General features: G+C 42.0%; 4 protein-coding genes and 1 long non-coding RNA gene across 13 annotated transcripts; 1 reads left to right on the top strand and 4 right to left on the bottom strand.

Annotated features, from left to right (window-relative positions):
• Positions 1 to 7,690: 7,690 nt before the first annotated feature.
• Positions 7,691 to 10,313, bottom strand: LOC143420506 (uncharacterized). The gene is made up of 3 exons (XR_013100336.1): positions 10,116 to 10,313; positions 9,724 to 9,815; positions 7,691 to 8,174 (listed from the first exon to the last, which is right to left on the bottom strand). It is a non-coding gene; the product is annotated as an uncharacterized LOC143420506 (long non-coding RNA).
• A 7,789-nt stretch (positions 10,314 to 18,102) lies between these two features.
• prdm14 (PR domain containing 14) lies at positions 18,103 to 22,700 on the bottom strand. Its single transcript, XM_012917929.2, has 8 exons — positions 22,024 to 22,700; positions 21,701 to 21,754; positions 21,430 to 21,590; positions 21,071 to 21,341; positions 20,786 to 20,988; positions 20,355 to 20,456; positions 19,274 to 19,493; positions 18,103 to 18,878 (listed from the first exon to the last, which is right to left on the bottom strand). Exons 1-8 carry the CDS (start codon positions 22,655 to 22,657, stop codon positions 18,718 to 18,720), a joined length of 1,806 nt encoding a protein of 601 aa, XP_012773383.1. The 5' UTR covers positions 22,658 to 22,700; the 3' UTR covers positions 18,103 to 18,717.
• A 1,789-nt stretch (positions 22,701 to 24,489) lies between these two features.
• On the bottom strand, positions 24,490 to 87,397 carry ncoa2 (nuclear receptor coactivator 2). Of its 9 annotated transcripts, none has more exons than XM_012917922.5 (22): positions 87,339 to 87,397; positions 69,270 to 69,352; positions 56,574 to 56,681; positions 55,482 to 55,654; positions 52,319 to 52,422; positions 49,700 to 49,877; positions 48,181 to 48,369; positions 45,870 to 45,971; positions 44,498 to 44,638; positions 44,173 to 44,320; positions 42,241 to 43,585; positions 36,422 to 36,620; positions 36,108 to 36,308; positions 35,148 to 35,351; positions 33,247 to 33,376; positions 32,914 to 33,079; positions 32,500 to 32,796; positions 31,408 to 31,488; positions 30,740 to 31,214; positions 29,762 to 29,939; positions 29,237 to 29,441; positions 24,490 to 28,007 (listed from the first exon to the last, which is right to left on the bottom strand). In XM_012917922.5, exons 3-22 carry the CDS (start codon positions 56,660 to 56,662, stop codon positions 27,996 to 27,998), a joined length of 4,617 nt encoding a protein of 1,538 aa, XP_012773376.2. In that variant the 5' UTR covers positions 56,663 to 56,681; positions 69,270 to 69,352; positions 87,339 to 87,397; the 3' UTR covers positions 24,490 to 27,995. The 9 variants fall into 9 exon arrangements, with proteins under 9 accessions (XP_012773376.2, XP_012773375.2, XP_012773379.2 ...); XM_012917921.4 differs by lacking the exon at positions 87,339 to 87,397 and adding an exon at positions 87,074 to 87,316; XM_012917925.4 differs by lacking the exon at positions 87,339 to 87,397 and adding an exon at positions 87,074 to 87,316 and having other exon boundaries at positions 32,923 to 33,079.
• Positions 87,398 to 91,616: 4,219 nt separating this feature from the next.
• Positions 91,617 to 98,789, bottom strand: tram1 (translocation associated membrane protein 1). The gene is made up of 11 exons (XM_004546632.5): positions 98,491 to 98,789; positions 96,173 to 96,236; positions 95,210 to 95,331; positions 95,012 to 95,128; positions 94,868 to 94,926; positions 94,701 to 94,785; positions 94,439 to 94,509; positions 94,169 to 94,273; positions 93,954 to 94,097; positions 93,361 to 93,512; positions 91,617 to 93,147 (listed from the first exon to the last, which is right to left on the bottom strand). Exons 1-11 carry the CDS (start codon positions 98,611 to 98,613, stop codon positions 93,077 to 93,079), a joined length of 1,113 nt encoding a protein of 370 aa, XP_004546689.1. The 5' UTR covers positions 98,614 to 98,789; the 3' UTR covers positions 91,617 to 93,076.
• Positions 98,790 to 102,766: 3,977 nt separating this feature from the next.
• On the top strand, positions 102,767 to 105,637 carry xkr9 (XK, Kell blood group complex subunit-related family, member 9). The gene is made up of 4 exons (XM_004546631.2): positions 102,767 to 103,054; positions 103,583 to 104,040; positions 104,389 to 104,603; positions 104,685 to 105,637. The coding sequence occupies exons 2-4, from the start codon at positions 103,724 to 103,726 to the stop codon at positions 105,311 to 105,313; spliced, it is 1,161 nt and encodes a 386-aa protein (XP_004546688.1). The 5' UTR covers positions 102,767 to 103,054; positions 103,583 to 103,723; the 3' UTR covers positions 105,314 to 105,637.
• The last annotated feature ends 12,146 nt before the right edge of the window (positions 105,638 to 117,783 follow it).

Here is a 117,783-nt window from a genome sequence, read left to right as displayed (position 1 = left end):
TTCTGGACGACCACCACTAAGGTGAAAATAAGTGTGATGATACCAGAGGTCAGAGGATGTTTAAGCTGACTGGATGTCTACAGTAATTCAAATAATAACATTTTACAAGCAACGTTTGCACAGGAATAGACAACACGTCGAACCTTGAGGCAGATGGGCTACAGCAGCAGAAGAGTAGCTACATCAGGTGTTACTCCTGTCAGCCAAGAACAGGAACCTGAGGCCACAGTTCACACGAATCATTCCAACTGAAGACTGGAAAACATTCCCTGATTTGATGACTCTCAATTCCTGATGCAACATCCAGATGGTATGGGTTGGATATTTTCTTGACACACTTTGGCCCCTCAGTACCGACTGATCATTCTTTAAACACCACAGTCTACCGGAGCATTGCTGCTGACAATATAAAGCCCTTTGTGAACACAGTGTAGTCATATTCTATTTGCTACTTCCAGCAGGATAGCATGCCATGTCACAAAGTTCAAATGATCTCAGGCTGGTTTCTTAAACATGGCCTCTACGGGCACTAGATATACATCCAACAGAGCATCTTTGGGATGTGATGAAACGGGAAAGTCACATCAAGGCTGTGCAGTCAACAAATCCACAGCAACTGTGTGATATTGTGTGACACTACCGTGTCAACATGGACCAAAATCTCTGAGATCCTTAGTCCTTAAAGAGATATGTTGTCTCATGTGCCCTCAAAGTTAGGATATTTCTACTATTTTTCTAATTAAATAAATACAGTATGACTTCATTATGTGTTTAATTGTTCGTACTGAACCTGGAAATATTACATTTACACATTTTCTTATAATAATTATAATATGTGCAATGGACAGCTAAACTGGGATGCTGAGAATTACCAAAAGAACTTTGCTCTGATAGGGTTGAATTAAAGTGTGAAATGTTTCAGAAAATATTGTATAGTAATTACCAACATCTGGATGTTAAGAAGGGAAAATGTGTTCTCTCAAACATCACATTAAAAACAAATACTCGGTAGGCCTTTGATTTGGGGGATTTAAGCTTTTCGTTGTCCACTGGTCGATTGTACACAGTCTTTACAATACTCAGAGTGCTTCCTGCATATTTACTGTGACAGTGAGATCTCTCTCTGTCAGCTGATGAGTGATGGGCTCACCACCGTCATCAGCCTGGTCCAACACATCCCATGGCCTTGGGTCGGTCTCCCCCTGCCCCATCCCACACTCTTCCTGTTAACCATCCCAACTTTATTGACATTACAGGAATCACTAATGAAGCGCTGTCTGTTTCTTAGCTCACAGTGTCTGCCTGTTACAGGGAACGGCACACACACTGGCATGTTTGTGCATGCATATATATACACACATATATATATATATACTGTACATGCCCATCCCCCACTATTCAAATCCACACTTTTTCCTGTATGTGCAGCCTTGAGCATCATGTCCACCGAGTGGCATACGGGAAAAATCTAATAATGGTAGACACGGAGGTGTGTGCATCTGTAACTGGAAGTCAGGGGTGTTACTATGAATTCCTGGACCACTGAGCAAATGTGATACTTTCTTTATAAGAAATACTACTTAATCTTTATAATAACAATGCATCTTTTTTAGGTCTTTTGCTGTTTTTGCGTCACTGTTTGAAAAGATATAATTCAGTTTCTGCTGACTGTTGCATGGCTTCATCAGCTAATGGCTTTACAGCAGCACAAGATTTAGGAGAACTCTGTGCTTGAACTATAACCCTCTGTGGTACTGTTTCACCATCTTCTGCTTGCAAGAACGGCATCCTTGTAAATTAGCTCTTCTCTTTGTGCTGCTTTTCTAAGTCTACATTCTTGTGTTGTGGACAGGATCCCCTGTCTGTGTCTTAGGACTACTTCCCAAATTAGTTCACCTATTCACGCAGGCATGCATCTGGAAACTTCGCAGCCCAGAGAGCAACTGATACATATGAATGAGTCAAGCAGGTCAGGACAGAAGGTTGATGTAGTTGCTGTGGGGTTTTTTTAAAAAGGGGGGAAAAAGTGCAAGAACCCTGAAATAAAGACCCCTGGTACAAGCCTGTGGAGGGCCCCTTACTGTGCAGAGCAGTCCTAGCAGATTGAGCCCATGCTTATGCTAAAGTCCTCACCCCGCTTTCCCCAGCCCATCCTCCAAAAAACTCTGACCGCCAAAAGCCTGATTGGTAGTCCTGCTCACCCAATGAGAGCTCTTGTATAGAGGTCTCTCCATGACAAAGGCTCACTGAATGTCCCTTTCCCAATAAATCAGGAGGACATTAACAAATATGTGCCTTGTTAAGAAAAGAGCACAACAGCTCCTTTCCCTGTAGGGATCTTTAACACTGATAGAATACAGGTTTGATTAGCAAAGTTAATTACGCAGTGATGGCCGAGAACCATCTCCTGCTGAGGGCGGCATTGGAAAACATCTCAGAGCTTAGAACTAATCTAATGTGATTATAGATTGCTGTAACAGTGTAAGAGTTAAAAACAGATACTTGAAATCATTATGTAGAATATATAAACAAAGCATCATACAGTTCAATAAGCATAAATAAAATAAAGACACGACTGCGCTACACATAGGTCAAGCTGTTGCATTAACAGCCTACATTAACAGCAAGTGCTGGTAAATAATAAATGAAATCTCTAATCATAAATCTGAATGCATCAGGAACTCAAATGAAATGTTATAGTCGATTATCGTATATCAAAATTTAAAATAACTCTGCGCAGTGCATGCGGAGAAATGATCTCAGCTCGGGGAGTTAAATGAAGAGCAGCTGGCGGGTGAAGGTTAAAGAGTAAGCTGCTGGTATGAGTGCCAGCTTTTCCAGATCCTCTGAAGGGACCAGGAGTTTACTGTAAACAGTGGGATGTTTCAAGCTTTCCTCAATTCCCCCATATGGAAATGGGACATACCTTGAGGGCTTTGTTCTCCACCAGGAGCATCAACAGAGCTCTCACAGTGTTAAAGGAGAGACTGCCAAACATTTCATATTCATGGGAGACAATTACCTCCATATGAATGGAATAATTGAGGATTAAGCTGCTATCTGTAGTATGTGTGAGTGTTTCAGGCCCTCAGGCACAGGTAATCACCATCAGCCACTCAAACAGAGGTTCTGTCTTATCTGTCAGTGGAAAGGAAGGTGTGTATGTGTGGGCTCTACCTGCCTGCTAGCAAGTTAGCAAGACAAATGCTAAACTGGTTATTTCTCTTGCATGTTTTCATTTTGAATAGGAAGCATGATTCCTGAAGAAAATAAAATATTTTGAATATGACTTTGTGACTGAAATAAACCAAAGCCTCTGAACTGAGTTGGTGCTAGCGCGGGTGCTTCTAAAAGGGAAGCTCTTTCCTTTTGTTATCAAGCCACCCAGAAGCACACCAGCTCCACTGGTCTTCAGAAGCCAGGGGTACTTGAGTGTGTGGATTCTTAACCCTTGAAGAGGATCCTTCTGCCCAGCTCATCCCACTAATTACCTTCTAGCCATACTGTAAATGGGCCACTCCTGATAATAAGCCTGAGCTTCATTAATGAAGGAAATGGTAGTATTTCAATGAAAATGACAGGCTGGACCAAAAGGCCTTAGTTTGACAAGTTTTGGTAACAGTTCCCAAGATGCATTTGGTGAGCTAAGATCAATGCACATCTTAGATTGCAAGTGTGCTTCGTGTTACAGTGTGAGAAAACAGTAAGCACTGCTTTGTGCATGCATCTACAAAAAGACACTTAGCACTGATAGTGTAATAAAAATAGGTCAGTTTAGTAGTTTAGAGTTTGTGATTCTGAGGCTTTGGATAAGCGGTTAAGGAAATGAGTGAATGAGATGAGATCATCACAAAAAAAGGACAAATGAGTAGTTTTGTGTGCACATTCAAAGGGATATTTTTAAATTCAAACAGGTCTTTTGTTTTTCTCATTGTGCTGTGTAGACTTTTAGCTGATTTTAAAACAATACAATACACACTTATTTAAAATAATATAACTGTAAATGTAGTTTGGGAATACTAAAACAAACACTTTAAACGATGAGTCTTCTTTTCTCATTGTCCTCGTCCAGTAAAAGAAGAAAAGTCAGTTTTTTTTATTTACTACGTATTTACTAAGAATTTTAGGTATTTTTCACTCGTGAGAAATAAATTTGCACACTGTTAATTTCTGTCTTTTTGAGAGATTTGCTGATGAAGACTGAAATGTATGACATCACTGCCATTTTTTTATATATTTATTCATTATTGGTGCAAAAAACCCTAAACAAACAAAAATACACAAGCTGCAGGTTTCTTTCCCTTTATTTCCTCTCTGATTTTAATCATTCTGCAGGCCACACACACACACACACACACACACCTCTTCTTCTTACAGCGATCAGGTTCTTGAGACACAGCTGCTAACAGAGCAATGCCCTCACTTCTGTGGACCCACATGCACGCACACATACACACATAAACACAATACAGCGGTGTTTGCACTGTAATTGCCGCAACACTGTCTTTGTCTGTACCATAATCCCATGGATCTCATTGTTGGCCATACGTGCCTGCTCCTTCATTACTGCCGGTGCTCACCCTCCTCCTCATGCCCTGAACCGCCACCCCCCTAGACCCCTCCAAAAGCTCCAAAAGGCTGTCTTTCTTTCGCCCCACACACAAGAGAAGTGTGCTTTGCCACAAAGGGACTAAGCAGAGGCACAATTAGCCCTGTGACAGTAAGCCCCGCCATGGGCCAGGAAGCATGGCCCACAATGGGCCAAACTTTTATACGACATCTTAATGCAAACACTGGAGTGTGCTGCCCCGTGCCTCTGTGTTTAGAGGCCGGCCACTCTCATCACAGGTCTTTTGTCACTGAGAAACAAGTGGTCATTTATTTCATTTATTAGTTACCCATTAATTGAGGAGGTACGGTGTTTCTATTGAGGCACTGAGGGAGGTGGTGTCATGCAAGGTGGATGAGAAAAAGAAATCATCAGTGGGCTGAGCCTTTAATTGAATCCCATGCCAGTCATTTAGAGATTGCTCCGTCAATGATTATATGGGGATCAATACAGCGAGGGCGACTGCTGCTTAAGATGAGATGAGCTCCCGGCCCTCGCTCCATCAACCAGAGTGAGAAATCAAGCTCGCAACTCTCGATCTTGCTTACAGAAACTCCGACAACAGCCTCACACACACACACATCTGGTGCTGGCCTTGTTTGTGCTGCTGAGCTCTTCCAACAGGTTTCCATCCCTGCTCCGTCTCTGCACTGCAGGCCCCACATTAATGATCGGCAGGCTTAAATAAACCCTCAGTGGTTGTTCTCTATCGATCAGGTGATCTGGCTATCAGATAAACTAACAGATCTATGAAGGACTCGCGCTGTAATTGAGTTGCTGTGGGAGTGTGCCTGTGCTCTGGTTTGCAGGCACATTTGTATACGCCCCAGGTATGCTCCATGTAGGATTATCATCATCATTTAGACACACAGTGTTGCTTTTTTTTTTTGCATGTGTTTTTCAAACTCTCAGCCCAAATGGGAGATGTTTTCCCCGTGCTAATTATCAGTTGTAAAGCAGATTGTGATTGTGGTTGTTGGTTTTCGTCCCAGAGGGGGATCAGTATTCATCCTGTCCATTGCACTGTGTGATTAGAAAGACCGGGGGGGAGGGGATTGAGACGTGTGGATTGAGATGTTAAACCAATTAATGCAAAGAACAGAAATAGCAAGCACATAGGTCACTTCACTTCGCTTTGGTCATTTCGTTGCATTTGAAAGATCTTAAAAATCATGGAGACACATGTGCTGGAAGGCTGGATGCAGAGGCCTGGGCTTAAATCTGTCCTCAGGCTATTTACTGTGTGTCTTCTCATGGTTTCTCTGTTCTAATGCAATAAAGACTAAAAAAAAAGCTGCCAAAACTTAGAAGGGATGCTAATTAAATTAAACAAGTTTATGTGTCTGGGTATGTGCATCCCACTTGTGCATGTGCGTGCACCTGTGCTTCCCCGTCCACCTCTGAATACCTGTCAGCTTCCTCACCACACACATCAAAACCGCCTCTCAGCTCAGAGACTCGTCTCAAGGCAGAGACATGTTACAGGACAACAACAGTCACAGTTAATGGATGCTCGGTCTGGGAGCTGCCTTCATTATGTGTGTGTTTGTCACAGGAGTTGAAGGGACAGTGTAATGGTCAGGTTTAAAAATAATGGGGCACAGGGGGATAGGAGCACCTGAGTGAAGCCCATTGCTCACATGTTACACTCATAAGCATGATCCTATAAGCACAAATGATATGAATGGAAGAACCAACCCTTTAAAGTTTAATTAGAAATTTAAATAACTTAAATATAATAATATCTTATGCACAGTAAATAGTATGTCTCCTTGTACGTTGAAGCTAATGTTCAGCCGTCCAAATTAGCAAAGTCAAGCATGTTTCTTTCAAAGCAAAACAAATGAAGGATATTTGTGTGACAAAGTTCATAACCTCCCTTTTAAAATAACCAGCAGGAGGCCTGTTCGAATGACCTGACACGCACATCTGTAGCAACAGCGAGAATCCATAGATTCAGATGGGCTGTGATTCTAAATCAGTGCATGGAGCCCATTAGAGTTTCTTCCAGCCTTTCTCTTCCCCTGCTCCAGACAGCAGCGACGGCTTTTAAAAATCATCACTCACAGCTGCTGCTGTAAATCTGGCGGGCCTCAGCAATCCGGCAAGAAAACCGAATGAGATCATCCTTTTTCTTTCACGTGGCGCTTCTGTTGCAGCGGTGAAATGTCGAGGAGGAGGAGTATGATGATGATATGGGTGATTATTGGCGATTTCCTCGGCTGTGTGTATCTTTAGGAAGAGGAGGGGTGTGTTGTCCTTTGTCTTGTTTATGCACACGTGTTTTTACACTTAGGAGGGTCTGCTCAAGGCGGGATGAATTGTCTGTCCTCGGGTTACTGTTTGGATCGCTTGGTTGATTGTATTTCAGCTGTTGATTAACTAAGGTCGGATTAATGTGAAAGCTATTTCTGGCAAAACAAACAGTGATGACTGTAACTCTGTCATTGCTCAGCCACTGTCTTTATAAATCGGTGCTTTATAAATGAAGCACTTAAGCTCTCTATCTCTCTTCAAGGCAAGCCCTATAGACCCCTGCTCTGCTTCTCTCCCCATCGCTATGTTCCCTCTTCCTTTAATTACTGTGTTCATGCTTGACGGGCACTGATGACTTGATTAAGCCTGCCGTGCACAGTTCCAGTCTCTACCCTGCTGATGAATGAGTCTAAAGCTTATTAACTTACTCATTCTGATCAATAAGGCGCTGGGCCTGAACACCGCAAGGACAGAAGGGAAACTCTTGTGCCGCTGACCCTCTTCACTGGCAGCTGAGATTAAATCAAATCAACACACATGATTAGCATGTGTAACCAATCTGGATGCTCTGGGGAGATAGTACAGAGTACAGGTGGATTTATTTCCTGGACTACTCTTAGTTGAGGAGGCTTCAGAGCTTTCTTCCTCTGAGTTTCTTCAAAAGTACAGAATTATTCATTTCTCTTGATTATAAGTCACTATAAAACCATTTAAATGAGGCATAAACTTAAAGAAGACCTTGACCTGGAGGGAGCCTGAATGCAAGGTTGAAATGAAACCTGCTCTACTCTATCTTTTTAAATCAACACTTTATTTTTTGTCTTGATTCACAACAATGTGGTTAATCCATCTGAAGATCCATAGACTTCATATAAAAGATAGATCTAGTACTTTTACGTCATCCATTGGTTTCTAGGCTGTTTTCAAGCCTTGAGTTCAGTGTTTTCTTTTCTTTTTTTTAAAAGACAAGTGACCTTATTTGCGAGAAAAGGTGGACTCATAAATATGGTACCAATATGTTTTGGACCACCACAAAAAGAAAAAAATTCCATAAAAATTGTCACCTCATGCATTACCATGTCCCTCTGCTTGCTTGTCCTCAGGAGGCCTTCCCACAGTAGAAAGCAGAGGAAGGAAGGGTCACATCTAAACCCTTCTCCCCTGAGGAGGCCTTTCAGGTCCACCAGGACCTTTAGAGATGAGTGGCTCATCAGTGAAGCTAATTTGGCTTCCAATAAGCAGTCACTACTTTTCAGTGGTGAAGGTGACATCTCCAGTTGTTATCCACTGGTCATATCCCTGTCCCTGTCTGCAAAAAAAAAAAAAAAAAAAAAAAATCATATTCAGAATGTTTTGGTGCCTGTGAATCGATCTTTTTATGGTAGGAGGTGCCATAATTGATGTTTTGCGGTCGGTGAGAAAAAAAGAAAACACACACACACACAGCGAGAGAGAGAGACAAGAAGGCTGAAAGGTGCTTGATTTATTTTTCATGTCAAGAAAACAGATGCTTCCTGTTGCAGAGAACATGCAGATCATATGATAGCCACCCACTCCACCCTCCCTGCGATACGCCACCAAGTCTGAGAACTACCGCTGGTTTTGTTGGGGTCCTTAATGAACAGGACCTTGTAATGTAAGCTTCTGACTGTTACCAGGCCTCGCTAAGCTAAACACTGGACTGACCTCTGTCTCCCCTCTGCTGGCTACTGTGTTTGACGCATGTATCAGAGTGTGAGGAGGAAGGTCTTCTGGGAAGAGCCCTTTAAGATGATACGAGCACCATTATTGCCGACTGCGGGTCGGCTCCATTTCAGACACATTGATCTGCTCCTGGAGCTCGCTGGGCGAGAGCTGAGGTGGAGCCTGAGAGACGGACCCAGAGTGGATATAAAATCATGCAATGAGGGCTACTAATGCCACATGCTTATCTTTGCTCAGACCTGTCATCGGTGTATCCCAAAAAATCCAAACAAATTAACTCTCCTCACACTTTCTGGAAAGAACAAAATGTCTGTATAGTTATTTCTTAAATAAAACAAAATTTGCAGATATATTTAAAAGGTCTTGAAACTTTTAGTTTTTTTATTGGTCCTCTGAAATGGCATTTTAACAGTGTCTGAAAGGTAGCTTAGTGAGGGTCTGGTAGTCTCAGAGTAGAGAATAAATCAATGTTAAAGAAAACTTCTGCAGAAACATGCTGAGTCCTTTATTTGAGTACATTAAAAACGTCTTAAGATCACTTCATGAGTTTATGTATGTTGCAGTTGTCTGCTCCTCTCCTTTCAGTTTGAGATGTGGCTTAACTTCCTATCAGCCTCATATGTAAATATGAAGTCTTTCTAGAGGTGGAAAAACTACAGACATTTTTGACTTAAGTAGAAGTACAGATATATGTGTTAAAAAAATACACTAGAAAAAGTCATGAGCTTCAGCAGATGGGGGAACCCTAAGATCTGTTGCAGTTGCTCAGCGCAGGGAAAACACTACAACTTTAAAAAAAAATTCAAACGTGAGCTCCAACAGATTTTGTTTGTGTACAGACTTTGATCAGCTGACCTGCTGCTCTTGTGGATTTATACAACTGAATTCAACCTAAATCTGACCACGAGCACCACAGCCACTGTGCAACAGTCCAACACAGTGCTTTACTGTAAATTCACCACAGTACTCCAAGGCAACCTGTTTATCCTGCACAAAAAGTCCTTTCATGCAACATTTGAATAACACAAGGTTGGATGTTTCACAATATGAAAATACATAATTTATGAAAACACATCATATATAGATTATAAATGGTAAAATTACATGTATTCTTTAAATCTGCAGTATATCAAGTGTCACTGATCAGATCTTACCTTTAAATATATCCCCTCTTCTTCCATCCCTTTCCCTCTTTCTTACATCTTTCTCCACCTCCGACTAAAACTGTTCTCGCCCTTATCTCTCCCTGTGAAATACAGCAGGTGGACCTTCAGCTACCAACACACTGTGCGACAGACTGCTCGCAAACAGTTTGTTTTACATTTGAAATAACGTTGCTCCCTTTATGCTAGCCCCTCGTCTGTAGCGCTAGCTTAATGCTAAAGTACCACAACTTGCTCTGGTCCACTTTAACTCCTATAAAGCCATAAATTATACAGTAGAACCTAAAGTAATAAGCCTGGTAAATGTAAGGAGTACAAAGTACAGATATTTGTGTTTAAATGTAGGGAGTAAAAAGTTGTCAGAAATACCAAAGTACAGATACCTGAAAACGCTATTTAAGTACAGTAAAAAATATACTTGTACTTCATTACTTCCCTCCTCTTGTCTTTTCTCTTCCTAGCACTGCTCAATGCATGATAATTATTGTATACTTATTTTCTTGTCAGTACCACAGATTAGTAAAGCCACAATTCCCATAGTGTGTGTGATAACTCAATTATCTGATGACACCTAGTATCACACTGGCATTGTTTCCAGTCTGTGATGTGTGTTTTCAGGATTATGCCATCTCCCCTGCCTTAGGTGCCACCTTTTTTTGTACAGCTGACTCCCATCCGCAATTAAGAGTGCTTAGGGCCAGAGAAAGGTGAGCCCTAATGCCAGAGAGCTTTGGTGGTTTTGCAGCTAGTGAGCTGTGTGCATGGTGGTTGATTGCTCCTGCTCTGTGGAAATGAGTGTTTTAGTAACTAACCCTTTTTTTTTTTTACTTACTTTTCAGTTTATTGGCCAATGCCTGGGTTTGTTTTCCTTCTTTAAAAGTTGAAAGCGGCTTGTCTGTCTCTTTCAGTTTAGTTAGTAATAGGAACATTAATAAAACCTTTTAATTTATCCATTTTGCCCCCATGTCTCCTTTTTTTCAACCCGGACACCTTTTTTCCCTTTCCCTCATCCCTGGACCTTTTAAGGGAATGTAACAAAGGCTAAAACTCAAATTCAGCCTTTTTAAATTTCAAATGGTCTTCTTCAAACTGGTCATCTGTTTAATTTAAATAACACATTTATGTCCATTTCTTTTCTGTTCGTGACACTGAATATTTCTGGAATTTCTGGACATCTGGAAAAACTTCCTCTTTGCCCTTTATTTATCAGTTCATATGTGCATCCTGCCTCTTTTTGTAGCCCATCTTCCTTGAGCCTGAATTGAAATGATTTAATTTTGGGCATTATTTAAAATTTTAATTTAATGTCAGCTTAGCATAGATTTTTGTGTAGCAGCTCGTAAGTAAAAGCTCACTTTTTGCCTGCTTGTATTGTGTTGTGCTTTTCAGCCCTCAGTTGAAGTGATTTACAACTTGTAATTAGGATAATTTAAATTTAGTAAACTGTTTAGTAAAACAGATACAATAAAGATGTTTGGACACAGTTTTATATCTGGTATGTAGACACTATGCACCATTTCTTCACTTCACTCCAGAAGTGAAGAAAATTCTTGCAGACGTGTGCAGTTTTCTTCTGATGAATGCACATTAAGAGAGATATGGACTGGTCCTTACCGTATCCTGAGGCATTTTCTATGACTATTATCTCAGTCAATAAGAACATTGTCAATAATGTAGTCTGGGGTGTAAAGTTGTGTGGCGTGAGCCTATATGTGTTGCTGAATGCTTAATTAAAAATAAAACAAACCAAGCAACAATTATTCAGTTGACTTCCTGAATTGTAAACACTGTGAGGTAATAGATCATGCTTCAATGAGGACTGAAAACAAAGGACGGCAATGATTGCTACCGCTAATTAATTGGTCTGGTGTTACCAAATGAATCAATGAGCATCAGAAGATTGTCTGTGACCGAGATGAATCTCATGTGTTGGAGATTGTTAAAAAAAAGCATAAACAGATCAATGATGTTCTACTTTATAGGCTTAGATATAGCTTAGATATCCATTCTGACTGATGTTGGAGTGTGTGTGGGGCCGATGGGCCGCCTGGAAACCAGAGCCGTAACACTAGCCCATTTAGCATATGGCATTTTTACCACGGAGAGGTAAACACAGTGGGGAGGCCGAGAGAATAGTAAAACACACTGCTCAGGCCAGATCTCCCTGTGGACCCACACAGGGTGGACACACACAGAGGACACGGTCCAATGACACACTGAGGTCATTTTGCTCAGTGCAGAAAGCTTTACAGCACTTTGACTTTTTCTTAAGTTTTATCTTCTGACTTTTTTCTTGTTTTTTTTTTTGTTTTTTTTTTTAAAGCAAACTATGTAACTACACACAGTGGTCCCTTCCTGCTCTTCAACGCCTTCCTGTCTGCTCTCCGGGTCACTACGCAGCACTAACGGATGCTGATATCAACTGTCAAACCTTAAACCCTAATGGGGCTTTTTTTTTAAAGTGACAATCTTAACAGATCAATGCAGTGCTTAGGAGTCAGGTTGCAAAAACTGTCAATGACCACATGTGAAGGATGAAAGAAACAAGAAGGGAAACAACATGAACCTGGAAGCAAATGACAGAGCCTGCCTTAGCCATCCCCAAAGACATGGAGGACACACATGTGCATATATGCAGCTTTATTTAGAGCGTCTCTTGCAGTAATGACTACGCAGCCTTCCTTTGTCTGCTAAGGAAAACTTCCTAAGGCAAGGCCTCTCCAGTAAAACTGCTGAAAGGGCTTAAAAGACCAGCAGGGTGTTAAGGACTTAGATGCCGGGAAGCAGCACTAAGGTGACGCTAGGCTAGAGTGAGGCCATAAAGGCCTGTTAGGGTACATTAGTTGGAGGAGAGGATCATAAGGCTACATGAATGTTTCAGCAGGACGGGGGCATTTGCCTTCCAAGCTCTACTGTCAAAAAGCCATCATGACTCAGTATTGGGGGTGGGGATGGACGACTGCGGCTCCAGGGCCAAGACACTTTATTTTCCTGTGGCAGGGCACAGTCACAAACATTTGATAGACAATACACTTAGGAACACGCATGCACGGCGTGACCCGCAAAGCAGAAGCACATGCACTTTTAGCTGTGGTAGTGCACTCAGCAACCGCCTCGTCCTTTCATCTCCATCACTGTCAGCTCGCGCTCTGTTGAATCATTACCTCTGGTCTCCTGGATGAGCAGGTTTACGACCGTTTGGCCTCGGATTTGCCGATGTTTGGCACCAGTGCGAACCATCAGGTGCTTAAACAGTCATGTCAGTCTTGAGGTAGCTGCTAAACATCCACACCCTGGGGCCTTTTAGTTTCTTCTATCCTTTGACCTCACAGACCAGCGGGAGCTGACTGGGGTCACAGTAAATTGTTTCACAAACAATAGAAGCATAGTTAGAATTACAACATTTTTAAAGGCAAGGGAAGAGCATGATATTTACAGAGACTGTACTAGCTTCAGATGACCCTATCACAAATATGCACCTGGCGACAGTGGGAAGGAAAAACTCATTTTTACACCCTTTTGCTGTGTTCCCCAAGCTGTTCTGAGCAATTATTGCAGTTTGGTGCGGCGCACTGTCCTCCAAAGGGAGGCCGCTGCCATCAGTGAGTGCCATTACTATAGTGGGCTGTGTGTGGATGACGTTACAGTGCACATTACTGTAATGAGATGATCAATCTTATTCAATTCACCTGTCAGTGGTTTTAATTTTGTGGCCGTCCAGTGTACACTCACTGGTTATAGTAGATTGCACAGCTCACTCCTATGCTCTCGTGATAGTCAGTGGGAAAATCAATCACTGGCTGTCCTGTGTGGCTGGTGACTGTGCATTCTCAGGGAAAAACTGATGAAGGAAACAAGGAAGATGAGGAAAAGACAAGGGTGCTTATTAGCTAATCCACCCCAAGAGGAATGAAATCTCCCACTTCCTCCATGTTCACATCTTCTGTGCTCTTCAGTATTTGTAGAAAAGTGACACTGGTACAATAAGCTATGTGTAAGACTGTCTCTAAATCTTTATCTCTCTTTCCTCCCCCAAGGAAGGATCCATTCCCCAAGATGTGACAGTAAAAGTGAGAACGTGAACTGAACTCTGGCACTTACTCTTTGTATACCATACGGGAGCGACACCCTCCAAGTGTTTATCTAAGTGGACAGCTTAGTCAGGATTAGCTGGACTAACGGCAAACATCTTTAGAGGCAGAGAGGTCACCTTGTCTGTGCATGGATGCGCATGTTTCAGGAGTACAGTGTCCATATGTTGTAAATCCTTCCCTCAGGAACACACAAAAAAACAAAACATTAAGGATGCCTGAAGTGCCTTAATGCATGTATGCACCAGAATGAAGAAAATACTCACCCCAGAAAAGACTCATGCACAACTGGGGGTCTAACAACATGAGGAAGCTCTTCCAAAGGAATTACATGGTCAGCGTGTGTCAGCGGAAAAAACAAACAAAAACAAAAAAACATATACAGTATTTACACCAGTTCTCATTGGATCAAATAACCTTAAAAAGGTTCTGAAGAAGTATTTCAATGCATGCACATCAGAGGCGTCACAAGAAAAGGTGGGATGATGTACTGTAGAAACAGAAGCAAAAGAAAGAGGGAGGGAGCAAGGGCAGTACAGTAACACTAAGTCCTCTCCTCACTAACCTACCACCAACTTCATCACCCGCAGGAATAACAGTTGGGCACGGACAAAAGCCTTGCGGCTAAAGACACTCAGATAGCACACAGAGAAAAACTTTTGTAAAGCGCAACGCATGGGGAGGAGAACTCTATAACACTTTCTAACATCCCGAATGACAATGCCACATGTCAGCCTACAAGAAGAATCACTGCTTTCGGCTTAGTTGCATATGAATTGACTCGAAAGAGAAGCCCTGCAATCCATCAGGGGTTAAATAGTTCAAACAGGATGGGTGGATATAAATAGATGGATTGATAGATAGGTACCAGAAGACTCAGATATAATGTATACAGTAGATTCTCATAGGTTGCTTTGTGAGTTGCTGGGGGTTATGTGAGGTGTGTGTTTGTAAGAGTGTGTGTCAGCAAATATGTTGCCCCATGGGACCACAGTGGAACCTCACACCAGCCCCCACAGGGAAGGATAAGGCCATCTGCCCACCCTACACACCAATCCCACCTAGAGGATACACACTCTCAGGAGCAATATGGAGGGGCTTTGCAGACAGTGTTTGATCTGCTTTCATCCAGCCAGCAGCATGCAGGATGCTGATCCTCTCTGTATGTCTTACTCCTCTACTGTCCACTGTCCCAGTGGAAATCACTGGCCGAAGAAAACATCTTCAACCCGAGGCATGAATGGCAGGACACAAGCTGATCAGCTTCATCTCTCAGCAGAGGGAACAGGAGGGGGTGGCATAGCTCAGTAGGTCTTTTCAAACTAAAATGACTTAAGTCTAATATTTCTTTGAAAGAAAGGGTCACACAGAGAATACCTTCTCTGAAAGGATGAACTAAATGTCAGAAAGCTGGGATTAAAAATGCAACAAAGTAGATTTAAAAGACTGAATTAACACATGCAAAAATCAAAAACAACTGCAGAGTCAGTGCCTACATGCAATTGAACAACATGAAACTAATAAAATTAATTAAAATTAAATTAAATGAAAGATGCATTACAGTCATTCGAAGTACAAGTGAAACAACAGATGATTGAGAAATAAACAAATCACTGAGAGAGGACCAGAATCTTTCCTCTGATTCTTCTTCGGACTCTCTGGACATGGTGATAAAGAACCTACTTTCAGCTGCTCCCTTATTCACAGGGGTCTCCACAGCAGGAAGCTGTACATGCTTGGTTTGGCTGAGTTTTTACACCAGACACCCTCCCTGACACGAATCCCTCTGGGTTTGAGCTTTCTCCCAGGACTGAACCAGGGATCTTTTGTTAGTTAATCAAATGGTCAAAACGCTACACCACAGAGCCGCTACGGTGACAAAGAGGAGAACTCTGTCTAAAGTGAGAACCATGATGAACAATGGATCACATCGCACTCGTGAAATACTAGTCGTCAGAGGTTACATTCAATTATTTATCTCGATTAATAATCTGGCAGATGGCTGCCCCTCCCTGACTGGTGTAGATGTTTCTTTCTGTTAAAAGGGAGTTTTTCCTTCCCACTCTCACCAAGTGCTTGCTCATGAGGGGGTCGTCAGAATGTTGGGGTTTTCTCTGTATTATTGCAGTGTCTTTACCTTACAATATAAAGCCCCTTGAACCTGTGACATGTGATTTAGCTCTATAGAAATAAAACTGAACTGTATATTGGCTAAGAGAGTTCAGGCAAGAGGTGGTACAGGAAGTCACCCTTGTCAGCTTTTTCTTTTGTGTATATTTTGTGCATAAATTGCATATTTTGACCGAAATGCAAAAGACAATCAGGTAAACGCTGGATGAAGGGGGCAGTAGCAATCAAAACGAAACTTTGACCATTTGTAAAGAACAAGAAGAAACATGTTTTAAAGTTCTCATGTATCTTTTTCATCAGTGAGTTGCTGTGTGGTTTGACGCAGGCTCAGGCACAGATGGACGCAGAGCTGCTGTGGTTGTATTTTAAGAGTCCACTCAGCTGAAGATCTGAGGCCTGTCTGGAGCAACGGCTAGCCTCGACATCAGACTACAGCACACACAAACACACATACACACTGACAGCTATTAGGCAATCGATAGAAGCTAATACATCAGAGCATTTGACTACTCAGCTCTGTATGAGAGAAGAGAAGAGAAGAGCTAATCATGAGTGTAAATGCATGATTAGCTCAATATTTGAATCATACCACTGAATGTTGCACTCTTACGGGTCGCATTTGAGTGTTACAGAGTATCAAAGTATTGAAACTGCTTTGTGGAATGTTATGCTCTATTGCTTCAACCTCAGAGGGAATTAACTGCCATAAAAACTCCACTCCTCCAATCATTAATATCACATTAATACAGAGATGAAGCCGATGAATTGCCCTTTAGAGGGCCCTGTTAGCTTGCCAGGAGGTTAAGTGTGAAATCAATCCACATAAACAACCTAAATAAAAATTCTTCCACGCTTTAGCGCTGAGTTCTAAATCAGCCAATCACAGAGGCGCTAGTAAAACCAGTCTTTTAGCACAGCATGCTAACAATCTCAGTATTTCAGCTCTGGCAGCTCATTCTCGCTTTTCTCCTTCTGTCTTTCTTTTTGTCTTTGTTTCTTGTCCCGTCCTTCTCCTCCACCCCTTTTGCTCCTGGAAGACCACAAAGGGGAGTATCTTGTCTTTTCACAGTGGGCCCATTCATGGTGGCTTGAGGGGTTGTATACGTGGGAGGGGCTAGTCCATTGAAGGTTGATCTAGACTTGCTCAAGCATCCATATTTTGGCTATTTGAAGAGAGAGGGAGGCTGTTAAACACTGAGTAAGGAGGTGACCCCTGACCCTGACGACTGCTGTCCATCCATTATAGAAAATAAACAGAGAGGCTGGAGTGATTGCTAATCTCTTTACTGCTCTTATCTCTGCAGACAACCCAGGAGGAAGTCTAATTTTCAGTCTTTAATTGCTCTGAGCTGATGGCAACTTTGAATGTCTAATTTGTTTTACTGGCACTTGTAAAATGTTGTGCTTCGTGATGTGTTTTCGCTCACTTTCTTCAGTGTCTTGCTTCATAGTTTTCCTCTTCTACGTTCTACTTGAACCTACCTTTGCAGTGTGATTGATATTACTCCTCCAAACAGTTTGAAGGATGGCAGCCAAGAGGTTAAAGGTGACATAACAGAGCACAGAGACAAAGACTGGACACTGTGTCATCTGTCAGACCTCATGCTGTTGCCACCACCACACTACCAATTGGGGCTTTCCTTAAATTAACCCTAAGACACAGACACAGACACACACACACACTTTTCTCTATCTATCCGATCTCAGGGGAACACATGTGGGACAGTTTGTGCCAGCATGAGGGCAGATGTCAGTCATGGCGACTACCTTTGTGTGTGGAGAAATGACCCTTACTGCTTCATTTCATTGTCATTCATTTGGTCCTGTGGGGCTTGTTCATTTTTACTGTGAGCATGACGCATCCAATTCATCACGTGGCTTAAAAAAAAAAAGCTCGGCAGACTGTAAATGCATATGGAGTGACATGTGCCTGACTGGATGGATGCATGTCTGGAATTGGGAATGGAGATTGCATTAGGCATGTTGAGATGCAGTTATGTTAATTTACATAAAATAAAACTCTTGCTTCTTGGTTGTAATGGTAAATAACAACTGTTTAAAGGTTTTATTCATCATGAAAACATAAAAAACAAAAACAAAAAAAACCCTTTAAGACTATTAACAAGCCAGAGTGCACAGTGTGGGCAATGTTAATTTATTTTATTCGTTTTAGAAATACATTTTCTACATTCGGAAATAAACAAGAGCAAAAACACTCTTGTTGCATGCGCTGATTTTTGTTTTTTAGGTTAACCATGAAAAAGTGGACGCTCAAAGTGAACAAACGACGACTCTTGTAGTTGCTTTCTGGCAGCTTAACATTACAGTAAAAAACATTATCATACATTATAAATTAGGAGGGGGGGGGGGGTACATTTATACACAAATCGACTCAAATCTACAGCGATAAAATAGGTTTGCTTTTGAAGCGGTAGATGACGCAAGGAAATAATAATAATAATAATAACAATAATAGGCATTACAATGCATCAAAACTGTCCCGCACAACAATAGTAGAGAAGCTTTAAGCCATATGACAATACACAACATGTTCATATATAAACAGACGCGGACACAGTTGCCCAGCAGCTCAAATTATCCAGTTATTATCTACCTATTTAAATAGGCCTGTACAACAAATTTACCTTCATGTTTCACAGTCTCACCACAAACACTGCGTAAAGATTCTTCGCTGTGTTTGTGCTGTCTCAAATCATCTAGAATATATCACAGGATCAGTCATGTTTACAGAAGAAAGTGGAGTCTAGTTCCAGGGCCGATATTCTGGATTTAAAACTGTTAAGCCGCTGTAAGGAAAGTTTTGTCCGCTATTCTTCTGATGGTCCTTCAGCGGAAACAGGGACTCCTCCTGCAATCCTCTCTCCGGAGAAGACGGGAGAATGGTGCTGTCCAAGATTTGCCTTTCTGCGGGGAAGAAAAATACCAGAAAATATGTAGTTTAAAAAAAAGTATGCAACATTTTAGTTTGGCAGTTTGCAGTAGTTTTTTTTTTTAAGGGCATTGCCAATGACAGCAGTCTGTAGCAAAGCTAATTAATATTTCAACTGTCTTAGGTTAATTTTATTATGGAATATTATTATTATTATTAATAATAATAATAATAATAATAATAATAATAATAATAATAATAATAGTACTGAACTTCTATTCCTCTTAATATTCGATTGCTTCAATTGCTCTACTGTAATGAAGCTTTAGACAGCACCCATAAAAACGTCTGAACCCATAAAATAAACACCTGATGCCATGCTGTTAGCCTAAAACACTTCCCATGCGGGTATTTTAAATCGAGCGCTTACTTTTGTGGCTTTTCATGTGGTATTTAAGCTCCTGCTCTTCTTGGAAAGACACTCCGCACAGCTCGCATGGATACGGCTTGTCTCTGGCGTGCGTCCGACGGACGTGGCTGTCGTGGGCGGCGTGGGAGGCGAAGGCCTTCCCGCAGTGCTTGCACTTGAAGGGCCTCTCACCGGAGTGCTGTCGGATGTGTGTGCGCAGAATGCTGGAGGCAGTGAAGGCCTGGGAGAGTGGAGTTTAAAACACTGGGTAAATAAGCGCAATTTCAGTTGTCAAGTTAAAGGCAAGATAAACGTTGTTTATTTTTTTTATAAGCTAACAGTTACCTTTTTCACAGGAGCCATTAAAAAAATATTTTTCAGAAAAAGTTTTGATTTTTGATTTTTTTTAATGCTCCTTAACATTTCGTGAACACTTTTGTTAAAGGATTTTTTCCCCCTGTTTTTGTGGCATTTTTAGGGGCAGCCTAGTGCTCAAAGGCGGCAAAAACCTTTGGGCTCGTGCCACATTGCTAAAATAGTCGAAATAAAGGAGAAAGGGGAACAGCTTGAACAAAACGTCCACAGTCCGCATAAAAAGGGAAGGATATCGAGAACAAAAAAAACTTCTGCTCATTCCAGGGCCATAAAATAAAAGTATAATCTTGGCAGACAAAGGGGTGGGTGTACATCTGGCGATAATTAGCATGTAAGTGTCTATGCAGAGCGTGCCCTCCGCGAGGAACAATAAGGAGAGGCGCGTGCCAAATGCACCGTAACAGGAGGAAACCCGAAATGGTTTAAAGAGGAACGAGTAGAAAGCCTGCAGGTCTAATAGAAGCAGGTTGGGAAAAACCTCTCAGAGGACAGTGTCGTTATTGCTGGTAAAACAATTTATGTTTCTAAGATTTTCATTTTATTTTTTTTGTATATATTTATTTTTGGCAGCACACCCATGGCGTATTCAAACTATTCTGGCACCAGCAATTAAGTCGAATTCCAGGATTTATTCCTATTTTTCTTCAGCATCGAGCCAATTGTCAAACGGTCTCGTCTTTGTCAAGCCAAACGCATCTTTAGAAAGAATACAAAAAAAGCTTCTTACCTTATTGCAGTAGACACACTTGTACGGACGTTCACCCGAGTGCACGCGCATGTGTTTGTTGAGACTGGAGGACTGGGAGAAGCTTTTCCCACAAACCGAGCACTGCAGCAAATTCACATACACAAAGTGTCACTCGAATGCATTAAGCTCAAAATAAAGCTAAAAAGAACCTAACCTCATTTTGTGAATGGGTTTAAATACATTTCGGAGTTGTTTTCGCTTTTCAGAAACAAAACAAAATGCAAGTCTCATATAAATGTTATTATTTTTTTTATTTTTTTACGTCCAATAAAAATCTGAAGGTCCCTGTGACGCAGTGTAGGAGCTGTTCTTTCAGCACCATCTAAAACTTTTCACAGACCACAACCATGTAAAGGGAGGTTTGTGTGGAAATCCCTCACAAAAGCAAGACGGATGCAGGGATGTTGTACCTTGTGAGGTCTGTGTTTCTCGTGGACGTGGAGGATGTGGATCCGTAATCTGTCCCTCTTCTCGAAAGATCTGTTGCAGAGGTGACACGGAAACTTCCTGTCCCCCTGATCCACGCAGCGGGTGTATTTCAGGTGTTTGTCTCTGTAGTATTTGTACGCAAAAACCTTCCCACATCTGTCACACTTGAAGCCTTCGCTTGAATCTGGGGAAAAACTTTTTTTTTTTTACAAAAACACTAAATATATGTATGATGATTAAAAAACTGAAGAAGATTAAATCCTGACCTTCAGAGGGAGGCACCGCGTTGCTGTCCTCTCTAGGGTCTTTCAGTGTGAGGGGGATCCCGAGGAACTGGATGTAGCAGTCTCCGTACCACACCAAAAGCTCCTGGCCTGGCGTGATCTCCTTGCAGGCCTCGTAAAATATCTGGCCCTGGACCTGCACGGCAACCAGGTTCTGCTCCTCGGGAAAGCGAGCGCACTTCACCAGAGACATCCAGTTACCAGATCCCCCTCTTCCGTCCACAAAGTGACTGAGGCGGCCGTTCTCAAACACCTGCAGGGTGTGTTAGAAGTATTAGAAGTATCGACAAAAAAAATCTAGATAAAGACCAGTATTGTGAGGAGACAATTCACCACCCTACCTCCCACATCAAGGTGTTATCGTCGTATATTTTAATTTCGCTTGTGTTGACTAGTTTTCCTTGGAAAGGTCCAAAACGGGCGCCTTTAGGAATACTGCGTTTATCCGCAAAAACACCACAGCTCGAAGCGTTTCCCCAGGATGCCTGGAGAATGGTTAACCCTGCAGCACAGAGCCAAAGCGGTCTCAGATTTCATTACTCTATCATGCAATCAAGGACACACGTAAAGGTGATTCAAATAAATAAATAGATAAAAATGGTGGCTTCTTACCCTCTGGAAGTTCAAGAGTTTCTTTGTCCAGTGGGAAAATGTGTGAGTCAGAAACTAAAGAGAAAACAAACAAATGTGAACAAAATAGGGAGATAAAAAAGGTTTATCGTTACTATTTGAGCGGGAGTATTTGAGTAGTGTTTCATCTTTAACTGCATTACAAAGATTCTGATCGATGTGTTATATTCGGCTATAATAGTAGTGACAGGGAAACATTTATGTTTGGGGGATAGCGTGAAATCAAGGGCAGTTTTTATTATCGCACACCAAACAAAATGAAACGCCAGTCATTTTAATCCATAGTCCGTAATCTGAATTCTCACTTGAGTTTTCCGGCAGGGCCACTCCTGATATGGCGTGACCCACGCTACGCTCCTGGCTGCCGGAGTATCCGTAGAGCACCGTGAACAAGTCGTCCTCACTGAAGTTGTACGATGCGCCCTTTTTCTCTGTGGAATGGTCCGTGCTCCGGAGCCGAAGGAAGCTCTCCTTGGGCGGTGTGTTGGCGGATGTAGGAGCAGAAGAAGACCGTTCACTGGACGGGCTGCTGAAGTCTGAAGACAGCGGACCGGCGGCGTGTTCGGTCACCACAGCAGCCAGCTCCTCCGGTTTGGAGTAGAGTGGGTGTCCGGGCAACATCTGGCTCAGATACGGGATGCTGGAGGCGCTCAACATGTGTTCGTGGAGGACCGAGGCGTTGTGGCCGGCCTGGCCGAGAAAGGGAGTGGCCCCGCCGTGCAGGCTGAGCGGCAGGGAAGCCTGAGCGTCCGACACCAGACGACCGAGGGACTTGAGCGGGTGGAGAAGGTTGTGCGTACGCGGGAAGAAGTCCACATAGTGATGAGGGCCGGGGAGAGGAGCTGGGTAGAAGCCGCGGGCAGGACTGCCCTTCAGCATGCCGGCTGGATAGCTCTTCTCCTTCAGCATTACAGGGATGCTGGACAGGGACACCGACATGACAGCACAGGAGGTGAGGCAAAGGGTCAAATGGAGAAGATGATGTAGCCTTCTGTGGGGAAGAGAGATAGAAGCAAGTGGGAGCGTGGGTAGAGGGGAGGGGGTGTAGTCATAAAAGTTTAATGTAAGAAATCTAAAAAAGGAAACAGGACATCAAAAGAGGCCGAACCCACCAGAACTGATTATTTTAATGAACGTAAGACTTTACTTCGCTCTCCAGTTATGAGCATTTCTTCCAAATATTTTAAGATTTTTCCAAAGGTGTTAAGAAGCTTGGCAACCCTCTGGTTAAATGTGGAACTGATACAAACTGCAGATGATTATGGCTAAGAAATTGAAATCTACAACAGGTTCGCAGTGTTTTTCTTTTAAAATGAAAAGCAATGAAACTGTCGGCGACAGATGAAAATACTGCGCACATAAAGGGGGAAAGCAATCCGCAGTGAACTCGGACAGCCGATTTTGCATTATTTCCAGCTGAAGGGTCACACACAAGCCACACATCAAATGTTCATCAGAGGCTTTTCAGATGACCCCACTGCATGATGGTGTGCTTTTTAGGAACAGTTTACCAGTCAGCCAGTAAATAGAGAGACAAATCAGGGTCATGACACTAATTAAAGAACCGCTGGCCAGAGCAGAGGTCAACATTAATGAAGCTTTTAATGACTTTTACAATCAGCCCGCTGTATGAAGGGAAATAGGGTCGCGATAGGAGTGCGTAATGCCCGCTGGGGGGGCTTTAAAATTACTTTTTTAAAGGTACAAACAAATATGAATCATGTGAAATGATGACTGAAATTAAAGCGGACCGCTACAAACATTTTGTGAACTTTAATAAAGAAGCTTACCTTCTGAAAACAATTAGAGGAGCTTCACGCGGGCGATGTGTCCGTCATGCCCACAGGCCAGAGTTTGATCAACCTCCCGTGCTGTAAAATCAAACACTGCAGACAAACGTTCAGATTCTGCCGGGAGCAGCCGAAACTTAAGAGAGGATGTGCTGCTCTGTGGTCATCTGAGGGCACCTATGCTGTATACAGCTATCTCCTTACTCCTATTGGCCAGGAGTCAGCTCAACCTCATGCATTTCAATGCCACCCACCCCATAGGAATAGATTTTCTCAGGGCCAACCCACCCCCGTGTTCTTTGCACTTCGGAGTCGGCTCTCTTTGCCACAGTGAGGCCGATTATGAGAACGAGCCTAAGATTTCAATTTGCTCACGAGGCGTGGAGTGGATTATCGTGCTTCACACTTAGACGCTAGAAATAAAGAAGAGATTTAAAAAAAAATAGCGGGGAAATGACCAGGCATTTATTAGATCACTGCTCCGACCTTTATTGTATACAGAAAAAAAACTTAACCCAATCCCCATCAATACTTCAGTAAAGTGCAAATGTAAAGTTGTTTGCTTTTTTATAAAAGGTTTTTATTGCTAATTTTAAACAGGCAATTTTCTTGTGCTCTAGATCAGCGGAGCTTCTTGTGTTTTTTTGGAAAAATAAAACAAACATAAGAGGCCTACAGCTTCATAAAACCATTTAAAAAGCTCAGTTTTTACTGGCGAATGAAATATTTCATTCGAAACTTTTGGCGATTCGATGACTTGCGATCTTTTATATTAATAAAAAAAAGTCTACCAATTATATAACATTTACAATAGCTTATCATATACTGAAATATATTTGTTCAACTTTGTTATGTTTATGAAAAACTAAATAAAGATGTCACTAAGTAGCCAGCTAATAACTTTATGTTTCAGTTAGAAAAACAAAACCTGAACACTAATCTTCGTGCGCTGGGAAATGAAATAAGAGTCGCTCGATTAAATAATGCAATAACAGAATTCTTTATTTACAAGGCAAATAGCATCAGCGAAGCCATATTAGTTCACAACTTGCATAACTGTGGTTTTAACTTCTCTTGTATATCTAACTTTGCATAAAACGCTCACACACTAGGGGTACAATGATCGATGCGGGTATACAGTGTGACTCGTGAACAATGCAGAAAAAATATCTCGGGAGGAGGGGGGTAAAACACAACAGTAAGCTTTCTTCAGAAAGTCCATAGAGTATATTACATATTGCTTCGGTATCCCTATGTATCATCACCTTTGTCCATACAAACAGTGAGCGGAGGGCGAGGAGATGACCCAACACGGAACAGAGAGCAAAGGAGAACCGTGACCAAGTTCCCAGCAGCTGAGAAGAGTTGAACAATGATGCACCCATTCAATATTGTACACAAGTCATTATACAAATTTATACAGACAGCGGTGTAATGTACAAGAACGGACAAAATCTAAGGCATTATGCTAGGGTTTTTAGCATTTCAAGGTTGCATCTTAGCTCTAAGAAATTGGCAGACAATACAAAAGGGCATTTAAAGTTCTTCAAAACCATAAGTTACAGAGGAAAAAAATATTTTTGATTCATGGGTCCAAAGCCTGGATATCTGTGAGGGGCAAAAATCATTTATTTGCTCCTGTCCTCATTATAAGTGCTAAAAAGGAAAAAAAAAATGCACTGCTACCAACATGGCTTTAAGTCTTTTTAAAATCTTAACAATCTTTGGAAATTTTGCAAAGGGCTGTGATTCCTTTTTTAAAAATGGCTCAAAAGGCTGATTCTGCACGGCCGCATCTTTTTTTTTTTTTTCCCTTGTACAATCAAAACAGCATCTATCAAAAAGGTGGGATCTCCTGTAGGTCTACGACAACAACTAGAACAACAAAAAAAGCACCTGCAGAACAACCAAAGCGTTAATGCAGGCTTCCTTTGTTCCACAGTTGAATTGCTACAGCTTCAAATTTCATACAGAAATTAAAAGTGGAAAAAACAAGGAAAAAGAAGCAACGATGGATAACGTCAGAAACACCGAGAAGAGCACGGTGTAACCGCACATGTTGTCCACACCTCAATGCACCACCAGTCACATCCTTAGGCCTTTATGGACAATACATTCAGAGTGATTCTCTTCCTGTTTTATGATGTAACATTTACATCAGACCCTGTTGAGTGACATCATCATAAATTTCTTGTTTTTCCTGTGGGCCAAACCATGGTAACCATCAAATGGTTACTTAGAAAAAATAAATAAATAAAAAGAAAATGAGTAGAATTCAGAAATCCAATTGAAATGTGAAGATTATTTGGCTTGCTCAAAGTCTGTCCTGGGTTAAAATAGTCAATATAAAAAGTTTATTTTTTTTTTTTGAGGAAAATCTTCTGAGGTTAGAGAAGATGACTCGCTTTAGATCTTGTGAAGGCCAAACCAACCCCCCCGTCTGGTGGGGCACAAGAACAAGCAGGTCATTACTGAACACTTTATAGGTGAACTAACTGCCTGAGGTCATAAAATATGGCTAAGTGTCTGTCAGAGCAGCTCTTGTGAAGCGTGCAGTCTTAACTCTGACCTCTGCTATAGAAGAACGGCTGGAGGCAGAGAGGGCATGTGTCAATATGGGGACCACAAACTAACTCCCTCTCCAGATCTCAGCCTATGCTGCATAATCTAATAGGAACGCTGTGTGTGTGTGCTGTGTATGTGTGTGTGTCTGTGGATGTAGACTTTCTTGGTACAAACTGCAATAAAAAACTGTGTTTAATACTGCATCCAAACGCAGAGGAAAAACGTGTCCTTTTTTCCCAGGAAACTGTACAAAAATTACAAAAAAAAACCAAACCAAAAAAAACCAAACCAAAAGATTCTCAAGTAATTGTTATTGCTTGTTTACAACACACAGAACAGTTTGCACCTAGCAGCTTGTATGAAGCATTTTTCCACTCCAGACAACATAGAAAGCACACTTTATCTTTTTTTTTTTTTTTTTTTTTTTTTAGTGTATGGCTGTGTTGAATTGATTTTTTTCCTTCTTTTATTTATTTTTGTTGTGTTCTATGCTAAAGGCAGAGAAGCAAGCGATAATCTGTACACTGTATACACAGCACACCCATTTACAACCCTCCCTACCTCCCGCCCGCACCCCTGTCTGCACTGTACCAGAACTTTAAGAAGGTGAAGGTTCTCCCTCCACTTCCTCAAAAAACACACACACACACACACACACACACAACCCCTCCCCCCAAAACACTGCTCTGCTTCAGGAGGCAGTTGGGGACCAGGCTGAGAGACGTTAAGCCCCAGGGAATAAAATAAATAGGAAAGAAAACGATTTTACTTATTGTTATGTACAAACTCTGTAATTAATTTCAAACTATATTTGATTTTGACATCTTCTGAAACTACATGACCAAAGCAAAATCCACCATTCAGGTTAATAGAAGAATCTTCTCAGAAAGAATACAACCATTGCTGTTAAAATTATAAAAAGAAGTGCCTCTTTCACAATTTTAGAAATATTATTCTTCTTGCTACTAAGATAAAGAATAATCTACAATAATTAAAATGAATCTATACAGAAAATAAAACTTAATTTTATACACTATATAAACCTCTTTAATTAATCTAATCTTAGAATTCACCATTCAAACCAGTCTTCTGCAGTGTTTTCTTCCCCCCCACGTTCAGTTTCTCTCTCACTCTCTTTTCTAAACACCATATTTTTCACTCTACATCTTAAATTTTCACAACAACAAAAATACAAACAGAAACAAACAAATAGGAAAAATCTAAAAAAACAACAACAACAACAACAACAATAATAATAATTATAATAACAAAAACAATAAAATAAAGAACAGCAAAAAGGCAAAATCGGCTAAGTGTCTGAGCTCCATCCATAAGTGTGAACATAACTTGGGAGTATTTGCTGCCATTCGGAACTATGTGGAAATTTCTCCAACGATCCAGAGGTTGGGGGAGGGGGTGGAGAATAAAGGGGGCTCCGGGGGTAGAGAAGAGAAGAAATCAGTGTATGTGATCTTTCGAGATGAGATTGTAAATGGCCGCTGTCCACTGAGAGGAATACATTCATCTGAACAAAATCCACCCACTGCCGCCCCCTTAAGTCAGTGTACCCCACCAGGAGGCCTACAGTAAGTCACACTACGGTGAATGCAGGTGGACAGGCAGATTGACTGGCTCGTCACGAGGCTCTCCCTCCAGGAGGATTAGGCTTGTTGGGACAGATATCCGCGATCCTTCCCCAGCCAGTGTCTGAGTGGGATCCAGCTGGACAGACGGCAAACTTGAGCTGGGGAGGGGCGAGGGGTCGGGGGTCAGGGCACGGCCTGGCTGGTTCAAGGGGCAGTCGGTTGATTACGTGTTTTCTTTCTTTCTCTCTCTCTTTTTCTTTTTTAAATAATTAAAGGGCCGACGCGCTTCTTGAGCCAGGTTGATCACTGAGGTCCAGGTGAGTAGCTCCATGGGGGTCAACAGTATTTCTGCAGAGAAACGGCACACTGTAAGTCCCAACTAGAAAGGCAGTTACTGAATCCGCAATTCAACAGCAGCACATCTGACTGGTTAACTTGAACTTGCAGAACCTAAACTTGTTTGCAGAGCGGAGTGCATCGTCGGCTCAAAAACAAGTCGGTAAATCACAGATGCCTGCACTAATGGGCAAACAGTAAATAATTGAAATAATCTAAGTGCCAATATTTTTCTATAATCCTGCAAGGGAGATAAATCAAGTGACACGTATACTGGTGTGTTACAACAGTCTCAAGTGCAGACATCGAATGGCAGCCCCTTGGTTAAATATTCATGGCCCTTTATTGGCTTAAAAGCATCGCGGACAACAACAGTGCTTTCCATATACCAAGCTAACAATACCAGTGAGACAAAGGAAGAAGGATTAACTTGGACAACATTAAAACAATGATAAACACCAGCAACTAAGTGCTGCCAAAGTGAAAACATTTTCACATTTAGTGAGTGGGAGAAGTAGCTTATCTACATGCAAGTATGACTTCACCTCTCCTAATGACGTAGGGTCACTCTCCTGAATGTGTGTAAAGGCTGTGGCGATTTGACAGATCTGAGGCCTTAAGGAGTCAAGCTCTCCATGTTAAGCCAACCAGCTCGTGAGTCCACAGCTGACAGAGGCTGGTCTTTGATCGGCATACCCGTCTTTAGCCGTCTACAGTCTCAACGCTCCGGCTTGGAAGTGCACATTGCTAATTACATCACTGACCTCTAAGTTCAAGTTATGCAGCAGAACTACAGCAAGAAGAGTTACGTAAACAACTAAATTATTCACTAGCCTGCTGGTTCAGTAAGTGTACCCAAACACTCGGGGTCGTATGATAAGACAAACACTGATAGTAGAAGCCAGGAGTGGAGAGAAAAGCCTTTTAGTATTTCTTGGTCCCCTGATTACTGTGTAAAACTTTGTGGGGTCCATTCAGTTAACCTGGAACTGATTTCTACAGAGTACGACTGTAAAGAGATACCCTGAGGATATTACAGGAGCCCCTGAACACCTCTAATTCGGTCAGGCCAAGCCCGATGATGCCCGACTGTGAAAGGATGAGAAACACCAGTGGGTATTTCCTAAACCACTCAAGTTTCACCATTTTTGCTCTAACAATTAGAAAAAAAAATAAAAAAGCTTCCTAATGTTGTCTCATTTAAAGGACCAATGTATCTGGACTGGCCTGAAAGTATTTACCTGTTCTTGCCCCATGGAGGGCAAGCCAGGTGAGGGACCCGAGGCCATGGACGTGACACTCATTTGTCCGGCCATCTGGCCCATGCTGCTGGTTGCCATGTTGGAGGCCAGTGACGCGTTGTTGAGGTTTATGCCATTGCCGTTGTACATGTTGCTGTTATTCGGCTGGCTGAACTGCGGCGATGCCTGCTGCTGCGAGAACATACTGCGGAGGAGAGAGAAGTTGTGTAAGTAAACACAAAATCAATAATATGAATGCAGAAAGAAAAGTACGTGACAACACTCACTTTGGGGTGTGACCTGCTCGGTCAGCCAGAGAAATCTGGCAAGTTTTTCATCTTTAACAAGTGGTACAAACAACTCTATGGATAATGGATGTCAATACTCTCTATGGATATCAACAATGTTGTTGATAATCATGAATCTCCTCACGAGCCCTTCCTAAAAATAGCTACGCATATATTCATAGAACTCGAGTTGACAACATGAACTGATGCTGTAATGAGGTGCATCAGCCATCCTTACCTGTTGACTCCCATATTACCCTGCGGCCATCCATTCATGTCAGGGGAACCCTGGAAAGCAGCACTCTGCTGGCCCTGCTGCATCATTGGGGACTGTGTGTGGGCCATGCGGGGTGAAAGCAGAGGGCTCTGTGGTGTGCCGGGACCTCCAAATGTTCCATCTGCCTGTTGGCTCATACCTGTGGATCAAAAGAGGTCAGCCCGACTCAACCCACGGAGACTTGTTAATAAACCAATGCAATGAGTAAGGAAGTGTAGTCGACTCCATGCAAATGACACAAACATGCCACATAAAGACAAAACACTTTGACGAGCACCTCACGCGATAATAGCCCATTCCAGAATTATTAGCCAAAATTTATATTTCCGTCATGCATGTGACAAATAGAAGGCAGAGAACTAGAAAGAAAATGGATTGGGAGATAGGTCAGGAGGGAGAAAGGGGAGAGAGAGATGAAACTATTGCTCTGCAGGCACCCACAAGCCATAAATAAAAAGTTCTCTAACAAACCAGATTACCAAATTATATAGATCATACCCAGGCTGCATGTCAAGCTGTTAGACTGACAGGTACCAGAGATGATTCATGTCCTTACTGATCACAATATTTAGAGTTTGGCATCAGTGTGGAGCATGAAATAATGCTTTATTGTGCTTCTAGTGTCCCCTGGTGGAGCAAGAGTGAATAGCCAGGTCACCCTTTTTGGACAGCGCACAAAATAATAAAGACATATGGCCACACTTACAGACAACTACTCACAAGTTATTCCGTTTTAAAGGGGAGAATATTAAGTATGATTTGCATGATGCAATGGAAGCTGATTATTCTAGTCATCAGTATATAAAGTTACAAATTGCATGATAGCAGCTACCAAAAAGCACATGAAGCAGCTCAGGTGGTCACATCAACACACACATACGAACACGAACACAGGCAGTAGGGTGAGGTGTGTGGTTGGCTGGGGTGGTGGAGCAGTACCTGAGTTGGGAAACTGAAAGGCACTGTGCTGCATTTGGGGGCTGAGTACGGCCCCGTACTGTCCGCCCATCATGTTTGTGTTTCCCATCATCATCTGTGAGGAGGAGGAGGGAGTGGAGGAAGAGGAGGAAGTGCCATGCAGGTGGAGGTTGGGGGTAAGAGAGGGCAGGCTGGGGGAGAGAGGAGAGGGGAAGGAGCTGGTAGGGGGAGGTGACGAAGCCAGGCCTGTACTGGTACCGTAGCTGGGCGGGTAGGGGAGCTGCTGGGGGTTGGCCTGGGGATTCCGAGGGTTACTCATGCCTCCGGCGGCCATGTTGGGAGGCAGGTTGAGGCCCTGAGCCCTCATGGCCATGCTCCTTTGCTGCTGGACCTGCTGGGCCTGTTGCACCTGCTGCTGCTGCTGCTGCCTCTGTCTCAGGTGATTACTCAGCAGCTCCCGCTGACGTTGTGCCAACATCTGAGCATTGATGGTTCCCTTCAAGTAAGAGAGGTGGTTTGAATATAAAAAACAAAACAAAAACCCCCACTAACAGCATCTACAAAAAGCAAGTCTACACAACACTGACATCATAGCCTTTAATTTACTGCAAGCTATTAAAGAGATGAACCCTACCTACAGTCACAACATGTCTGTGCAGGCGGCTCATGTAATGATAGTGGGCATATACCTGGTTTGGAGCATTAGTTCTAAGAGGTAGGTTCACATTTGACACACCGCTCATCTGAGTCATCATTGGTTGGCGATTCTGCTGGAAGAAAAAACAGAGGAAAATGGTTGTTACAGAGAGAAATATACACTTTTTAACCCTCTGTAGCTGACGGAGATGCTGTGTGTCTAAAAAAACAAAAACAAACAAACAAACAAACAAACAAACAGGATTTTCAAGGAAAGCCCTCAAAGCACTAACACAAAACAAAACAAAAACAAGACACCTTTCCTATTGGTGGAAAAATACATCACATCAACCAATCACACACTTCTATGGCAACATGTGGTATTTGGTTGCTAAGGAAAAGGAGAAAAAAATGAAAGTAATGGCAAAAGAGAGCGATATAAATAGCAAGTTTCGAGACATTTAGCATGTTTGGATTCTACAGTTAGTGTGTAGTGTAGTCATGTTTTTGTTTGTGTGTGTCAAAACAATGAGGCCGCTCGTTGTGTGTCAATGAAGCCACTACTGAATATCAGAAATGGCCAAAAAGCCACCAAAGGCAGATTGAAATGTACACGCTATCTGCAGGTGGACAACAGGAGTCACACACCTCGAAGGTTTCATGCCTGTGTACAAATTTAGCAAACAACAATTTATATTTGCATTTCAAGTTATGAATATGATGCATTAAACATATTTGTGGTTTTCATAGTTTAAAAAAATAATTTCAACTTTATACTTAATTTTAAAAGTATAAAGTAAATTAAAAGTAGGAAAAAATGGCCAATTATATCCATGACCCTGGAGGGTTAAAACCCTTAAATAATCTAATTTTTATGAAGACACTGTTAATCAGGATTTGAAAATAACATAATCTATAGTTTTACATTAGAATTAGGCTAAAGTCCACTGGAAGCCTAATGCGTGGCAGGTAGATTTAAAAGTTCCTATGTTGTCATCGAAGCTGCTAAAATGTCACCCTCAAGGATAAAAACACAATTCCTGTCCGTGTGTTCTCGATCCTAAAGAGAGAGGTTATAGTAGAGTCAAGAATCAGTGAGCAAGAGTACTTCCAGCAGTGTCAGGACAGTCTAGATTCATGTGCACCTGCTGTGACTGAAGCCGGTGCTGGAGTTGCAGTCGTAGTGTGTTGGGCTGGTTGGGGACGACTCCAGTAGGCCTGAGTCCTGGCCGGGCCGGCATTCGCATCATTTGGAAACCTGGCCGTGGACCCATCTGGCCAGGCATCGGGTGGAAACCTGGCTCTTGCATGGGGCCACCAGGGTAGCCTCTCGGTGCCATGTGTGATGCTGGGGGACCGAACTGCTGGGTGTACATGGGGGGCTTCTGATCCAACATCACCGAGGGTTCCTGGGGGAACTGGTCTGGCTCCAGTGATTGGCTCTGAAACAGGCAGCCATATATTATTAAAAAAAATGCAGCACCAGAAACAAAAATAATAAAACATCACTTAAAAACCAAGAATGTTATAATGTAGGTTTGGCAGGATGGAAATCCCACCTGTTCTACCATAGCAGGGATCCCCAGAGCACGATCGAGCTCCTCCAGGCCATCAAAGTCTTTTAGTGCGGTGTACAGCTGAGACATCAGAGCCCCCTCGTCCACTGCACTGCCATCACTTGAGCTGAGCCCTGTATTGCACAGCAGATCATCCTGGGGTGGAGCCCTGAGCGAAGAGGAGACAAACAAATATTTTAAAAACATTGTCTTGTATATGCCACAGCAAACATTTAGACCAACAGTTAAACTATTAAAAAATATAGAAGTCTGATGAGAATAAAAATGTTAACTGTGTAAAATTATGCCACTGAGCTACGCTGGTAATGAGCTTACCTGCTCTGGTTTACAAAAGCTGTCTGATCAATTGGCATCATGCTGTCTGGCCAGGGGGCCGTCTGGTTGGGTGGAGCCTGTTGTTGTGAGAAATGGTCACCAACCATTCCAATGTCTATATCTGGTTGGGCTAAATAGAGAAGAAAAAAAAAAGATTGGCTAAATATTAGACAGTGAAGTACTTATGGGTCATGATGAATCAAGAGTGAATACTCTTTAAAATAAAGGAACGTGCAGGGTAGCAGATCTGAGTTAACGCCATGTGCTGCACTGTGGTTAACCACTAGATGGCAGCTTTTATAAGTATGACAAGTACACTCAACAAAAATATAAATGCAACACCTTTGTTACTGCTCCCATTCCCCATGGGATGGACGTAGAGACCTAAAATTCATTCCAGATACACAATATAACCATCCCTCCCAAACAGTGGTCACAAATCAGTCCAAATGTGTGGTAGTGGGCACATCTGCTATATTGAGATAATCCATCCCACCTCACAGGTGTGCCACATCAGGATGCTGATCTGACATCATGAGTAGTGCACAGGTGTACCTCAGACTGCCCACAACAAAAGGCCACCCTGGAATGTGCAGTTTTGTCTACAGCAAAATGCCACAGATGCCACAAGCAATGAGGGAGCGTGCAATTGGCATGCTGACAGCAGGAATGTCAACCAGATCTGTCGCCCGTGCATTGAATGTTCATTTCTCAACCATAAGCCGTCTCCACAGGCGTTTCAGAGAATATGGCAGCACATCCAACCGGCCTCACAACCGCAGACCTCGTGTAACCACACCAGCCCAGGACCTCCACATCCAGCAGATTCACCTCCAAGATCGTCTGAGACCAACCACCCAGACAGCTGCTGGAACAATTGGTTTGCACAACCAAACAATTTCTGCACAAACTGTCAGAAACCGTCTCAGGGACGCTCAACTGCATGCCCGTCGTCCTCATCGGGGTCTTGACCTGACTCCAGCTCATCGCCGTAACAGACTTGTGTGGGCAAATGCTCACATTCGATGGCGTCTGGCACGTTGGAGAGGTGTGCGCTTCACGGATGAATCATGGTTCACATTGTTCAGGGCAGATGGCAGCTGAGAATGTCCCAGTTCTTGCATGGCCAGCATACTCACCGGACATGTCACCCATTGAGCATGTTCGGGATGTGCTTGACCGGCGTATACGACAGCGTGTACCAGTTCCCACGAATATCCAACAACCTCGCACAGCCATTGAAGTGGAGTGGACCAACATTCCACAGGCCACAATTGACAATCTGATAGACTCCATGCGACGATGTGTTGCACTGCATGAGGCAAATGGTGGTCACACCAGATACTGACCGGTTCTGGGTCCCCAGACCCCCAATAGCGCAAAAAACTGCACATTCCAGGGTGGCCTTTTGTTGTGGGCAGTCTGAGGTACACCTGTGCACTACTCATGATGTCAGATCAGCATCCTGATGTGGCACACCTGTGAGGTGGGATGGATTATCTCAATATGGCAGATGTGCCCACTACCACACATTTGGACTGATTTGTGACCACTGTTTGGGAGGGATGGTTATATTGTGTATCTGGAATGAATTTTAGGTCTCTACGTCCATCCCATGGGGAATGGGAGCAGTAACAAAGGTGTTGCGTTTATATTTTTGTTGAGTGTAGATATCTGCTAAGGAGTTTTAGATGGATCACACCTGACAACTCAGATCTAATTTCCACAAAGTACAAGTAATTTTGTTCTGGGTTTCTATACTGACATGCTGGAGAATCTGTTACTCTCTTAGGGGCTGGGAAATAGCTTTATTGCATTGCTCAGTCTGAAAACCAGCAGTGTGGTTCTTTCTGCATTTAAAACATTGTAATATGTATTTTTTTGGTACACAGCGCTCTTACTATTAGGCATAATTGGAGACTGCATCATCTGTCGGGGCCCTGGTTGGCTGTTGGGCCTCATGGGAGTACCACTGGGTCCCGTCCTGCCCTGTATGGCATTTTGATGGCCAGGGCCCGGCGCTCCTATAGGAGGTGCAGAAGCTGGGCCTACCCAGGCCTCCTGCTGCTGCATGCCTGGCCGTGGACCACTTGGAGCCATCAGTGCTGGGGGAACACACACACACGAAGATAAGAACCAATGAGAAAAATCTCAGGACAGATTTCAGTAGATGCCCGCTGCCCCCATGATGCTACATAAGGAGGAAAGACTAATATGTGGGAGTAGCAGTCAGAGAACTTTGTGCCAGTGTGGGTGATTGTTTCCTGTCACAGGAAGTGAGTCACAGTGCCATGGCATGATACGTTAAAGGGTGAGCGACACACACGAGGAACGAAGTCCTTCCTCAGAACTCAGGAGCAGCTCTAAGTGTTACCACAGTTATCTAGGAGAAGAAAAATACATTTCTGTCTCTACTTGTTTGGCTGTTGTGAGATTGAAAGGTGGAAATCACACTTCACAAAAACCTGTCAAAAACTGAAAAGAGATTCATTACAGACAGTCAATCTAAACTGAGGAAACACATCCAGCGCTATGTAATCTGAGAAACAATGATCTCAAGATTTAGCCTCCGAGCAAGACGGCCAATGTTTCAGGGTTTCCGTCATGCAGCTAAAGCCTGCTCAAATGTGATTTATCATTAGACTACAAAACTAAAACAAAGCTTCTGGTAGCTAAATACCTGCACAGTAACAAGATAAGCCACTCTTACAGACTGAATATTTTCATCCAGCAATCTGAGCATAAACAAGCATTTAAACATGGATTTAATTCATTTTTTTAGGATATAGTGAGGTGTGAAGGCAGTATCACACACATTCAGACAAATACAAGCTTCTGCAAATCATAACCATCACACCTACCTGCATTGACCATAGCAGCCTGGTTACCCATCATGCCATGGTTCCCCACCATGCCTTGCTGTTGCTGCATAACAGTGTATGGGCTTGTGGTCCTTATGGGGTACTGTAATGATGGCTGCTGGGGGGACATATTCACGTCCAGAGACACACTTCTAACAGACAAACCCCTTCCTGGCTGGCCTGGTCGAACACCGCCAAAGTCTGAAGACAGGAATAAATGCAGCTTATTCCTGCATGCTCATTGGAGTATTTTATGAATATACAATGTGGTTAGTGCACTTTTTTCTGTTTTTCAAACAAAGAAAGGGACTCACTAGTGGGTCCCATGCCGGGCCCAAGGCCCCGGTGTTGCGGCTGTGCAGCCATGACAGGACTGCTCTCGGACATCTGCAGGATGTCATTGATGATGTTCTGTTTGTCCATGGGACTGGGCAACGAAACAGGCCGCGGCTCACAGAAGAGCTGTGGCTGAGCGTTCTGCAGGTCATTCAGGATGTCATCCAGCTCCGATGACTAGAGGACAGATAGACAAGTGGGGGGAAAAAAGTGAATTAAATTTGCTGTTAAGGCTCCCATTAAGAAACCCTTCACTCATTCACCTGTAAATGCACAAATCTAAATTATTATTAAGCACATCTACCGAAAGCAAACTTCCACGAGGTGTCTTTCAGTGGGATTGGCCTTGTTTATAAAACAGGATAACTAGAAGGAAAAAAAAAATGGAGCACTTTACATCAAATCTAGGCCAGACTTCACTTTGACTTAGCTTCCCAGATTCTCATTCTACTTTGCGCTTGCTGAGTGGTTCTTTCAGGAGGTTTATTACAACTTCTCTACTTTTAAATCCAAAATTTTACTCCCACTGAACTAAGAAAACAACAAATACAGAAAACATGTGGCTACTTAAACTTTGTCCTGCCAAAGTAAAACAGTAGAGCAGATATAAGCAGCAGTCGGGCTAATGCCAACTGTTTGAACTCCTCTCTGCCTCCTTACTGTAAACAGCTGTACTGAGCCAACTCTTTGCAGCCTGAAGCTGCATTCATACACAGCTGGACTCTCTATACAATTTCTGTTTCATTTCTCCACACACACTCAAACACAAGGGCATGCTGTGGACCTGATCTTGAACAAAAGAACTGGAAGAACCACAAAAGAATAAACTTCTTAGTGTCCGTTTCACAACACTGGCATGGCGTGTATTTATCTTTCTGTCACAGATGCGGAGGACACAATAACAGGAACTCTTGAATAATGCAGCTCAGTAAAACATCTCGGCAACCCACACCCTTTAAAAAAAAAAAACAACAACCAAAAAGAAACTACAATTTCACAAAAGTGATCCGGGCACTTTCTAGCGAGGCTTGAGGGACTTTGAGTAAATAAGTTGCACTAGCTGCAACTGTCCACCAGAGTGCAGCACATACAGAATCACTGAATCCCCTGATCATGACATACTGTACAGCAGGAAAGCAGCACACCAGCACTGTTTCAATGTTGTACTTGACAATGACATGTATTTGTTGGGCATGTAACTGCTGCTACAGATAGAAGGCTGCCAAATATGCCTGATAGAACAAATTATCTAGACGGCTCAAGGACTGCAGCCTCGTCTCGGTTATGCCCAAATGCACTTCTTATTTATTTATTTATTTTACATCTTGGAAGATTTTATTTAAATAGTATCTCAGTACAGCCGAATATAGACAGCCGCACATAGCTGATCACAGCTAGAAGCAGACAGGATATGTAGGAAAGCTAGAGAGAGTAACAGAGTGAGGGGTGGCGGTGGTGGTGGGAGAGAGAAAAGCCCTAATGAGGTCAGGAATGATGTAATGCTTCTGTACACTCTCAGTTTGCTCTCCTCCTCCTCCTCCTCCTCTTCAATTCTCTCTCCTCCCATTTTCTATTCTCTCCACTTCTCCAGTTGCTTTTACCCTTAATGGGTCCCATTTCTATCAATTCATGTTACACTCCACTTTCAAATGCATGTCGGTGCATGTAATGCAATGTGAGCCCTCCTTTTCTGCATCTCTCACCATTTTACTGTATTTCATTTAAAACAAAATAATGAAAGAAATCAAAGATTTTAAAACCATAAAAAGGATCATTTTTCACTGCAGAGCTGATTTACATTTCCAGCAGCCTTTGTAGGACAAATACACAATATATATATGAAGTGGGACACATGGCTAGTTGTAAGTTGAAGCCACATGTGAGTTATAAACAGCACTTGTATCATAAAAGGCATCAAAGTAAACTGCAAGTAAACTATTCCAGCGCTCCTGTATGAAAGGAGCACTGCAATTTTCAGGGAGTGTAGTAAGATCGTGATGTTTGACCTAACAACTTCTTTACTGAGTCTTTAAAAGGTCCAGCAGAAAAAAAAATTCCAAATGGCAACTACAAAAAGCACTACTTAAAAACTCTGTTATCTGTTGCAATAGTTGTATTCGAAACATTAGTTAACATACAATTTCAAAGCACGCTTTCAAAGTACTGGTATTTAGTAACAGACCAACACTGCGAGTGTGACATGCGAGTAATCTCCAACTCTTCCATTAAACGTCCAGTGCCCTAATGGTGATGTGGACTTCAAAAGGACACAGGAGCCCTCCAGAAGCCATGATATAGCGCATGAAATTTTATAGGAAAGGGAAGTGAGAAAGGCCAAGAAAAGCAGAAGTGGCACTGTCAAGTAAGGAAAAAGGAAAAAGTCACCCCAGAGTCATGCTGCTCTTTTGTTACCTAAATGTAAACAAGTGTTAAATAAAATAAAAGTCAGGACAACACATGGCTCCAACATTAATTGCAACACTTGCACAGACATCTGACATTTAACTGGGAGTACAAGTGAAGATTTTCTGCTTCTGCATTTGGTGCAGAAAAGTTATTTCAGTCATTCTGATTTACTTTTTTGAGTAAATCAGTTTTTTGAGACTAGCTTAATTCTAGCTTTTTAGAAGCAGAATTTAAACCAATTTTCTTTTTTTCCCCCCAGTTAGATCCAAAATTAGGTGTCGATTGATCAGCTAGTTCTTGAAGTTACATTGGTGGACGCAGGAAAAATAGGCAACGGAAAAAAACTTGGACTCACTTTGTGAAGAGCCAAAATGTGATAGCTCAAAGAAGCCACCAAAGGAAGTGAAGACTAGTCTGAGAGTTACTGTAAAAACTGGTGAAACCTGCATGCTGCCCCATGTCCGCTACTGAAAGCACCACTACTGGGGAATGTGGCCTAGTCTGACCACCTGTGGGCTTTTAACCCTGGGAAGAGAAGGCAGAAGGCAAGCTGGTGAAGGTACGTTAATACTCTGGGAATATTCAACTGAGAAACTTTAGATTCACGGATTGATGTGATATATTTTAAAATATATCACCTAGCTAAATATTACAGACCACAGAAACACCTTAATCCATGATGGGAGTGACCTCTTTCGGCTGGATAATGTTTGCATCATAAAAATTCCTCAAGAATGATTTAAGAACGATAGTGGTGAGTTCAAAGTTTTCACTTGGCCTCCAAATTTCACAGATCTCAATCACACTGAGCATCTGTGGAACATGCTGGAAAGAAGAACCTAACAACTTGAAGAAATAGATCTACTTTAAACTTCTTGGTGCCTGAAACTGAACCTAAAAGCACACACTCAGACATAATGTGAGTACCATGTCTCAACGGGGAACACGGTGCACCACAACAATGTAGGTGGTTTTGACGGTGTGGTCTATTGGTGTATATATGGTACAATAAGAAGTCAATTTTAGCTTCAGAGATAGTCTTAAGAAAACAGAAAATGTAAAGATAGTGAAGCAGGTAAGAGAGTGAGTCAGATACAGCCTATTACCTCATTGTCACCTAAACTTCTAATCTTATTTGGCAGATGTGACACAGCGAACATGTGACAAAGCCAGATGCTTTGGTCATGAGCAAGCACATGAAAAATGAAGTTAAAGATCGGATGAAGGAATAACAAACTGACTTCCTTAAATTAGGGATTAAAGAGCAGAGTCACTTTTACGGATTTAATATCAAAGATTATCATTGTCAGGGAAAATATCTGTTAACTGCCTCGTCAATCGCTAATAGTCGATCTGATCGGCAGTTTGGTACAAGTCTGAACCACCCCTGTTTTCAGCCATACTCATAACTCCATCAGAGCTCTGCTCTGATTTCTCATTTAGCTCTGCTCCAGCCATCAATAATTCAGCCCTCAACAATCATGAGGACGAGAAAGGCAGAGGAAGGGAAGGAGCGTCAGCGAGAAAATAGTGGGTGAGGTTAGTGGAGAGGAGGATGAGTGGACTCAAACTAGTACAGTCAGCTCTCACACATGGCCAAGCAGCAAGTCACCAGTAAGGAACAGAAGCCCACTCACACACATGTAAAGGCTCTAATGAAGCCTCAGCTTAGTGCACGTCTAACAAAATGCTCTTGTTCTAGTTAATGAGATCTGTTAAACTGGAATGTGTCACCACATTAAGTCGTGAGTGTGTTAACGTACTAAAGGCAAAAACCCAGAATTCCCTCATTTCAGCTGCACTTTAAATGTAGGGCAAACGAAATCCTTTTAAAATACAGTCTAACTGTGTTCCCTTGTATACTGGCCACTTCCACAAAATAAAACCCTTTGGCATTACACATTAAAACCTGGATTTCTCTCAATTTCTAATTCTCTTTATTGTTTCTTGCACGTTCTGCAAACACACCACTCCCTCTCCCCTCTATCTCCATGGTAGCAGAGAGGACATGCAGGAGCATATGGCTCATCATTTTCACTCTGCCTGCCGAGGCTGGCCTCTCCTGGGGGTATCTACACCTCTCTCCTCTCCCGTTCTTTGTTCAGTTTAACAGCGGCTCTTACTGTATTATCCAACCAATCACCTTTCCCTCTTCTTCACATTATGTACCCCAGCACACGAGCACATACTGTACATACACTGCGAGCGTGCATAGCTGCGTGACAGTCGGTGCCGCTGTCTCTCTGTGAATGGAGAAAAAAAACAAAGCCTAAAATATATTAAAAAATAAATAATAATAATAAAAAAAGATTGATTTTTATAAATTCCCTTAAAACCCACTCTGACGCAGGTTATTCTTTTGTAGGCGGACATTTCAAATTGGACAATCAAACCAGGTTATCTGCACCCTGATCCACAGTAAGCACAGTTTGCACACAGATTACCTTTTTATAAAAAAAATGAACATGCACTTTGACAAAAAAATGTGACCTCTGTTCAGTGTTACTGACATTTAAATGGCATGCATGCAACCCAGACTACGTGACTGGTCGAAGAAGAGGAAGCTAATGATACAGAGACAGAAAAGAAAAGGAAGGGCATTTATGTAATTATATGTCATTTGTTGTAATTCTGCGGTTTAGCAGTGAAGAGTATGTGATAGAATGACACTTGCAGGCTTGCATAGGTGTTTAGTAGAGCGTGTCATGTGCAGGTTTCCTGTATGAAAGCTTGTGAGTGTCTGTGATACCGGGTTTCTTTCCTGCATTAGGGCATCAGCAGGTTGTTCTAAACACTCTGCCTTGCTAGAACATCAGCTACAAAGAAATTTTGAGTTTCACCAGCAACACTCTGCCCGCTCACTTCCTTTGACTCCTTTCTCTCTTTCAGCGCCAGTCTTGACCTGAGCACGGTGCCAAACCTGAGGAATCTGGCCAAAAGCAACCAGGATCAAATGGCTGAAGAACCACAGGGGCTCCTTCCAAATGTCACAGTTGTTTGAAGCTGGCGGATAGATTCCCTCAGCTGCCAACACACAGGCAGTGAAAGGACCTGATGTGTTTATATACATTAATAAAGAGCATACACAATGAGTTCAGTGTATATGCTGGTCATTTGGAATGTATATATGCGCAACAAATATTGTTTGCCTTCTGCATTCCCTGACTGTTTGTACATTTAGCTGTAACATCCTGCATGGACGTGGCATCTGCTACCTAACCCAGATTCATGCAAAACAGAGAGAAGAGGCAAGTGGAGCAATAGAGGGCAGAAAACTTTTGCTTTTTGCAACAGGCTAAAGAGGTTACAGTTAGTTTTGGGGTAACTCTAGTCCTTTACTCATTTCAAAGAAGAAAAAGACAGGAAACAAGATTAACTCCGTTAAACTGACCTGTTCAGCGCGGTCGTATCCTGCATCTTGTTTCTCCGCCTTGACCTGCGGGTGTTTGCCCCCTTCGACTTTCACTTCCCCAGGCTCTAGCTTAGGGACCTTGTCCTTCATTACAGTGTCATCCTTATCCAGTAGGTAGCGTAGCAGGGCATTGTCCTTCTTCTTGGGGCTCAATGGCTCCTGCTTAGGAGTAATGTCTGCCGCAGAAGCAGCACTACCGGAACCCTGGGGTTGGTCTTGGCCCATCTCTTTGCCTGTAGCCTCTGCGGTGAGCTTAGCAAGATCCACGGGGGATGTACTGTTCTGAAGCAGTTGGTGGAGGATTTTATGTTTTTCTTTAAGGGACGTGGCGTGAGTGTTGCCACCCCGGACCCCTGTCCCAGCCTGGTCCTTGCCCTCAACTCCTGCACCAGGGGAAAGAGGAGTCTCCAGGGGTTCTGGCTTGGTGGTGAGCAGTTGCAGTAACTTGGTGTGGCCCTTGTTGTCATGTCCACGGCTGTGAGCATCATGGCCCTCGAGGGGTCCATCCCTCTCCTCCTTGGGCTCCACTAAGTTCCCCTCTGTTTGGGCCTGGGTGTGTCCCTGACTCATCTCTGAATGAGGTCCAAATGAGTCTCCTGAACCACCAATAGCACTGGTGGATCCTCCAAGTTTTGACATCAGATGAGCGTTTACCGCTGACCCTGGTGTGACCCCAGCTGGGGAGCCCATTTTCCGGTCTGGAGACCCTAGTGTATGTGTATGAGGGGGTCCATGCCCGTGTCCTACACCATGGCACTCACTAAGGGCCTGCAGAGCTGACAGAGAGCTGCTAGTATAGCTGTTAGCATGGGTGCTAGCCGTGCTACTTCCTGCACCTCCAGGCCCTCCACTGCACATCCCCACTGGTGAGGGTGAATGCAGACCCCCTGCTACACGAGGGCTGCTTGCACCCCCAGGACTCCCTCGGTGCCTGGGTGATAGCATAGAGTTCTGCGGAGGTGGATGGGGTCCTCCGGCTGGGCTTGGGCTGGCACGAGAGGGGCTATTCATCCTCCAGTTGGGGCCCTGCTGTGGTGGTTGCATGCTCCCATTGTGGTTGTGTGGCTGAGGACAGCCAAAGCGGTAGACCTGCATATGCCCCCCCATAGCCGTTGGTTCTCTGGGACCAGCAGGACCTGGGGGGGAGAAAGGCGTGCTGTTGCTGCTGATGGTAGTGTCCTGGCCCTGAGGCCCTGAACCTGGCAAGCTGCCTGGGGTTGGAGGAGTCATGGAGGGAGTGGAAGAGTTCATTGGTTTGGGAGCCATCCCTGTGGCCTGATTGCCAGGGCCCATGTCCTGACCCATTCCACATACTGTCTGCTCCCTGGATTTTAAAACACAAACACACACATTAGAAAAAAACAATACCAAAAGTTGTACATGGGAGTTAGAAATCTTAGAAAACTGGCTGCTTTAAACTGAAAAGGAACATTTCTGCATTTCTTCAAATACGCTTTTTACTATCATATGAATGCATGCACAATGAGATGCGCAGAAAATCAATAGGGTAAAGGGTAAATAATCTATACAGTATAAACTATACTGCAAGAAAAATGTCAATGTGCATGCCAAGGATGGGATATGACATGTAATAAAACTCTTCTGTTTGCCAACAATGAGACAAAGTATGAATACAACTACATGAATTTACCATGAGGAGGAAGTGAGAAAATATGTTTGTTTTGGTTTTTTTTCTGGTTTTGTTTCTCTTTGGGGGGGTGTAACATATCGCTGTCTGATTTTGACCAAGAACACTTGGAAGCACATATTTTGAAAACCGTGCCATCCTCACAATTTCCATGAAGCCAACAGGCAGTGCTGCAGGGAACTCACAGGACAAAACATGCTAGCAAGTTGATGCCTCGGGTTTATGTCAGTCTTTTTGACTCACGTGGAACAGGTAGGACATACCTCTGTAGGATGTGCAGGGACATGTAGAGCTGAGGTTCGTTGGTGGCAGACGAGCGTACCAGTTTGCTCTTGGTGTGGGCTGAGACGATGGTTCCGTCAGAGAGGGAGAACCGATAGATGGGGCTGAACGCCTGGCCGTGTCGGAGCACTAGGCACACATGTACACACATTGATGGCAAAATAACACTTTTCATTTGACCATTTCCTTAATGTGGCTGCAGCCCCTCTTTAAACAACCGTTTCATGCTAATGCAGCCATCCCCAATGACTCTAATATCCAGAGCAAAAAATTAAACACGATTGTCCTCATAGTTAATGGAATTACCTTCCTGCTGGTGTCTCTTTGCAAAAGACATCTCTCCATCATTCTGTAGGTGGAACCTTTGGATGCAGCGCCTCACAAGATCTTCCCAGCCCGGCTTCATGGATGCTCGTAGCAGACTGGTATCTAGGGATGTTATCTTACCTAAGCACACAGTACGGGATTAGAGAGACCTTAGTCATAAAGGAAAGCATTTCGGTTGACATACACAAATGTAAAGATTTAATGTCGACATTAAAAATAAATGTCTCTTCTGTTGACTCGGCCAGGATCTCAGTGGTTTAATATTACTTAAAGAATACATTATAAATCTTTGTTTACATTCTAATTACAGCTTACCCAACGTTAGAAATGGCTTCTGTGTTAGTAAACAGAATAGAAGGTCCTGACTATATAGGATTAGACATGGAAATACAATTATAAGTGCTGTCAGTATAAATTTAAAAAGACCACCATTTAGACACTCATTACAGCAGGTAATGAGTTCAGGGCAGCTCAGCCTCAACTATCTTTAGAGTCCAACAAGTACTCTCATGCTGCGTGTGTAAACACAGTCACAGCAGTGTAACAGTTGTCCCTCACTGGAATACAATTTAAATGAAAGTATGATGCATTTGAAAGGGTGACAAGCACACTGCTGCTTGAATGACAGCCATAGGGACTGACTAAAGACTTGTCAAACTAGCATCCATAATAGAACTATTCACAGCTCCGCACCATGTCCAAGAAGCTCTTGTAGGCATAACAAGAATGTAGAGGCAGTACTTTCAGCAAAATATGAGAGAAAAATAATGCTGTCAATCTAGAATAAAACAAATCACAGCAATTATTTAAAATTATGCAGTCCAAATAAAGAGGCAAATAAATAATAGCCCTGCCTAGATGCATGGCTACTGAGGTCTGTGTGGGAAACCACAGTAAATTACTATACATGAGTGACTAAGTGTGTGTGTGTGTGTCTGTGCCACACAAGTGGTACGGGTACATCAAAGACCAGGTGAAACACAAACAGCTGTCTGTGTCTGTGTGCCAGCGTTCAGGCAGGTACTTTACCTCCCAGAGAGCAGCCTGTGGTAGGAAGCTGGGTCTACTAAGTTGTTCAATCCTAAGGATCTTTACCGAGGATATAATATTCTTTGAATCCCTAACTGTAGTGCAAAGTGATTTACAAGCTGTTGACATCAAATAAGGTACTGCTGGAACTTTGCCTTACTAGAATCGTTACACCATTCTTTTGATGCAGGGCCAAGTTTTATTTGAAAAGCCACATATGGAAAGATGCTATGCTAAAACAAAGATGCAATAAAAAAATCAAGAGCAAAGTTTTCTGTGAACAGCGGTTTGTAGTTCACTGCCGGCTGACATGTTCGTGTACCTTGTAGGTCCTGACGTGTAGTGAAGCTCTCGTGCGCGGGAAGCATGGGTCTTTCCTTCGTTGGCACTCTGCGAGCTACACAAATCAGGCACGACTGAAAGTCTAAAAAAAAAAAAAAAAAAAAGTAAAAATAATTAAAAACTCAGAAAGAGAAAACAGAATAGCACAGGAAAGAAAATAGGAGATGGAGTATATAACAAAAAAAACAAAAACAGAGAGATAAACAGAAGAGGTGAAAGGGGGAAGGGATGGGAGAGAGGGGAGGGATGGGGTGTAAATGATAGAGACAGAGGGAGGGAAAGAAAATGAAATGCATGTTATTCCCAGGCAGCATAATTAATACAGTTATTAATGAGCATAGGGATCAGGGCTCCGCTCCTTTCATGAGGAGCAGCAGCTATCGCTGGCAAGGGAAATGATGAAGTGTGACCTTTGAAGGCGCGTGTGTGTGTGTGTGTGTGTGTGTGTGTGTGTGTGTGTGTGTGCACGTGTGCACGTGTGTGTAAGAGAGCTTGAATGCCCATCTCTGGCTACTCTCACCTGCAGGAACATCTAACACTGATGACACCTCTCCTGGCTCAACATTAAAGTCTGTGTGTGTATGTGAAGCGCTGACTGACTGATGGCAAATATGACACTGCCAAGTCCAGGACTGGGGTGACCCCAAAAAGTCTGCCATCTAACTTTTCGGTGCCAGTAATACCCACACTCCCATACACGTTTCTTGTAAATGAATGCATGCCAGAACTAACACACACGCGCACACGCACACAGTCCTATTAAAAAGCCTCTTGGGTGGTCCGACCCTCAAATCTGTGAATCTACATTAATTTCTTGCTTTCCATCGCCTCCATTCCCCCTGTTTCTGTCTATAGCTGGACAGATTCCTGCACTGGTAACCACTCATCTTGCTTTGCCACTTCAGTACACACAAACACTGGCACACCTCTGGCCCGAGTCCTATTTGGCCTACTTGCCAAAGTATGGCTGGCAAACAGCTGGTGCACAAAAAGCAAGCCAGAGAGTAGGGAAAAGGCTCTAACTAGATTTGGAGTAAAACATTTGCTTATTGTTTTAATTTGCCGCTGAGTTAAAGATTGGCAATATAGCCTTTGAACAAAAGGGATTTAGGCTGCTGTACAATCACAAGTCCTGAAATATTCTGGCTAAAGGTCGTTTGTAATGGAATTTTACACTCTTCAGCATCTCATGCTCCCATCTAAAGCCTTGAATACCACTGGAATAGCCCTGTGACCTCTCAGTGACTGAACTCCGAAAGCAGAGCAGAAACAACATACAATTTAAAATCGCTTCCCTGGAAAGGAGAGCAGATGTTTATACAAGAAGCTAACACAAATTCCTCTTCTTTCTTTACACACAAATGCTCCCAAATGTGTCGAGTTTGTTTGTATTCTGTTGTTGTGTTCAAGCTGTTGTGAAAAGTACTGAATGACTGCTTTTGCTGTTGCATTACATGGTTAAAGCACATGGTTCCCTTGGAGTCATAAGCCCAGGTTTGGAAGGGATGTACATGAATTATAGATGAGCTTTAATGACAGCTGCCCAACCTCCCGTCTCCCTTGTGTCACTTAACTTTTCATGGGTGTAAGTTGAGTGGCAGCAGCACTGCTCTTCATCATTTGGCTATACAAATCCAGTTATAAGACAGATAATGGTCAACAATCAACGCCCTATGAATGACTAGCAGCTGATTATTACTTTAAATGATTTTACATTGGGTGGCAACCAGCGTTTCTTAAAGACAAGCAAGCTTTCTTATTTTCCTTCTCCAGGTTTTGTCGATGGTGTGTGTATATCTTTACACTACTTTTAAAAAAAAAAAAAAAAAAAAAAAAAGTCTGATCCCGCTCGACTCAGCTCTCCACTGAAGAGGGCAGAATTCAGTCTAATGTTATACGAGTAGACAAATCCTTGCTTTTGTTTGCTTTTTAATTGAACGCTCCAAAGCAAACTGTCAGTTTTAATTGAATTACTTTCTGAAGAGGTCTTTCAGTCCTCTGTCAAGTGTTTTAACGTGCTGACATAAGTGTGTGCAATTTCTAAAAGGGTCAGGTTGCTGAATGTTAAAATGCTTCCCCCGATGATTCAAACACCTTTGTACTTCAGGCTATATTATTTTCTCGCTCTTGGAACCTAATCATACTATAAAACTATTTAACAAGGTTACTGCAAATGGTTTAGACTTAATCAAAGCAAACTATAACATTCAACACAATTGTGCCTAGTAGGAAATGCTTAAGTGTGTTTCATAGGGTGCCACTTTAGTCTCCGTTTTTCCCTCCTTGCATACCGTCTCCTTCCTCCTTGATGGACTTGGGCTCCGAAACGGCAAAACACTGCATGGTCTCATATTTCTGCTGCTGCGGCTCGTGCTCGTGTGGCTCTTCCTGGCTCTCGCCGTGTGGATTGACCAGCATTCGGCAGTTGAAAGTGTGACTGTTCCTTCTTGGACCCTCGCTGGACCACGGGACACCATTTACTAAATCGAGGGGGAGGAAAGGGAACAGGAGATTTTTTTTTTAAGCAAATTGTACTGCAGCAAAAACTGAACAACAGAACGTGGAGAATGGGAGCTGCAACGAGCGAGCCAAGAGAGGCTACCACGCTGCAAGTGAAAGACATAATGAGAGCAAGACAGAGAGAATGAAGGCAGAAAAAGTGTAAAAAAGAGAGGGTTGTTGCTGGGTAGAGATCAGTCATAATGAGCAGTTGGAACCCTGAGCCCTGCGCCATCTATCCACAGCTATGCATCACAGCCAGGCCTCCATATGCATGTCCTGTAAAACATCATTGCCAATCTTTCTTCTTCTCTCCAACACTTACACAGGCGCGAGCAAACACACCAGAAAGGGCACACACATGTGTAAGCGGCCGTGCGCGTACGTGCACACAAAGAAAGAAACGTATAGTCACACACGCCACTCTGTTCACTCTAACAAACTCCCATCACACTCCATCTGGTTTGTGATCTCATTCAGTGCATTGATAATCTCCCAGTATCTGGGACACAGCCCACTGATCGTTTCCAGGGTGCTTCGCTCTGCGCTGCTCTCCCACCCAGATGGGCTGGGTACTCAGACCTCAATCCGAAGCGCCACGAGAGAAGGAGAGGAGAACTTCGAGCTCCTGATGAGCTCCAACGGCACAGATCAAAAATCACCTCTCGTGCGGAAGTCATGCAGAGGCAGGATGTTAAATGGCCGCGGCTATGAAAGTAAATTCTATCTTACGTGACAGAATAAATGGAGTAAGGTGAGGATAAACGCAATGTTTTCCGTGTGTGGGCTAAAAAAATGGGAAAGTGAGAACATGAAAATAGGAACTTGGTGAGCGTTCGTGGCAGAGAAAGAGAGAATGACACAAATAAGTGAAGAGAAGGAGAAGGAAGGACATGAAATGGAAATATAGGAGGCGCACGATGCTGCTGACAGGGGAGAGAAGCCAAAAAAAGGAAGTTAATTAGCTGAAAAGGGAGGGAGGACGAGTGCGAGCAAATGTTTGGGCTGAGCGTCAGCAAAAGGGACAAATGAAGAACCTATAGGTTTTTGCAGCATCCTAAAAGTCTCTGTTAAACAGCTGAATCAAATGCTTTCTGACCGTGACCGTTTAAATGTTTTAATTAATCTGACATCACTGCAACAACAGCCACCTACAACATACCTGTTTGAATAAGGAGAACGAGAGAGGCGAGGGTGTTAAGAGGCAGCGGAAGCACAGCACAAAGGACATACATGCAAAGTCAGGAAAACACAGTGAGACAAACTGACAGCAAGAAGAAAAAAAAGGGGAAAAACAATCTCTGAACCAACCGAGGGATTTAGGCAGCAGGTTCTTGATGAACTCAGCATGATCCCCGACATGCAGCACGCTGTAGACACTGGTGTTCATCAGCTCCTCCTGGTTGTAGCGCAGGTACTGGGTCACGTTCTCTGACACGAACACAATGTTACCCTCCATGTTCACCACAAAGAAGAAGCCATCCAGAGCCTGGAGGATTAAAAAAAAAGACAGTTCAGAAGTTTGTTCACTATGGACTGGGTCATTTTTCTTTCACTGGTTAATGGTCAGGATATCCAGTTTTAAGCATATAAACTCCACAAACAGATGCAGAGAAAGATGTATATTCTACTGAATTCTATTGTTTGTTTGTCTTATTGTAACTTAATTACCAATTAGCTCGTTAGCTCATTATCATTAGGGATGTTCTATTTGCGCCTACTGTGCCTGAGATGTGATTAGTGTGCTCCAGCAAGAATGCTTATACAGCACAAAAATGTTGGCACAAATCATGGCAAATTCTACAATACGCAATACTTCCACAACTCCCTAACAAAAAAGGAAATCTTGCCACGTCTGGTTATTTTCCGCAACATCATCTAATGCACTGTTACCTCTATGATCTCACAGATAATGCCAGGCGACTCAGTGAAGGCACAGTTTATCTAAAAACTCCAATGACTGCTGATGCTAACATCCCCATGACAGCCGACACATGTACTAGTTGTGTCTGAAGAGGAACGATTAGTACGCCATGTGCCGGGTACATGGATCACTCCCACAGACGCTCACCATCGCTGTGGCTGATAAAAAGCAGGATAAAAGCATGTGCCTGCAGAGACGGGCGGATGTGAAGGAGGAGCAGTACTTAATTGAAAGAATACAGCCCCAGGTCAGCCATTACACACAAGGTGGTGTCAATTAGGCCATCAAATCACCGGGAGCTCTTAAAAAGGGAATTCTGCTGCTTGTAATGCTGTAAAGTTGATGTCAAGATAAGACGCAAGAGACTCTTCTCAAGGTGTCTCACCTCAGCTTAAATAAACATTATCTACACTACACACACACTTGTCAGCGTGTAGGGTCACATGACTTGTTCAATGGGTAGCAAGAGGATTTATAACGTAAATGTTTATTTTGTATCGTGTTGGGTTTTTGGCATCCTTGCTCATCTATAACTATAGTGTATATGTCTCAAACTACACTTCCTAACAAATCTACAGTGAACAGACAAGTCTGGATGTAGCAAACCCATATCCCGGGAACACATGATCATGTTGAGAAGAAAGTTTTCCTTTGCACGCCTTAACACAGCACGATCTGAAAATAGATTAAGGAGATCTCATCTATCACTGCATGAAGCAGAGCTGTTCCAAAATGCAACACGGTTGTGTAAGTCCAGTCTGCATGAAGAAAGGCCATGAACTGCACAAGTAGGGCAAACAAAAACAGAGCAAACACTCTAGTGCCAACGCCTGCCTTCCTCCAGACACTCTTGCATAATGTTCTTAGCCAATACCTTAATTTGCAACACCCTCCCTAAATACTAAATATAAACACTAGAGACATTTCTACAGCAACTACAAATTAATAAAGCCTGAATAAATACATTGTGAGTGATATCATAGAACCTATTGTTTTCACATATGATTAAATATTGCTACACAGCAGGTAATGAATTGCAGCAGGGTAGGAATCTGGGAATTTCTCTGGATTATTTAAATCTGAGCAGTGCTTTGCAACCAGAGTTCTCTCTACTCATAAATTCTCGCTTAATATTAGCCATTTTCTACATTTCTGTCTTAAAGCAATTCAAACATGCCTCTAGTACTGTATGACAGTGATGCTTAACACTTTGTTGGTAGAGGCAAAAATATGCATGAAACACACAACAGCCTCTGTACCGCGTGGGCTAGCAAGGATGCAAACTACATGCCACAATAAATCATGTGACAGAAGAAGACTGCTCCCAGAAGGTTAAAACAACAGCACACTAATGTTTCTTCACAGCCTTGTCCGTCTTTGAGTTGGCATGAGAGTGGGCAGCAGAAGGCCTTGAAGGAGGGTCATGGGGCGCGTGGGTGCATTTCCTGCCGACAGCCATACTCCGCAGAGCACACTGTAATTAGCCTGGGCTGGCGGACGGGGACATGGCTAGAGCGGAGCGGGTGTGAATGGCCGATCGCTGTGTTTTGGGGCTGCTGACAGATGGGAAAGCTTGCAGGCTGCACTGGTCTATATTTAGCTGCGAGTTAGTATGTCGATTCAGTGACGCTGGACCAGGAGAGCTATAAATATTCCATGACAGGACAGATCTAGAGGCGAAGGAAGAGAAGATGGGGAGGGAGAGACAGAGAGGAAAGAGAACTGAACAAGCAGGAGAGAGAAAGGGAGGGAGGAAGTGAGTGAGAGGACAGGCTCAATGGACTGATTCATCCGCCAGGCTGTTGCTTTCTTTCCTATTATATGTAAGCACTCCAGTGGTCCTTCGTGGTACAACAGGGCCCCATTGGCCCGCTTGTGATTTATAGCCAATCAGGGGCGGATACAAGATGCTGGCAGTGTGGGGTACTTCAGCACGAGTCTGGCATTTCATAATATTTTCTTCACATATGGCGCTATGAGTAAGGAGGAAAAGGCCGTGCACCCACCTCCAGCATCATTGGTCCCAAGGCGTCTTTGTCGATCACACTTTGGCCTGTTGATGAGACGTCAGCCTTCTGCACCTCCTCCTCGTTTGCTGCTGCAGCTTTTTCTGTTAAAAGCAAAGTTAGTAAAAATTTAAGAGACTGTGTCAGGGCTCCTTACTGTTTCACAATGAGGAAGTTACTAAAAAAAAGAAAACTGTAACGTACTGTACTGTCAAACATGGAAAAAGAAAAGGCTGAAACAAACAACTTTACTTTTCCTCTGAAACTAACCCACATACTATAAAAGAGGTCACCCACTGACGAGTCTTTTAACAGCAAACACATCGGTCCCCTTTGTGAAACCATGTGGCCATGGCTCACACCGAAGCACAGAGCAGCAGCACAGTGCGAAAGGTGTGTTAGAGCACACAGCTGCCTTGTGGGGGGCAGTCACTGTTTAGATTACTCTGTTATGCCAAAGCCCTGACAAACAAACAAACAAAAAAGGCCAATATGGAAACAATTAAGCATTGATGGTGTCCAAGCAATGTTGTTCCAAATTGGAAAACAAGTTGTAGCAGTCAATACTCCTGTTGATTTTCTATTAATGGATATGGAGAGTATGAATTACTGAGCACATAGATGCGTATGGCTTATAATTTACTACTGTTTTCATCTTATCTCCAATCAAAATCCACTTAAAAAAAAAACAAAACAAACATAAATAAATATAAATATCCTGTAAGCTCCTGTACCTGTGCTATAATGCGATGCATGTGTCCGTTTGAGTGGGTTAATAACCATGCAGAGAAGCCTTATGTTCAAAGCGTAGGCTGCCCTACTTTTAGAGATGATGATGTGAGGCGGAATATCATTGGGCTTTTTGTTGTTGTTGTCGTTTCTGGCTTCTTCCTTTTTTTTGGGGGGGGGGGGGGGGGGGGGGGGGGATGTTGCTTTCGCACGATGCCAAGAAGCAGGCTGACCATATGGTGAATAAATATTGTGGTAAGAGTCAAACAAAATTATCCCGTCCCTTGTATTTTCTTTTTGGAAGGGTGAAAGCAAATGCAGGGTTCCCTTGGCTTTGTGGGTTTGTGCACCATCGCACAGACACAAATTCATCTCTTTCAGCATTAATGATGTGCGCATCAGCAGGGCCTCTCTGGGCCCAGCGGGGCCCTGTAGACCAGCACAGCTGCCCTGGGTGCAGACCCATCACTCAGTGTCAGTGCGGCCCTCCCTGCCTTTCTGTCTGGAGAACTGTGGAACTGTGCCAGACACAGAGAGGGACTGACCAGTTGGGTAACAATTGCTGCTTAACACACAACTAACAAGACATTTGCTATATACTGTTCCTTCTTTCAGATATTTAACAATTTGCTCAGTTTATTTTTATATTTTGAATATTGGAATAAATAATGTACTAGGCTCAGCTTAGCAGCTACACAGACCCCAGTCCACAGTTTTTATGAGTCTTAACTGGGTGCTCCTGCCAACACGGAGTGTTAAAGAAAGAAAAAAAAAAAAGCTGTAAAACTCTTGGCTATGCCATTATTCTAAAGGCTCTATAAGCATATTTCTCCACATATTGTCTGTGAAGGTGCAACAAGCTGGAAAGAGAAAAGACACGCAGAAAATTGCAACCAGTTTCCAAATCAGGGTGGAAAATGTACGCAGACAGTGTGAGAGGAACAAACAGGGATGAATTCATTGCTTTTTTTTTTCTCGTTCCTTTTTCCAAAGGCCATCTTCACCACATGGCACATCTCTACAGGAAGTCACCAATCAGAGAGAGATATTAAGTCACATAAGTGTATTTGAATACATGTAATATTGTCGCTATAAGCAGAAAGTAAACTAAATGTGGACAACAGAAAAAAAATATATACTACTAAAAAATAACTACACCTCTGTTTCAGATCACATTAAACACATGAGGTGCAATGAAAAGCAAATAACAGTAGGACATAACATAAGCTCACAGCATCCCCGCTTCACTTGTGTAGGATGAGATGCAGTAGCTTCCTGCTTTAACTACACACACACACACACACACACACACAAAAAGGTTCATCTACGTGGCCGCTGACGTATGGAGGACAAAGCAGAATAGGAAAATTTAGTCCTTCCCTCAGGGGTTCCTTCTGTACTAAAATGTTTTGCCTTGAGAGTCAGGCAGAGGATGTCATTATAGCAAAGGGTTAAAAAAAGAAAGAAAAAAGATGATAATGCAGAGAGGAAGTGTTGGAGGTAGAAAAGAAGGCAGCACAGAATAAGACATCAAAAAAAGGGGGTGGGAGCAACAGACGCTAGCAAGAATTTGATTGTGATTTTTGCATCACCATTACATAACAGTTGGCTCTGTGAGTCACAAAACATGATGACATCATCAGCTGGTCTGATTCATACACACCTCGAGTGGGCCACTCTTTGTCTACCAGCCACTCGGCTGTTTTTTCGGCTGTGCGACGGTAAAACATTAAGATCAGCACGTTCCTTCAAATTGAAGCAAGAGAAGAAGCCCTGTTTTTTTAAAAGCTTTAAGTGTTCTACCACTTACTAAAGACCCCTACTTCCACCCACACACACACACACACACACACACAAAGAGGCAGCAGCGAGTACAACCAAACATGCTGATCGATTTGCCTGATGTTCTGGCTCAGAGCGCTCCTGGGAAAGACTGGCAGCCAACAAAAAAAAGAAATAAAAAAAACTGCTCTGGCTCATCCACATTGTATGATGGAGTGTTGGAGGGAACATTAAATCAATTGTGCTGCTCTTTAATAAGAACACCAGTTACTGTGTATGAAACAGATCCCAAATCATAATATTTATGCTATCAGATCTGAGGTTTCTGTCAACACAAAGCCACCCGTGGAAGCTGTGTCAAACTTTAAAGGCACAACTAAGAACACAGCAACGAATTTGATTTGCAGCTGTGTCAAAGCCACTGACGTGTTTTCACTAAGGTTAGCCATGGTATAAAACTGGGCTTTATGACATAAAAAAAAGCTGAAAGGGGAAAATTACAGAACTTCATGGGAATAAAGAAATAAAAAAATAAAAAAAAATAAACAGCTCAAATAACTCCGTATTCCTTTCGCTGTTGCACTGTAGGGATCTTGATTGTTTCTGCAACAAAATATCACGTTTCAAAAATATTAGAGGCTGCCATTTGTACCTTGCTCCTTTATTTGCCTGATTTGTTTCACAGTTTCCTTCAGGATTGCACATTTGTCAGGTTTGACATTGAAGTTGTCGATGTCGTTGAAGTTGGCGAAGATCAGCTCGGCGAGCTCTTCGATGTATTTGTTCTCGTGCTCGCGGTTACGCTTCTCGTTGCTCCGTTTGGGACTGCAGAGACAAAAACAGAAGGGTGAGAAACTGCACTGAGGACAGCAGTAACACAACACGGGCGATACAGATTGATGGCTAAAGGTTCAAGAGAGTGGAAGTGCATCAAACAGCTCCAGGGTAGCAAAGTCCATCCATCTATAAAACTACACCAGGGTTCCAGTGTCCACACATTTTTCCTGAGTAGGGCTGAAGAGGCCTCTCATTTTGAAAGCTGCCAAATGACAGCACACTGACAGTGCAATATATCTACTGAGGCATCGAGGAGAGTCAACACTAGTGTCAATTCATCCTTCTAGGAGCTTTCACGCTGCTAACATGGCACAAGGGTAAACCAATATTACACTTAGAGCCCGATTAAATACAGGATTTTTAACATTCTTGCCGACTTAAAAACTCTTTATTTCAATATGTCAGCCAATATTTTTCTCTTTCGTACACATGAAACAAACATTTCCCCCACATTGGATCTATATAGTTATTTATTTACGTTCTGATTTGCCAGACTCTGCTCAGTCAGCAGGTGGCTGTGTTTGTGATTGGGAAACTGAAGGGTGCCCTCTGGTCTACAAACTATTCAGCGTCAGTCAGCTGAAGGGTGTTTCTCTCGTCTTTTCCTTCATTAACAGTTATAAATGCAGATACCGATAGATTGGCAAATAGCTAATATAGGTCGATATTATCAGCCTGCTAATAAATCAGGTCTACTCCATTTATGTTACAATAGGTTAAAGAAAAATGTGTGCAGGAGATTGTGAACCGGACAACTTTGCAAAGTCGTTACTCATTTGTGTGGACCGACTAAAACTGGATCTGACCTTTAGTGCATGATAACTACTTTGCCCCACATTACATTTAACTGTACACAGCAAAAACTCGCAGAAATGTCAAAAACATAACTCCTAAAGGGACCAAATACCTGGGTCCAAGAAGTTCAGCAGAACATTCTTTGCGTTTCCGTGACTCTGCCCTGCCAGGGTCAGATGAGTTTTCGCCGACTCCACTCATCCTCAATGCATATCAGCGTCTGGAAAATGAACACAAAGAGGCACAAAAGAAGAGTTTTACATTTGAAAGAAATGCTTCAGCACTACAAGCATAGGCAGCTATATAATGTGAAGAACACCCATGCTGGCCTGTATACATGCCAACATCGGAATCTGCATACAACACACGCACACTCTACAATGTGCTGGGGGCACAGGCAGATCCACTCCAGGAGAAATGAGTGAAAATGGAGCAGAGAAAGAGATTCAATCATTTCTCTCTGATGGTGGAGCTCTCCCTAGAGAGACTGAAATGAGAACACAGCACCTTGCCCACAGCACCAGACTGCACGCTCAACCATGTACCAAGAAAAACCCATTTGTTACACAAAACCAAAGCAAAGCTGGCGCACATTAAGAGCAGAGTGGGTTTACAATGACAACATGTGTTCTTTGTTTAAGTGCCTCTGAGAATGCTTCACATTGGTTTGTAAGAGTCGCTTAAAATGTAAATGCAGGAATCATATCTTGTCTGTTCTCTCTGAACTTATGGAACAGACTGTAAGATTTTCAGTGAGTAAGAAATCATGTTATGACCGTTTTGTGTTATCAGAACTGACAAGGAAGCTGAGACTTTGCTGAATTTGTCTCAAACCCTACATGCCAACACGTTTTGAATGCTGCTTTTACTCCAACCCTGAAAGCAACCATAGGCTGCCACTAAATGAAAGACAATCAATTATTGATCAGAGTAATGTCTTATTAATTACCACCTGATCTGAACATCTGATGGTGCCTAATGGACTTGGGTTTCAACATAAAAGGATATCCTTCTTTATAAAAAAAATGCATTAAAAAAACAACATTGCGTTGGCTCATGCAACATGATTAACTACACCTTTTTCTGCTTTCGGAGTTTGACAGAGCAAAGGAGGGGAGGTTAAAGGCAATTAAGACTAAGAAACAGGCAAACCTGGAGAAAGAAAATGGAAAAGTCTTTCCTCACTACAGTGCCCAAGACTGGGGCATGCTGTGTTGTTCTACGCTCTCAGCCACTCTAACCATGGAAACGGCTATGACATACACACACACACACGCCGCTTTACTGCTCAGCCATTACATAAGGAAGAACAGAGCAGAAAACAACACAATGTAGAGCAGAGTGGAAAGGAAAAGCTCGTCAGAAGCAGGCTAAACTAAAAGGAGAGAAAGTGACCATGCAAACTTGAGTCTGGCTCCCTCCTGGCCTGAAATGACCTACTTTAAGCTAATGGTAGGGTCTGTGCACAAATGGATGAAGCAGTCATGATTGGCCAGAGAGACAGAGGAGAATCTGAAGGGTAAAAGACATTCGGTTGACAAGCGACTTGAGCACTGTTGTTGGCCTGTACAGTGAATGAACAGAGCATGATACACAAACGTCACTGTGCATGTGCCCTTGTGTTACGCTCTTTCAAATGCCATTAGGCTGCTTTCATGCCGAGGCACTGTGCTGTTCACTGAATGTATAACAGTCTCTAAAAAGAGAGGTTACAACTTTTATTAATGACAACGGAAACAGGCAATTAAACCCTAATAGCTAAGTGGCACTCTCTGCTCCGATTGGCTGTGCCCTGGCTTTCAGGCACAAGTTACCATGGGAATTCTAGACCTGATTGGCTCCACCAGCCCCGCGAGGCCAGATATGATTGGTTGCTTCCGTCTCCTTGACATGGCAGTAATGATGGGTCATTGTACGTTGAGACAAATAAGAGAGACTGGATGTAGAAGGCACGTCTCAATGACACCAATACAGACAGCCAGACACCCTGGCAAGCAGGCTGGTAGGCCATTTTTGTTGCTGGGGGAGGGCTCTGATCTTCACATGGGCAAACTAGGAAAGGATTTCTAATCCTGGAAAATGCGCTGGTTCCCAGGGCAGCTATAAACAGCTGGGCACTGGTGTTAGTACTTACTATACAGGAGCTAAGATTTGACTTAATTATCAACATCACCCCCTCGGGAAGAGCTCCTCAAAGCTTAAATGCTCTTGGACACAGTAGGTATGAAGGAAGAGAATAGTGGCATGCTCCCCAAGTGCGTCTCTGGCATGATAAATTCTTATCCCCATCCCCCAGACCTGAAGTGATGTACACAATTATGATGACAGAGATCTCAGAGGTAACACAGAACATCACAGTTATAGTTCCAAATGCAGGGATGGCTATGCCTAACGACTCTGCTGTGATCCTTACCGACTTCCCATATGCATATGCTTTATTCAATTAAAAAAATAAATAAATACATAAATAAATAATTTACCACCATACTTGCATTTTGCTTGTAGCAGACTAGGTAGTAGCACGAGGGGAGAAGTGCAATTCAAAACAATTTAATTGGACTAAATGATATTTTAATGCAGGCTATGTTAAACTCTGCAATAACAGGGCTGATGAGACTCAACACAGATTAATGACCGCATAAGAGAGTAACCTCATTATGTAGGGGAGTGATTGGCATATTCTGGAAGGCATCTATCAAATGTTCAGTTCATCAAGCTGTCAGCTCATTTAGTTCATTAGTGCTGTAAGTTGAGACATATGGTCCATCACTCATTACAAGCTACCTTATGTTAGTCATACACAGTGTGACATCTGTGTAAGACCAAGCAGGTTTTGCCAAGATTCGCACAGTCACAATAAAAGAGAGCTGGGCCACTTCTAAACAAATATTCTTCACAAGCCAAAAGAGCTACAGAACTGACGGATAGTACCTCAGCTGGTCATACCACATGTCCACTGGAGTAAGAAAGTGAAATTGAAAAGAGAAGTGTGCCCATACACAAAATTTGGGCCTCTCCATGAACTCTTCCTACGCAATTAGGAGTTGCACAATCAAATTAGCACACATGTATGAGAATCAACAAATAAAAAACAAAATAGTGTTGTGGAATTTTACATAGCGATACTGTAACAATACACAGACACCAAATATTGGTATTTCATTAAATAAATGAAAATAGTCAGGGAATAGTAGCAACAAGAGGGCTTGACATTAAAATCAACCCCACAAAACCAAAAAAGACACCTCCTAATTCAGAGCAAGTTAATGAGTAAAAATTCATCAGCAATTTCCTTGCATCCACCAAACAAAAATTCATGGCTGCCTGGTCAGTGTACTGATTTTTTTCCCCCCCACATTTTGCCAATGACTACGAGCTGTGTTGACTAAATGTGTATTCGCGTTGCAACGATTGACTCCTACCAGGCAACCTGTGCAATCTTTCTGCAAAGAGTCGCGGCATGACTTGGACTGACTGCCACTGCACTCAGAGAGATGGCCACAGGTTTGCAAATAATACTGATTTATAAATGTAGACAACTGGTTGCTGGCTGTATTCTGGTCATATTCCTATAGAACGGGAAGGCTGATGAGCACAAATGTAATAATTAAATGTGAATTCCTATGTATGTAGACAGCAACAGATATGCGTTTTTGATGGGTTATCACAGCTAATTATTATATTATCAGATACTTTTCCAAGTTGCATGTAATTGCCAACTTGACCCCATTCAGTTGCAGACTGATGGCAGACCAACTCCATGTTACATTAACATTCTGGTGATTCCCACATCTAATTATGATGTCATTATGTTGCCTAGCGGCCTCCTACCAATGGGTTAAAACCATCTATTTGTAGTTTATGTACCTATAGCACTTCATAATGGTTCATAACAATAAGACATAATCTACATCTCATTAAAAAAAAAAAATTGCTTTGCTATACAATGTCATTTTATGCTTTTTTTTTGTGTTGTTGCTCTTGACATTTGTCAACTATAAGGCATGGATCATAATCAAAATTAGATCATGAAATCCTCTTTAACATGTCAGTATACACTGGATTAACACAACCTTTTATACCAATTTTTCATTATACACTTCATAATAATGGATTGGATTTATATAGCGCTTTTCAAGGCACCCAAAGCGCTTCACAATTCCATTATTCATTCACTCTCACATTCACAGACTGGTGGAGGCAAGCTGTAGCCACAGCTGCCCTGGGGCAGACTGACAGAAAAAAAAAAGAAAAAAAAAAAGTACATAGTAAAAGAATAAATGTCAATATTGTGCCATCGGCCCCTCTGGCCAACACCAGTAGGCGGTAGGGTAAAGTGTCTTGACCAGGACAGAGAGCCCAGGGATCGAACCGGCGACCTGCCGGTTACAGATGCGCTTCCCAACCCCCAGCGCCACGGTTGCCACTTCATGTATAATGTCTTTCACTTTTCTCATTGTGATTAACTATATCAGTTTTCAAACAAGCCAAACAATACCGCATCATGGGGAGTGTAGTAGTAACTATGGTAGTAAGCAAGTCAGTTTTGTTTGTTTGTTTTTTTATATCATGAGGAAGACCATGCAACCATGACAAACATTAGCCTGTAGACTGTAAGAGACTATCTGGAATCAATTTGTTTAAAAGGGGGATGTCTTTTACATACTTTACAGCTGGCTGCAGCGGGCTGGGAGGAGAGAGAGAGGAGGGGGAAAAAAAAAAATCAATGGGAAAGTACAATTCCATATAACATGAAAATGCAGCCATTCCTGTTCTATACTTTTCAAATCCACTTTGAGAAATTCTCCTCAAGGGCACATGCAGTAGTTGCTGCACGTGTTGTGGTCTAGTGTCTTTCACAAACCCTCTGGCATGTGGTCGCCTGCAGACAGCCTTGCATGTACCATCTGATTACAGAACGTCACTCGTACACAAGCCGGCCATCACACACTGGCCGTGGAAACTATAATGCCTGCATAATAATGCACTTGGAAATTATCCTGTGGTCACTGAGGTCCTCTAACACACGTTTCCATGCAGATTTTCCACAACTTGAAAGCTGTTAGGTCTCAGCTCATGTAAGTGCAGTAAACACTTACCCACTGCCCCAAATTGACACTTCATTACAGTTTTACATCTTTAGCGCATCTGTGTGGCTGATTCACAAGGCTGAATTAAAGGTCAGGTAATTAAACCTCTGTAACAGCCACACCCACTAGCATAGCAACACAACATTGATGACTTTCCAATAAAAGTATCCGATCAGTTTTAATCAGAATTATTGATTTTGTCAGAACTTAGACAGAAATGCAAATATGTAATGCTTCCCAGCGTATTAAAACACCAAAGTGTAAATAAAAATAAACCAAAAAACAAATGCAAGCAAAAAGCTGGAGAAATCAATTGACTTTGAAAGTACTCTGTGCACTTGAGGGAGGTGCTCATAGGTGAGTGTCATTGCTTATATCTTAGGTGTCACCTAAGTGCAGACTCTCCACAACGGACCTGGAGCCAACCAGTCTGGCGAGGATGGACTGAAGAGACAACGAGGGGCTGCTGCTAAGGTTGCCTCTGCTGCTTGAGGCAACCATCTTTCCTCTGATCAAACTCAGCTGCTTCAACCTTTACATGACATACACTATTAGATGGCAATGAGCACATCCACAGCACAAAACAGAATTTATCTGCATCTGTGAGGAGAGAATGGCACAATACAAAACACTTCACTTAAAGAATACACAGAAGCAGAGGAATTTGCTCTGCAGCGACTCAGCTGGGAAACAGTAAGATGAATAGATTAATGTGCAGTATCTCCACCTTTATGGGGTAATATGTGAGAAATCTTTTGAGCAATTTTAATAATTGAACTTTCATTCATGCACACAGAGAGGCTGGGAAAGAGCATTTTAATTCAGATAGGACTTTATAAACATTTACAACACCCTGAAGTAGGGCTGGGCGATATATTGCGTTTTTAAATATATCAATGTCTAAGGAGCTTGGAAAGAAAAGCGTCTGGACTTATTTGAGTTGCTTGAAGACGTTTCACTTGGGAGTTCCCCCCCAAAGATTTGGGGGGGGATACTCCCACTGGGTTTAAATCTGGGACTCCCCACCATTTGACCTTAGAACTGAAGAAGCTTCTCGGATGAGAGGTGAAACGTCTTCAAGCAACTCAAAGAAGTCCAGACGCTTTTCTTTCCAAGCTCCTTAGACTATGATGACCTGGATGACTGAGAACCTTCACAGACATAAATATATCAATATATTTTTATGTGACAATATCGTTTATATAATGTTACTCTGCCTCGCCTTTCTCCTTCACTGAACACAACTTCCCCTCCCCCATCGCTTCACCTGCAGGCAACGACAAGATGGACACGGCAGCTATCAAAGAGGAGCTGGTCGGTAAAAAGAAAACATTTGGAGATTACGATTTTAGTGCTGTCAGCGTTAATCTCGTTAAAATGACTTTAACGCCATAACTGCTGTCAGGGTGTCAGTCACTCAGTAGAACTTGGGAACAGAGCAGCTGCAAAATCTGTCTTTGTTATTATGCTCAGCGTCTTTTAGTTTACATTTTGACTGCACAATTGCGAGCTTTTTGTTATGCACAAAACCAACATTGTTTTATTTTATTTATGGAGCATTATTGTTTAATAAATGCTGATAATTTATTTGAGTAATTTTTTTATGTACATCTACGCTCTATGATAATAAAAGTGCCCGTGTGAGATCTGGGACACAGCATGACTAAGAACTCTTTTTGCTCTTACTTTATGGCTTTAAAAAAAATATATAATAATCGCGATATATATCGTATATCGCCATCCAACTAAAGAATATCCAGATATGAATTTTGGGCCATATCGCCCAGCCCTACCCTGATGTTTTTAGCTGTATTTCCAAACCGTTAACAATGCAACGGTTTCTGCTACCTTAAATGGGTTTATAATACTATTAACAGTATACAGCTCATATACCCACAAAAGGTGAACCAGGTTTAATGTGTGCCACCAAAGGGGGCCTTTAAAAAACACTGAATCACCCATTCTAGTCATACTATAATGATGGGGGAAAGGGATGCAACGCGGGGGGGGGGGGGGGACTGTGTCTGATTGCCAAGAGGAGAGGGTATGTGCCAGTGTGCCATTCCTGTAATCATGTGGGTTAGCAGGGCTTTGATTATAGAGACACACCCAGTGATTCTGGAGCTCAGAGAGCTGGGCATGACTATGCATCAAACTGCATCAAAAGCTACTGGGGAATCGTTTGAAGTCTCCTGCGCTATAATAATGAGAGCCCTTCCAGAAAGTGCAAAGCCTCTGTGGGGCACTGAACATTGTCTCGCTGGTGTGTAATCTCTCCTCAGTTGGCTCCTTGGTTCAACAGGCCCCCTGAGAGAGAAACGGAGAGCAAGAGTGCACCAATAAAGACTGCTTCTGGAGCGCTGCAACATGGTCCATTTATTTCCCACAAACTGAAGGGGAAATAGTGAAAGGGGAGGGGCACAGAGGACTCGTGGCTTCTCATTTTATGCTCTCGATATTTGCGATGGGTGAAAAGATGTGCAGAGAGTGCCAAAACACAAAGAAACATGACGGGATCATGTAAGATGGTATTAAAGACAAATGCGTTTGTCTTAAAAACAATATAAATATCAGCAAAATACCCAGTGGGGTGGGGTCTGCAGTGAACTGCTGACAGCTGCTATTACCTTAAACCAGATGTTGTGATATTAGGCTTGGGCTGAGAAAAAGGCAAAAAGAGATGGAGGGATGTATGTGGTGATGGATTTAGTGTTTTGGAGCAATATGACAATGGCGCTTGAGTGATGGGTATTTCCCTGTAGATATATTCCATGTAGAGGAATCAATGGTGAACTGTGATTACAATAATTCAGAGTCAGTAAATGAACAGAGGGGACAGCAACACAGCACGTTTTGTTTTGTCTTGGCTTTTGTTTTGTTTTTTCCCCATTTAAGAGGAGGTTTGCAGAGTGTAATGGCTTGTGTTTAGTGGTTCAAATGAGTGGTTCAAATCTGCAACAAAGGTTAACTTTCAGTTCTCTCCTCAAAAACATAATCACTTACCCACCTATACGCTTACCATGACATTCAAACAACCATTGTTATGAGGGTTAGCCAGTAAACAAAGTAAATTCTTTATTCAAATTACATGTGTCCAAAAAGTTAGACACAAACACACAAACAGACCACTGCTGATTAAATCAACAGAGAGGTAGGATATTTGCCTGCTACCAAGTCCCACTCAAGCATTTGTCCGCTCTAGAATCACTGCAAGGTAATGGCTCTAAAGTGCCCGAGTGCAACCAAGAGCCCGGTCCCCATTTACTGAAAGCTGATCACGCTCATCAATCTTTTAACGCTGGCAGTCACTTCAGGATGTCGCAGGATGCGAAGCAGAGGTCTGTCGGTATAATAAGCACAGAGTGCTGGCTTCTGGCTGTCCGAGAAACACACAAGATTGGTCAGATAGGTGAAGTGAAGTGTCAGCTATCGAGGGATGGTGAAATTGATTAACTGGTATAAGTAAGCGACTCCCCACAACAATCCAGTCAACAATTCATCTGTGGCTGACAGCAATGCCAGAAAGGAGATTCAGATATCACTGCACAAATCCGATTACGGAAGAAGCTGGAAGTAGGGAAACTATGAGCTGATCTTTGAAGTATCAGTTGCTTGATTATTTACTTGCAGCTGTATATGGCAGTACTAAAGGAATTACCACGGTTTCTACAAAGGTCAATAAAATGTAGCCTGATCTTCATCTAAACCACAACTGTAGAAATGCACTGATGAAAGTACTGAAAGTGCGTAAATCTCTGTTTTAATGAATCCCCCTAGAGTCAGGTGTTCCAATCAAGGAGATGCTACTGAAAGTGTGACTTGCAGAAGGTTCCCCTCCCTCTAGATTAAGCCATTTTTTATGTCATGTCTTAAGATTGAGGCACAATTCCCACCAACCGCTCAGAATTTTCAAATGATCTCAGAGGAAGTGGCATAAAATTTAAGAAAGGTTAGAAAAGCATTTCTAATTACTTTGGCATTCATGAAGTAAAAAAGACACCAAGAATGTCTACAAGTCATGTAGTCATCATTGTCATAGGAGTGGAACAAGTTTAAAAAGGATAAAATTCAGGTTTTTGAAAGGCCGAATTGAAGAGTACTGACCTTAACTGAACTAAGATGCTTTGGCAAGACAGAAAGGTCTATTCAATAAAAATAAAAAATAAAAAACACACAAACAAACAAAAAAAACAACAACCCCAAAACAAAACACTCAAATACTCAAGTATAAAAGGAACAGGAACAGTCTAAAATTCCTCCTAATAATTGTGCAATAAGTATCTGCAGGAAAGGAGTTACTAAAGTTAGAGTTTCATGTTAATAGTTTAGTCTGATTGTGTGTCTAAAACTATGACTTTGATGTAGATGAGAACAAAACAGAGCACTCCAACAGCTCAAACTTTATTTTGCAACTGTACTGTGCGGTGCTGAGAACTGCATACCATCTTTTTTTTTTTTTTTTTTTTTTTTTTAAATATTCACTGTGCCACTGTGGATCAGCACGTGGCAGCGCATTCAAGCCACACAGACACACTTAGAGTGTAGCTACGTTAAACAAGTGCAGGCTGCATCAAAAATACAACAAAACTCAGAACATGAAGAAGAAAATCCAGTTTTAGCAACAGCAACCAAAACCATGCCATCTTATGCAAACTATTATGATGATGAATCCCCTCAGAAAATGGTGTAAGAACAGTGAGCAATACAATAATCCCAGGCCCCAACTGAAATGTAACCTTTAAAATAACAGAAACTTAGTAGTAGTAGTACTGGTTCCAAGAGTAAAACATTCTTTCCCATCCATCCATCCATCCATCTTCATCCGCTTTATCCGGGGCCGGGTCGCGGGGGCAGCAGCCTAAGCAAAGAGGCCCAGACCTCCCTCTCCCCAGCCACCTCCTCCAGCTTATCCGGGGGAATACCAAGGCGTTCCCAGGCCAGCCGAGAGATATAATCTCTCCAGCGTGTCCTGGGTCTGCCCCGGGGCCTCCTCCCGGTGGGACATGCCTGGAACACCTCACCCAGGAGGCGCCCAGGGGGCATCCTTGTCAGATGCCCGAACCACCTCAGCTGGCTCCTTTCGATGTGGAGCAGCAGCTGCTCTACTCTGAGCCCCTCCCGGATGGCCGAACTTCTCACCCCATCTCTAAGGGAGAGGCCAGCCACCCTTCGGAGGAAGCTCATTTCTGCCGCTTGTATCCGCGATCTCGTTCTTTCGGTCACTACCCACAGCTCGTGGCCATAGGTGAGGGTAGGGACGTAGACCGACCGGTAAATTGAGAGCTTCGCTTTTACACTCAGCTCCCTCTTCACCACGACGGACCGGTGCAGCGTCCGCATTACTGCAGCTGCAGCCCCAATCCGTCTGTCGATCTCCGGCTCCCTTCTCCCATCACTCGCGAACAAGACCCCGAGATACTTGAACTCCTCCACTTGGGGCAGGAACTCATCCCCGACCCGGAGTGGGCACTCCACCCTTTTCCGGCTGAGAATCATGGCCTCAGATTTGGAGGTGCTGATCCTCATTCCCGCTGCTTCACACTCGGCTGCGAACCGTTCCAGTGCGAGCTGGAGGCCCTCACCCGATGAAGCCAACAGAACCACATCATCTGCAAAAATCAGAGATGAGATTCCGAGGCCACCAAAGCGAAAGCCCTCCGCCACTTGGCTGCGCCTAGAAATTCTGTCCATAAAAATTATGAACAGAACCGGAGACAAAGGGCAGCCCTGGCGGAGCCCATCACCCACCGGGAACGAGTCCGACTTATTGCCGGCAATGCGAACCAAGCTCTTGCAACGGTTGTATAGGGATCGAATGGCCCGTAGCAATGGGCCAGACACTCCATATTCCCGCAACACCTCCCACAGGACACCCCGAGGGACACAGGCGAATGCCTTCTCCAAGTCCACAAAACACATGTAGACTGGTTGGGCAAACTCCCATGCACCCTCAAGTATCCTGGAGAGGATAAAGAGCTGGTCCAGTGTTCCGCGACCAGGACGAAAACCGCATTGTTCCTCCTGTATCCGAGGTTGGACTAATGGACGAACTCTCCTTTCCAGCACCCTGGCATAGACTTTCCCAGGGAGGCTGAGGAGTGTGATCCCCCTGTAGTTGGAACACACCCTCCGGTCCCACTTCTTAAAGATGGGGACCACCACCCCGGTCTGCCAGTCCACAGGTACTGCCCCTGATCTCCACGCAACATTGCAGAGGCGTGTCAACCAGGACAGCCCTACAACGTCCAGAGCCTTCAGGAACTCGGGGCGGACCTCATCAACATCAACATTCTCTCCCCTCACACACAAAATGGTTGAAAAGGTCTCTCACTTGCAAGAACAGCTGAATCTGGACACTGTTAAGCCTTTAAAGCCGGTCGGAGCGGGCACGCTCCGTTTTGCAGAACTATTTTTAAATCCCACATAGAACCGGAACCATGTAAGCTAGCGCAATAGTTTTTTTTGCATATGAAACCGGAGGAGTTGTACTTACATCTTATGCCATCAGCTTGTCCTAGGTCACGGTTTCCTTCCACATATAGCTTTGCAAAAATTGCATAAAAAGTGCTTGCAGGAACAAAAACATAATATTCCAGAAACACGCTTTGCCGATCCGATCAGCTGTTCGTAAAACTTCCTACATTGAAATAGACGTCAGCGCGAACGATCGCATGTCCGACATGACCTGCCCGAAACTGGAAGTGACGTCATTTTCACGGAAAATGTCGTTTTTTTTACTTGTAGGCCTTAAAAGCCCATACTGATGTTTTTAAAAGTTATGTTTGACTTTATGCTTTTCTGAATAGTTTCTGGGATGCTTAGAACTCAAATTGCACTGCTTTAAATAGTTTATTTTGATGCACATGCTGTTTTTTTGCAAATTTGCATCATAGGTTTGTTTTTTCTGCAGTATTTAATAATTGGTGTATCTCAAAAATAAAACTATGAAGACACTCAAAATAAATTTCCTGTTGTTGTAAACTATTTTTTGCAACTTTTTTGTATTTAAAGTTTTGAGGGATAAACCCATTAAATTTCTCCAAGTAGAAGTATATGTAAAAAAACAAAAAACAAAAAACGATTTTCAATTTTTTTATAGTTTATTGCACTTTTTTGCAATTTATGTAGTTACTATGGACTTAATGCATACATATAATTAAAATTGGGCTATAATGGTTGTATTGATGTATAGCAACTTGAAATGCTCCCAAAAAATGGCACTACAGCATGTAAAAATATAAAGTAAGCTCTGGCGGACTTGGTTCTATGCTAGGTCTTAAAGGGTTAAACACAAAGAAAGGGGTCAGGCAAGAGCTGTGGTAGATCAGGAGAGACGGTTAAGAAGGCCTCGATCTCCCAGTAATATCTGCATCAGGCAGACTGATCCCTCCAAAGGGAGCTCTAACCTGTAACGAAAATCTTCACTGTGTAGCTGCTCCTCTCTTAAAACTACAAAACTGATCTAAGAAGCTGGAGATAATAGAACACATGAACAAGGTGCTGAAGAAGACATGCAAGATTGTTTTCAGACAAGCTTGAAGACAAATCTAAACTCCCCCCCCCCAATAACTTATTAAGGATTGAAGAAAAAAAAAGAAGGTTTGAGCCTTGCATCATCAGTACATCTGGTCTCTCTGTGTTTGGAGAGGAGTGCTTATTTGCCATGTTGCACAGCAGAGTTGCGTTAAACAAGAATTGGCTTTGGCTTTGCTTCTCACCTTGGCTTCAGTCCAGAGAGTCCCTCAGGCCATTGCTGCAAGACGTTAATGCTAGGAAACCTTTATGCATCATCCACTTCTCCCTGATGAAAGAAATAACAGCAGAATTGGGGTCCACAGTCCACAGTGTGAATCAGCACAACTCAGGACAAAAATAAATTAAATCTGTAACTGTGGTATATTAGAACATGTTCTAAGTCAATAATGCAACATCTGCATGTTGTAAAGTGAAGACATATCACGAAGCAGAAAGCCTGGCCTTATTTTCTTGCAACTGTAGCATTAACAGTTTACATTAAGTTAGTGTGAAACTGCAAGTTAGTCGTCTGCAGTCTTATAATATCCTTGGGGATTGTGAAGCCTATTACATCGTGGAAGACAGTGAGCACCTTTTTAATCATGGCATACAATTAATTAGATCCAGAAAAAAAGGTTTCAATTTTAAATGATATTCCCACTTGGGTAATTATAAAATGCAATGGTAACTTTAAAAAGGACTCTGCCAAGTTATTTGGCTACACTGGGGGGTGGGGGGTGGGGAGTAAATGAAAGGCTTCAGTAGCCTCACGCAGTCGTCCTTCTGCATGAAGGTGCCAAGTGAGTCAGCCGAAGGAATTCACTCACGTGATGTCATGTGCTGACATAAGAGTAAACTGATTCCTCTCGTGAACGCTACACAACTGCACGGCTAGAAGCCATGTGGAAAGGTGATATTTGGCATTCTCAACTGCTGCACACGACACACTTCAATACCTGGCATCTAAGAGGAGTCAGGGAAGGGTTACCAAATACTTTAAAGACAAAAATAAATTAACAATTACTGTCAATCTGCACGAATTAGCTCACATGTCTGGAAAAACTGCTACAGTCAATTTCATTTAAAGAAAAATGTCAGTATTACTGTATTTATCAGCTCCACCTTTCATTTCCTCTTTCTAGTGGCTCTTAGTTTTCATCCTCTGGAGGAATTTTCACTAATGCGATCACATGCGAACTCACAAAAAACCCTTAATCTGTGGGCTGAGTACGAAAACACTATAGAGTTGCTTTAACATTAATATTCTGTACATGCTCAACTGGATCAATACATGTCAGAAGCTATAATCAAAAATAAAATGGATCTCACGGATCTGTTGTTTGGATCATGAGGAGTTATTGCTATGATGCACCACAGGGGGGAAAAGGGTGGGTTACGAGTAATGCTGAAGCATCCTTCCCATTACATCACTTTAACTGGCAGGTAGCATCTCTCCAATCTCATCTAACAATATCAATAGTTCCTGTGACACAGGGAACCCGGTGGTGACATTACCGGTGTCATCGCAGACTAGGATCAAGAGTCATAGCAGAAATATGCAAGACACAAGCATACAAATTATGTAATTAAAACTGAGCAGAGCTGCCCCTAAGAAAAAGGCGGCGTCCCTTTAGATCCATGGAACCTTCATGTTGTGATTGCAAAAACAACAACAACAAAAACCAAACACACACACACACACACACACACACACACACACAACACTGTCAAGCCAAGCTACCACTGTGCTTAAGCCGCAACATTAACTGAGTTATGTACTAACATTTATCCAGTAAGACACAGACACACAAAAGACGCTTGCTACTAAAAAGGCCACAAAACCTCAGTACTAGAAGTCACAAAGTTGCAGACTCACTAACAGTGCTGGTCACACAAACCTCAAAACCTGTCACTGCGCTCTGTATGGCCTCAGTCCAACCATCTGTTGGCATTTAGAAAGAGGTCAAAGATCATGAGGTCAGAAGTTCAGGTTCCCCTTAAACAGACTTCAGCCAATTAAACAGTTAACTGATAAAAGACAGTTTCATTATACGCAGCAAAAATCCCAGCTGAATGAAAGAGAAGCTACAAACTATGAGGGAACTATGAACTACTATTTTATCAATAGCGTTTACTTCCAGGTTTACACAGCTATAAGGTGGAATCAAATGTGTGCGTGAGACTTGCACTCCACTCTCTGATATGACACATCAGATGGAGAGCTGATGCTGCTATGTGGATCTCACTAAATCAGGGACTACAATCACCCACTACATTTTTAGTTAGTGAAGTTGGGAGTCGACCACACTGGAAGAGGGGCTTACTAGAGAGGCAGCATGTTACCGCTGTGTTATATCCTGACATTAGTTTGCTCTGCTGTGATGCATACTCTGCCACAGGCTCTTCAGATATGCTATTCAAGACCTAATCAGCATTTCTAAGGAGCCAGTTATGGTGTACTTTACATTTGGCTTGTAGTGCTCATTATCCATGTAGATAAGTGCGGTGCTAATTGACAAGATAAGATAAGACGAGATAAAATTCCCTTTATTAGTCCTGGGGTTGGGAAATCATTACGGCAGAAAAATGAAGAGTACAGGAATAAAATAAATAGATATTGTTATTGTTAGTGTGTTCCTTGATTTTTGGTGCCCACTTAGGGCTGTGCGATATGAACAAAATCTCATATCCCGATATAACAATTCTATCGTCCCGACAACAATATAAATCACAAAAATGTAACATTTTCTGTAATCTCGGGCAGCTCGACTTGCGGGAAGTGTTTCCAGCTGCGCATCGTGTACCTAGAGTCGAGTGTTTTAACCGATGCATGAAACTATACATTTTTAGACATAAGTTGTAACGGCCGCCGTTTTCTTTTTGAGTATTTATTACATGGCGTGCTGCGGGGAAAAGCCTATTCTAACGTTTGAGTCTAAGGTTTATTTTTTTAGCACCTGGCGGCTCTTTTTTACTTCTCATCCGTAAATAATCTGCTGTCTATGCACACAGCAACAGATATATGATTATCGACAACTTGTCACAGTTAGTTTCTGTACTATCAGAAACAGATTGCATGTAATTGCCAACTTGATCCCATTTAATCGCAGACTGACAGCAGTCTGACTCTGTCTTACGGTAACATTTATAACAGGTTTTAGTGTCCATGTTGCTTTTTTTCAGCAGTATCATGATAATATTGTATTGTTGAACCTTAACAGCAAGACAGACTATTGAACATTGCACAGTTTGAAAACTATTGTACTCAGAGATATATCAGACCTCAGACAAGCCTTAGTTCATAGCCTTAGTTTGTAGGAACCGGGTCATGATTCCTGGAAAGACATTGCTGTTAAGTGACAAATGTATTTTTTTGGCACATTGAGTACCACAAGGCAAGTGCCATCAAGTTCCATTATACTCAGAGGGCAGAAATTTCTAAAGCCAAAACTGGGTAACCCACACCAAAGCAATTTTGATTGGTAACATTTTTGCTCTGGTTGATGCCGTTATCTAAAGCCAAAACTTAGTAGTTGCAATCCCTTACTGCTTACTGTTCATTTTGAGTCAAAGACTTTGTCATTGAGGCTGGGCTAAACAATGCTACAAAGCCAGCCAATCAGGTTTTCATTGGACAAAGGGTAGATAGTTCATGACCATAAGAGCCAGGTCACACAAGGGTTAAGCACCAATGGAGCTATAGCTATGTGCCTTCTGAATAGGGCACTAATGGCCATCAATTTAATTAAAAAATAAAAATAAAAATAAACAAAAAAGGTTGATGCCTATCCTCATGGAAATACCTGGCCGTTAAGTCCTTTAAGCCATTGTGATGTCAAGATATGGTCAAGACGCTGTGGTAAAAAGAAAGGCAAAGGAGAAACTGCAAGGTGTACAGCATTTTGCCAAACTGAGATTTCCTACGATCTTGAATAGTTGTGATGATGATGATGATGATGATGATGATGATGATGGCGGCGAGTGCTAGCTAAACAGAATCAGCCTGAGGTGTTGGGTTGAGATCTAGTGACCGCAAACGCAAACGCAAAGAGCATTCACATACTTATTTAAACACCGAGTCCCCCCCTCATATCTTATGAAGTGGGACATTGTCACCATTGGATACCATTCTTATCAGGAAATAAATGTGTCATCGTAGGATGATGATAATCATTCTGAACAACTTGTACAGATTTTCATTTACTGCTACAAAGAATACAAGCAGCAAGCACAAAAGGGGAGAGAAGGAAAGAGCCTGCTATCTAAACTATTTGACTAAAAATTCAGTGATTTTTAATCCAGTGATCAGTGAGATCAGCATATACAGAGATACGCTCATTAATAATTCAAAAGACTGGTGCAGATGAAGCCCGGTGTTTGGTGCACTTACATATGTTGCTCAAATAGCAACAGCTAGCACCTTCAACTGTGACCTCACTGGGAGTAAACGCAAATGTATAACGACCGTAATGACATTAATAACGTGTGATGTGAAAGGTGAGTCACAGTGACAAGAGGAAGCACATGGATACATGTGTGTGTGTAGCTAAAAGAGCCACGGGAACACAAGGTTGAGAAAGGGTGTGAACAGAAAGAATAATCTGTGGCCAATTGTATCAAATTTTAGGATGATCTGGAACTTGTCTTGTGACTTCTCTATATATCGACTGCATATCTGTGTGTGTGTGTGTGTGCGTGGGGGTGGGTCTGCCATCTTTTATTGGTTGTCACAGTTTGTAAGGAATTAGTTCCCATGGCGCCTGAAGCTGTACAGTGGAAGCAGAATCAGGATAAGGCTCCATATTAGCGGGGGGGGGGGGGGGGAGGGCAGATCAGCTGACACAACTATGTCACTTTCTCAGCCAAAGACTGAGACAATGTGACAGGCTAACAGTCACTGCAAACACACACAAAGACTGATGAATCTGCAAAAGGCTTAAATAAACGTGCTTCAGTTTTTAGTTCTATGACAGTAGCAAGGATAGGGAAACGGTTCCAAATGCTGTCTTCTGCTTCACGCTACACTGTAAGCATGAGCCCGGTAATCATCTGTGAAGCATGTTTAGGGGGATGACTTTAAACCTCAGCATTACCTGATTAAGACAACTGCTGCTGCTCTGATAGTGGAACATGTAATTGGACAAGACAGACTAAAGACCTACGCAAAGCACCCTTCTCTTCCTCTCTCACCATTCCTTCCATTTACACTGTATCCCACTGAAACACTTGTATATGCCAGGTCAAGTAGACCCTAACCTATTTGACCTACACTTGGCAAAGCACACACTGACTATCTCAGTGGAAATTACTAACAGGAAGCAGTCGGTAGTAGCTGAGTTGGTAGCACCACTGCCTCACAGCAAGAAGGTCCTGGTTTCAAATGCAAGCATGGTTATCCTCAAACTTGTGTAAATGTCATGCACTAACTTAGTGTCCAGGTGGCGGGGAAAAACCCACACAAAAGATTCTTGATCTCAACAGTTTCACTTCCTGGTTTCATAATTTGCCAAAAAAAAAAAAAAGAAAGAAAAAAACCCCCACACACAATCATCTAACACAACAGTAATTCATACTTTTCAAAACATAGAGATGCTTAGAGATGGACAAATAGAAAAGCCAGGGCTTAAGTTCCTTAAACTTGCCTTGTGATTGCTGGGGGGTTACATATTCCTTATTGGGCACACATTGGATGTTAGGCTCTAAACGGCTTGAAAAGACTGAAGATCTGGATCACTTAAACTCTGGTGTCATGTTTTCTGAAGAACTGAAGCACAAATTAAATCTAAATTGAAAAGATTATAAATGAAAATAGCTTAGAAGTTTTAGTAGGTGCGATTTTCTGCCCCTGCAGTTCAACTTGTGTGTTCAGAGGTGCTCTTCTGCAAATCTTGGTTGCATGTAACCAGTGGTTGTTGAGTTACTGCTGCCTTGCTATCAGTTTGAAGCAGTCTGACCATTCACCACTGACCTCTGGCATCAAAGCAGCATTTTAACCCAGAGAACTGCCACTCACTGGATTTTTTCTCTTTTTAGACCATTCGTTGTAAACCCTAGAGATGGTTGTGTGGGGAAAATACCAGTAGATCAGCAGTTTCTGAAATACTCAGAGCAGCCCATCTGGCAACAACAACCATGCCACGTTCAAAGTCACTTAAAACACCCTCCTCCTCCATCCTGATGCCCAGTTTGAACTTCAGCAGGTCTTGTCGACGATGTCTACGTAGCGTTTTACTGCGTTTGGCCTCATTCCAAAATGTTTTTTTCTGTGACTTCAAAAGAATTTTAACTAGACCCAACAATACCTTTCAGTCCTTATTAGTGCGCATTTATCTAGTGCATAATGGTTTTATACCTTTAGTGCACATGGCTATTGTGCACTAGATAAATGTTGCCCAGCTTGTACCTGAAAGAATAACAAACTAACAGATAAAAGCATTTGGAAATTATTGTAGACTCCAAATGTTTAGGATAGTTTAAATCAAGCCGAGAACAGCAAGAGTAGCTGTTTGTCATGGGTTATGTAGTTCTTCTTTAATTGATTTTTATTTCTTTTAGAATTTTGTTTACTATAATTGCCTTTTTATCTCTGAGGAAAGACTTTATGGACTGCCATGAGTGAAACTGTTGGAGGCATTTCTTGTCTTTTTTGTCTCTGTTGGTTAATTTCTTAAATAACCAAAGAAAAAGTAAGTACATTTTTGATTAAAAAAAAATGGAATGAGAAAAAAAGAAGTTGAAGTGCCAGGCAACTTTCCAAACATTAGTGATATATTATTTAAATATTCAGTTTATGAGGATACGAAATTATTTCCTGTCAGCACTGCTTTTAATACCAAAGAAAGCTCTCCCCACTAGAAGAGTTGTTAAATTAAGATACTGTCAGTTGGCTTCCACGGCGTAGCATCAGTGCTCAGCCTCTCCTGTGTAATCTCCTCTCCAGCGAGGGCCTTTGTTTTGAACTCCACTGCCAGATGAGATGGGAGGGAGTTTTGTTTTGACAGCCCACATCTTCAGGTGCCAAAACCACAAATCTCTAGAGTTCAGGCATGAATGGTAGCACGTTAACATGCAAACAAACACATGCACACTCACATACAAACACGAGCGACAAATATCTGACAGTTCTGACAGGAAAGAAAACATTTTATTAAGTTATTAAGCATTTGAATGCTTGCACATGTGAATTTCAATTACTATTTTTTTTTTTTTTGCTTAAATCCGGACTAGAGATTTTTGTGAAAAACAGGCACTTAAATGTTATAAAATTCGCAAAAACAAAACCAGGTTCCAGCTTAAGGCCACTATAAGAGCTGGCCTTTAAGGATGTGTGTGGGCTTTAACTGCACCTTGGTTTTTTGACGTAGGAATTGGATGGGTTAAGGTTACCAAACAGCTAACCCAAACCAGGCATTTATCCTACAAGCAAGTTGCATCTCTTTAGCCTAAAATTGTTCTCGTCTGTATCTTAGGTGGTAAAACTCCACTGTTTACCAAAATCAAATGTCAGAGCCACACTTTTGCATGGTGGTATGCATGCATACTTTCAGTACTCTGAACAAAGACTTAAGTTTACATCTCTAAGGCTGTCAGCCTCGCTGTCAGTATTTGCATGATGTGAGCCTGTTAAACTTAACATCTAGAAAAAAAAGATGGTTTTGTGTAAAAAAAAAAAAAAACAAAAACAAAAAAACACTCATAAGTGAAACATCACAGAGGAAAAACTCAACATACGTGTTGCTTTATTTTTACTACTCTCTCCTTCCGCATGTAGTAGATTTAGATTGAGAGCTGAAATAATTTGAGCAGTCAGACAAATTTTTTGACTATGCTCAAACCCATCTGCTGTTTGGTCTCATCACAAGCTCTCTTCTACATTCAACAACAACAAAAAATAAATCTTTCAATTTTTACTTTACACTTATCATAATCGAAGCAGATTAGTTCAGCAAATTCTTGTTAATTATTTCCTCAATTATATAAAAGCCCAACAGCTGAAGTGCTGTTGTTATTTGGTTACAGTACTTCTGCTTTATACCTAAACTCTAGTCCAGATTGAAAACACAGGTTGGCTAAGGAGATTCCCATGCCCACGGAAAGCAGTAAAGACAAAGCACGCAAAACCACATTATAGGTCACTGACGAAACGCTGCTGAGTCAGCAGAAAGAGGTCGACAGAGAGATGAGAGAGATGGGAGGGTTAGGAGAAACCGCACTGGTCAGAGTTTGACTCTCACAATGTGCACAGAAGTGAAAAGCCTGAAACTCAATCCCCGCATTCCTCTGGCTTTATGACAAGCGGGTGAGAAATGCTGCTGCTCTGCACATCATTCCCTGCCACCCTAGCTCGGCCTGTGATGGCGGTGGAAGTGCGGCGTTTACCTCTGTCCTAGAACAAGAGTGAATGCATGGCTTTCTCAAGACCAATTCACACTGCATATTTTTGGACCACCCACCCAACTCCAGCAGGCAGCTTGCTCAATCCAAGTTTTCTCTCCCTCCTTCAGTGCCAAGGATTCCATCCTGGGCAGTGGGAAAGATGCCAACCACATGCTAGCACCCAGAGCCACAAACACATTGTGGCAGAGGAAAAAGGCAATTCACCCACTCACACAAATTAAGACAGCATACTCAAAGACCCTTATCTACAACTCACTACATCCTGTCATGCATCAAATTAGAAAACACCAAGCTCCCTTTATCATAAAGCTCTCCATGAATGTCTATTTATTTAGACATTTAGTTTTATTTAAGTAATCTTTCCATTACACTAGCGATGACTGTGGAAGGAGCTCCTCTAAAATAATAATGAGCACCTTACGCATTGTTAGATCTACAGTATTGTACAGCTGAGCCATACCAGGTTAACAAACAAAAGGGCAAACAGCAGCAGAAGAACAGCCACACAGACATGTGACCTCTGCTGTCTCCTCTGGTAAAGCCAAACAGGCTAAGGGCACCTTCTTCTCAATAAGCAGTAGATATCACAATATCATTTAGCTTAAGAGATCAATATGCACTTTGCTGTGGCTGACCTACATAAGTGGAGGAGCGCAGAATGTTGAAATCATTGGATTGTCTGTGAGCATCACCATCCCGAGAGGCCTGGTGGAGTCTCCATGGGAGTAGGGCATGAGTCAATCTTTGTGTGTTGATGTTTTTAAAACCTTAATGTCAAAACATTCTCAAACATCTCGCAGGGTTTCTCCTGCACAGAAGCACCCCCAGAAGAGGAAAATCACCAGCATTTGTAGTATTTTTTTTTAAACAGATCTGCTAAATGAGATTTCATCTGTTTAAATAGTTTCACTAAAGGTCATAAAAGGAAAATGCACTGATGTCCAAATAAGGCTACACAGACTGCAAGTTGATGTATCACAATTACATCAAAGGCCCATCTTAAGCCAGGAGTACACCCTTAACAGTGCAGGTGTTTCATAAGCTAAATGCCACAGAGAAATAGCCCGCCCTTATTATGATTAAATGCAAGATTAATAACATTTACTTACTGAGCTTAAATGTTCTGAAATATTACATTAAACTGACATACTCATTATTTAGCACAGACTGGTGTCCCTGAATGCCAAATACTGAGCACGCTTAAGGCACAAGTTATAACTCTAACCTCAGAATTAAACTTCTAGAGTCCTGATATCAGCACAGCTACCTTTGCTCTGTTTACGGAATAATACAGTCCCAATCTAATCATTGAAGCTGGCCTAAAGATTTCTTGGTTAAAAATAGAGCTGGGCGATAGAACGATAACGATATGTATCGCGATATAACTTTTACTCGATAGAGAAATTAAGCTATCGCGATAGACTTCGCCGCTCTTGTCCTCAAAAAAAAAAAAAAAAAAAAAAAAAAAAAAAAAAAGGTCAGCCAATCCAAATTAAGTAGCACAGAGCCGAACCAATCACAGCCGCAGCGTCACGTCCGCGTGACTTGTTACGTACAGCACAAGTGCCAAGCCGCACGTGTGTTTGTTTGGGAAGCAGCCAGCGGGTAATGGAGCCAGCGGGTAATGGAGGAAATGAGTGTGCCGACTAGAAAAATCAACCGAGCGTGACCGAAGAGAAAACAGATGATGGTTCCAATGCCGGAGAGATTGTCGAACGGAAGAGCCATAGAAGTTCCGTAGTGTGAAGGTATTTCGGCTATTTCAAGTCTGACAAAAAACAGAGTAGCGTGCACTGTAAATTGTGCCGAAAGCAAGTCTGGAAATACAATAAACTGGTGCATGCGTCACACTGTGCGCCACGTTATTGTTTTGGTGAAATGAATTTCTACAATACTGTTACTGTTAATTCTACTCTCTGCAGTGTTTAAATGCTTACACATACACACAGTTACTGTCCCTCCACACATACGACTCGGTTCTGCTTCTATGCCGCAGCTTTGTTTACTTTTTCCCACTGAGGCTTCTAGACTTCTGATTGGCCAACATTTCGGCACGGTTAGGAATCTAGCGCCACCTGCTGCTTTGGCATGTTCATAGCAGCGTTTTCCTTCATTTCTGCCTTTATGTGTGGACGGGATTATTTTTTAAAACGAAAACGGAAAATCTCCGTTTTCAAAAATACCCGTGTACCCGTGGACGTAGCCTCAGTCTCTGACTGGAAGCGCTAATTCGTCATTCGGCTTTTGTCAGACTAAAGTAACTGTTAAAAGTGTTTGAAAAGCTCAGCTATACAACAAGGAGAGATTGAGAATTTCCTTTTAGTTCTCAGTTTATTTGATATTGACAAAAGTTAGTCAGTTTTGTCTGTTCTTCTGTAAAACAAACTAAGATTTATTTTTAGAATTAATATTTTGTTTCTAAGTGGAATTGACAATTTAGTCTGTTTTGTTTGTTCTATTTTGAAACTTAAACGCTTTAGTGGCTGCCTTTTGTGTAGTTTGCAATATTTGCCTTTATTTATCTGAAAAAGTCTCATGTTCCTTAAGTACATCTACCCTGTTGAACTTATTATGGGAAATAAATATTTAAATAAAAACAAGCTGCTGATTATTTCACATTTTACTTGTGAGCAACGGCACATTTAAATCTTACAAATATAGTTATTTGGCTTATATCGTGATAGATATCGTTATCGCCTGAAATGAAAAAAAACATATCGTGATATGAAAAAATCTCATATCGCCCAGCTCTAGTTAAAAAACAAACAAACAAAACAAACAGGGGAGTTCTTCCTTCCTACAGTTGCCAATTACTTGCTAATAAGACAAGTCTGATTTTCAAACTGTAGAATTTCCTTCACTCCCTCATGAAGCACCTTGACATCTGTTGTGAATGAGCTCTATATAAATAAAAGTGAAATTAATATCCAGTATTCGTCACGGGAAGGAAGGACACACAGAAACTGAAAAAATGAGAGCGAAACTGACAGTAGCGACATTGTCAAAGGACTTGCCCATAGTCACGTGTGTCAAAATTTTGACACAAATTAGCACAAACAAAGAGAACTTGTTGGCAAAGTGAACCTTTAATGCCTCCATACTGGAGACCCTTTGTTGTTAGCTCTTTCAACGCTATGTAGCTAGCCTTCTAGCCAAATTGTACTGACGCGTGACATAGTACAAGGACATATGCATTAAAAAAAATTAACATAATTGTCCAATAGATCAGTTCCAATCCTGTATATCAACTTATCTGACAATATATGATGAGAAAGCATCTTCAGAACTTTCTAGAAAGCCCACAAGCAGTTTAACTAAAAAGAGAAACCATATCCAATGTGGTTTCTCTTTCCACTCCACATCGCAAATAGATGAGATGATTGATTTGAGTTCATTTAATAACACAATGAAAACAGTCTTGAAGCACAGAGGGGATAAATTCTCCCCCCCCCACACACACTTCTCCTCTTGGCGTCAAAGCCCTCACAGCTTTTTCACCAATCATCTCGGCCTTGCTTCAGATACCTCTCCTCTGCCGTTACACCCTCTTCTCTCCCTCTGCTGTAAAAACCTGGCCATTACCCCACAGCTCATCCCTCACGCCCACCCAGGACCTGTCACATTGCTGTTTCCATGACAACACAAACGCAGAGACAGCAGGGTGAGATGCCCAGCAAGACAAGGCATATAGATACCAAGGGGAGGGGTGCACCATGTCAAGAAAACACTCACAGCATGTGATGGATAGATAACACAGCATAGGTAAATCTGGTACATCTAACCTACCTACAAACAAGAGCCACTTTAAGGTAATAATTCCCCAGTGGTCACTGTAAACTCTGTTAAAAGCAAAGAAACACACTGAATTAAATGTGCACACTTGAAAACAGACCAGCGATACATTTCAACATTCTCATAAATATGAAGCTGCACAACTGTGAGTGTTAGCTGTTGTCTTTAAAACATTAAAGCCCTCAAGTAAGTCAGAGGTCTGTGGTGATGGTCAGAGCGGACTGTGCTAAGCAACAGACACATGGATGTCATCTTCCAGCCTGGTTCAAATGAGTCAGCTTAACAATGTTAGCAACTGTGTGTAGTAACAAGAGGAGTAGTTTTGTTCACCGCTAAAATGTGACATGGTTAAAAAGGCTTCTGATGTCATTGTTTAAATACTTGTGTGTTAAAATTAACCCAGCATTATCATTGTTCACCAGATTGCTCATGGGTCACAGAGGTACCATATGACAGTGGTTCTCAAACTTTTTTTGCTAGGTCCCCCTTTGTTTTACAAGAATAATGTTCGCACACGCACAAACACATCCTCCAACCACACACACCCCTATTTTGCTCCATTGCGGTTTATTTCACACCTCAAACATTTAGTAAACAATTAAGCAAATACAAGTAATCTGCAATAAATTACAGGTAGTAATAAAATAAACTACTAACTCTGTTACGCTACGTCCGCACCTACACGGGTATTTTTGAAAACGCAGCTGTTTCGTCCACACGTAAACGGCGTTTCGAATCACCGAAAACTGCATTTTTTTTTTTTAAAACTCCTTTTTTGCGTTTAGGTGTGGACGAGGAATACAGAGTTCGTCATGCAACGTCAAAGGTATGTGCCTTTTTTCACGCCACGTTATTGTTTACATGAGATGAATTGCAGAATGGCAGATAGAGACGAAATACTGTTAATCTGACTATCTTCAGTTTTTACACGCTTACATACACACACAGTTACTGTCCCTCCATTTAGAAAGGCAGAGGCATCATGGTGTGATTATTTTACGTGTAGTTGTTTTTTTCCTGTGTAATAATATTCAACATTGCTATCAATACATTTTTCCAAAAATGTCTCTCTGTGCAAAATGGGTTTAAACACATAAACAGCTGTGGGATACTGTTTGTCCGGGATTTGAACCGGGGGAACAAATTGTGGCAGGATCAGCCTGATATTATATGTATCCCGCTGTACTTTTACTGTATAAAGAGCTAACATCTCCAAAATGTCAGGAGTAGTTAGTCATTATGAGAAGTGTTTGTGAACTAAAAATCAAGAATGTGGGATACTGTTTGTCCGTGATTTGAAGAGCCCAGCGCTACTCCCGACGAAGGGAAAGCCAATTATGCAGGGGAGACCTACCTCGGCACTTGTGCCGGTGAAATCAAAGGGCAGATATGCTTCACCATATTTTCTAGTCTGTGGCTTAGAATGAGGTTGGTTTGGAAACATATTCAGCGATGCTTCATCTCCTGCTTTACGTTTGTGTGGGAACCCCGTGCTAGCAGTGTCCAAGCCCCCCCTTCATACCGCGCCCCCCTGCAATGGCTCTGCGCCCCCCTAGGGGCGGGCCCCACACTTTGGGAAGGTCTGCCATATGACAAGGCTGATTTCTCCAGCAAGGCTTTCCCTGGAGGGAGATCCAAGTTCTGCATAATTTTCCTTTTGAAATTCCTTTTTTAGGCAACCAACAACCCCAGTGACCATCAGTTAACTCTCCAAGAAGACTAAAGAAACCAACTACAATTAAAAACTGTAAACTCGAACTAGAAAGCAGCTTACAACTACCTCTTAACAATCTTACCAAAACATATACAAGTGATTACTGTCAACAGATCATATTAATAACTCAATAAGTCATCGACTGCAACTGGGTTTCGAATCCTAGACACGAGTCGTCAGTCACTGTTTATTTTACTAAAACTAACTGTTATTTGAATAGAACTTTGGTTACAAGTCTAAAATATACAGATTTGCTAAGATAAACGTTAATGTACCAATAACTAGTTTCTGTGTGTCCAATGCAGCGTCAATCAGAACCTGTTGATGCTAGTGCTGTCTTTCCCCTCTCTTGTTAAAAACACATTTGTCTGAACACATGTCAGGGTGCCAGATGTCAGCTGTGAAACTACCCATGGCAACATTATCCGAGCGTCATGTTGACACATCTCTCTTTGCTGCATGCCTCTCAAAGTTTAGTTAAGAATTTATGCGATTGTTTAGCTTAATTGATCATACTGAATTACAATCTTCCATCCCCTAAAATGCGAAGCAGTAATTTTGCCAGCATCTGAGTGCTACCTCTCCTTTCAAATACCAATGGACAAAGATTACAGGAAGCTTATGATTTAGGAATTCACCTGCGCATGTGGTATAGTTATTCACACTGTACAAATAAAGTAAGATAAAATAAAATAAAACTGAAAACGAGCTGAGACCACAGGTGACCACAGTGATAAGAGTTATGGCAGGCAGACCCTGTGACAGGACTCAAACTTAACAGAATCACATATTATTATTATTGTTATATATTATTTTACTGTCTTAACAGCATTTATAAATTGCAACATGACCACAGACATCATTACAGTTTTTTCCCCCCACCAGGTCTAACAAAACTGTTTATAGTGCTGTGGGAGGATTTTCTTTACAGGTTAATGGAAAACTTAGCTTGCCAACTTATCGGTCAATAAAAACAATGTGTATCAAAAAAATAATAATCTGGTTTCAAAAGACTATATTTTTCAAAGTAACAGACACATAAGCTTGCAGTAAGTTGTAAAAAATATGGCTAAATATACAGTTTTACATACAAAACTTTCAATTTTCACGTTTTCCAAGCACATCTGGCATCACTGCAGCCACTGCTACCTACCAGCAACCACGTGAAACTCACAAATCCCCTCTTTCTCAACAGTACGTGTTTCAAAGGCTAACCCGTGAACACCCACTGATTTAAAGCACTTTGAAATTGTTTTATACTTTTTGATACACCCTGTATCTAAATAAATAAATCGATCATTCCTTTACCACTGTCAAAGTTGTCTTCATATGCCCTGCTTTGCCTGACAAATATTAAATTCCCTAAAATTCAGTTATATTCATTCACAGCCAAAGATGACATTTTGAATGAAAGTCTGTACAAATCACTAAACACACAAGTTGCATGCAATTCTATAATTGCACTGAAATCCAAAATAGACCCATTACTGGGGCTAGATATTAGTCCAGCTGTGATAATGGAATAATAAAAAATAAAAAGCCAAGAATTGGCAACACAAATGCAGCAGAACAAAGGTCAAGCTAATACAGTATCACTTCGTGTGACACAAAGCAACTCACAATAGGACAAAAGTCAGCACGTATATTAGGAGGGGCTTATCTCCAAGTTCACAGCAACATATTGGCTTGATTTAGGAAATTATGAACACACGGTTAACAGGCAGTAGGACGCCACAAGGACCTTAAGGGCAATATACAAAAAGTCTGTCACCAAGTGAGACAACAAAAAGAAAGCAAGTATGCAGGAGAAAGGCTTGATTCTGAATCATGTGACGTGACCAGCACGTCTGTGCCACACACCTGTTGCTGGAGCTGCAGTTTACAATGCGCTCAGGCTGAGTTCTCCTTTTAGGAAACGCCCATCGCACAAATAGTGCCAAGTGAGTGTGAGAAAACTTCCACCCAGTTATCCTTGTATAAACATCCACATACTTGCTTACATGCTTGTGTGAATCCCAGCAGTCATTCTTTCACTCTGTTCAGTGAAAGCTATACAAAAATATTTTCCTTTTTTCTCTTCCCCCCCCCCTTTCTTCAGTAGTCTAGTATGTCTCCTCTTTTAAACTAGACAAAAAGCATACAGGCATCTAACAACAGCGCTGGAAAGCAGGTTTGCCTCTGAATAGGACTGCATTCCTTTAACCAGTAGTGGGCTGTCACATACACGTCATACAAGAGATCCACACCCCTTATCTAATACAGCCTGAAAATTTAAATCGGGTCAGCTCAGGAGGACATCTTTACTTTCTCACAAGGACGAACAGTTTAATCTGCCTCGATCCACCACACACTGAAATACCTGAACAATTTTCTTTCTGTGCAAACTACAAAGTCAACAACTTCTATGCCCTGGAGATTAAATGCTGTTCAGGCTTGCAAAGAGGGATACTTTCAAAGCGGTTTACACACAACACATGCATACATGGATGGGGGGGTTGAAAAAAAACCCCACAATAAGTTAAAGAAATACACTTTTTGCATATTCCTCTGGTCATACTTCAGATGTATGATTACAAGATGCATGCAGACATACATGCACAGCAGCACACATACACTTTTCTGTCTGTTACATCTTCTCCAGAATTTGCATATGACTACTGTGAGATCTGACAGACTCCCATCTCATCCCATTTCCATATAAGCAGTGAAGCCACAGTCAAACCTGCAGCTGGACAGCATGTCATGTTAAATCTGGTATTGGTGATGTGACAAGCCCTGTGCACCATCAGGTGGGGAGAGGGATGCAACAGAAACTGCTCAACTGGTTCCACGGGATGCGCTCCTGCAGCATTACTGAGAGAACAGTTGACAGACATTGAAATGGCACAAGCTGTGTTGTCTGTATAGTCCAGAATCAGTCATGCAAGAGGGGCCCTTAAAAAGGAGAGTGCTGCACTCCTTCAACACAGGCACAACAATGCAACACACAAGCAGACCCACCACACACACACACAAACACACACAAAAACAAACAGACACTCCATTAATGCCTAAAACTGTATTCCAGATTAAGTTCCTTCCTCCACCAACATGCGACTGGTGCATGTGTGAATCCATGGCAATTTTACCCTTTTAAAGCAAGGCCAAAATACACTACAAAAAAAAACAACCCTCCAATCTGTGCTCGTGTCATGTGACCATGTGTCCATGGGCAACTTTGACACTGACTTAAACTGCTACAAAGTTACAGTTACAAAGCGCTGATTCTGACTGCTGTAACCAAGTCCACGAGTAGTACCGTCAAACACAGGAGAAACATTAGTTTAGAAAAAAAAAAGAAAAAAAGAAATGAAAACCAGCAACAACAAAACAAAAAAGTAGTCTATGCTCCCTAGAGAAAGGGGGGGGGAATCGCCAACTTACCTAATGTGTCAAGTAGTAATGAGGCTTGGATAGTACAACAACAAACAACAACAGCCCGCTCAAGCACATGGTGATGGGAACTGTCCTGACTCACGTTTTCTGACAACAACGTTAAAAAAAAGAAGGAAAACATAAAAAAAGGGACTCCAGCCTGTGCGGCTACATCGTTAGCATGCTAACTGGGCTCCTGCTTACCCTGGCGAACTTCGTCCGGTGTTGTAGGCACGGTCTCTAGCTCACTCAGCACAAAAAAAAAAAAAAAAAAAAAAAAAACAGACACACACACACACACACACACAATGACACATGAAAGTGTTGTGCACTTCGCATTTTCACTTTTTGCCCATTTCACATGCGGCCACCGCCGAATAAAAAGCGGAGCGCGTACGCTGCAGTAACTCCCCGCTTCAAGGCTCGCTTTTTGCCCGTGTCGTCTAATTAAGTTTGCTGCAGAAAACACCACCGATACAGGCGGCGAGCTTAGCCAAGCAGCTAGCGCTTGCTAATTTAAGCTAACGCCGAAGCGAGAGCCTGTGCCAGACAGACAAGACACAACCGAGATTTGAAGAGCCTCTCGCTCCTGCTCAGCGGATTTCACACACAAAAAAAAAACATAGAAAACAAAAACAAAAACACCAAGCCGCGTCTCGACAAGGAGCACAAAAGCGTGTGGCTACTTACGATTTAACACTTTTGGCCGTGTCCTCGCTGTTAAATTCCGCTTATCCGAAGCAGCTCTGACCTTCGCGATAGTGAAACAACATTTCTGCTGGCTAACTGTGCCGCCATGTTACTCCTGCTCTGCAAACCAATGCCGAGTGTTTATCTGGCTGGTAGCGATCCTATCCTCCCCCCACACACACGCCACACCACATCACGGGGGCTCCACAGCGCTATGAGCTCGGTTACGACCGGGGGACTCGTGAGCAGTCCTACGGCGATTTACCTGTCACGATGACCCGGCCACTTGCAGTTTGATTGATCGGCGTCGGATTTGGCAACATTTTATCTGACAAGCAGTTACTTTGACGCGCCACTGTGCCACGTCAGTGTCAATAATATTTCAAAAATGTGTTGTACTTTTATGCGCGGATCGAGCAACTCCCCAACTCCAGGTTCACACAGGAAACAAGTGCATTTTTATGTATATATTTAGAAAATATCTCCAGAGCTGTGGTGAAATGGCTCGTCAAGATGTGTGTACATGTAAGGTCATAAAGATTTATGTGTGCCTATAAATGATGTGTGTAAGCACTGTGCCTTGAATAAAACGCCTGGTGAAAGCAGTGTTGGGCTTCCCTTCAACCACAGCCCTAAAAGTGCAATTTCGGTCTGTCCTGGTTAACCCTAGTTTAAAAATCGCTATTACACTCGTCAGATACAGTAAATGCATGAGGGAAATGTACAGCAAGGCCATGATTATTCACCACACTATTCCACTTTGGTGGCTATTTAACGAAAGGGACCTTTAAAAATACTAAAGGGGCTTTAAAAACCTAGGAAATGTGACAAGGCGTTTCCAGCTTATCTGGCTACCTTGATTTACTGTCTGGTCAACTATCTGTGGATCAAATGAGCAAGCAGGCGTTTTCTTTACATTTAAAAGTTGTACAACATCACCTCCCAGTGGTGCAAAGCTGAAAAATTAGGCTTAGAATGGAAATCCCTCGGAGACCTTTAACCCTATTTGAAATACATGGAAATTGAAAATTACAACCTTTGAATTTTTACCTTGTGTGACTTGCAAACCTTTTCATTCTTATGTTGCAAATCAAGTTCAATGAAGTTAACATATAGAGGGCAGTTGTGGCTCAGGAGGTTAGAGCAGATCATGTACTGACTGCAAGGTTGGTGGTTTGAACCCTGGCTGCTCCACTCGCTTTCATCGGAATGTGAATGTTACACAGAAAGCACACTGAAGTCGATTTTTTTTTTTTTTTTTTTTTTTTTTTGGAGTACGAAACAACTGCTTTGTGGTACTTGGTGAAGCTGCTGTAACTCTGTAATAATGTCAAAAAAGAAACTTTGGCTAAACATCTTCAAAGATATGGCATGTGATGTATATATAAAACAAAACAAAAGACATTGTAATTACTATGGTATAACTATGGTGCCCTTACTATTTTTCCTAGATTTTTCTTATTACAATTTATTAAATATTATATTTTATTTAAAAACAATCAGGCCTTTACCACCCGTTTGATTATGTTAATAATAATAATAATAATAATAATAATAATAATAATAATAATAATAATAATAATAATCACTTTATTTATGAAGCAGCTATTTGAAGATAAAAAATATATATAAATAAATAAAAACTATACAGAAAAAAATACAACTTAAAAACTGGTAACATAAATATTTCAGAACCAAGAGAAGCGAGAGATGGCATGCCATGATACCCAGCGCCGTCTTCCACTCTCTCACATGTCCTTGACATAGTCAGACATCGTTAGCATACTTACTCAATCATATATATAAAAAATAATCGTCATTTTATGTGTTAATAACAACAGCTGCAATGCTTTCAACAAAGGATATGAATGGTTGCCAGGTAACCTAGACTTTCCCAGCAGCTCTTCTGATGGTGTACCTGATCTTTTCTTTCTAGATGAATATAACATATAACCCCTCTAATCTACTAGCCAGATGTTGGGCGCAGAGAATCCTTCCACCTCGAAAGAATGCACACTCTCGCCAACAGAGAAGATACAACAATCATGTTCACATCATGCTCACTAACAGAGATATTTAATGAGACCAACCCTGAGCAGTGAAATCAATAGAAATAGATTTACTGTTTATCCGCGTAATTTAGAAGACGTCCCAAAAGTGTGTGTGAATCTGTGTAGCTTTATACAGATTTTACTTACAATCTCTTTGGAATCAATTTTGCATTAAAAAAAATCAATCTAAAATTGACTGGCCAGGATATAAAGGGTGAGAATCTGAATTAGATCAAACAAAATACCTGAGCTGCAAATAGCTTCGTGTGTGTGGCCTACATATATATATATATATATATATATATATATATATATATATATATATATATATATATATATATATATATATATATATATATAACAAAAAATAAATAAATAAATATATATATATATTTATTTATTTATTTATTTTTAATTTTTTTTTTTTTTTGAGAAAAACTATTAAAAGAAGGCAAAGCTATTTCCTATATATAAATCATAAAGTGACCATATCCCAGATTTTAGGCATCAAAGACTGCATCAGTTACAGTAGGGATAAACACATTGCTTTTCGTTACCTGTGTATGAAACTACAAACCAAAAAGGCTGGCATGTGGTTTTAACTGTATGAAGAGCATTGGATGTATAGCTTGAAACTGGCTGTTTGAGTGGTAAAATAAGTCATTCCTGTCTTGTATTCAGTTGTAGATTAATTTACACCTTTTTTTATTATATAGGTTTTGAGGGGTCTCATGTTGTCCATAATTTTCTGTCATATAACTAGTTGTTGTCAGAAGCTGACATCCACTCGTGATGGGCATGAACATTATAGTAGTTATGGGCTTTTAATGATTTCTTTGAGGCCAAGACCTATTAACTTCCCGTTAGTGATCGTGATTGACTATAACAGGTTAATTCTCTTTGCCAGCACAAAAATTAATTTGTTTGACAGAAGTTGTTGGATTGATCAATACTCCGAACAATAGGAACGTCCAGTTGCCTCAGTGAACATCCAAGAACGAAAATTGTAGCTTTATTTTTGGCTCAAACAACTGTACATAAATACAAGTTATTTGGACATACCAATGTCATGGTCTGTAGGAAGACCCAAATTATCACCCTCAGATAAGAGGAAATTGTTCATGATGTTCAGGAACAATCACCACCATGAACCACCAAGGGTCAAATCTGCCATGAACTGGAAACTGCTAGAATACCAGTGCCGCTATCCATTGGTGAATCAAGTTTTACATTAAAATGGGCTAAAAGGGAGCTGACCAAGAAAGAAGCCTGTGCTCCAAAATCAGCACCTTCAAGCTTGACTTAGATTTGCAAGTCTACCAAATGTTTTATGGCCATACAAGATAAAGATTGAGTTATTTTGCCACAATGACAAGAGGTACATTTGGAGTAGTAAAGGTGACGCTTTCAAACCCTAAGAACACTGTACCAACTGTCAGGCACAGTGGTGATAACATCTTGCTCTGGGTCTGGTTTGGTACAAGTGGTAGTGGTACATCGAACAAAGTGGATGGAATAATGAAGAAGGGGGACTACCTCCCAATTCTTCTAATTTACCTCAAGTCAAAAGCTAGATGTTTGAAAAATGGACACAGCTGGGTATTCCAACAGGACAATGATCCAACAGCACACATCAAAAGTTGTTCTGGAACGAATAAAGCAGGCTAACATTGTACTTCTACAACGACCTTCCCAAACCCTGACCTCAACCCTATTGAAAGTTTGTGGGCTATGCTTCAAAGTCTGGTCTGTACCAGGAAACCAACCAATTGAAATAAATGCTACCAATTGTGCCAAGAAGAGCGGTCAAATATCCAGCCAGAATTATGCCAGAAGCTTGTGATGGCTACTAAAAGTATATGGTTGTGGTCCAACTTGCTAAAAGACACTTAACCAAAAATTAGTGGGGCTGTATGTAAATATACTTTTGACAATGCGGATTATAGAAAATCCAAAATAAATTTTAACTTGTGCACCCAGTTCTTGTGTGTTTTTTTTGTTTTGTTTTTTGAAGCCACTTATGTCGTTGAATTGTCCAATCCTGGGAAAACAAACCAAAAACATTTAAAAGAAATCATTAAAATCCCCAAATTACCATGAAATTCACACCCATAGTGAGTGGATGTCATCTTCTTACCACAACTGCACATACCTACGTGACAGAAAATCACGACAAACACAAAGCCCCCTTTTAACTTGTATAGTGAAACAATTAGAGATCTTAATTTCGGCGTCTAAAATAAAAGCTTCATACAGTGTTGAGGCATAATTTGTCGTAACACTGCCCCCTTCGCATTAAATATCAGTGAAATGAACTATTCTTGATTTTTCACTCCAGGTTCCCAGCAGGTGTTGCGTCTATGTAAGAAGTGATTGCATTCAAACGTTAAATACCAGGCTTCATCTAAGTTATCTCAACTGTGTGCCTCTTTCTTCAAATAAAAACTAAAATGTGTACACGGATAATAATACACAAGTCACAACTCCGAGAATTTGTTTTCAATACATTTTATTCCTTTATCAAGATAACCCCTCAGGACAGGTTCAGAAATCCACATGCAGCTTAAAGGCAACCACTGCATACCCAACGGGTTAATCTTTTGGAACAGGCCGGTGTTAACTGGGAAACTACTTGAAAACGTATTTGATTGCTCTCTGTAGCTTTGCAAATTTATCTTATGGCATGTAAATAAAAGGCATATCAACCAGGCTCATATGGCACAGTGAATAGTAGGGTAAAGGGAGGGGAGGGGGGTGTTAAAAGCTAAACAAAACATAGTTATGTTTCATTCTCGGTCCATGCTTTTACAACAAGTCATTCATGTGAACATTTTTCAAGCAGGCCATACAAACACAGGGAAACAATTCCACTTAAACAGCAAATGAGGCAGGATCATACAAGACAGCGATTCAAACTCACTAAACCGACATATTGCCTGATTAAGTCTTTTCCGTCTCTCTTAGAAAGTCATCTCATCCAAAGCTAAAACACAAGGCGTGTTTATTTCTTAGAACTATAGATACAAACGCAACAGTTTATGATCTCAGTACAAAGCTGTTCTGAACTCTGACACTTAATGCTACATCAGGTTACTTTGCTGGCAGTTTTGCACAATACTGAACCGTGAATCTACTTACATTATTACACAAAGATGTCTCCTGTTTTCCTCGAATGCTTTTTGCACACTCACCTTTATTCTTATTCATAAGGGGACTTTAAAATTCTCCATATTCTACCTTACGTTCCATCTATAGGTGTCCGCTGAAGAACGAAATGGAGAAAACACTGAGTTTGAGTCGATTTGTGACCCCAGTCTTAATCTGAAAGACAAAGATAAGATTTTGTTTCCTTTTCGCATCCCTCACTTAGGGGAAAACAAGAGACATTACAGGGAAATTCACATATAGTGTCTGCAAAATCCCCCCACAGAGGGGCAGGAGTCGGTGGCAAAGAAAAGGAGCAGAGCGAGCGGTTATAAATAAAAGGAGACGAAAAAAAAAAAAAAGAAGAGACGAGTTGAAATACACAGTATTTAGAAAAAGCATGAAAAGATAAAATGGGAGAAACATTAAAACACTGCAGTGATCATTCCTGAAATTTTAAAATTACACTCTGTACAAAAAACGCTCCGTATCAATAGGCACTTCTTAAATAAAGGTCTTTTTTTTTTTTTTTTTTTTTCCATAGTTTATTTTCTTAATTGGTTTTCTTTTCATTCACAATAGCACAGCAGGGCAAAAATTCAGAAATGACGGTGTGCTGGATGAGAAGCGAAGCTGCATTCTGGTCCTTGAAGTCCAGCTGGGAGGTCAGTCGTGTGTGGGAGCTGAAGATGCGTGTCGTAGATCAAGGACCCGGAGGATCTGCTGGGCCGGACGTGAGGAGGGGACAGAGAGTGAGAGGAGAGTTCTCTGAGGTGGGGAGGCGATGGAAAGGGCTGAGAGGAATGTTTTATGAGGATTTCTCTTTTCTGGCTCTTGGTGAATCAGCTTGGTGAGAGTTAACTCCATTTACTCCGTTGGCTAAAAAAAAAAAAAGAAAAAAAAAAAAAAGGAGAGATCAAAAATGTGAAAGAGCAGACAAGCCTTTAAGTTATGTACTGTTTTGTCATTTGAAAAACTGAAAAATAAAAGACATTTAATCGTGTATTTTAAAGAACAACTGTGGTGATCCCACTGTGTGAATGAGAGCTGTGTTTTTGCAAATAGGGAGCTAATTCATGCTCGTGCTCTCACCTTTGTCTTTCTTTGATTTGCTCTTGGAAGGAGCTTGTTTCTTTTTCAAGGTCTGAGCTTGGGCATGCTCTCTCCACCGGCGCAGCTGAAAGTTGATAAATTTCCACATCATAAAGGCCTGTGTGAGGCAGATGGCAGCCAGGACAGTTACCCTAGTAGAGAGAGGGATAAAAGCATCGCACTTTATCTTACGCACAAGACACTGGTAGAAACGGCACACAAAAACAAAGTAGGAAGTGTTTAATCTGCTTAGCACAAGATGCATTGTGGTTGCGCGTCATGCTCATTTATGGACGCAGGAGTGCACTTCCTGTTGTATGACAATGTTCTTGCTGTAGGTTTATTTTAGCTCTATACAACATGCTCTTAAAGGTCTACAAAGAAGGCCTCACGTCTCCACTGTGAGCAGTCTATGAGCGCTTCTTACAAATTTGCATTTGCCGCACATGAATTTTTAAAAAAAAATATCAAGAAATTTAGCTTCAATCTCCACGAAATACACATTTTAAAAAAGGTTGTCCGAGCAAAAGAAATTAATTTCAGCTCCGTTTGCAAGTTCAGATATTTCAGTTTCTACTCTCAGAAACACTTACCGAACAAAAAGGACGTTAAAGTTTCCTGCAGCCCAATCGAAACCTTGGTTCTCAGCTGTGGAGAGGCCAAAGCCCACGGTGAGGACAGATAGGGACAGGGTGAGCAGCCGTCCGAGGACAAACAAGACCGCCCAAATGGTGAAACTGCAAAACAAGAGGACAAGTTTTAAGACTTTGCCCTCTTTCGAGCTAAAACCTCCTAATAGTGAACTCACCCCAGTTGCCTGTTCTCATTGCTGAAGTAGATCAGACGGGAAATGTGGAACAGAAGCTCGACAAAGTAATGACACACAAGGAGGACCAGACCCAGGCGGTTCAGGCTGTAACACACAAAGAAACATCTTTAGAGAGTTTTTCATTACAAATGACAGGAAAAAAAACCCCACAAGGACACCACAAACTTTCTCCTAAAGGGCAGTGTACAAACACAAGCCACACCAACTCACACACTTAATTAAAGGCTTTCTACAGTGGGCGCTTCTTACTTTAGAATGTAGGCGCCAGCGATGTGCACCAGGTACAGGGAGATGTACACAAGCTGGCGTGGAATATCCTCCTAAACAGTAAACACAAAGGGTGGGAGGCCAAACATGGTCAAAATATTTACAGCAGTGCGGCTCTGCACATGGTGATTTAAGCGAGAGGATGATGAGACTTTGAAACAATGCGGCTCGGCCGTGGAAGTCAAACAGGAAACTGCGTCGCATCGTCCCATCCCAAAGCGACTGGCTCCGCACGTCCTCTTACCTTCTTTGTCTTTTGGAAATACAGCTCCGGTAGAGCATGCAGCCAGTAGCCCAGCTGACAGATGTAGTAGAATTTCATCTGGAATCTGAAAGAAAGCGAGACATTACAAAAAGCTTAGAAACGTCCCAAATGATTGATGAATTTCCACAATCAGCATCACAACTTACGGCATCAGTGTATGCGGATAACCCTCCCACAGGCTGACTGGATTGGACAGGAAGTTTTCCTAAGAACAAGCAAGCTTTTAAGTATGTTTTATGGGGCCAGGCATAAGCAAACAAAAACCAAAGGCAGCTGGCTATTGTACGTACAGAGAGCAGGATGCTTGTGCCCCAACCAAAGGAGAAGAGGTAGAAGGCGCTGAGCTGGCCGGACTCATTGAACTTGCTGTGTTTGGTTTTGGAGAAGTGCTTCTTCCTGTTGATTTTCTGCAAAGATGACCAGCAGTGAACAATACAGAACAGTTTCTAACAGAGATGACCTTAACTCCGTGTCTTTATCCCACTTACATCCAGCACATACTCCTGGATAATGGCATGCATTATGATAGCCACCAGCATGTAGAAGAAGATAGTTGCCAAGTCCTTGATCCCGTGGTGGAAGTGGTTCACGGCAGTCTCCTCTGGTGCTTCTGCAGCACACAAAAGTCACGCAGAGTGAAAAATCAACACCCATCTGTGATTGATTCACATCCAAAATGTCAGGTGCGCTTTCCTGGAGTGAGATGTTTGGATTAGTGAGCCCCGGCTGTGCAGAATTACACCGCTTTGAAAACGCAAGAGACTGTATTTGAACTAATATACACGCTGAATCTCTTCTAGTTTTCTAAAGTTACATTTATTTCCATGCACCCTTGAGCTCAGTGTCCATAAAAACAGATATAGCCGATACGTGAACACAGTTCCCAGCAAGTATTCTAGATGGACTGAGTGGTTTTGGTCATCATTTACAGAAACTCGCAAAGAAATCGATCCAAAAATACAGCAGCCATCATTGAAATCGTTTCAGAACACTCACTGCAGAGAGATTAGGACGCTGGATGCTATGTGGCTCATGAGATTCGAGCTGTAAATAAGTTACAGAATACGGCAAGTCGTCAGGTGCAGCAGATAAGAGCTGAATCACCGAGCTGGAAGCCTGCACACCACACACAGCACGAACAGGTCCTGCAGTGTCGGTATCTGAAGTCAGCTGGCAGAGATTCTGTTAACCTTGAAAGGAGCAGGACTCGGATTGTGAGGCCTATATTACACCTTAGCCCATATTCGCCCGGCGCAACCTTGCCACAAGAGAACTTTATAAATCAGGCAGACTAAATTTAGCTCGGAAGCAGGGGGGGGAAGAACCCTGAAATGGGTTTGTGCAGGGCTGCGTAAGTGCCACTTTAGAATCCAAATGAGAGGAATGCAGCAAGTAAAAGAAAGTACTGCACTGAAACATCTGTTCTCCCCACACACCATTGGTTAACCTACCATTTGTTGATATGGTGACGTTGTACTGGACAGTTATGAAGAAGACTGCAAACTTAGAGGTGACCTGCAGACAAAAGGCAGTCGTGTCAATCTCAGTCAGACAGCAATTGTACAAAATACAAGTCAAAATGCTTATTAAAAATTGAAATAATACATTTAGGATGTGTATGAATATAGTGGTAATATAACACACCTGCGTTAATGCTGTTATGTTTAACACAAACTTACCGATATTCAGTATTTTTACCTGTTTGCTTTCTCTGTTATGCTTTTCCCTATTCGGTCCAGGAAAGCAAACATATCATCACTATAAACACAACTTTTCTGCACAATAGACACAGTGGAAAAAAACACTTAGAGTTTATATTAGTAAAAGTCTTTTTATTAAGCTATACACCATATAGACAAAAGATTCTGGCCCTTATCTTTTAATCACTGAATGCTGTGGGGTTGTTTTGGGGGCCCCTGGGCCCTTTAGCCCCAGTGAATCTTAAATCTTACCGAGCCATTTTGGACAATTCTAGGTTTTTCCAGGTTTGTGGGAACAGTTTGGGGAGGAGTTTTTCTGTTCCAGGACAACTGTGTCCCCGTGTATAAAGCAAGGAAAACGGGTGGATGCGTTTGGTTAGGAAGAACTTGACTGTGCCACCTTGATCTAAAAAAACAAAAACAAAAACCTCTTTGAAAGAAAGACTTTGAGCGAGGGCCTCTCGTTCAGCACAACGCTCTTCTGGATAAAAGGGCAAAAATTTCCACAGACACACTCCAAACTCTTGTGGAAATCCTTCCTAGAAGAGCGAACACTGTCGTAGCTGCAAAGGAAGGGGGGGTGGGGACCAACTCCATATTATGTAATACCTATGTACTTAGAATGGGATGTCATAAAAGCTCCTGCAGGTGCAGTGTGTAGGTGGCCAGATACTCGTGTCCATATGAGTAAAAAGGCTTTTACTAATACAAGAAGTCAGAGTTTTTCCTTTGTGTCCCACTAATTTTGTGCAGTTATAGTTATATTTATAGTGGAGATATTTGTTTTCCTGGCCTAAAGAGGGAAAACTATAACAGAAAGCAAAACAACAGGTACAAATACTTGACATTTCTATGCCTTCCAATTGTTTTACTTTCATTTTGCTTATGTATTTTTTTGTATACAATATTTTTAGTCAGAAAATTTAAGAACACGAGATAATGCATGACACTAAATGTGAATTATGTAGAGCAACAAACTCCTTACCCTCACTGAAAGTAAAGATAACTTAATCAAGGCAGGCAGCTAATGAGATATCAGTTGGAAGTTGCATATTAGTCCTTCACAGCAAGACAACCCGGCTTGCAACAAATAAATATCTCAAAGCAAAGAAAAAAAGAGCTAAAGCTAAAGTAGCACAGATAAATCTAACAATTCCTGCAAATATCACGCTTTTCAACATCCACGCTGCCAACAGCACGTAGTTCCCAGGAGTTTTACTTTGGAAAGTACAAACAGGAAGCGGTTTTAATTATGGCCGGCTGGACACCAGCAGCGGTGGTGCTTTTTTTCCGCCTTGGATGAAACGCGCTTTGACATTAACACACATTTGCTTCAAAGCAGAGCAGATTGAAGCGCGTTAAGACACTGCCGTGCTGTGTGACACGATCCCGTGTGTCAGCTCGCTGTGTCCGGTCACGTCTGAAGCGCTCTCCAAGCTCCGGTGACAACTTTGAGTGACGGAGAAAGCGGGTTTCGGTGATGACAGCGCTGTGTGAACCGCTGCGCGATTGCCACGTAACACATACAAACTAACCCAAGTCCAGAGTGTTGCCAAACACCGTAACCACTGAGCTCGATAAAGTGCTGCAATGCAAACTTGCCGCTTGATGGGAAATTTCTGCAAAACATATCGCAAAAAAATACTTTTGTTTTTGATTTTCTTTTTGCGTGCATACTCGATCCGCGGGCCTTAGTGTCGATGATTTTTTTTTCTTAAATAGCTTGTCGAATTTTAGGTGGGAAAGCAGCCAGATGTGAGTGAAATAGTTCCCACGACGCTTTAAAAAACCTCATATTTAGTCACTGTAAATAACATTACCCGAGAGCAGTTGAGTGAGGTTAGAACGCTCTGGAATGAAACGCAAACGCGAGGCCATCGTGATGGGGAAAAGTTTCGATTACGAGAGGAAGTAGTGTGAAGAATAGATCAGACAGCCATGTCAGTTCTCATGAGAACCGATTGGGAGTATTCGGCATTCATTCTAGCGATAATCCCCCTCACTTTTCCTGCCGAGCATCCCTCGAGTGATCCACAGTTTAAAATAAGCCATTCAACATGTGGACTCACCTCAAACATCAAGCCGAGGAGAAACACCATAGCAACACAGGAAACAATATCTGCATGGTTCTGGATGACAAACTCATGGCTCAGCACCGGCGGATTCTTGTTAGTCTTTTTTCGGATCCCCATGTCGACGCGATTCGTCCAACTTTTGCTTCACTGTAGCCGGGTTTTCTCCCTCCTCCTGCCTGATAGTAAGATATCCTTGTGCTCAAAGCTCCCTCCTGTTTCCTACATGCAGCGGGCCAGGCAGCAATTGAATGGCGTGTCACTCTTCCACTAGTGGGAGGGTCCACGGATAGAGCTGGTGCGCCTGACCAACGAGCCATCTTTACGCACAGGAGAGTAACAGCTGGGGCTCTCTGTCGCTGCCTAGAGGTTCGGAGTACAAGATGTAAGCTGAGTTTAGTGGCTGGAGAAAGCCTTCCCTTAAAATATTTTCTATCATATCAGCTGCTTAATTTACTCTAAAAATAACCTGGACCAAGCCACACCTTCATAAAGTAGATAGTGAGAATTAGTTTGCACTCTTATGTCATTTTGTTAAAGGATAGGGAAAAACACAATTTATGAGCAAATATACACTGGTCAAAAAAAAGAAAGAAAGAAAACTCAGTGGGTAGTGATGGGATTTCTCTTTTTAGAGAACCGGTGTTGTGCCAAAAAGTGATTGTCTGCCAAAAACTGATTTCCAGTGTTTCTGTGTATTTTTTATGTGTAATATCTTTACGTATGTTCGTAAATAGACTTCGGTGAACAGGGTTTACAAAGGGGTTATATAGAGAATTAAAAAATTATCCGTTTTTCAAGTATCTTTACAACTCTGTGTTATTGTACTTACATTATAACCAATCCGGTCCTTTATCCCCACTTAAAATATTTTTACAGAACTATTGTAATATTTGCTGCCATTTCTGCTGTGCTCTTGGCCAACTTACTCTTACAAAAGACATTTTAATGTTAATGAGATTTTTTTAACTGCATAAATAAAGGTTATATAAAAGTCACTGCCAAAAACTGATTGCGGCTTCTACCTTGTTACACGAATGTTGTTTGTGGCTCAAGATGACTTTGTCATCCATAAGGGATGCATTTGACATATGTTTACCATATTATAGCCCAACAAGTTACTTATAGCAGTTTAAATACGAGCAATCAGTTTTTGGCAAATACCGGAAATCAGTTTTTGGCACAACACCAGCTCTTTCGGTTCGGCTCACTAAAAAGAGCCGGCTCTTTCGGCTCCGAACCGGCTCTTCAGGTTGTTTTGTTGCTTTAATTAATTTATTATTAACAATAATATAAAATTATGCACAAAATGAATTACTAATGTAAAAAAGAAAAGTGGTTTTATTTATATATGTTTATATATAAATATATGCGGTGGCCCCTAGAGACAAAACACGTACAAACTCCAAAACACATTTCTAGCATGAACTGAACTTCCAAAACAGAGCTACCCAGATCAGCGTCCCCCAACCTTTTTTGCGCCACGGACCGGTTTATGCCCGACAATATTTTCACAGACTGGCCTTTAAGGTGTCGCGGATAAATACAACAAAATAAAACTAGTACCGGTACCGAAAAAAAGAAGATTTATTCATAACACACGTGAAAAGACCCAGGAAAACAGAGTAAACGATAAAAACGATAACAAAATAACGCTGAAAACCGATAAAAACCCTGAAAACCATACATTTCACACCTGAGCCTCAACTCTCGAGGCCCGGTACCAAACGACTCACGGACCGGTACCGGTCCGAGGCCCGGGGGTTGGGGACCGCTGACCTAGATCATTTAAATTACACAATTGAAAGCATATGTGTATTGTTTGTGTATTTATACACAAGCATTCATATATAGTCAAATAATAATAATAAAAAAAGTACATTTACCTGTTACTACCACACACCAAATCCGGTCGTTGGTACTTGCTGGCTTGTGTAGTCACTAGGTAACAAAAGTTCAACACTGCCCCTAGCATCCTGGAGCACTTCTGTTGTCTTTTGTACGTGTTTTGAATTTTTATGTGCTTCTGAGGTTTTTACGTGTTTTGGAGTTTTTACGTGTTTTTACGTGTTTTGGAGTTTTTACGTGTTTTTACGTGATTTGAAGTTTGTATGTGCTTTGTCTGTAGGGGCCACCGTAAATATACTTTTATTTATTCACTCCACATAAAATGTAATAAATAAATCATATAATACAAAAATCAACTATTCACATTTCAACTTTTAACTATTTAAATTTTCAGCTTTTTCCTTTTACAAATTTAAAGTGACACAACACAAAACACTGCAAACCACAACACAATTAAATATAAATGAAAATATGAAAACAAAAAGAAGATGCATATTCTCTGTCATATGGGCCTGCATGAACAAACTTTCTGAATCCTTTATCATCTGCAACTGAAACTAGTTGTGGATGATTACTATACCTTTCTATTGTGACATTGTTGTCCCTGGCTCTCTCTCTCTCTCTCTCTCTCCTGCTCTGTTCCTGTGCTACTGCCACCGCCCCTCCCCCCTCTGCCCAGCGCAAAGCACAAGGCTGCATGCGGAGTGAAGCGAAAAAAAAGTGCAAGAGAGAGGGTGAGCGAAAGGAAAAAAAAACACGGCTCGCGATAAGGAGCGGCTCAAGTCGTTCACGTCAAAGAGGCGGCTCTAAGAGCCATTTCGTTCGCAACCGACCCATCACTATCAGTGGGGGAAAAATAATGCTGGATACCCACAGTGATACAAGATGGTTCATGTGCTTGGAATGAAAGGATGCCACACCATTTGATAGAAATAGAAATAATCATCCGACAGAGGGCTGAATTCAGAAACACCCCAAAAAATGTTGTGGCAAATGAGTCCATTTTGGCCCCCAAGTGCTTGTATGCATGCTTGACAAAGTCGGGGCATGCCCCTAATGAGATGATGATGGCGTCCAGGGTGGATCTCTTCTCAGATCTGTACAACCTGAGGTGCAACCTGGTAGCGTCAGATGGACTGAAACATGATGTCTCACAGGTGTTCTGTTGGATTTAGATCAGGTGAGTGTGGGGGTCAATCAATGGTATCAGTTCCATCCTCCAGGAACTAACTCTGTTCACGAGGTTGGGAATTGTGGCATGCCAGGAGGAACCAAACCAGACATGATGAACAATGTTACAGCATAACATTCTCCATGCCCAGTTTGATTCTGCTCTTGTCTGTGAAAAGCACAGGGCACCAGAGATGGTCAACTCTGGTATTCTATGGCAAATGCCAATCAGGCTTCACTGTACCAGGCAGTGAACACAGAGCCCACAAGAGGACATCAGGCCCTCAGGCCACGCTCATGAAGTTTGTCTTGACAAAGACATTCACTTCACTGGCCTGCTGGAGGTCATTTTGTAGCTCTGGCAGTTCTCATCCTGTTTCTCCTTACACAAAGAAACAGTTACGGTCCTGCTGATGGGTTAAGGCCCTATTCAGCTTCTAGAATAACTGAATAGAATAAGTCCCCTGGAATCTCCTCCATGCTCTTAGACTTAGACTCAGCAAATATTCTGGCAATGGCACATATTGATGTGCCATCCTGGAGAAGGCGGATTGCCTGTGCAACCTCTGTAGGGTCCAGGTATCGGCTGATGATATCAGTAGTCACACCGACCCTAGCCAAATGCAAAACTAGTGAACAAACAGTCAGAAAAAACAAAGAGGGAAAAATGTCAGTGGTCTGTTTAGGACACTGTCTCATTGTTGCTCCTCTAGTGCACCTGTTGTTAATTTCATTAACACTAAAGCAGGTGAAACTGATTAACACCTTCCTCTGATCAATATGCCAGAGGTTTTAATGATATCAGCTGCTTATTTGACTCAGAAAATATACAGGGCAAAGCCACACCCGGCCTCAGGCCACAGTGTTTGTTGCCCTCATGTGATTTTTATGTATATAGCAAGGGAGGAACTCAAATCTTGGCTCCCTTATGAACAAATGAAAAACATATGAATATATGATTTAGCCTATTTGAATATTTGACAAGATCCAAAAACTTACAGTGAGGATCCTGTGCCTGTTGTCATAAAAGGAAGCTACAGTAGTCATTGTTATGCCAATATCAATGTTTATCTATCAATATATTATTTATTTTTTTAAACTAATTTCTATTTTTGCCATTTCTATGTTTCACTTTTGGAAAAAGGGAAGGGCAAGCTGCTTATTGAGCTCAGGCAAAGGTAATCACATGCTTGCAGTAATCATTCAGATTACAGGAAATCCGCTGAGGTGTTACATAACTTCACCTGTCTACGCCTATGTGCTCAGAGCAATTAAAAGGTATGTACACAGATCGTCGTGCACGAGTTTTCTGTTATCAAGTTTTAAAATATGTGGAAACCCGGGCATTTCGTCACTTGCTGGTGATATCAGATATGAAACTGTTACAGGGAAGTGTGAACTGTGACCCTGTTCCTATACACGTATACACATTTCCGACCTGACTGTATAGTTATGTGAGGTGGAGCCCTTTAAAAGAGAAAGGACAGCGGCATTTACAGTTTCCTTCCCTGAATGAACACCTCTCTCCTCTCAGAGTGCACTGGTAAGTTAAAATGCTTGTGTGTGTTTGTTGTAGCCTGATTTCAGTGTGATAACACGCAATGATAACTGTGTAGACTGAATATTATCAAACAGATCTGTAAATGACATCTGAAAATTTTATAAATCAGCTACCTGAACATAAACTTTTTTTTTTTTTAATTGCAGTGCTGTTTTATTCAAAATGTTTCTTTTGCCAGCTTTTGAAAATTCCTAATTGAACAACATAGATTTGGCTTATTTGTTGTGTGAAATGTAAGAACAATCCAGTCTCTTATGTAAGAGTTCTAATGCTCTGATTTGCCCTGATAGAAATAATCAATAATTGTTCTATTACATAAATTAAGTGCTTATCAGGACTTTTTTATGTGTTCATGACATGGATCAAAGGTCAGTATCACGCAGCACCTGACTAAAGTCACGCTGCATTTCATATCAATGACAAAAATAAGCAGCAGTTTGTACAAGACAAAATGTTACACACACACACGTATATTATATATATGTCTTTCTTTGTGTGCCTTCTTTGCAGATTGACCAGAATGGCCCCTGAAACACTGGAAAGGGTCCACAGCAGCATTTCTCCAGACCCTTCAAAGCAAAACTGAACTTCAGGCAAAAGCACATCTGTCTGCAACACAGACGGATACTTCAAGTTTCAAGTGACAACACGATGCTTCAGCCAGACATTCGGTACACCAAAGTGCGATGGCTATTAACCATCGCTGGAGTCTTCCTGTATGTCGGGGACATTTGGACAGACATTGTACTGGCTGTGAAATATTTTCAAGAGGAACAATACGTCTGGACTGGGTTCACCGTGATGTTTATTCTGATCGGGCTACTGGTTACTCAGATCTTCAGCTATGCCTGGTACTGGGATGACTTGAATGACCCTCTCTTAAACCCTGAAGGAAAAAAAGAAATATCAGACATGTCAAAACCTGGGCTTGTTGTCCTGCATGCATTTGGATTTGGCATCTTTACCAGGTATGCCATTAAAATTACAGCTTTCATGAGACCACAGTAGCCGAAGTAGGATATGACCTTTGAGTTTAACACCTGCAAATTAACTTGAGGTTGCTTGCTGTACCTACAAAAAGGAGTGCCTGCATGTTGTGAGTCAAAACGTGCTTTATGATAATCACGCACATTGACAAAGTGGTATTTAATAAACTGGAATGCCCACATTCAAGCTGTGTTCAACTTGTTGTATGGCATTAAGATAAAAGCCTTACAAATGAATCACCGTCTATGCAGCAATAGCACGCTATGCAATAACACGTGCACTGCAGGGTGGCAGCTTGTTTGTTTTCATTGTGTTTGCCTTGTCTCTAGGTATTACCACCTGCTGAAAGAGGGTTTCCAAGTGGTTTGGACGAAATCAAATGGCGATGGGGTGGATAAGCTGAGGGAAGTTCACAAGAAGCTGTTTTGCGTGGCCACCGATCTGAGCATGCTCAAGCTCTTTGAGACTTTCCTGGAGAGTGCCCCCCAGCTCCTTTTACAGCTTTACATATTACTGGGCCACAACGAGGTCTCAGTCATGCAGTGTAAGTAGAGACAAAAGATACTCTACACATGTGTGCGAACTTGAAGAATCACTACTTACACTGCCTGTTCTTGTCTTTCAGGTCTATCTGTGGCCTTCTCCTTCTGTAACATTGCATGGTCACTGGTGGACTATCGCCGCTGCCTGCGGAGATCTCTCCCCTATATCAGAGAAATGCCCTCTGGCCTCCCCACAGCAATCTACCTCCTCTACAAAATTTGTACCATCACCAGCCTCATTCTCAGCTACAGCCTCCTTCTCATACTGAGTATCTACACCACAGTAGTGCTCACTGTCCTCTGGCTGCTGGCAACAATATGGACACACTTGCTTGAAACCAAATTCTGCTCAAGCAGAAGCCTGGAGTTTCTCTACAGGGCAGTTGCAGGAGTCATCCTGACATTCACATTTTTTAATGTGAAAGGACAAGACACAAAAGTAGCCATGACCACCTACTACATTTTCTGCACCGTTATTAACATTATGTCGCCGTCGTTGATGGCTTTGTTGAAGCCGGAGCTGCAAACAAGCACTTTGCTGCTGACAATCAGCGGTTTAATCTGTGGATGCTCAGTGCTGGGACTGGTGTGCCTCATTTTGTACTACGTCCAACTGCATCCCAGAAGGGTGCAGCGCGAAGAGGATGAGGTGGACGACCCGGGAAAGGAAACAAAGTCACTTGCAAGAATCAAGAACTTCTTGAAACCTTAATGAAGAATTTCTTTTTCAAATTAGTGTAAAAGGGTTCAAAAAGACACGCACAGATTCAACCGGCCTAACGATTTCACACGGAGATAAAATAAAGGAGCTTTTAGAGGTTTTGAAGGTACCATTTGCACTATTGGTGGCTAGCTAGACAATAATATATGTGGTTGAATGTCTATTTTATTTTTTCTTTACCTATTTATTCTTACAATGTGCAATACAGTAGGTAATCTGCAAATATTAATGAAAGCAGAATTATCTCTTGATGTTTTCACATGACTTTTAAATCTGAGAAGAAACTGAAAGACAAGATTAATAAAATAAAGGATTTCCCCCAAGTGTGTGTAGTATAATATACCAGTGATGAGAGCAACATAAATACATTGTTGTGCTTCTTAAAGGCTTGTTTGTCAGTGCATCACCCCACCCATATTAGCATTTCTACCCTTAGCAGCTTGGTGAAGCACCAACCAAAGCGTTGTGCAGTGTAACATTTGTATATCCAAATCTTGCAAGTGGACCTGTAGTGCATATGCTCAACACAGGATGGCGCCATTATCTAGGCTGTGAGCTCAATGGTGGCGTGAGCAACAGTAACAAAGCCACCAAAGTTGTTCTTTTAGTAAGAAAGCATGAAAGATTACTTAAAGATGGGGTCAAGTCATTTTTAATCCCTCTAATGTTTTCTCCTTAACATTTTCCATAATCTTTAAAATTATACTGTAGTTGATTTTTTAGGATTCCTAAGTATACTATTTAAGCCTTTAACCTATATATCATTGCCTTATATCGCTTGTTTTTGCCGAAAAGTAAAAAAAAAAAAAAAAAAAGTTCAGCTGATCAAGTACAGGATCACACACAAAACAGGAAAGCTGGACAGTCGAGATGCTCACCAAGAGTTGAAGAGTGGATCATCTACCACTTCAGTAATGTCACTGAACTTGAATATTACTGTAAATGTAGCTACCAGAAGGATCCTCAGCATCCTAATACTCAGAAACTGAAAGGTGGCAACTAAACATCCCCCCTCCCCTCTTGAGAAGTAGTGAAGACAGGGGGTCATGGATGAGCTAACCAGAAATAACAAACCACTGCTAATTTTGTTTTGACTACCAGCAAAATATTGTATGAGTCAAGCCGGAGAGAGCTGCGGACGCTGTTTCTTCCTGGCTTGGGCAGAAAAGGAGGGGAGGGTGGCCCAGTGTGAGCTCACCTGGGAGGAACGCTGACAAACCGCAGGGTCCAGAGAGCACGATGGTTGTTGGCTCTCAAATAAGCGCAGCACGTCCCCCTCCACCCCCACCCTCACCCCTGGCCTTCCTTTAATTTAGCCAAACTCTGAGCTTTCTGACTTGTTTACTCCAAGAGGCCACTTTAACTTTCATCTGTCGGTTGTGCCGTGTCAGAAGCACTCCATAAAATGACAAATTTAAGTGAGCAACTTTTGTTGGAGAGGAAATGAATCACTGCCAGGTAGTGCACAGAATTTTACTGTGGAACCTCATCGGACACACTCCAACTCCACGGCGTGCATTTGATTTGTGCGTATTTAGAGAACACAAAGGTGATTAGATATAGTTCAAAAAGACAGAAATGTATGTGTAGATTGTCCGTGATGCTGATTTTTAACAACTTTCCTTTGGGTATTAGCACCTGCAGGGAGGACTCTCAACCAAAATCACATCAACCTTTGCATTTAAGATGATGAATGCGCACCTCTCTGCCCTCTACTGTATATTTCCTCGGGCTCAGTGAACTAATGCAATGTAAATCTGCCAGAGGGATTTTTATTGGGAGAAGACACATGTGTCTTGTGCTGGAGTCCTAAGCAGTCTATCTCTCTGTGGTCTTTGTTGAACTACATATGGCGGTGACTCACCACTGATAGCACTGCCAGGGAACAGTCGCAAGCCATTGGGATAAAATGTGTTGAGTAAAGCATTACCTCCCTGTCTCCAGGAGAAAACAAGCAGAGAGAACGCTGGCGTTGACAGCCTCACAGTAATTTCCACTTCTGGCACTGAGAGCGTAATACCCAGTAATCTCTAACTCCGATCTCGTTGAAATGCGCCTCCAGAAAATGCTGGAGCGCTCGGTGAGAATCTGAGAAACTAGACCCAGATCAAAGATGAATCTTCAGAGCACCACAGGTCTCCATTTTGCCAAGTAAAGGCCTGATCTTGCGGTGCTATCGAACACTCGCACAACACGGCAGCAGTACCAACCCAAAGGCATGCAATCACCCACTGTCACCGCCTCAGCACCGGCTCTGATTTGTCTGATTTGAATGGCACTCCATGTCTACGTAAACAGTCTTGACCGCTGACCTTTCCATAACCACTGCTAAACTTTTCACCAAATCTTATCTTTTTGTTTTCCATCACTACATCCTGGAACAGCCGGTCAGAGTTGGAGAAACGAGGGGGGGGATTCCTGGCATACACCATCCCCACAATTTGTACAGACACAATAAACCCGGGAAGGCAGGCTGTTTTTCATTAGGGCTTCAAAGTCCATATAAACTATGATTAATGAAGCCCTAAGATGCTGTATGTCTTTAATTATTATGGCTTGACTGCTACACCAGTGCCTCAGATGCATTAGCAGTGTTGGCGATCTGTGCACGTCTGCCTGGCTCGTTCTGACATGGCAGCGTCGCCTCATTCTGGGAGAATTCCTCAAATGTGGAGGAAGGGAGTGATAGACCCCCCCCCCCCCCTCCACCACCACCACCCCCCCCCCCCCTTTTTTTTTTCTTTGCAGTGGCACAGAAATTTCTTTAATCACTGTACATGCACACTTACAAATTAGGTTGGGCAGTGACAGATTGGAGAGCAGGCTGAGTATAATTACATGCAGTGGGCTGGTGTGTGTGATCACAGCGTGGCATTGCGTTACCCAGAGGGTTCTGTAAATAAAGCTCTCGTACAATGAATGAGGATATTGTATGCATTATGGTGGGTACAATGGTCTTACCATCGTTACTACTAGGATTTTTGCTACGGAGTAGCTGTCAGTCTTGTATGTCAAGAGGCACAATGAGGGAAAGTCAATCTGGGATTAAGCAGAAATTACTGTATATGAGGTCAGTTGTTGCTATAATTCTGACATAAGGCATCAATTTGCCTGAAGCAACGAGTCATCTAGCGTGGAGAATTAACCTCAGATAGACATATCTTAATTCTCGGGAGACATTCTCCTTATTTAGATATTTATTGAGCAATATGAATGTTGATTTAAAGGGATTGTCTGTTATTATATGGCCCTAATATTTGCTCTGGTTATTATATAGCCCCACATTTTTAATTGAAAAATGGAAATCAGTGCACTGATGTGGAAAACACGTCTTAAACTGTTGACCTCATCTCTATTAAGAAGAAAATTGGTGTTTATGACTGTTTTGAGCAAACAGAACATCTCAGGTGAGAAAGGGGTTGTAGCTGATCACCTACTGCTTGCAGATTGATCCTGCTTGAGACTTAACCCTCCCTTCTATGTAGACTAACACACGATTGTATGATATAAATTCTTTTACTGGCCTAAATCAAAACCAGTTCCTTGGAGCTAAGCTAATAGAAAATAAATGTTAAAACAATTACAGGCGTGTCACCTTGACCCCCATTTCGGCTCTTCACAAACCCACATGTGAGTCATCGTTAGAGGACTTCAAAGCTCTGAAGCAAAGCGTGCTCCCCGCTCTGCGTCTTGTCCAGCCAGTGGGACGCAGAAACAAAGAGCGAAGAGGAAGCTCATTTGTATAATCCTCATTTAGTGCAGGAGGTTTATGTTTCACAGCCACGGACAATCAGCGTGCACTAACATAATGGTGCTACCCATCCCAGCCCGCACACGCGGTTTCTCCCGCACAGACATAGACACAGATAGAAAACAGAAGCCATGTTTATGTTGGGCACACTCCCACAGCGCACAAGATGATGGATTATCCAGTGTTCTTGTTTATTTGTGCTGTGCAGGGTAGAAATATGGGTAAGAGGACCTCATGCATACAGCCTATATATGGCAAATACAATCAGCCGTAAAATAAGATTGCATATTATGAATGAGCAATGGGTTCACACGTACATATGCACAAGGCTGCAATCAAACACACTAGCATACACACACACATACACACACATCTTTGTGCAAGGGAAGCTTGTCTTGATTAACCTGGCTGGCAGAACCTGACATGTTTTTCCTTTTACGTCATGGCCTGTTCCTCGAGCGGCTCAGTGGAAGCCATCAATTCTAGTTTGTCTGCAGTTTGTCTATTTGAATCTTTTGCTAATCTGGATTATTCATTGATGGCCCGTTGGACTTAAACAGGAAGTGCTGAGCGATGGCCACTGTGGTATAGTTTTTAACATCATATATCATGTTTTCTTTTTTTCTTCCTTCTGTCAAAATGGCATCAATCAGTATGGCCACCAGTGAAAGTTTGTAAAATCCGTGGACTCCCTGTGGATTAGAGCTTTACCCCGATGAGAAACACAAATGGCAAAAGAGTCTTCTGATAAGGAAATGATTATCAGGGTGAGCCATGAAAACTGTAAGGGGGCGTACAAAGCATCTGTGACTTTATGAGTATGGGGGGGACAAACGTTTTTCTCTCATACATTTTCTCTCTGAGCCGCGTACACAACAGCTTATCACCCCCTTGACAATTTTCTTTTTCGCCCAGTATCACAAAGGCCAAAAATGTTGAGTAGAGCAAAAGATGCTATGCCTGATTATAACAAGAGGTCAGGTCTTTGATGCTGGTATGGTGAAATTTGTTATACATTAAGCCAGTGCTAATGTGATTATGGACATTGATCCATTAAATCTACTGTAAAAACGCAGCCTACACTAGTTTTGAACTCGATACTGAGAAGAAATGTGAGAGGTGAAACATTAAAGACCCTTTGATGTAATATTTAACCCATCTGCAGTGAATGGGAGGGAAATGACCATAAAACTCCTTTTGGGCCTGAGCAACAGGGACAGGTCGGTGTGAGAAATGGGATGTGTGATTTTCTCTCTGGTTTCTTACGGTGCCATTCCAGCGTATGCATGAAAAGGGGGCAACTGCCTGTCATGATTACCCCAGAGGACGTTTTATCAGGGCAATAAAATCAGGTTCTGTGTGGCTGGAATAGACTGTGGAACTCCCCCGCCTACTGGGATCGGGCTGAGTCTCAGCCTGCCACCCCATTCCTCTTCTGCCACGGCCAATAAGGGGAAAGTTTACCTCAAGTTTGGCTAAAAAGCAACACAACAGACTCAAACTTGCCTTCAGTTTGCTTTTTAGGCTTATTATTTTACTGTAGAACCTACGAAATCCAGATGGGCCATATGCAGTATATGCCCAATCTTTTGGATATGGCAGTTTAAATATTTTGTTAAATATTTTGAACAAAAGATAGAATTTTCTTTTAATCATTTCAGATTTTACACAAATTATTTTCTTTTTTTTACACATATACATATATAATAGATATATTTTTATACTGATAAATAATCAATACTGATTTTAACTTACATATGATCTAGTTTCAATGTGAATTTATGCTTGACAAAACCAAATATAATGAATTCTAATAGTCTAATAAAATGGCAGCTGAGACCGTCTAAGCTAGTTAGCTTAATAAAATTAGCTACAGTCTCTTTTTGTTAATAAGCACCACTGTATCAGTGTTAGTTTATCAAAAGTGATTTTATTAATTGGATTTAATGGGATTTTTTTTTTATTAATAACTGGGGTAAAACATTTGCTTAAGCTGTAGCTACAGAAATCTACACAAACAGGCAGATTTAAACTTAGCATCGCTAGCTAGCTTCTTTCTGTAATAGCAAATGCGATGATAGTTTTAAAAAAATACTAAAACCAACTTAAACATTTTCATGGCATACAATTTTTCATTATGGCAAAACAATAAGTCAGAGCTTTTTACAGTTTTGAGCAAACAGGCTACTGTGGTTTACTATTGCCTTTTATCTAGAAATGCTCGGTGTTCATACCTCTAACATTACTGAAAATACAGTCCAACAGGGGACTTTCACAAGGCCATAAGGACCTAATTTTATTGTGGATCAGCAGAAATTTCCAAGTGATCCTTCTTTTCTTTTCAAAATGTGTCTTTCTCTTTTTTCTCAGAGTAATTTGTTTAGCACATATACATGAGGTAGTCTTTAGTTTTGTCTGAATTCATGGTCCTGCTATTGACAATTAATGATGAAACGTTCCACCAGCATCATTTCACAGAATTAATCAGGAATCCGATAACTAGAGAGTCGCCCCCTTGCCTAAAAAAACCAACCTTCCAACTTCCTCAAACTTATAGAAAGCAGAAATGCTCGGCTCACGTGACTGCTGCTATCTGTTTTCATTTGAGTGTCAAAAAGCTATCAACATGGCATCTCAATGGGATGTGCACAGTGCAAGGCCTTTTGGTCTAGCCCGTAATGCAACAAAGGTGTGGTGACTTAGTAATCTCCTTAAAAAGGGTCCCTGGCAAAGCCACGGGTTCACTCCTGGGCCCCAGAGTCTACCAGAGGAAGCTACCCCCAAACCACCACCAGCACCTTCAGATCTCAACTCAGATAAAGCACACTGATGACATCACCGTCTCCCCCTCTTTAAAAAAAAAAAACATCCCAGTGGTCTTCCCTTATTAGCATGTGCAGTGTAGCGGGCAGCGAGAATAATAATGCGCTCTCCCTCTCACACTGACTGAGCTATTTGGTTGAAACCACAAAGCCCCAGGCAGCGGCCAAGCTAAATAACAGTCAGAAGGAAGATGGTCATAGCATTACAATTAGAGGCAGTTTATTTTGCATTCTGCCTATGCCAAGGGGATCTCAGGCTGTAATTTCTGCCAAAGATGTTTGAAAGTTTAAGTTGTTGGAGAAATCTGTGGAAAGCTTATGAAGGTTTCAGATAGAGGAGTGCGGTCAGAGGTGACTCTGGGTGAAAGTTGACCGGGGGAAGTGGAAATGAATTAAAAGCTGTTTTTTTCCTTTTCTTTTTTTTGGACAAAGAATGTCTGCTGGTTTGCTCAAAGGTCAGGGAACGTACATAAGAGCAAGCAAGAATGAATGAAGTGCTTTATTCTTAATAAGTCATTGGAGAGCTCAAACAAACAGCCCCCTGCTTTTCCAGATTGGCAACGTCTTCTGTGATAGGAGTTTTACATTTGACATAATTATTATTGATCATTTTATGGAGCAAAAGTATAGTTTAGGCCACCCAAGGGTCCCGTCCACGCCGGGCTCCATGCATACCCAAATAGGGCTCTGAGTTCAGGCAGGCACATGTGGGATTTCCTCCCAGGAAACACACACCGGCAGACACATACACACAGAGAGACTTTTAGCATTATTACAAAGCTCTGTTCAGGGTTTTTGGCTTGTGTAAAATATTTAGCTTATAAGGCCCTTTGCTGCTTTCTCAACCAACGGGGTGAGGTCTGCCTGTCGATGCGGATCACATTTGCAACGGTAAAGATTTCAACTTTTAGGAATATGGTCCACTGGGCAGCTCTGAATGGACTTTTAGGATTCATTAGAGGAAATATACAGACTACCTGCTGTGTCATTTTCCTGATGGAGCATCTGAATCTGCCAATCATGAGGTTAGACGAAACATAATATTAATGTATTAGATTCAAAAAATTTACGAGGGGTCCACAGGCTGTCAACTAGTGGTCACCAGAAAAAAATATAAGTGTAACCGCACCACAAATATCAAGTCAACAACAACATGCTGATAGCAGCTTTCATGCTGATTTGGCATGAAAAATAGCTTTTAAGTATCATGATAAAAGTTCATTTACTTTGATAACAGCAGATTTTTGCTTAGTAGTTAATCAAGCCCATGATGTTATTATTAAGCCTATAATTATTACTCTTATTTCTACTGGTTAGTGTATTTTTAAAAATCTGGGGTATGGTTTGGGCTGAATTTATTTTAAGATACTATCTGACTTTGTGTGTGTATGAATAGCTGTGTTCCTGGTTCATTTCTGTCCAGTAGATGGCGGTATATATACACGAAAACACATATCCACGGCCCCGGCCTTCCGGGGCTCCAGTCACCGGCTGCCCCTGTGCGACCAGAGGCCAGCAGTCAGACACCTGATCGGCCTCATTACACTCATCTCCACTCTGCAATAATTAGCCCGACGCTTCGGCTGGTTTCAAGCAAACTGTGCTGTGCCTAATTAGATTTTCAATAAATACCGTTCAGTGATTTGAGACAATTAGCCTGCCACTCCTGTGTCTTCGATGCAAAGCTGTTCGTTGCATTTCCAGAATTCCCGAAATCAGCGCAACTAATGTCGTAAACGATTATGAAAAATATGCATGCATTATAGTAATAAGGACAGAAAAGAAAAAATAATTCTGGATCATATTCCTTTAGTGATGGTAAAGAAAAGGAAAGAAATTTAATATATAACAGGCTGAATTTACTCCCAATTTTCATTCTATTTTTTTTTAAAGACTAAGCTATTTTTCCAAGTCGATGACAAAAAAAATGTGAAAAAAGTTGTAATATTCTATTCTTGTAATTTTAGAACTGAATAATACACTAAATATTACCGCATAATGTTTCAGTTAATCTAACCGTTTAAATCGCACAACTTAGAGTTTAATTTTACACATATGCGAAATTATTTATTTTGTTGTGTGTTAATTTTATTTTGCTTGGTCTACTACACAAAATACATAGCAGTCCCCTTTATGCTGCATGCCTGTTAGAGTATTGCTATAAAATGTAAATGCGTTAAAAATAATAACAAAAGCATCATCAACAACAACACATTATTATTATTATTATTATTATTATTATTATTATTATTATTATTATTATTATTATTATTATTATGCATAGATTTCTCATGTCGTAGTGGCTGAATAATTTACCACTGTATTATCTATCGATTGAGAAAAGAAGCGATCCGTGCGCAGCTCTCCTGCGGAGCGATATGGGCTACAGTAAATGTCTCACTCACAGCAGCGAGTGATCAATAATCCAGGGAGTTTGGGACAGTGGTGCAAGTCACATGACGGCAGATTCCATAAGAGAGGCAACAGGACAGGGCCAACCTTGACACTAAAAGGAATATTGAGTTTCAAGACAGTGAGAAGTTCAGGTTTCATGCCTAACATAGAGAGGCCGCAATTAATGAAACCGGAAAATTCAAATCAAAGCTGTCCCGTAAAGGGTTTAATATAGTAGCTAATTATTTTTTATGAGATGCAGGGAAATAACATAAATTGTGGATTATTTATAAAAGTGCTGCAGTGATTTATGTTAATGACCTCTTCTTTATTTAAAAAGAGCATATAAAAAAAAGAGCTAAAATCAAAAGTAAATCAACCACAGGTGAAAATTGCTTTTCACTTTTGATTCTGACACTAATACTGCCCTGCCTTCAATAACGCTCCCACCTGTCCTGGAAAGTGATAAAGCTCTTCATCTCACTTGCATGCCTTGCCAGGAAGTGACGGCCTAATGCTCCTACTTAATGATTTCCACAGGATAGGCTGTGCATGACAGACGCCAAAGAATCGGCCCTGCGCGCGCACACACGCACGCACACACACACAAATACTATCTATAAGATGGATACTACAGTTGGTTCGGTGCATCTCAGTCTTGCCTGTGTTTATATAAGCTTGATTTTCACAACTGGAAAGTAATAGCCATCTGCCCAAGCAAGCTGGAGGGGTATCATATGTGAGCAGGTAACCAACGGCCATTAAAACCTCACACACCGAGTCCACGTATTCACACATACACACACACTGCAAGTTACTGCAAGAGTCTAAAAGAGAAGGAGAGGGAGGCAGAGATGAAATATAGTGCAGGCGCCTGTCTGTCAGAAACTCTAACACAGACAGGACATACCAGGCAAAGGAGCATGTCACTGATGATGGTGATGATTTATGTGTGTAATATTTGTAGATCTACAGCACAAGGCTTCCCACTATAGACGCGAAGGCGAAAGTGTAGGCAATATAGAAAGTCAGACAAGGGAAATGCCTTTTCATGTCTTTTTAGGGTTGGATCGCATTGCTGGAGCAGTTTCTTATACCGCAGCAACACATACGCCGATGCAGGGTTGTCTGCTCGTCACCAGACTGACCGGCGAGAGGAGTCAGTCGGGTCCTGGTTAGTTGTGTTCGCAAGTCTCGTCTCCCCAGGTAGTGTGGGAAGGGTAAACTCCCACCCCCCCTCCCCTCCCCACCTCAGCCTTTCCTCAAAGGGCATGTGCGACCCCGTGATGACATATGACCTCTTCAATGGCCCTCCTGAGCAGCATCTGTCATTTCCCACAATCCCGGGCCCATTTTCATCTCAGGGTAAGCTCGAAATTACAGGAAAGAACAGGGGAAGCTTCCTCCTGGCCAGCGGGACTCTCGTACAATCCACGCTGAGTCTATTTCAACACAGTGGGTTTGTGATAGGAGCAGGTCTTTGGCATCTACGCTGAGAAAAAGCACTTATTGTTGTTATTGTTTTGCGGCTTATAAATAATAAAAAAGAAAAGTTGAACTGCTTTGGATATTTTATTGTTTTACACTTAAAATGTTAAGAATTACATTAATCAAACATGCCTGTGCAGTATAATTTCTTTGTTCAGCATGTAAACTGCTGGGTTTTTTCAAATGTGCCTATTCCCAGCAGTAACAATGTATCAAATGTATTAGAAGCTGAAAAGAATAGTTGCACATTTTAACATCTCATTTATTCAGACAACATAAGGAGTGCCCATTTATTCCCCTGGCTATCTGTAATGGTCTAATTACCCCCTAAAAGCTTCTCCTTTGGCGTCTTTGTAATGAGGCCCCTGTAGACTACAGGTTGACATAAGACTGCGTTCACAGCTCACCCCCGCTGCACCTTAACCTCACCCCGCTCACCCCCATCTCCGCCATCCAGCCTGGAGAGCCTGGAGCGGATCGACCAGCAGAGGTCCATCTGCACGGGAGAGGGCGAGCACAGACGGAAGCCATTGAGGTGGAACATACAGGAGAGGTCCTGACAAGATAAAGATATCAGGAGCAGACAAGGGCAAAGGAACATATTGATGGAGAGGGCCTCTCTCAGGGTAGGGTGACACCAGATACCTGCTATTTAAAACAGTGGTTTCGCTTGCTCATGGATTTGTCCATGCTGCAGTGCCATAACCTAACTGGGAGGGTCCAGAACTCTCTCTTCCTTTTCGTGTCTTCTCCACCGCCCCCTCCTCGCTTTCCGTGTCTTCATCCTCCAGACCCTAACCCTCTTTTACACAGTGTCAAGCAGACAAACACAGTCACCCCTATAACTGCTAATGCTGCCGACATAAGGCTCCATCTTTGGCCCCTAATGAAATCGGAATATGTGTTATGGAGTTTCAAACTGGATCATATTAAAACCATCTTTCCCTCTCTCCCAGACTCTTCCTCATGTCCCGATTCAGAGTTAACCATTAGTGTTCCTCTAGTCTTTCAGTGTGACGAGGGGGGCGGCTCAGGCTTGTCTGGCTGAGGGCCAATGCCCCTTTGAGGACGGATACCGGGGTCCAGTCTACCCACTGGCCATGCATTGTGTGAGTGGAGCCAAGTGACAGTGAGTCCTGGGCAACAGCTGAAAGACGCTGGCAGCGTGAGCCTAAATGGGGGAAGGGTTCAGTCTGGCTTTGAGCTCAGTCTAAATCTCCCAAAAGTGGAAACAGTGTAACAGAGAATTGTAGCCATTGTCTACAGAAGAGGAATGGCTCGACTCCCATTTAGAATTTTTTTTAATTCTTGATCAAAGTTGGTAACACATGGACTCATCAAAGCAACATTTTGATAAATATAAAATCTTTTATTTTCCCGAGTTTCTATCAGCAAACTGCGATGTGCAAAACATTTACTGCAGTCAGTTGCGAACCTGCTCTGCCTCTTAAAGGTTTGGGTGGTTTGACCAGCACTGGTAGCTTTATTTCTAAAAGTGGCGTCGCATATAAAACTAATATATAACAAACTTTGCAGCCGGTTGTGCTCAAACAGACCAACTTGTTTCCACGGTGAATAAAAGTAGAGATCAGAACCAAAAGCACAAGCGTTTGTTTTAACTTTAGGTTTTTAAAAGCTACTCAGTAGAAGTTTTGACTTCTTACATTTTGGTCACTTGCAATTGTTGCTCAAAAAGGAGTCAAGCAAAGCATTCTGACCTCAAATATGATCATAGTCAAACCTCAATCAAGTCCCATCTTTAGACCTGCACACTACCAAATGACTGTAATGCACAGCACCTACATCAGTGTTCTGTCTTAACCAGAAATCGCCGCCTATTAGTCTGCTGCATCCTTTTACAGTACACTAGCCGTTCCTTATCCTCCTCAGTGACCAGCCCCTCCCATGTCCCGAAGCCCATTAGAGCCCTCAGTCCCTTTCCCCCCACCTCCATCTCCCATCACTCCTGCCCCCTCCTGTCACATACCCTTGCCCCTGCCTTGTCA

This window comes from Maylandia zebra, linkage group LG9, assembly GCF_041146795.1.
Source record: "Maylandia zebra isolate NMK-2024a linkage group LG9, Mzebra_GT3a, whole genome shotgun sequence".
NCBI classification, from domain to species: Eukaryota; Metazoa; Chordata; class Actinopteri; order Cichliformes; family Cichlidae; genus Maylandia; species Maylandia zebra.
This window is presented reverse-complemented; position numbering and strand designations above follow the sequence as displayed.

What these genes read in the sequence shown, in the direction of transcription:
- xkr9 (XM_004546631.2), top strand. Translation starts at nt 103,724, where the DNA reads ATGCTTCAGCCAGACATTCGGTACACCAAAGTGCGATGGCTATTAACC. An exon ending in GGATTTGGCATCTTTACCAG is followed by an intron (nt 104,041 to 104,388) that starts GTATGCCATTAA and finishes CCTTGTCTCTAG; the next exon opens with GTATTACCACCTGCTGAAAG. An exon ending in CGAGGTCTCAGTCATGCAGT is followed by an intron (nt 104,604 to 104,684) that starts GTAAGTAGAGAC and finishes CTTGTCTTTCAG; the next exon opens with GTCTATCTGTGGCCTTCTCC.
- tram1 (XM_004546632.5), bottom strand. Translation starts at nt 98,613, where the DNA reads ATGGGGATCCGAAAAAAGACTAACAAGAATCCGCCGGTGCTGAGCCAT. An exon ending in ATTTCCAAAAGACAAAGAAG is followed by an intron (nt 94,510 to 94,700) that starts GTAAGAGGACGT and finishes TTTACTGTTTAG; the next exon opens with GAGGATATTCCACGCCAGCT. An exon ending in TTTAACGTCCTTTTTGTTCG is followed by an intron (nt 93,513 to 93,953) that starts GTAAGTGTTTCT and finishes TCTCTCTACTAG; the next exon opens with GGTAACTGTCCTGGCTGCCA.
- ncoa2 (XM_012917922.5), bottom strand. Translation starts at nt 56,662, where the DNA reads ATGAGTGGAGTCGGCGAAAACTCATCTGACCCTGGCAGGGCAGAGTCA. An exon ending in CAGGCAAATAAAGGAGCAAG is followed by an intron (nt 52,423 to 55,481) that starts GTACAAATGGCA and finishes TGCTTTTAACAG; the next exon opens with AAAAAGCTGCAGCAGCAAAC. An exon ending in CCTGCTGCCTAAATCCCTCG is followed by an intron (nt 48,370 to 49,699) that starts GTTGGTTCAGAG and finishes CCCTCGATTTAG; the next exon opens with TAAATGGTGTCCCGTGGTCC.
- prdm14 (XM_012917929.2), bottom strand. Translation starts at nt 22,657, where the DNA reads ATGTCGGTGTCCCTGTCCAGCATCCCTGTAATGCTGAAGGAGAAGAGC. An exon ending in GGCCCTGCCGGAAAACTCAA is followed by an intron (nt 21,755 to 22,023) that starts GTGAGAATTCAG and finishes TTTTCTCTTTAG; the next exon opens with TTTCTGACTCACACATTTTC. An exon ending in CGCGGTGCCTCCCTCTGAAG is followed by an intron (nt 20,989 to 21,070) that starts GTCAGGATTTAA and finishes GTTTTTCCCCAG; the next exon opens with ATTCAAGCGAAGGCTTCAAG.